Below are 135,235 nucleotides of genomic sequence, written 5' to 3'. Positions count from 1 at the left end.
ATGGTCAGAGCTCATGTTACGAGTATGCACAGCGGGTACTTACATCAGATATCTCTCTCTCTTTCTCCCTCTCTCTCTCTATTTCTCTCACTCTCTCTTTCTGCTTGTCACTTTCTCTTTCTGCTGCTCGTTCTCTGTCTAATGTGCAAGCCAGCCTCAAACGCGCGCGCCATTTGCTGCAACTTCCGTTTCCCGTTTTGTGGGTGGGTCAATGGGTTGCCTGTTGCATATGTGTGTGTGCGTGTGCGTGTGTATGCTACTATGGAAACTACTCAGCATAGCAGGCTTCTGTGAAATTTACGAGTTTGCCACACGCTGCATTCCTCAAATTACCGACACGCATATTTTATATTGGGTCCGCATTAAAGTTCACATTTTGCATTCGCATTGCAGCGCGCGGCTCCGTTCGCAGCTATCTTTTGCAATTTGCAGGCGCTTTTAATTAACGGAAATTTATGCATAATGCTCCACCCATTTGTCGCCTAAAGCCCAACCAAAGCCACCTCCCTCTGACTCCAAGCCTCAGCATCGACCCTCGCTTAGTCCACAAGTTATGAGCCGTCAGCGAAATGCGAAAATTTCCAAATGGAACATTCCCAAAAAAAAAAGAAAAGAAAAACAGAAAATGGAATCTATAAAATTTTCATTTAAGCCGCAATACACTAAAAGTAGATAAGATGAATGTGCAGATAAAGTTAAAAATAGAAAAACGCGGATAATTTTGCGGTAAATTTACTTTAGATCTCATCAAGCTTGTAACTTATTTAATTTGCTATTTTTTAAAGGTTTAAAATTTATTTATTATTAAAGGTGTTTAAAATGTGCTCATTATATATTTTTTTTTATAATCGACATTCCTTTTAAGTTGATTAAGTATGTATAAAAGAAAATAAAGTTTTTATTAAATTTTATTTAAATAAAAAATAAATTAATTTAAAATCTTCGCATAACTAACATTTTTTTATTCCACAGATTAAATAAAAAATGAAAGCAAAATAATGAAAATTTAGAGTCTACTTCAATAGAGATTAAAAAGACAACAAGCTAACTTTTTAATTAAATAAATTAAATAATGATGTGCCTAAAATGTACTTGAATAATTGGTGTAGCTGAGTTTTAAAATTTGATTATATATTTAAAAATATTTTTTTTTACCTAATTTGTTTCGATACACATAATTGGATACACTTTTCATTCTAAAATGTTAATTTAATAAGTCAAAAACAGCTAAATTTATAGGATCACGTCATCAACTAATTAGAATCAATGCGCACATCTATTAACATAATTTACATACCAGAGTCGAAAGCAAAAAGTCGAAATAATTTTTGGTGGCATAAATTTTCATTGCGTTTTCCCTCGCATGGCAACAACAATTTACAAATGTGCCCAAAATAATGTATTTCAATTATCAGCTGTCAATTATGCGACATTTCTCACATGGCCAGAATTAAATAGATGATTGTTGGCATGCGAAATGGCCTTATGAATGAACACAAATAGAATAAATACCAAAAAAATTCCATTTATTTTTAAGCTCTTTTTAAATAGCCAAAAGAAAACTGAATGAGGAGAAAAATAGCTGGCAAAAGTTTTTCATTGTTGCCATTCAACAGCGGATTGTTGGTCAGGCTGGAGCGGGTGTTGGGGCGCGACAGGGCGAGTTGGTGCTTGCAACTGCCTCAACAGGTGTTGCGGCAGCACTCGATGAATGGAGGCGTAAATCTTGCATTAAGCACAGTTCGTTGAAAGGGACCTCCAAACAACATTTACGAGTTTCTGGCCAAAGCTGCCAGCCGTAAGTTTCACACAACTGCGCAGACGCTGCAACATGTGGCATGCAACATGGGCAAAGGCATGTGAGCTTAACAATCTGAAGTGTTCAACTTTGTAGTCATGTAATAGAAACTTTAAGAGAATTATAAATTATATAAATATATATATATACTTTTTACACAACTTTAAACATAAATAAAACAACAAATATTTCTATACTTTTCAGGGCAACGCAAAGCCTTCTGAAATAGAGGCAATTGAAGACAATGTTCTCTCACAAAAGTTGAGGTTTTGGAATAGATCACACTATGCGAAGGCAGAAAAATCTCCTGGACATGATCTTATAAATGGCAGAGCCCTCAGAGTTTCGTATCCGGCACTTTCCAGCTTGCTTCCTGGCAAACCAATTAGCCTATAGTCATTACTCTCTAAAGTATTCGAAAGATTACTTCTTGGACGAGTACTGGCACACCTGGGATGATATGCCAACTGCTTAGTCCAAAATGGAGCTGCCGATGGAACCCTCGACACAGCTGCATCTCGCAAATAGATTGCATCCTCTGGACCGTTGGGGAATCAGATAACCTTGAATACAATATAATTGGATATAGAATTTAAAATATAAATACTGGCTAGAACAAGTATCGAGCAAAACCTAATTCTAAACGAGCTCTTGAGCAATCACCTTGAGTGAAATTTTGTCAGCTTTAAATATTCAAGCGTTCTTTTTCAAATAGAGAAGAAGTTAATCTTATCTCTATGCGAAAGCTCTTAATTACAGCTGTATATTTAGATTATTTTTAACTATTTATTATATATATTTTAAAGTTGATATTTATTTCATTAAAAATATAAATCATACTTTCATTTTCATTGCAATAGAATTTCTTTTTAGAAGACAAGAAACAGCATCATCGAAATCAACGCTTGGCAACATAAAATGTTGCTGGCAACATATTTCTATGTTGCTGGCGCAATTGTTTTGTTGCTATTGCGGTTGCTGCTGTTGCTGCTGCTGCTGCGGTTGCTGGCGCTTTGTGCGAGACTCCTCGAAATCAGAAAAAAAATAACAGCTGCGATTTCAGTACGCTTTGTGCGTTCGACGCGTGCGGTTCATATTGACGGATAACTTGGCTAAAATCAAATATATATAAATATATTTAAAAACAATTGGTCAAACGGATAAATTGGCTCAAGTGTTGTGAGTGCTCCACTGGGTCTGTGTGTGTCTGTGAGTGTCTGCTTGTGCTTGTGTCTTTGTTGTTGCTCTTGTGTTTTAGTGTGCAAAGGTGCCGCAAGTTTTGTAGGCGCGTGAGCTCCCATTACGCATAAATTACACATGTGACCGCGTTTCAGTTATAACAGATCAGCAGCTGCAGCAGCAGCAACAACTACAAGAGGAAAGCTGCAACAACTGTTGGCGACTCCTTGCAACAATTTGGCTGTTGACGTTGTTGTTGTTGCTGCTGCTGTTGCGGTTTTTATTGGCGTTAAAGGTCGTTTACTTTTTGGCGGCATCAACAACTTTTGTTGTTGTTTTGATTTTCATCTGCCTGCATCAGATCTGTGTGTGCGTGTGTGTGTGCATGTTTTTATTAAACACACTTTCAATTTTCAATAAAAATCGCGCACGCTGATCGATGACGTCGATTTTTGTTTGCATTACTCGTGACGATTTATATGCCCAGAATCGTGTTTGTGATAGCCCATAAAAAAAATATATATATCTATAATTTATATATGTGAGCCATATAAATACGTCCACAATTGACACACATATATGGCAAACGCTCATTTTTTATATGGCCATTCATATTTGTGCTTTATTTCGCTCTGATTTTTCTTCTTTTTATATCAAGTGTTAACCAAATTATATTCAATTATATTCGCGTTTTTTATTTTCGAAAAATGGTTTTTTAATTTAACGCGAAATAAATTTCACAAGTGTCCAGCAAATAAATGTGCGTACATGCATATATGTCTTCGAACTAATAGATAAAAATAAAAAATATTGGGTGCAGCAAACATATTTGACATTGGGTTCGTGTGACAACAGAATTGACATAAGCATAATATTTTAAAGTGAAATGAAATGGTAAAAACGAAGTTGAAATACTCTGCTTACAGATTTTGGAATGTAATTAATATAATGTAATGTGAATGTCATTATATAAATTCAACTATATAATATATAATTTAGATATTGAAATATATATATATATATATATATATATATATATATACATCTATTATTATATATATTATATTATATTAAATTGTTTTTAAGAATTAGCTACCATTACAGAGAGTAAATTGATTTTATTGATTATCTACAAATTGTTATTTATCAAAAGGCTTTCCGAAGGATCTTTGCTTTAAAACTGAGAAAAATATTTATTATTTATAGACGCATAATAGCACAAAATTAGACATATCAAATATCAACAGAGACACTAATATACAAGAAAATTACAAAATTATATTAAAAAATATATGCAAAAATATGTCTTAAGTTAATAAATAAAATAAAAAATTATTTGATATAAAACAATTAATAAAAAAAAATAAAAGCATTAAATTTTGAATAAAACAATTATAATTTTTAATAATTAAAATATGTATATTAAAATTATATAAAAAGTAAATATTAATTAGAAAATTATACAAATGAAATAATACGATTAACAGTATTTATTTAATAAATAAAATCAAGAAAAAATCTCTCAAGCAATTAAGCTAGATAAAAAATTCATATACATACGTATAAAAACTTCATTTAAATAATTTTCTTAATGAGATTGAAATATATATTTTATTTAAGAATGAACGAAAATGTGAAGCGATAACATTAAGGAAACCCGCAAACCCGCCTTCAATCTGACTACTGAACCTTTTTGAAGTAACTATTTACAATTCAGCAAAAGCAGCATAAACTATCGCAGACAGACTTCATTCACAATAAAGCAAAAATAAAAATTGAATAAAATCTGCTCAAATGTCAATGCACCCGAAATGAGACTTGACGAAAACTAAATGTGAAGATCTACCGCGAAGCACGCACCGATTGCAATGGTCAAAGCAAAATAATTATGTATGCCAAAGTGGTAGCAAAATGTTCATAACACTTTAGCTGGAACAGAAAAAGTACTGCTCTATACATAAAGACACACATACAAATATATATATATATATATATATATGGATAATGAAAAGAAAAAACGAGACATCGAAATCTCAGTCATTCCAATACGATTGACAAGTGTCCGGATAGCTGAAGGTTCGAACTACCGCACCACCCACTGACTAAGCGGCGCGTGTTTGGACTTTGATTTAGGCCTGCTGCGAGCTGAGAAATTCCCCGTAGCAAATATAGATACATATATATGACTATATATATATACATTTTTTATTCTGTGGAAGCACCTTTTGCGCATTTTTAATCAGACCCTGAGAGCGTTCACAGACTTCAACTCTGCGTCTCTTTAAAGTTTTTCGTTTCAATTTGTAATCCATCACGAAACCTTTTTTTTAATCAGTAACCTCAATCGCTCTCACTCTCCCTCTGACTCTCTCGTTCTCTCTTTGTGTCTCTCTCTCTGGAGTCATCAATTTTGGCAAATGTTCGGCAGCTGCAAAATTGCAGCCAATTGTAAAGAGTATAGAATGAAAAATTAAGCCTAAGTGCATTTCCAAGGCGATCCGCTTCACAGAGTGAATTGTTTAACGAGCATCAGAGGAGGTGTCTGTGCTGCGCTGGCTGAGCATGGTAAAGGGGGGCTCTAACGATGACGACAGTTTATAAATATTACGCACAATCAACTAATTTTCATTATGAAAAACAAGTGGAAGTAAACTAAATGCCGAAATGCGACTATCAAATGCACTAACTGACAAATGCATACAACTGAGAAGTTTTTTAATTGAATGAAAATGTGAGGGATTTCGCTTTAGTTAAATATTTATGAGCTGTTGTAGCTGCCAAATTATTAGAATTTATTAAATGTTATTCAGCTGTCTCGCATGATTTGCCTACAAAATTCACAGGAAAAATATGACTTAGGATTTCTTGAAACCTTTTTTCCTTAAGTGATTCTTTGGAATTGTTTAATAAGTTCAGGAAAAAATTCAAAATAAAATATAAATATATGTATATTCACTTTAGGTAGCTTATGTACACAAAAATACATATGTATATATCGACATTCAATTATTTTCTTATTATTATTATTATTATTATAATAAATCACATTTCAAAATATGCAAAAAAAAAATAAAATTATTAAATACCACAAAATATTTGCTCATCAAAAGCTTTTCAGCTACTGTCTGTAGTCAAACTTTTATGAATCAAGTTTAACTAAAGTAAATCCAGCTATTTGTCAAGATTTTCTATGCCTCAATTAAAAGCGTCTTCAGCTTAACGCAAACGAAATTTCGCTTGCAAACGTCAAGTTATTAAAGTCAGTTTTGTTTTTGCTTGTTTTTGTAATCCTGACGCATTACAACTTAATCTTTGCTTAAAATCCATGATAATCCCACTGATTTAATAACGTCTTGCAGAACGTGCAGCATCTGTCAATGGATGGATCCGAAATGCTTTGAAAGTGTATTTTGCGAATTACAACAACAGCAGCAACAAAAAAGAAGAAAAATAATGGAAACAAGTCTTGTGCGCTTTTGGTAGCGCAAAAATAAACATTTTCATTAAAATTTTATATTTATTGAATGGGTTGGCGACAATTCTTTTTGATATGATATGTGCCCGACCCGATATCTGTGCTATGTTGTGGGCGTCGCAGCGTCTGCGACGGCTGCGGAAATCATTTGCTTAATGCTACGGAAAATTGCAACGCAATTGACATGATTTCGCAAATAATCGGGCCTCTTCAAAATGTCTACATATACAATATATATGTATATGTTTATGTATCTTCTGCGTCGCCTTGGCTTTAATCAAAGAAACAGCAACAACAACAGCTACAGCAAGTTTTTAATGATGCTACCACTTTGGCATAATTAGGGCAAATGGCAAAACGGGGAATTGCTTTTAAAGGGGTGTGAAGGGAAAAAATCGCGTTCAGGTTGAAAGCAAAACTTTTCGAGTAAATGCAATTTGCGACACTTGCCGCAAATGGAAAATTTTCTGCTTCGTCTAAAGTATAAGCTGAGCTGCTTGGCTTGTGTAAAGGTCTGTTGTGTGCTATGGCAATTTATTTTTCATTTGTTTAAAGTACATATATTTCCGTAGCACTGATTGATTGGAAATAAACAGAAAAGCGTCGTAATTTTAGCGAGACTTAAGAGTAGCCAAATAAATATCTATAAAATGAAAACTTTTTCCATGATAGCGGCAGATAAATGTTCGTAGAATTGGTTGCTAAACAATGAGAAGCTTAAAGTTTTTGAAATGGCTTAAAGAATATTGAAATTTTATTGTACATGAGTTGTAAGAGCAAATTTAAATGGAAAGATATAAAGAACAATCAATGGGATGATTATATCATTCCAATTGACCCTATTTTACGCAAGACTTTCTGTCTCTCAAATATTTTATAGCTTAACTTTAAGCCTAACATATTAGCTAATTGTATATATATAAGCATTTATATACTTATATATATGTATATATAAATATATACATATATACCCCTCTCACACTTTGTAATTGAATGCTAATGGACACAGCAATCTAATTAATCAGAACAAAGAGTTTCTCTAGCCAGAGCTCAGCTTATTTAAGAGTCTGCTAAATTTATAACATCATAAGTCCTTTCAGCATATCCTGACAGCTATAAATGTCACTGGCAATCGTTTGCCTCTCACTAATTTCTATACACAGACACTTCACAGACAGGCGACAGGCCACAAAAATTTCTGGCAATTACTAGCCGCAAAATATAACCCGAAACTCAATAAAATACTGGGAGGGAAAGAGAGAGAGAGGCAGAGACACGGAGAGAGAGGGAGAGATTGGTATACAAATGTCCTCTGTGTCCTGTGTGCCTGTGCTTGACGCTTAGCGCCTCAATTGCCCGAGCTCATAAAAATGTCTGCACAATTCAGCCACAGAGAAAGAAGAAGAAGAACAAAACAACAAATTTCAAAAAGTTGCAAACAAAACGTTCACAGTGTCTCCAGCTGGCGAACAATTGTTATCTGTATGGAGTCCGTGGTCAGCGTGTCGTATACGCAATCAATTGTTGCAGCTGCTTTGGTCCACTGCCCCCGCCTGACCTCTCGGCTTGACACCCAGCTCACATCTGAACTATTGCCTATTATTTTTGGCTTCTGCTTCTGTTTCGCTTCATTTGCTTTGCTTTTATAGAATTCTTTTTGCTTTTTTCTCTGTTTGATTTCGTTTTTGTCACAATTACACTTTGCTTAATCGAGTTTTGCGCACATTTTCAGGTCAGTTGGCAGCCTTTCTGCTCTCAGAGAGTTTTCATTGATTTTCAACTGTCGCCAATCGAAGCAAAAATATTTTTGTGCAAAAAATTGAAGTGAACTCGGTTGCCAAACAAATAAATATGGACTTCAATTCATTTGCAACAGAAAGACCAAAATATGCATTGTAAAATGTGCCAATTCATGGGATGCTCAAGTGTAGCCAACAATATAGTATTGTTAACTGTAGATTGCACTACTCGATATGCCAATTGATGTTTACTTGAACTTTCGGAAATGGAAAAAGAACATAGAAAATTCACGGAAAGTCCTTTGACTAAATTTTTTATAGTTTTTTTTTCTTATAGCTTGTAGTTTGTGATGGCCAGCGTTTAAGTTTAAAGTAAATCACTGGGAAGAATATTTCAAATTTATATTTATTTATGGTTTTATACTCCTTCTTACCTTCACTGACTGTGTGTCATTTTCGGTTTGCTGTTTGTCTACAGTCAAACCATTTCGATATTATTGAAGTTAAAGAGAAATTTGGAACAAATACTGGTTGGTTTCTTCTTATAAATTAATAAGGATTTCTCGATATATACATTAGGGCGTGACAAATGGCGAAATAAAGTATCAGCTATATTAGATATGATTTTATTGTTACAGACTTGAAATTTTGTATATATATTCGCGTTTATAGCATAAGACTAAGAATATATATTAGTTAAAAAAAAGCTAAGCAAAACTAGGAATTTAAAATATATCGCCTAAGTTACTGTGAGTCCTCTTTATTGACTTAACAAAAAAATATATAAAATTATTGTAGCTATTGCCAAATTCTTTAATTCCAAAAAAAAAATAATTTAAATTGAATTCCAAATTCACATTCAGCTGAAGTTAAACAAGAGATACCTAATTTAAAATTAGTTTCTAACTAATTATATTTAAAATTAGTTTCTAACTAATTATAAATAAACATATATATTAAATATGTTAACAGCAAATTTTAGGCTTCCCAAGTTACGTTGATCAGTTATTATTTCGGCATTATACACAGAAAGGGAAGACCATGATTCGTAAGATTTGCTACAAGAACAGCTCACAATATGCAAATAGAAGCACATATCCAGCTTAAACACAGAAAGCCTTTCATTTATCAAATAACAGACAGCTTATAATGAAAATGTTTATAATAAAGAAGCTTAAATAGCTATCGTTAACATGGCTGTTGGATTTCGCTGTTAGCTGTCAAAAACGCTGTAGTTGAGAAATTATGATAGTCTGCTATTGAATAAGACAATCATAATGAAAGAAATTTATGATTTATATTTTGTATTCTGTTTAAAAATAGCTTTTTGTTGTCAAGTTCGCTCACATACCAAATTATATTGCTTTAATTCACATAGTTCCAAGTTCTTACAAGCTCTTTAAACTTATTACAACTTAAGCCAGCTTATGAGATTTACTTTATTGTTAAGCAACTCAAGCGGCGCTTATGCATTGCATTAACAATTCCCAATTATGGATTACATTTCCAGAAATACCCTCAAAAGAGCAAAACTGCGGCGTGAAAGAACGAAAACATTTCAGACATTTCATATGGCAGACAATTGACCCAAACTGCCAATAAAATTGAGTAGCATGAAATGTAAATAAGAAGGCTGTGCTAATAGCCCGATTATGATGGCTGGTGTACGATGACGGTGCCAATTGGAGAGATCTGGTCGCAGATGAGCTGCGCATCAATCCCCAAGAATTGTAATGAGAAAGCCATAAAATAAACAGTTGAATAATCAGCAATAATCGAATAATGCCACGGGCACAACACGATATCGATGCGATGGTAACCTAGAAACAACAACTACAACAGCAACAGTTATAACTGTTAACAACTACAAAAGCATGAGCAGAGTCCAAGAAACCAGGAACAGTTCAGTTCAAAAAGATCAAAGCGTTTTCAAGTGCTCTTCGAATAAAAATTCTCGTTTCGTTATTTTTCTTTTTGTATTTTTGTTTCTTTCTTAAATAGCTGCAAGGTGTGAACTTTGATGTGGCATTTGCCACTTGGGCGAAATGTGAAAAGTTCTTCAAATATTTCAGTTCAAGTTTGATTATTTGTTTCATATAGCAAAATTACATTCAATCAAATATGCATTTGTTTCCGCAACTGAAATTGCAATAAACAAAGTTTCGAAAATAAATATTTAAATTTGTTTTTAATATTTTTTTGGTTTATTCATTAATTTTCTCAAATTTTTTTATATTTCATCATCGGTTTCAAAGCGAACAAATTCTCATTTAATTATTTAGCTCCAAAAAGTCGCGCCAAAATAAAAATACTAAAATTAAATAAATTATGCAACAACTGTCATTAATAAAGTCGAGCGAAAAAAATATCCCACAATGAATGAAGGTCAGCATAAAGCAGCATAAATGCAACAACAACAGCAGCAGCAACAACGACAAATTAAAGTTGCATTTTGTGTTGAAATACCAGTTTTGTATTTGGTGAGCTGCACTTGAAATTCAAGCGAGAAAAAAAAACACAAACACAAAAACGAGTGAGAACGCGCGCGTTGGCTTTGCTCAACTTTGGCATACTCTATGGGGATGATGGGTTCAGGCTGCCTAATTGCGTAATACTCTCTAAACCTTTATTCTCTACAAGTTTGTACTAGGAAAGGATAATTATATATGGGGGTGTAGCTCAAGTGGTAGAGCGCTCGTTAAGCATGCGAGAGGTACGAGGATCGATGCCTCGCATCTCCAAGGATGAATTTTTAGTTTTTAATTTTTTTCTTAAGAATATTTAAAACAAAATTTATAAATCGGCCTGAGTTATACAAGACACAAGAGCAAAATTAAATTATCTCTAACATTTTTAAATGGTAAAAATAATGTGATAATAATAATATGTTGACAGGGTAGTTAGATTTGCTAACTACGCAGTTAGATATTTGTTTTCATCCTTTTCTAAAGCCAATAATCAAATTATGTTAAATAATTATGTTTATTATTAATTTTATTACTATCATTTAACATTTGCTTATGTGCATCTTTCAAGTCTTAAGCTTTGCGCTGACTTCAAAATGAGATTGGTCCCATGAGCAAAATAAAGGTTTATCTATAAAATCATAAGTTAGCTTTTGGATTCAATACGAATTTATTATTTAAATATGAATATTCGTATTCAAAATTGTATGTCAAGTTTTCCCATTCAAATCAATAATCGACCCAAACCCATATACCCCACTTAAGACTTTGTAGACACGCATAAAAATCTCAACTAAAATTTTGACGTCGCGACGTTGAGTTTTCAGTGCGAAAAAATTGTTTGTAGCGGGCTTTTCTTTGCTTTTGGCAATTGAAATTGAAAATGATTTAATCACAGCGCCAAGCCCCGAAGCATTGCTCGACACCTTTTTAGAGTTTGAGTTTTAGAGTTTGATGTGAATTCAAAAATATATAAAATCTATATAAATATATCAGCTCAAGTGTCAACAGCAATTTTCTGCTGAACTATAAAATCCTGCACTGAATTGTATTTCATATTTTAGCTCTAGGGCGTGGCTGTCTTAAAAGATATTTTCGTTTGTAATTAATCGACGTGTGCGCAGCAATTTATGTGCTTTTCAAGAAAATTTGATGCCTTTTGAGTTATGCTTGTGTGGGTTGGAAATTTGCAGCATTGAAGTGCGTGGAAACACGTGTGCCTATAAATTTGATCATGTGTGTGTTCGTTATAAAGTAGTCATATATCAATTACAGTCAGAGTCACAACAAATCGTGTGACAATTAAAAATTGGCATGCGTTCAACTGTAATCATTTGCATATGCCATGAGAGCGGCTTAGATAAAGAGCTTAGCATTTCAATATGATTGGCTATTTAAGTACTTAGATAATCGCTGGCTTCTACAATTCACAGATCTATCTCTGACAATGCGCACTCAATGTCAGGCTTAATATGGCAAGACAATGGCTGAGAGGTGAAAATATTATTGACAGTACTCAATTATAGAAAGTTTTTCAGTAATATGGTCACATAGCTCACACCTTTATTACATTCGAATTGATTTAGAGTCAAGTAGGAAGTTTACATGAAAATTAAAGCTGAATTTGATGGACATTGTCTAATAATCAAATCAGTGATCTAATGACTTGATTAATATGCAATGAAAATAATGAAAACCCATTTGAGTCATGGAAGATTTAGTTTGTTAAAATGCAAATCAATTGGAAAAAAATCTGGGGAATTTTAATTAAATTGAAAGATTATTTCTAAGGTGAATAGAAAGGTATTTGGAATAATATAAAGAGGTCACATAGTAAGGCAGTATCAAAGTAGAAAGCTAAAATCTAATGAAAATAATAACGCTGTGAGAATTGCATAGAAAGGCAGAGTGGAGAAGTGAGGGAATCAAACATGAAACATTAAAAGTTGCTGTCAGATTTATATATATGTATATATATGAATTTGAAATTTAAAAAATATAAATATATATACATCTATGCTCCAAATATATATATGATAACTAATACAACTGCCCTTTGCATACACCCAATATATTTCACATATTTCATATCTTAAATTGACATCTGTCTTAAAATTGGGCCGTTTCACACCAAGAACAAAACCTCAAACAAACTGTCAAAGTCTATAAACAGCTTATGTATATGGTATATATATATAAATGCTTGATCAAGAGTAAACAAAATCCTTTCGGTTATTATTGGCACTCGGCAGACAGCAGATAGCAGCGCGTTTGCCACAGCCGCTGCCAGACAAGTTATGGGAAACGTTTTTGCCCAAACCACCCAAATGGGAGAACCAAAACAAAACCAAGCGCCTCTCGCGCTTGCCTTTCCGCCTGCCAGGGCCCGACACGTGTGTGCGCATTTGGATGCCTTTTCGAAACTTCTGTGTGCTGTTTCTTTCTCTACCTTTTCCTTATTTCACACCCACTCAAGTAAAAGTTCTACGTAAATATTTGCATTTTGCGGCTTCGCTGCGTTGGGGAAACCAGCAAGTAGGAATACTAAAATCTTATTTTTTAGCTGTTGCTAGCTGAAATTTTTCGAGGTAGAATTCGTATTAATATAATTTAATAACTACTTGGGTAATCTACAAGCTAATTAATGAAGCCAATACAAATTTTGTAAATAAAAGGAAAGTATTTATTTGATATTATAATATAGAAAATATTATATATATCATAAAATATTTTGAATATCAAAATTAATTTAAGTAAATTAATAGTAATGAGATATAAAAATATTTGACAGTAATAACTTTAATTATCTATTTATTGTTTATAAGATTTTTAAAATCTATATTTAAAATTTAATAATTAATTTATTTTATTTTTTGCTTGTTTTGGGAATGCTTATTAAAATCAATAAATATCTTAAAAGTAAATACATTTTTAATTAATGTTTTTAGAGTTCTGAAAACCTTCAATTTGTATAGCAACAGAAGAATTAAAAATTATTAGAACTATAAATATTGTGCACTATATAAATCTTCAAAAGCTAAAAAAAATTAGCCAAAAATTCGAACAATGTATATAAACAATTGCCGAAAACATGTTTCAACAGCTTGTCGCCAATCTGTGCAAACTCTGTCGAAAACTCATTAAATAACATGGCAAATATTTAGTGTTTATATCGATAATCGAGCCAAACAAATACGCAGCGATACGAATATATATTGTTTACAATTAGCGGAAACCCCGGTCGATTATTTATGAATGATTTTTTTTATTTGAACTCATAAATTGAGAACAGAACACAGAAACGATACGTTTGGCTTTGATACGATTCAATGCGATTAGGAGGGCAATTCAATTGATTGCAACAACAACAAGAACAACAATATCAAAGAATCCAACTAGCCCAACACATCTATATATATATATATATACTCACATCCTTTTTTGTTGTTGTAGCTTACGGTTGCCATAGGCGAGGTCAGCGGCACATAAACATGTCATAAATCATCGGCTGAGTAGTGCGAGCTAAATGGAGGCGCGTTGCCAAGGATTTCGGGAAAGAAATGTCTTTTCTTTCCGCAGCGAGGCGTGTGGCAGTCGGCAGTTTGGGGCTCTCCGCATTTAATATCTTGACATTTGTGATATATTTGCTGTTAGTTTGGTCATGCTTTTTAGCCACGGCTTTATTCCTGCCTCAATTTGAAGCTTTGAGCATTGTAAAAATTCAAAAACTGTCAACATCTTCATTAATTAACTGTTTGTGCAGCCAGCATTTGGGCAATGGCCTGGGCTGGGCGTGGTAGCTGTCAAATTTGTCATTCATCAGCTGCGCTTTGTGCTCTTGTTGTCATTCCTGTTCCAGTTCTTGTTCTCGTTCTCGTTCTCTTCATCTGGCTTTGCTTTATCTGCTTCTTTTGTTTCTGACAGTTGGCCACTAAATGACCCATTTTGCGTTTTGTGCTTGGGTCTGCTGTTTGTCTGGCATATATGCATGTGGCTGAAGTGTGTGTTAATTGCCTCTTGAGAGCTCTAAAAGTGTGCGAAAAGGGGTGCATAGTATTTGCTCTGAGTTTATTTGGAATACTTGAACAATTTTAATAATATTTTAATAGATGAAATTTTGCTAATTATCATAATAAATAAATAGGATTTATTTTCTTGATTTTTAACCATGAATTTTAATTGTGTGGTAGTTTGCACAATTATAGAAAAGTTGTGTCTTAAAACATATTATTCTTAATATTATGGGAGGTTTAAAACAAAAACAAAAAAAATAAATAAAAATTGAATATTCATTTAAAAAAATAAATAAAAAATTTAAAAGATTATAAAAATTTATCAAAATAAAAAATAAATAACTATAAAAAATATTTTGAGCTATGTTAGAATTAGATCAAATTAAAACTCTATAAATTTAAATAACGTAAAGAATGTATTTCGAAACTGAAATTATGAACTACAACTGCAAACTACAACCATTAGTTGTTTACTTTACGTATACGTATTGTTACCCTACGGAAATATTACGTATACGTTACGTGTACGCACTAGATATACAATAGAGTATTGCATACAAAATGTTCTAAGCTATTTCAATTCCAAACCATTTCAAAAGCCCAACAAATACCGTTAGCAAATACACTCAAAAAAACGACACTAAAAGTGATGCGAAGCAAACGAATCGCAAAAACCAACAAAATTCGAACACAATGAAATGCAGCTGAAGCAGAAAGTGAATGTAAATAAATAAAAAAGCAAATAAATACAAAACAAAATACAGAAAAGTGAGCGAAAAAACGTGCAAAGCAACAACAACTCGACTAACGGCAATAGAAGCAGCCACAACAACTACAATAACAACAAGGAGAGCGAAAAATCATGAGCGAGAAACGAATTGCGCACAAAACTGTCATCAAATGACAAATGCTTGACAGCATCAATCAGCAACTGCGACGGCAACTGCGACGCCAACAGCGACGGCCACGGCGACGGCGACAGAGATGGCAGCGCATGGCCGGCGCCGCCGCAAGCATAAGCGCAGCGACGTCGGCAGAGCAGCAGCAAAATTAAGAGCCGGCGGTTTTTGGCAAGATCTGTTGGCATTGCAGCTCCCGCTGCCTCTGCCGCTGCCACTGCTGCTGCTGCTGTCTCTGCTTTTGATGCGGGTCACAGCGGCGCTGTCGACGCCGACGTCGCTGCATTTAAATGAAACCAAAGAAAATCGTAACACTGCCAAGCAACTTAACGGTCTAAGTGTCTACAATATGTCTGACACGCCCACAGCCACGCCCACTGTTCCACCCACAGCCACGCCCCCCGGCATTAGGGAAAACGTTATGCTGCCCTCATCGGATCCGGAGCGTGAGGCGCAAATACTCTACGAGAAATCGCTGCAGGAATATCACGGCAGTCAGCACGCCAAGGCAACGGCAGCTGCTGCTGCTGCGAGTGGCAACAGCGACTTCGACAGCAATGCAAACAACGGCAGCAGCAATGCCAGCAAAACAAACGCACACACTCTGCACAGCGTCTGTGAGCTGTGGCTGCTGAAGCATTGCCACTGCACTGGCAGTCTGGAGAATCTGAAACTGAGCTGTCGCAGCATTGGCATCCTGGCGGTGCCTGTTAATTTGCCCAGCGAGGTTCTAATTCTGTAAGTATCAAACTGGTTGCTAAGCATAGACACACACACATTAGCTAGTGGGTAATGAACGACAAAATAAGGCACACCTGAGGAATAGCTTTGATGGGCTAGAAACAATATATATATATGAATTAAGGGAGTGCAATCTGCCTTATAAGTAAATTGCTTTAATATTGAGTTGACTACCTATTATTTAAAATTAATTCTTAATTCTTATTAATGAAGATATTAATTATTGTATTCGTCAATATTATTGAGACATTTTAAAGCTATCATTGAGTGTCGTATTTATTTCTTTGACAATATTTTCATTATTAGTCTTATTAGTTTCAAAATATTTTTTTTTGTAATTAGTAGAATTATTCTTAGAACTATTTTTATAATAATATTTATTATTATCATTTGTTTATTTGTAATTTTGTTCGCTGAGGCAACTATTGATTTGCCACTAGATTAATAGCTCACGTCAATCAATGCTCACGTCATATGTTAATAGCCCCGAAGAAGACTTCCGGAGACAGTCTAAGAAAATTGGCATAAAATAAAATAAAAGAATTTATGTTTTATACTCATTTGCGAAATGAAAAGAGTATATAGGCTTGTCCATTTAACTGTATGAATACTCAAAAATTTTAAATTTAAAACATATAGTCATTGGCATCTTTACTCTATTCACTCTATTTGATGTGTCACTTGACGCCTGGCACTTCGAAATATACTATACTAGAAATGGCCACAGGCACCCATTCAGCATTGATCAAACAGTATAAAACTCCTTCTACAAGGGTCAAGTCTTAGCGCAAAAATAACCAAAATTAACATATTGATTCTAGGTTTTAATATTGTCATTTTATTTTATTTAATTATTTGTCTTAATTTTGACTATAACAGATCATAATTATGAAAATTTTTTATTTAAATATAAGTAATATTATTACGAAAACAATTTGATTCCTCCGCTTAAATAGTTCTGCCTATTTCTTTGCTCAAACTTTAGCCATAAATCTAGCACAACTAAATGTTCAACTGTGCTCCATATTATAACTATTAATGCGCAATGATATAAATCGATTTCATTATTAAGCGATTAGTGTGTTAACTGAGGGAATTAGAGACAAAAGTATTTTGGTTGCCTAAATTCCGCATATTCCCCATTCGTATAATTACAAGTCAATTTCGCAGTGTTGTCGAATCGGTTTCTTTATTTTATTTATTTTTGTTTTTGTTTCGCTGCTGTTTTGGCATGCGGTTTAATCTAATTACACATACGCCACGTTGTGCGAGGTTTCATAATCGTACGCTCGATTTTCAGCTAAGACTTGTGGCTCGTATGTCAGTCACGTTTTCTTGCCGTCGCAAAAAAAAAAAAAAACAAAAAAGCAAGCCTCTCAAAGGAGTTGGGCTTCCCGTTTTTGGCTACCCCGCTGATTAATGGCCAAAGCGAACTCTGGCCATAAATAAATAAATAAATAGATAAATAAATTATTTATTAATTAACGCATCGCTTGGCGACAGTTACCCCAATATAAATCGTGCTTTAAATATGACTACTGTCTGGTAAATAAAATATGTCTGTGGCACGTTGCATTTGCCATTTGCCAATTGCCAACGGGCAACTGGCAATTGCCAATTGTTGCCGCAGTTCATCTTCATATTTTAGCCATTTCCCAGTTCAATATGTTTTTTTAATGCCATTTACCGTTTGATTGATGGCCTAGCGAAAAGTTTTTCGGCTGCGAAATGCTGGCTAACTGTTTAAGCAACCTTCTCTATTCATCACATAATATTTTATTTCCCATGCGATTGGCTTATTGAAAGTGATAGATGGGCCCATCTAGAGATGATATTTTTCATCCCGCAAAACATATTAATTTGTTTATTATTTTTGTCTCATTGCCGTTTCATTTTCCCCTTTGTTTTTGCAGAGATTTGGGAAACAACAATTTGACCAGATTGGAGGCTAATTCATTTTTCATGGTGCCACATCTCGAGGAGCTGTAAGTATGACAAAGGGGCAAAGCTTTTCATTTTGACCCGCAAAACTTTATTATAAATTGTACTTTACTTTATTGTAAATTTTTATGTGCTGGAAATTGCGAGGAAATATTGCAAATAATATAAATTGGACTTATTTGGTTAGTAGAGCCTGATGGGTAGATACGTTTAAAGGGCTTACTCAATTTGGTACTACATTTTTTTAAGGAACTTACAGAGAGTTTAAATAATATATTTCGAAATACATAAAATAGTTTATATCCAGTTAGCCAGAAAATGCAATATACTTGAAGCATATTTAGTATTGAACATTTTTCTATGATTTTATTATTATTTTGACTGACTTCTGTACGAGTTCGAACGGCTTAGTCCATTTAATTTTAATATATCTTCGAGAAATTATCTCTACTTTCTTAAATTTGCTTGCTAATTAAATAAATTTTAGTATATAATTAATAAATTTATGAACTTTCGCTCTATGTAACCGAGCTACAGTCATACAGTCTCAAAATCAAGCTTTATTGAAATCAAACTTTTCTAGTAATATTAATATATCATTCTGTATTAATTAATTCATTAACTCAATATTTTTTGTTGTTGAAATATAGCATATAAAAAATGATTTCAAATCTTCCTTGTAAATATGCGCTGTTGATATAATAAATGGTGCTATTTGACATCCTCGTCTCTCAGCTCAGCCACAACATAATTCACACACTCCATGCTTCAACACAGCCCTTTCTATTGTGCCTCTAACCACAAGTCATTGTGCCACACCCACTTTTTTAATCTGTATATTAAGCGGCTAGCACAACAATAAAAAATATCACAAAAATTATGGGAAAAACAAAGGCGACAACAACAGGGCGCAAAACTTTCATTGTTGCCTGTCATGAGCGCAGCGACTCATTATTCAATTTCACAGCGACCACCCCTGCCCTGCCCTGACCTATCCTACACTACGCTACCCTAGCCCAACCTAATCTAACCTACCCTAACCCATCTTCAAAAAAAAATCACAGTGGTCAGTTGTGGGTTGGTTAGACAGGCGAGTGGCCAAGCTTTATAAATTACTTGATTATGTTTTATATATACACTCAGAGAAAATACTTTAAATGTTGTAATTAAATTAAATACATGATAAATGTGATATATAGAATCTATATATATAGAATCGAGATTGTGCTAGTTGAGTTTCTTTTTTATTACTCACACTTTATGAATGTTTCGAAATTGTTAAATTCAAGAACTTCATATATTCATTTTAATTAAAAAAGTAATCATTTATAATTGTAAAAGCAATAGATATTCTAGTTTCTCTGAGTGTATAAACATATACATATATGCGTATTTCAGCGCCTTGACTTACGATTAATTACTCAGGCTGTTATCCTTGCAATTTCCTGCACTTTCAAGTTTCGCCATTCGCCTTGCGCTGTTCGTCTTAGGAATCTTGTTGACCAAGGGAAGGTTTTGTCTATTTGCAGAACTTTGTCGGACAATAGCATCATTAATATGGATCCGTATACGTTTTACGGCTTGGCCAAATTGAAGCGTTTAAATTTGCAAAATTGCGGCCTTAAAGCGCTCGCGCCGCATTCCTTTCAAGGACTCAGTCAGCTTGTCAGCCTGTAAGTATTGAAATGCCAACTCAAATTGTTATCTATATGGGTGTGTGTGCGAGGGTATGTGTGTGTGTACGAGTGTGCATTTGTGTGCTTGTGTATATATTTTTAATGTTTGCTTTTAAGCGTTACGAGTAAGGATGCAGCCGCAGGCTGACGACAGACGCCTGCAGGATCAATTAGTACGCTTGCTGCCATTTAGCTTGCTGACTGCACACACACACACACACTCACACACAAATCTACAGCACTTGCCAGTAATTACACGCTATTTTGTTGATATTTTACGCTTTTCTATTTCCTTTACTCTCACTTCCATGTGCAATCGTTCATATATATATATATATATATATATATATATATGTATATATATATATGAATACTTATCTGTATATTTACACCCATTGCACCACCCAACCACCCACCCACAAACTCGGCGGCACAGTCAATTGAATGGCAACGCCCTGGTCAGCCTGGATGGCAACTGTTTGGGCAACCTGCAGCAGCTGCGCTCGTTGCGCCTCGAGGGGAATCTCTTCTATCGCATTCCAACAAACGCTTTGGCCGGACTCAAAACTCTTGAAGCACTGTGAGCTTTTTAAAATATTATTTTATCCCCGTTTTTCTTACTTTCCTAAATGCCTCAGATATTGCATGCTAACAAAATATTATCTTTATTTAATTAATAATAAATTTCTAAATTTTACTATTAACTTTTTAATACCCTGCAATGTTAATGCTTTCAATATTTTTGTATCTATATTGTAAATATAAAATATATTGTATATTTTTTTATAAAATTTTTTTGTTTCTTGTATACTCTACAATTTGTAAATTATTTACAATATTTTATTAAACTTCTGTTCTGAGTTTTCCTTTATTTTTCTCTGAAAGTGTTCCTAATTGATATACATTTATATCAAATATTTTTTCAATATATTTCTAAAAATTTGGATATCCTAAAAGTCGCATGGTTTAGATAAAAAATATCAGTTTAAATAACTCTACTCATACCCTACATTTGCATGCTTCACGAATTGATAATCCTGCTTGCTACTTAACACAATATTCATTAAATTATGCATTGTATTACAATTTTCCGCATAATCTAAATTAATTTTAAATATATTTTTATAGCTTAGCCAGCGCAATTAGTAAATTTGCATTTTGTGTGAGCTACATGCGGTTTTTACTGACAACAATCGTTGGGGCTTTACTGTGAAATGCATGAGGCAAATGAAAATAAATGCAAAATTGGCTAACAATAAGCCAATATCTAGTTTGGTAGCATATTTATGAAATATGCGGAAATTTAATTTTCTATTAATTTATGTAGCATACTCTTTGGTGGTACACAAAACGAAGCATTTTAGATTGTTTGTTATTATTAATAAAAATGTACTTAACTTCAAAAAATCAACTAAAAACAGTAAAATTACATTATAGAATATATTTTTCATAATATATATCAATCACATAATCTAATCATTTATTTTATTAGCAACCGTTTAATTTTAAATTAAATATACTTTTACTTCTTAAAAGTTCATAACTATTTCATTTCACTCAACTTACCTCACCATCAATAACCCTTTACCCAATAAACCAGACTCAATTTGATATACCATTAGCTTAATGTGCATGTTTTTAGCTTCAGCTCGAAGCCCTTAAGACAAAAGTCATTTACAATTTCTAACCATAACTTAAAACTTATTCAATTGCTCATCTCTCTCACTATCTTTTGCTCTGTGTGTGCTCTATAAAAATTTTGAATTATAACCAAAAGCAGTTGCTCATAAGAAACTCGATTACTCATAGTTTCCCTCTTCTGTCTCTCTCTTTATTCTCATCCATAATGCAAACTCATTAATGGATTCGAAATGTTCAGCAATTTGGGCAGCAATTTGTTGACAATAATAAACGATGAGGACTTTCCACGAATGCCAAATTTGATCGTGCTGTAAGTAGAACGTTAGCTAATAAATGGTTTCCATATATATCATATATATATATACATATATATATATTATTTATTTTACAGCTTACTGAAGCGCAATCAAATCATGAAAATCTCAGCGGGCGCTCTCAAGAATTTAACGGCCTTAAAAGTTTTGTAAGTAAAGCAAACCAAACCAAACAACAAATACTTTAAGAACTTCAGACACAAATACATATATACACACATATATGACTTGACAGAACAGAACGAGACGGAACAGGATGTTACTGAATGAGACAGAGCCATGTACCACAAAATAAAAGAAAATGCAAGTGATATTCAAGCTAAAGAATGCCTAAGCTATAGAACTTAAAATACTCTTCATAACATTAAGGAAATATAAACATTAAAGATCGACATTGAGGTGAATGTCTGGAAAATGAAATATATTGAAGCTTGATAACATTTAAATAAAGTTAGAAAAAATTATATCAAAGGTATTTCCATAGTATATTTCAGCAGAAATATCGTATCGTATAGTATTTTTTTTTCCATTTTCGTATTTTAAAATCTTTTAAGAGCATTTTCGATTCACTCGCTGCACCGCAAGACCTCAAATAAAAGTTTCAATACTTGAGGGTGTAAACAGTCGAAAGTTGAAGTGCAAGTGGAAATGGTGTTTATCCGTTTTATTTCGTGTTGCACTCAGTAAATAACTTTAGAAGGGTATGCTGGACTTGTGAAAATAGATAAAATATATATACATAAACAAATTAAACGTCTGTGTATTGTGTGTGTATATTGAAAAGGAAATTTTACGTATTCATAAATTTATCATTTCATTCCTTTGATAATAATCGATAAGACTACAAATGTCTCCTTGCAACTCTCACATATATTGCAGACTTGATACAGTATGAATCTCTATTCCTTAGGGAATACCCAAATATATCTTTAATTACAGGGTAATTACCAGTCCATCATTAATTGACTTTTGCATGCCTGTTTTTTTTTAGCTTGGCTCGAATAAATTTCAATTTTGGAGCAAAGCGTGGAAAACTTTTTTCTGTGTTAGAGTTGCGACAGCTTAAACTGTCGTCGCCGCTGCTCGCGTCGCAGTTGCAGTCGCTGCTGGCGGCGCTGTCACTGTAGCTGCTGTTGCTGCTTACCGCAAATTTTTGGCTCATGCATTGCATACTTTGGGGGCGGGCGCATTAAACAAACTCGAGGGCTGCAGACGATGACAAATATGCAAATTTATGTTGCGGCTGACAGACATGTGAAGTGAACTAAACCGACAAACTATGTGGGGTTTATATATATATGCTTAGCTAAAGGGCAACTGCAACTGCAACTGCAGCAGAAGAAGAATGCATCAAGTGAAAGTGAAAAACTTTTGCCGTGCAACGCGTAAATCTGTGTTGAAAAGTATCAAGAAATTTTCCGTATGCATTTTCCCCAAAGATTTATGAGCTTTTCCAAACACACAGACTCACACTATCAACTCCCTCTACGTTTCCTTCTCTCCCAGTTGCATGTCTGTAACGCGTTGGCCAAGTGAAAGTTTTGTTTTAATGCCAGTCACGCATATTGAGCGAAAGCAGAGTCAACTAGTGTTTGGAACTAACAGCGAGCTGTTCATATATATCCGTGTATTAATATATTTAATGGAAAGCAGAACTAAAGATAAAGTAGAATATGAATTGATAGAGGAGCACGTATTCAGAAACAAAATACTTATTATGGTATTAGCGAAAAGCTAGCCAAATGCAAAATGAATTAAGCTATTTTGCCAGTAAAATAAAAATTGTTTATTTCTATTAAAATATAATAATAACATCTTTAACAAAATATAAAAAATATATATTGTAAATAAAAATAATAAGACATAATTTTTTGCAAAGGTAAAAAAATATTTCAAATGCAAATTGCATTTATAAAAATTTGAATTTTATTAAATATATTTAAAAATATTGTCAACTTCTCCAACTAAGTTCGTGAAAGTCACAAATTATTTATATATTTTACTAAACATTTTTTGAACATATCTTTATTGACTAATTCACATTTTTAATATTTCATATATATTTTCCTTAGTTTGAATAATTATTTTTATTAGAAAAGCAATTTGATCACCGCAATTTATGATGTTGATTGTCACAGTTCTGTGTTATATAACTCATACCAATACTTAAAAATTAATAATAATATTAAATAAAATTCAACTCAATATTTTATGGCCCACATATGTAAATCCATATTGTTAAACAAAAGCACTTTAAATTTATACATTTTCCCTTTTTATATTAATATATTTTCACCCTCACGTATAATTGAAATCAATGCACTTTGTTCGCAACTGAACTTTATATCTATATCCATGCATAAATTTGCAACCCACACGAACAGTTGGGGCTAGTCGGCAGGGCCATCCAATCAGAATGTTTTAGGTACGTGCGGACACGTACGGAGGAGTGGACCCTCCGCAAATGCAAATACTCAGTTGGGCGACTCACAGAGCGAATCACAATATTTGTATAAACGATATTTGAGATGTGCTTCAATAATAATTTTCATACTACATTTTTGCTCTTCTTCTGCTTTTTAGAGAACTGGATGATAATTTGATAAGCAGCTTGCCGGAGGGACTTGGCAAATTGCCGCAGCTGCAGGAGCTGTAAGTATTTACACCAGGTGCCAAGCATAGATTAAAATAGTTAAATAATAAGAGAAAGAGAGAGGGAGAGAGTGAGCTCTTCCTCTGTGGTAAATAAAGTACAGTGAAGCCTGGCACAATTTGCTGCATTGTTAAGTTGGCAGCACAACATCTCCTACTTTGTCAGGCGGCAAACAAGCGGAAACCAAAAATCATAACGCATCATTACTTGGAGAATTTACGACGCTGTGCTCCATCCCATGCCCATCCTTATAACTAGTAGTAGTTGGACCCCTAAGTAAACCAGTCACCGACCCCCTACCTTGCGTCAGCAGTTGACTTGAGCTACATCCTGTAGCTATTGCAATGCAACTCTTTCATTTTATTGTTAGTCAAAGTCTATTTACTTTCCGATGCGGTTAAAGAAACTCTGAAGTAAAAAGTAGTAAAAAAGTTTAAGAGATGCTGGAATATAGATGTCAAAGGAAAATGAAAAAATGCTGGAAAATAGAGGAAGAGTTGAGAAAGGGCTATCAATAAAGAGTGATAGGGATGCATTTAAGAGCAGAAATATAAGAACAGAAAAATTTTATATTTCCATTCTTATCTCATTCTACATTCTAAGGCAAGTGAGGAAAAGAGAAGATCATCATCATTCTATCATATATTATTATGATCTGATCTAAGATTTATAATTTAGGAAAATATATCGATTGTGTCTATCGATAAACATATTTTTCATTTTGTTAATTTTTCTCATTGAGCTTTAACAATTTATTATTATCAGGATTATTACGTACTATAAAAGGGTTTCTTCATTTACATTTCGATAAAGTTGTCTCCTAGAGTATTTAAAATTCTTTCTTTGCATCAGAGTTCATTCGAGTCGCAGTTGCATTCTGTTTTTGTCACACGCACTTCCTGCAACTGGAAACTGTGGCGACTGCGTCGACTGTCATTGGAATCGTTGACATCGTTGCGACAGTTTTTCTTTTTTTTTTTTTTGTTGCCTTTTTGTAACATTTCTCGAATGTGTCCCCAAGGAAATTGAATTTCTGGTAAACAGGATAATTATGAGCATGTTAAATGTTGCGATAAAAGCCACGCTGCGTTGCACTTGCCGAGCATCAGCCAAACCAACGAACCGACCAACCAACTGCTATCCCCATGATTGGGGAATTAAACTGGCAAATAAATTTGTGACTCTTCAGCGCGTGCAGAGAGGCAGGGCATGCTGGGGGCGTGGCTGTTGAGAAATCTTGCACTTTTTCTTGGCTCATGTGGGTTGCGGTTTTTTTTGTGTCTTACCAACTGGCAAGAAAAACAAATTTAAAAGGATTAAAAACATTTTGTAGTGCTCGCAAGCAGAGAGTTAACTGTTCCTTAGATGAGAAGCCAAAGGAAGGCGAGAAATAAAAATAAAATATCAAAATCCTGGCAACAAATTACTTCGATAAACTGTGAGACTTGAGTGGAAACTTTTCGCTGGCAAATGAAACATACGTTTTTTTTTGTAAGTAATTAAATGTGGGAATAAATCGAGAGTTAGAAGGAAATCTTAGCACAGCTAATGATATTGAAACAAAACCTTAAAAAATACTTGAAAAGTAAAATATATAAAAACAACATTTAAAATATCAAAGCTTTAAAAAGAAAACTTGGCGAAGGCAGAAGAGAAATTTGTTAGAGACCGTGAAAAAATGATGTAAATAATATTAAATTAAAATATTTATGATTAACTACAAATACAAATTAAATTAACATATATTTAATATATTTTTTATACTCATACCTCTACTTAATTACATTTTTTATATTGCATATATTAAATACATATATTAAATACAAAAAATATATAAATTAAAAAATTTTTTTTTCATATTAATTTTTTTAAAATTGTTTATATATTTATTTATTTTTGTTTCTATTTTTATTTTTGTTTAGTTCTTATACTCTGTCTTCTTAGTCTTTAATATTAATAGTCTTCATTTGATTATTTTATAATTTAATTATTCCCTTTCCTTACAACAATCTGCAATTGCTTTTTGGGTAAAAACTTATGTCTATATGTGGCGTAAAACTACTTCACCTTCAATGTTGACCCACAAAGCAAGGAACTTACTGAGAATTGCCTGGGAGATGTAAGCAAGTTGGCCAAGAAAAACCCTAAAAACGATAACAAAATATGCCACCAAAATATATTTATATATACATATATATATAAATATATATATAAATATATATATAAATATATATATATAATATATATATACTGATTTTATGCGTAGCAGTTGTCTTGGTAGCTAGCCAACTAGACTTTCAAATGCAGCTGCAACGCAGCAAAAGTGTCAAGTGGCACTTGCCAACAGAGTGCATCTTAGAGATACGCACGTGCATCTAACAGATACATATCTATATTTTGCAGCTCTATGACAAGCAATCGCATACGCTGGATAAACGATACGGAACTGCCGCGCAGCATGCAAATTTTAGATATGCGCGCGAATCCTTTATCCACGATCACTGCGGGCGCCTTTCGTGGCATGTCCAAGATGCGAAAGCTGTAAGTAACTAAAATCGATAATTAATAATCTTATTGATATGCAACTCTATATTTTAGTATACTCTCCGATGTACGCACTTTGCGTAGCTTTCCTGAGCTGGAGGCCTGCCATGCGCTGGAGATACTTAAACTGGATCGTGCAGGCATTCAGGAGGTGCCATCGAATCTGTGTCGTCAAACGCCAAGACTGAAGAGTTTGTAAGAGAGACAAGATATTAATTTATGAATTTCATATTTAATTCATATTTTCCTTTTGCTTTTAGAGAACTTAAAACCAATTCCCTGAAAAGCATCCCAAATTTAAGTAGCTGCAGAGACTTAAGGCTGTTGTGAGTATATCGAAAAGATATAGATATATATCTCAGCAGATATATATGAATACATATATATATATATATATATATATTATCCTTACAGAGATCTATCGAGTAATCAAATTGAGACGTTACAAGGACGACCTTTCCATGGACTTAAACAGCTGCACGACTTGCTGCTCTCCTATAACCGCATCAAGGCACTGCCGCAGGATGCCTTCCAGGGCATACCCAAGCTCCAGCTGCTGTAAGCTTAAACACTACACTCCTCTATACATATTTTAGCTGAGCTTCATTTACAGCGATCTGGAGGGCAATGAGATAGCTTACATACACAAGGATGCGTTCGCTGCCTTCACCGGTCTCGAGGATCTCAATTTGGGCAATAATATATTTCCACAGCTGCCGGAGGCAGGCTTGCGTGGCTTGCTGCACTTGAAGACTTTTAACAATCCAAAACTACGTGAATTCCCACCGCCCGATACGTTTCCACGCATCCAAACGCTGATTCTATCGTATGCGTATCACTGTTGCGCCTTTCTGCCTCTAGTGGCAATGTCTGCACAGCGTAAGACCTCCCAGGTCCAAGAGGCTGTGCTCTTCCCCTCTGATGCGGAGTTCGATATGACATTGTGGAACAACAGCATGATGAACATTTGGCCACAGATGCGTGCGTATAAGAATTTGTTGTTGTTCTGTTGTAGTTCATACTCTGTTTAGGTAGCATAGACGAGCATATTACTTTAGCTGTTGGCATTTGCAAATTATATTAGTTAGAGCTAACTATACTCTGCTCAAAGAGCAGACGGCAGTATGTAGGCTGCTGTTAACTGATATTCGTGTAAGTTTACAAAGTAGTAGATGATATATTTGTTTTGCTATTGGACTTATCTTTGCCCTATATGTTCTCCTTTACAATTGTTATTTATATTTTCTAATCCTCATTACTTGAACCAAAATTCAATTATTAATTATAGTCTGCTTGCATAATAAATGCAAGTTTATAGACTCAACTATTCAAGCCACCTTTTCCCTTAGCAATCAGCTAGAATTTCCATTTAGAGTTCTTAAGTTTCGTTTCGGAATCTGGCTTTTCAACAGTTCAGTCTGTAAAGTTGACATATAATTGTATAAACATTTAGACTCTAGATTTTTATAATTCTTGAACTCATTTGTTTATAGAGGAAACTATAATTTAAGTTAATGTTTTACAGTAAGTCGATCCCATGTAGGTTTAGATATAAAAATGCTATTTAAAAAAAATTGGTAAATTGTTAAAGCAAATCCAATAGGTTGATTTATATTTTATATATATATATATTTCATTATAAAATATTGATAAAAGATGCAATATATATATAAATTATGTAAATATATTCTAAGTTTAGACACTGCCAAAAGCGCTTTCAGTTTAAGAGTCATCAAGACAAGTTTTAGCTGCAAACAGAGTATGTCACGGCCAATCTTACACACCTCTCCCATTCGCAGATAATCTCAGCAAGCAGCTGGGCGCTGCCATGCACGACTTGTGGGATTCGCCGATGAACAACTACAATTTGAATGAGGATGTGCAGCAGACACCGACGGGCAGTCAGTTGGCCAACAGCTATATGGAGGAGTACTTTGAGGAGCATGATATGAGTGCGCCCGGCACTGGCTACGGCTTAGGCACCGGTCTCTTTAGTGGCATTACGGCCGATGACTTTCAACCGGGCTCGGTGCAGTGTCTGCCCATGCCGGGTCCATTCCTGCCCTGCGCCGATCTCTTCGACTGGTGGACTCTGCGCTGCGGCGTTTGGGTTGTCTTTCTGCTCGCTTTGCTCGGCAACGGCACCGTGGTCTTTGTGCTCATCTGCTCCAGATCGAAAATGGATGTACCCCGATTTCTGGTCTGCAATCTGGCTGCTGCGGACTTCTTTATGGGCATCTATTTGGGCATTTTGGCCATTGTCGACGCAGCTACATTGGGCGAATTTCGCATGTTTGCAATACCTTGGCAAATGTCGTTGCTCTGCCAGTTTGCTGGATTTCTCGCCGTGCTGAGCTCCGAGCTATCTGTCTATACGCTGGCAGTGATAACGCTCGAGAGGAACTATGCAATTACACATGCAATACATTTGAATAAGAGACTATCGCTGCGACAGGCGGGCTACATTATGAGCGTTGGCTGGATCTTTGCGTTCTGCATGGCGCTGCTGCCACTGTTGGGCGTCTCCGATTATCGCAAGTTTGCCGTCTGTCTGCCCTTTGAGACGACCACGGGCGTGGCCAGTTTAACTTATGTGATCAGCCTGATGTTCATCAATGGCTGCGCCTTTCTCACCCTGATGGGCTGCTATCTGAAGATGTATTGGGCCATACGCGGCAGTCAGGCCTGGAATACGAACGATTCGCGCATTGCCAAGCGGATGGCTTTGCTGGTCTTTACGGACTTTCTCTGCTGGTCACCGATTGCATTCTTTTCGATAACGGCTATTTTTGGACTGCAGCTCATCTCGCTGGAGCAGGCGAAGATCTTTACGGTCTTCGTTTTGCCGTTGAACAGTTGCTGCAATCCCTTTCTCTATGCCATCATGACCAAGCAGTTCAAGAAGGATTGCGTGACGCTCTGCAAGCACTTTGAGGAGACGCGCGTTATAGGCGGCGGTGGAGCCGCTGCCGGTGCTGCCAATACTGCGCGTGCCGCTCGAGGCAAGCGCGCTGGTGGAGAGCTGCCCCCGCCCCTTCTACCCGCAGCTGCTGCAGTAGCTCATCCACCGGGTTGCCGCTGCCTGCGCATGTTGCCCAGCGAGATGCCCAACTGGCATAAGATGGAACAGACGCCGACGTTGTGGCAACGCTTGAAGCGTCTCTGCTGTGGCCAGCGGCAGCGACGCAAGCAGCGCCGGCAACCACAACAACGACGTCAAAGGGCCTACACAGCCGCAGCAGCTAATCCGTATGAGTATCAATTTGCGGAGCTGCGACAACAGCGCAAAAACCGAGCCAGCTCCATATCCAGCGAGAATTTCTGCAGCTCCCGCAGCTCCAGCTGGCGACATGGCACCAACTCTTCGACGCCAGCGCCGCAGTCCAATTGCAGCATGCCTCTGAAGCTAATGGACCCGGTACAGGGTCATACGCATGGCAGGCGCAGGCACTCGGCTTGGCTGATCACACGGAAGACCTCACAGGATTCCAATTTGTCCAGTTCACGCAACGATTCATCTGCCTCAGCCACAACGGCCAGCACCTCCACATTCCGGCTGTCCCGTTCGAGTGCTGGAAGCAGCACGCCGCTGCCCTCGATAATAGGTGAGAGAGAGAGAGAGAGAGATAGAGCGATAGGGAGCGGAGTGTCGAAAGATCTTTGTAGTCAAATAGCAACAATCTTAACACTCGATTAATGTTCGCTCCATTCACAGCTCACAATGGTAAACAGATGCACGACCCACTGAGCAAGCCGCGGCTCGTTCGCCAGGAGGCGGTGCAGGAGGAGGAGGACTCATCGCCGCCACGTCTTGGTGTACGGTTTCTGCCCACCATACCATCTGCCGCGGACAGTTCGGTCATTATGGAGGACGGCGATTCGGCCAGTGTGGCAGCTGGCAACGCCATTATGGGCATGCCACAGCCAGGTGATGCCAGTGGGTTTCTGGTAGCTCCACCGGCTCAGCTGCAGCCGGAGAAACCGCCGCCAGCGCCAAATGATGCGCCGCCGTGACGCATATCTGCATTCTGGGGCAGCTGGAAGCGGCAGCATGAGGAGACCTACCTGTAAAACGGGGAACAGAAAGCTCACTGTGTTCATAGATTGTATAGCGCGGGGACAGGGGACAGACATTGAGGGGGAGGGGGCATAGTGTAATAGTGGAACATGGCCATGTGATGCAGCAGAGCATCAGCTAACATTTATATAAATAATCTTAAGTAGTCAATTTCTTTGGGTTCGAGTCAAGGATTTCATTTAAACACACACACACACACACAAGTATTATGTACTACATATATATATATGTAATTTATTAATTAGTTTAGTTATCGATCGATAGGCTAGCCGAACCTAGCATATTTAGTGTTTAGACTAGCATAGTTTATATATGTCTATATTTCGATATGCGCGTAAAATATTTAGAAAATGCTAAGCATTTGTCGATATTACTTGAAGAACTTACTTGCAACGAGTTCTATATAAACACACAGCCAGTCACACACACACATATTGAAAACGATTCAAACGATAACGAAACCAAGCCATAATATACAATATTAAAGTTAATCTATTTACGATAAATGAAACTGTTTATTATGGGCATAGCTCTTGAAGAATGCCAATCTTAGGTAAATATAATGTGATTCAAACGGTTCAGATAAAATTCATTATAATTTTTTTTTTATTTTTCATCAAATATATCGATAACATTAATTTGAAAAGTCACTTCATATACAATTCATTATACATATTTTTCATTTTTCATCAAATTTATCGATAACAAAAATTGAAAAAGTCACTTCATATACAATTCATTATAATTTTTTTTTAATTTTCATCAAATATATCGATAACATTAATTTGAAAAGTCAATATATGAATCAATATACTTTTTTTTTAATTTTTATCAAATTGATCGATAACATAAATTTAAAAAGTCACTCCATATATAAATCAATATATTTTTTTTTTAATTTTTATCAAATTGATCGATAACATAAATTTGATAGATTGCATTTTGTTGACATTTTACATACAGATTAACATATTTTCTTCAGTGTAAAGAAATCGATCATATATGCAAATCAAGTTATCGATAATTAATCGTATATTATCGTTTACTTGTGCTGTTAACATTTTTTTCATGTTATCGATTATATAAGAAAAATTACCTGTCATTTGCAAAGAATGTTATCGATATGTATGGCTTATCGATTAGCCTAAAACATTTGTTATCGATTTTTAAGCGACGATTATCAGTATTTATTAGCCTAATCGCCCAATTCAATCTGTTGATCAGCAGGCAACTCTTCAGTGTTCGCCACGCAGACACCATAGCTGGGATTCTCGATCAGATGCACGCGCTGTTTATCCTTCCTCGACTGACGTCGCTGCAGATACTCACGCGTCAGTATCACGGGCAGCATAACGAGCAGCACACAGAGCAGTGCAGTTAGGCCCAGCTTGCTCCACTTGGAGAAGCCACCAGTTCCATCTGAGCTCAGAGCACGATATGTCAGCCGCTTGCAGGTTTCTGGTGCCGCGCAATAGCTTCCCTTTTCACAGGGTTCACTGCAGTCGGGGCTGCATTCGCTGCTGCTGATGGATATAAAACTATAGCCGGGCATGCAAACACATTCATTTGGACGCAGACATTCGGCATTGATGCAGCGCTCTTGGCATGCCGCGTGACACAGATGCAATGCACTCGTATTGTAGAGCATGTAGCCCTCGTTGCATACGCAACGACCTGGCGCCTTGCAACGTCCGTTTTGACAGCTCGGCCGGCAGACGGGTGTGCACTCGTAGAACAGCTTGGTATCCTCGTAGCCGGGCCAGCACTTGCAGCTGTTGGGCTCGACGCATTCGCCGTTTATGCAGCTGGGCGAGCAGACGGGATCGCATATGGAAGTAGAGCCGTCGCGCAGACGATAGCCCTCATAGCAGCGGCAACGTCCGCCGTCACAGCGACTATTGATGCACTTCTGGGTGCAATGCGGTTCACATGAGCCGCTGGGCCAACGCTTCGCATAGCCCGGCTCACATTCGCATATCTCCGGAGCAATGCAACGGCCATGGTTACACGGCTCACTGCAGATGGGCTCACAGACGTAGGGATCGTGAGCGCGGGGCCGGTAGCCATTGAAGCAGCGGCACACATTTGGCGCTGCACAGGTGCCGAACACACAGGAGTGGCTGCATTTGGCTACGCAATAGTAGGGCGAGATCGCTTCGTAGCCACTCAAACAGCTGCACACCTCGGGATTGCTACAGATGCCGTTGTAACACTGCTTGCTGCAATGTGGTTCGCAATGAATGCTGCTGCCATTTGCCATTACGAAGCCCTCATGACAGCTGCAGATGTTGGGCGCCGTACAACGTGCATTGACGCCACATTGCGGCTCACAGCTGGGCGTACAGCGATGAGGCGTTAGCTTCTTATAGCCCTCGTTGCACGCACATTCGCCGGGTGCACTGCAGACGCCATTCTCACAGCCCTGGCGACAGCTGGGCGTGCAAATGTGTTGGCTGCCATTCGTGGGCACATGTCCTGGCTGGCACAGGCAGTGGTTCGGTGCTGCACAGGTGCCATTGATGCAGGCCGGCTGGCAAATCGGCTCACAGCCCGCCTCAATATGATTGCCGACATGGCCAAAGCCCACGTTGCAGGCGCAGTGCTCGGGCTCCAAGCACCTGCCATTGGGACAGCCGCTGCTGCAGATTGGCTCGCAGCGATAGTTCTGCTCCTGGTCCCAGTGGCCCTCGTAGCCGTCATGACAGCGCTGCTCATTCGGCGCTATGCAATCGCTGTGCTCCGACAGATTCGGGCAGTTGGGCACGCACTTGTCCAGCGTCTCATTGCGGCGATAGCCACGCCGACAGAGGCAGGATCCATCCTCTTGACAAATGCCATTCGTACAGTCGCTAGATTTGCAAATAGGTAGGCAAACCGACAGACTATTGTTAAGAAAACGATAGTTATTTGCGCACTGGCAAACATCCGGAGCAATGCAATTGCCATTGACGCAGGGCTCGCTGCAAACAGGCGCGCAAACGCTGCGATTATCCCGATTGCTATAGCCAGCATCACAGAGGCACACCTCGGGCGAGAGGCATTTGCCGCCGACGCCACAATCATGGCACTTCGGCAAGCACACGCCGCTAAGGCAGGCAGACAAGGTGAGGGAGAGAGAGAGAGAGAGAGAGAGCGAGAGAGAGAGAGAGAGAGAGAGAGATGATTGAGATATTTACTAAAGGTAAGTTTTAAGTTAAGGCTGAGGGCTTACTTACTTTTCCTCCTTGCGTTCGTAGCCTTCGCAGCAAACATCTTCTATTGACATATAAGTCTGATTATACAATAAATATATATATATATATATATATATATATAAATAAATAAATTCGATCAAAATCAGGTCATTATAAAATTAAAAATTAAACTATGGAATGTGAGGAATAAACAATTTTTAAATTTTATTTTGAAGAAGCAGACAGAGAGAGAGAGACAGAAAGAAAAATAGACTTAGAGAGAGATAGAGAGAGAGATATAGAGGACAGAGAGACAGAAAGAGAAATAGATATATTAATAGATATAGAGAGAGAAAGAGAGAGCGAGATAGGGAGAGGAGAGAGATAGAGAGAGAGCACAGCAGATATCATATCAACTTGATATAAAATAAAAGTTGTGAACTCTATATCCGCTTTACTCTATATCTTATTTCCTTGATAAACTCAATTGTTAATTATGAAGTCTTGTAGTTGAATTACTTTCACGATATACAATATTTAGATAATGATCAGTTCAGTTGTCATGACTAAGAACTCAAAAGAACTGATCATTTGTGAACAGCTGATCAATTCTATAGAATGTAAAGTTCATAGCTGATTAAGTAATATATATATTTAAAAACCAATTGAATAAGAGATAAGCAGTTCGCTGATCACTGACCAAGTACAAGAGTTCATATTAAAGAGTCGATTAATTAAATTAATTATGAATGTAAGTGATTCTTTGCTTGAACAGAGTTAGCCTTTTCTTAAAATATTTTAATTTCAAAAGGAATATATAAAATGTCAAAAAAAGTGCTTGAATTTATATATTTTAATATATGTCTATATTCTCCTTTTTCCATATTAGAATAGCTTAATTTGTCGCTAGTGCACTTTATACACACCTCTTTAATAGGTCGCACAACCAGCTGTCCACAGTCGGTGGTACAGTTGCTTGATGAATTATGTTTGCGCATCGTAATGAGGCTCACTTTCATTTTCATTGTTCTACACAAAAATTTGTTGTCAATTAGATATAAAATCTTTATGAAGTTCGATTAGGCAGCAGCTTACGGTATACGTTCCGTGCAGGCATCGATTTGTAGGCAAATCAGCAGCGAGCTGATCAGACCTATTATTAGTAGGCGCAACATATTTCTTTCGTATTCTCTATAGTCTGGGATAACTCAACACCATTCGCTTTAGTGCACAATTAACAAATGAACTGACAAATGAGATTCGAATTACAGACAATTCAGATCTGACTTGTGTTTGTGCTACTGCTTATCAGAGTTCTCTTTCTATATATATATATACATATATAAGCATGTGTGTATATAAACGTTTGTTGAACCCTCGGTGGCCAAAACAACGACCTCATCCTACTCTCAATTATTTTGCTTCTGATATGGCCATATGAAGTCAAGCCGAGGTCCTTAGCATTGAATATGACAAATGCATTTCAAGATTTCGCTTATCGGAGCAAGCACAGAGCATTCACTATGTATGACATCAAGTTAAAATTGCAGCCTATTTATAAAACAAGCAAATACATTGTAAATGATAACTCACAGTAAATTCAATTATAAAACGTAGAGCTAGGCCTTAGCGAACTAAAGCTGAAAGCTAGGCAGTCTGCGAGATCATGTAAGCAAGGGCAAAACTTTGATTTATGATTTTTTAATTACATTTAAGTTTTAGGATTAGTCTTTAAAATATGTTTGACTTCATGTTTAATGTTGAATATAAAGTATTCTTTGATATTAATTGTAAAAATATATAAATAAATGCATAAAAAGATTTAAATAGACATAAAGGGACTGACTATAATTTATTTATGTATTAAAAAAATTTATAGAATTTAATATTTTTTTAATTCGACTAAACACTTTTTCATATGAAATTCAAAAGCTCTGAATATTCAGGAATATCCAAACTTATATAAATTTTTAAATTACATTCGCTAAGATCTCAGAAGAGCAGTGTGACCAAAGTGTACAAAGTGAGTAAATGCCATAGAGCCTTTTATAGGCTTTGCAGCGATTGGCACAGCTGGTCAGCGCTTAATTTTTGCAGATGGCAGTACTTTTCCTTAAGGGCAGTGTGACCAGAACCGAATAGTCATTAAATGCCAAATGCAATTATTAGACTTTGCGACGATTGGCAAAATTGACCAGGCTAAATTTTTTAAGATGGGCAGCACTTTTCCTTAACAGCTTTTTTTGTTATAATTAAATTTAAAACGCAGCCTTTAAAAAAAAAGCTAATTCGAGAAAAGTTTATATTTAGTTCAATAAAGAACTTCAAAGATATTTTATATACGCTGAACTGATATATGGGAATTATTAGTATAATATTTAAGATTTAGGTTAATTTAAAAAATGTTAATTTATTTAATTAACTACTATTTCTTCACTTGATTGAAATTTATATTAGCAATAAGGCAAAAGTTTCCCACATATATAAAACAACTTTTTAGAATTAATTATAATTAAATTTAAATTAGATGACACAATTTTTGATAACAATTCAATGATTTTATAGGAATTTAATTAACTGAAATTATTTAACTTTGTAACTTTGTTGAAGATTTAAATTTATGCTGGTTCCTTTGCTCATTCAAGAGTCAATTCGCTTATCTTTGCCAATATTTGCAACTATATATAGTATTTATAAAGTGTGGAATCGTTAAGGTTTTTGCGGTTTAATAAACTAAAAGTAAAGCTATATAAGTTATGAAATCAGAGTTTGTAAATCAGTTACTTATTAAACTTCAACCGAATCGAAAAGTTGACTTTAAATTGCTAAACATGTCTGGAGCTGGAGTTGGATTTGGGCGTGTGCTCGTGCCAATATGCCTGCTCCTGGTCCAGTTGGATTATACCTTAGGCTATAATACGACAAGTGCGCACTGTTTGCCCGTGCTGGTGGCCACGAATAAGATGGTGAAGAAGCTAGTGACTCACACTCTGTTGGATACAACTGGATCGATGCGTTACCGAGAGCCGCAGGAAGATTTCTATGTTACAGTGGTATGAGTTGGGCAAACTGTTGTTAACAACTAATGAACTATCTACAGCAACTACGTGTCAACAGATTGAAACTTCAAACAAGTGCAAGCCCACTTGTGAGCCCAAATGCGGTCTTTATGCGGATTGTGTGGGCGATGAGAAACCCGAATGCGTTTGCCGCGCCGGTTTCCAAATTGAGCCAAATAATAACGAAACGCTTTGCAGGCCACAGTGCGAAAGGAATTGTGGCAGCCACACCATTTGCCACAAGCCAGGTGAATGCACGTGCTTGAATGGCTATCAGAGATCCAAGCTGAATGCCACCAACTGTGAGCCCGTTTGTCATGCGGAGTGTGGACGATTCCAATACTGTGCTCGACCGGATCAGTGTGAATGCGTTGTGGGCTATACCAGGGATGCATTGGGTCTGTGCAGTCCCCGCTGTGCATCATGTAATGCCAACGAGCACTGCACGAAGCCAGAACAATGCGATTGCAAGCCAGGCTACGAGCGCGTTGAGGACATATGCCAGCCACATTGCTCGATGCCTTGTCGACTCAACAGGTACTGTGCCCAGCCGGATATGTGTTTGTGCAAGGAGGGCTACGTGGAGAATGAGCTGGGCGTTTGTCAGCCACAATGTCAGACGGAGTGCGGCGCGCATGAGCATTGTATTCTGCCAGGTCAGTGCGAATGCAAGCCTGGTTATCAGCGAACTGAAACAGGCATCTGTGAGCCGCAATGCTCCATGCCTTGTCGGCTCAACAGGTATTGTGCTCTGCCCGACATGTGTCTATGCAAGGAGGGCTACGTGGAGAATGAGCTCGGCGTTTGCCAGCCACAATGTCAGACGGAGTGCGGCGCGCACGAGCATTGCATTCAACCAGACCGTTGTGAATGCCAGCCAGGCTATCAGCGAACTGAAACGGGCATCTGTGAGCCGCATTGCTCGAAGCCTTGTCGCCTCAACATGCACTGTGCCCAGCCGGATATGTGTTTGTGCAAGGAGGGCTACGTGGAGAATGAGCTTGGCGTTTGCCAGCCACAATGTCAGACGGAGTGCGGCGCGCATGAGCATTGCATTCAACCAGACCGTTGTGAATGCCAGCCAGGCTATCAGCGAACTGAAACGGGCATCTGTGAGCCGCATTGCTCGAAGCCTTGTCGCCTCAACATGCACTGTGCCCAGCCGAACGTGTGTTTGTGCAAGGAGGGCTACGTGGAGAATGAGCTGGGCGTTTGCCAGCCACAATGTCAGACGGAGTGCGGCGCGCACGAGCATTGCATTCAACCAGAACGTTGTGAATGCATTGAGAGTTATCGTAGAGATGAGCAAGGCGTCTGTCAGCCCATCTGCAAGGCAGATTGTGGAGAACATGGCTATTGCAGCGAGCCAGACAAATGCGGCTGCCAGACAGGCTATCAGCTGTCCGAGCTGCAGGCCAAGTGCCTGCCCATCTGTGTGGCTTGTGGCAATAACACGCAGTGCTCTAGTCCAGGCAAATGTACCTGTCAGACGGGCTTTCAGCGCAAGAGTGCAGAAAGTGTAGATTGTGAGCCACACTGTTCAACAGGCTGCTTGGCCAACAGCTACTGCAGCAAGCCCGAAAAGTGTGAATGCCTGAATGGCTATGCAGAGGATGCGATGGGCAAATGCTCGCCCGTCTGTGCGCCGGAGTGTGAAGCGCACAGCATTTGCATAGGTCCCGGCAAGTGTGCTTGCCGGCCTGGCTATACGGGCGTGGGCAACCGCTGCATGCCCCTTTGCAGCAGCCAATGTGGCGACAACAGCTACTGTGCCCAGCCCGAGCAATGCGCATGCATTGCCGGCTACAAGCCAAGCGATGAGCTCAATCGCAACTGCTCACATACGAAGGCCACAATTACCATCATCATGTTATCAGTTGCAGTTGCTTTAGCGATCATCAGCTTGGTCTCATGCATTGTCTTGGCCTGCAAAAGGCGCAACAAGGAGCCCGTTTTTGAAATGCAATCAGACAATAATGTTCTGCCCATGCAGTGTCTGGATCTAGATAAATACGATACGAGCTTGGAAGGCATCACCAACGCATCCTATGCGCAATAAGCCAATTCAAATCAAAATCATAAAAAGAGCAAAAATAAACTAATATATGTAATTTAATTCATTTTTAATCAGCTTGCAGTAAAAATGTGCTTAGCAACTCTTTGTGACGCATCGAAAAAAAAACCTCAAAAACAAAAATAATTTATGAGGCTTACAGTGTTAAATACGTGACAAATTCAATTAAAATATTTCATTTATTTTCAATAATAATTTTTAACATTTTCATTTTTAAGTTATAAACAATTTTGTTGTTGTCTAGTATTAGTCGATAATACATTAAATAATTATATATTAAAATTGAAATTTTGAATCTGATTGACTCAAGTTTATGAGCTCAAATAATTAATTGACTTAAATATATTTATATTACATATTGATGATAAGTTATATATTTAAGTGATTGATTGATAGCCTGATTGTTTGAATGACTGAATTGTGGAACAGTCGTTCTATTGACTGATTGACTGATTGACTTTCTTTGACTGGTTGATGGGGTGACAACCTAACTCCTTGACTGATTCATTGACTAACTGAACTTTGATTGAATTGAATTGACTGATTGTCACACTGACTAAATGAGTCAATTTCTGGCTGGATTTCAGACTTTTTAACTAGTGCCAAAATGTTTGATTGATTGAGTGATTAAACAACGGACTGACTGCTTGAGTGATTGACTGTCTGATTGACTCATATCAATACTGACTGACTAATTATTGTTACGGACTGGCATATTCTTATCCAATTGACAGATTAATTGAACTACTGTCAAACTGTTTGATTGATTGAATTAGCTGACTGAGACTATTAGATTAACTCTTATATATATTAATGCAGTCATTGGCTCAATTAACATAAGATTCACGAACTGCCTAGACTGATGACTGTCTCGCTGCCTGTTGGGTGTGTTGCTGACTGATTGATTAACTAAATGATTGACTGAGTGCTAAATTGATTAAGCAAGTAAAAAATAAATGACCTGATTCTAATGCAAACTAGATACATCTACAACCCACATCATACATATGCTGATTACATCCAAGATGTGGTCCAAGGTTGAGCGCTTTACATGAGCAAAGGCTAAGTTGTATTATCATCTTTATCAGTTTCTGTTACTCAGTCTGTCTCCCTCTATCTCTCAACGTTAGTTATTATTAACATAGCTCTTTTATCTTGTAAAATGCCGGATGTTATGAACAAAGTACATGCGAAATTGACTAACTAATCTGCGCTCACAGTTGAGTTTGAAACGCGTTGCCGACTCGCACAGAAAGTTGCACTCAAATCGACAATTTTCTTCAAAAATGCAAAGTTCTTATCACTTTTGGTTGTGTTTGCTATTCACACTTTATTTTGTGGCAATTGGCAGTGGACTTAGAATTCCTCGATTTGTGTGTTCCAGAAGAAAACAAATTTCGTATACTAAACAAACACTTAGACTTATAAAGCTGCCGGAGCATTCATCGACCAGAATCATTTTTTGGGCTAACCGCGCTAATTCTCGATATGAATTCCGAACGGTTCCTGAGGTAATTATGAAATAATATAAATAAAAAACCTTTTTTGTTGCGAGCTTTAGATATATTTAATAATTTTCATTTTTTTAATTGATATAAATATAATAAAAAAAAATATGAATAAAACAAAAACAATTGAATGATTTTTTTTTTAAATTATAAAAAATTATAATGACGACGAAGAATTATTCTAAAAATCAAATAAAATAATATGAATTACAACAACAGCAAAATACAAAAGAAAACCTTTTTTATATATATAAGATTTTATTATATTATATTATATATTTTTTGATAGCAAAATTTGTTATTTCGCTTCACTTTTTGTTTATATCTTAACTCATACATACATATTGCATGAATGTAACTAATATATATACTTTCCGGATGTATTTTAATAACTGAAACATTTGTCCGAGTGCGAGTTCGCTTCAACGTCTCAGTCACTGCTCAGTTGCATTTGGTTTGAGCTAGCGAAAGGTTCGTTGAGAAGAGCTTAAGAATGCAGGGTCTATACTTAATGATATATCTGCTGATGAGCCTTTGTGGCTGTTGTCTAACAATGATGTATGATACTAAAGTGTGCAGTCGCTTGAAGAGAGTTTCGTACACTCAGATGGTACAAAGGCTGAGGACCATAACGTATAGAAAGCGAGTATTCTTCATCTGGAAAACCAAATCACGACTTGAAACGCAATACGTGCCGGAGGTGAGATTAGAAAACCATGTCAAAATTCAAATAGCGCAAGGCAATATTTCTCAAGTATTTCCGCCTTAATTTCACAAAAAGTGATAAGCGAATTCATGAAGGAGAAATCCAGACTTCGCGCGATCAAAGTACAAATTCATTTCTTAAGTCTGGATACTATTCTTGGCAATATCATCAGTATTATTATTAGCAACAGCCTCGCCTCCATCATCATCATCATCATCATCCCATTCAGTATGAATGACAATTGACTTATCTATAATACTATTATACTTACGTCACAGACCGCCTACAAATTTGAAACGGATTACTATTGCTGTGAAGGCTATCAAGGATCGATATACGATTGCCAGCCCGTCTGCACTGCAGGTTGCGGCGATAATAGACACTGCAGCGCGCCTGATCAATGCAGCTGCAATAACGGTTATATAGGAAATGATTGCACTCCACTTTGCATTGGCTGCGGCATACATAGCCACTGCCAGTCGCCGGGAGAATGCGCCTGCGACACGGGCTACAGCAACAACGGAGGCTCAGGCGGATGTCTGCCAGTCTGCAATGCGGGCTGCCCGGAGCACAGCAACTGTGAGGAGCCCGACAAATGTGTGTGCATCGAGGGCTACGCCAGCTCCGATGATGGAAGCTGTCAACCTGTCTGTAGTCAGGGTTGCCCAGAGCATAGCAGTTGCAGCAAGCCAGGAGAATGTGTGTGCGAAGAGGGCTACAAGCGCATCGAAGACGGCAGCTGCCAGCCGATCTGTAGTCAAGGATGTGCACCAAACAGCAGCTGTAAGAAGCCAGAAGAATGTGTGTGCGACGAGGGCTACATGAGCTCCGAAGATGGAAGCTGTCAACCGGTTTGCCAACAAGCATGTCCAGCGCATAGCAATTGCAGCAAGCCAGGAGAATGTGTGTGCGACGAGGGCTACAAGATCGCCGTAGATGGCAGCTGCCAGCCGATCTGTAGCCCAGCATGTCCGGATAATGGCAGTTGCCTGTCGCCAAACGTCTGCATCTGTAAGCCAGGCTATGTCCTAAGCCAAAATCATAGTCTGTGTGAAGCCCACTGTCCAGAGAGCTGTGCGGACTATGCCCGATGCGTGGCACCCAATCAGTGCGAATGTTATCCTGGCTTCGAGATGTCGCAGGTCGAGCAGGTGTGTCAGCCGAAGTGCAGCCAGGACTGCTCGAATGGTTTTTGCTTTGCGCCTGACAAGTGCGCCTGCAACTCCGGCTACTTGATGGGTCCCAATCAGACCTGCGAGCCGCAATGCAGCTCCAACTGCATTCATGGCAAGTGCATCGCACCCAACAGCTGCGAGTGCGAGCCTGGCTATCGCTTTGCAACAGACTCAAAAGATGTCTGCGAACCCGTTTGTGAGCCAGCCTGCGAGCTGGGCACTTGCATGGCACCGCAGCTCTGCATCTGCCAGTTGGGCTACGAGCCGACCTCGAAGGAGCTGCCACATCTGTGCCGTCCCAGCTGCACGATGAGCTGTGTGAACGGCAGCTGCGTGGCGCCCGAGAAGTGCGCCTGCAATGCAGGCTACGTGCCGGCAGATGGACTCAATGCCACCAGCTGCAGGCCCAGCTGCAGTGGCGACTGTTCGAATGGCGATTGTGTGGCACCCGAGCAGTGTCTGTGTCACTCTGGCTACGAGCGCACTGCGGCTGGCTGTCAGCTGCGGCTGGAAGTGACAACTTCAACGGAACGGCAATTGGATGAGCTGCAGCAAAAGGAGCCAGGCACAAATTGTAGCAGCATCAGCTGCAGCTGTTGGCGCGCATGGACTGAAATTGAGGAAGCTGCCATCAAGTGCGTCAACATTTGCCAGGATGCTTTCGACAAGCCCTGCGTGGATCTCAAACTGTGCAGCTGCGACCAGGCAACAGGCCAACTATTATGCCCGGCTGAAGAGCACGAGCAGCGTCTGGTCTGCCAGGCGACCACAGCCATTCGCATCGATCAGCAAACAGAGCAGAATCTGGGCGAAGCGGCTCATAACTCGAGGCGGCCAGCAGTCGGCACATCCAAGTGGCCAGTGATTCTAGCCTGGTCCGCCGGCAGCTTCATCGTTTTGCTGCTCATTATTGTCGCCTCGCATCTCTACCTAAAGCACCGACGTCAAGAGGCCATTCAAGAGCAGGAGAACTACTGCTATGTGCTCTGTAACGATAAACTATAAAAATAATTCTTTACAAAAATTAGAGATTTATAATTTGAAATCCCAATAGCTGTTTTCCTGCCTCTGGTTGTTGAACGAGTATTTGTTGTATTTAAAAAGTATCATTTATTATTATTAATAAAGTGTTAAAAAAGTATTTATAACCAATTGCCTAGCTAGATTTTAGACGGGCACACACATCGTGGACTGTTCGTGATAGCTAAAGCCGGGATCGCAGATGCAACGATTGCGACTCACGCATACGCCATTGTAGCATTTTCTGTGGAAAGAAAAACCGATATCATTTTAATCTGTATATCTATAACTAAATACTTAGACACACATGTATAATATGTTTTATGTAAATATATAGTTCATTCAGTTTGCAATTGCTTATATTATTATGCTTATATTATTATTATTATTATTATATTATCTTAAAAGAAAGTCATCAAACACTGACTTCACTGTCAAATTGCAGAGCTCAAACTGCAAGGCTTTGGTAGATTTTCCATCGCTTTTCCGATTAGCCACACGCAACTTATTAAAAAGTGTCTGCTCTACATTTCAAGCCTGCTGACAGACGGGCATTGCACACAACTAATATACTCTTCTCACTCATTAACACAATACACAACTTTTATCCTAGCTACATCCATAAGCTAAAACAAATTTATAAGTTCAACTTGTTAAATACTCTATAAGTGTGTCAGTAGGGTATATTACCGTCAGTTCTTATACCCTATAAATATTTATCTAAGCTTTCTTCTACTGCCCATCTTCATCTTCGTCTATTCATTCCTGTTTGATAATGTCGACAATACTCACTGATAGCAATCGCTCTGGCAGACGCCGTCTTTGAGCGTATAGCCCGGTCCGCAGTCGCACTCGTTATTGTCCCGACAGATGCCGCCGATGCCGCAGTCCGGGTCGCAGACGGGCTGGCAGCCCTCGTTGGTCAGCTGATAGCCCTTGGCACAGCTGCAGATCTCCGGCTCGGTGCAATTGTGGCGCGGATTGTTGCCGCAGCCACTGCTGCAGATGGGCCGGCAGAAGCGTCGCGTCTCGTCCAGCATATAGCCCATGTCGCACTGGCAACTGCCGTCCAGATAGCATCTGCCGTTCTGGCAGCCGATGGGGCAGGCGAACACACAGTCACCATTGTCGTTGCGCACGAAGCCCTCGTAGCAATCGCATTCGCCCGGGATGCGGCAGCCACCGTTCTGGCAGCTGCAGATGGGCCGACAGACGGTCACGCCCATCAGCCGGGTGGGCGTGTAGCCGGTGCAGCAGACCTCAATCGAGCTGAGCTTGTTGGCCACATCCGTTTGAATGAGACTGGCCAGCGGATACTTGGAAACGGCCTCAGCGCTAGAAAAAGCCAAAGTTAAGCGAGCAACAGGAAGGCGCTTAAGTCAACGACATATAGACTACTGATATGATTATGTATTATATATTGAAAATCTATTAGAAGCCTGCATAGAAGATGCCCAGCTCTGATTGTATATCAGCTATTATATTATTTATATTATATTATATGATGCAACATTCTCTTACTCAGTCATAAATATAATATATAATATATAGTTATACCAAAATCTTATCCATTTCGATAAAAAGTTGACTTTAAAGTTTCTTTTTTTAAATATAACTCGAGTACTTTAAGAGCTTTAGTTATCAAAATGGTTATTTAGGAACTTATTAAGTATACGTAAATTCCAAAATTTTATTTTATTGATATCGTGAAGTTTCAATAATAACTCGAGAACTTTAAAGTCTATCGATATCAAATTTGGTATGTAGTTTCTTAAACAGATTTAGAATCTATATCATGGCAACTAGCGCTCATTAGAGTTGGAATTTATTGGTTTTTTAAGCGCAACTCGAAAACTTTTAAAGCTATAGTTGTAAAATTTGTATTATGGATGCTCTTTAGTCTTAGGCTAATTTAGAATATTTAATTTCCGTACATTTATATATATATTTAATTTGTTATATACCCCATATATATTATATTTGTATAAAATAAAATAAAACATTAAAAATAACTGCTGCAGCAGAGCTTTTAGGGTCTCTCGTAGTCTACTTGAATTCGAATTCTATTCTTCAAAGTTTGTTTGGTAAACAAAGCAAATTAAGCAAAGTTCGTTTGCTATGAGCTTTCGCTGTACTTACGGCACCCATATGCGACATTTGTGCTGGTCGCGACTCGAGACGCCCTCGTGAACGCGCAACATGTATTCCCGCCTACGAGGCTGCTGTTGCTGGGTTGGCGTCTCGGCAAGGTCAAAGTTGATGCCGCCCGAGCGTGGATAGAGCGTCTGTGCCGCCGCTGCCTGTTGCCTGTTGTTGTAGCGTCCGCCACCTCCGCGCCTATTGTCATAGCGCGTGGGCGCATCGTACTCCGAGTAGCTGGGCACGTTTGCCTGCATCCCGGCCAGGCCCAAGCCGACCAGCACTATCAAAGCCTGCTGGGCGTGCCTAAGTGTATGCATTGTCCTCTCGCTAGCTCCACTTATGCCTTTTTGTTTTGGTTTTCGTTGTTTGCAATCCCCTTGCTAAATTCTAACTAAGTTCTCAAGTTTCGCTCGCGTGCTACTGCCCCACTAAATCACTGCGGACGGCTTATCAGTTGCGTTTGCTTTTGTTTTTGTTCCTTTTTTTCGGACATGTTCTCAATATCAGTTCAAATCTTTCTCTCAGCTGAGGTTGTGAAATTTGTGTTCTAGAAAAGCTCTATACGACTAAACGTCTATCAAGTCTATCAAGTTAATTTTTACATTAATATATTTCGATTTTTCTGAAAACTGATTTTAAATTGTTTTATTATTTATTTTGATCTTGACATAATATTTAATGTACTTTTTTTTCATTTATTTCTTTAGCAGTCGACTTATTATATTTTATACATAAATATTTTCTAAATTTTACAAAAGAATTTTATTTATTATTATTTATATATTTTGTTATAAATATTTATAAAAACTGTATTTATTATAGCATAATAATAATTCAACTTATTATTTAAATATTAGAAAGAAAGAAATAAATATAGAGAAATCTTTTTTTAATTAATTAATTAATTAAATAAATAAATATAAAAAAATATCTTATAATTAATTAATTAAATAATTAATTAATTATAAGATATTTTTTTATATTTATTTACACTTATTTATTTTGACAACTATTACATGAAAAATAAGCATATATATTGTTTTAAATATAAATATTTATCAGTATTTTAAAAATTTATTCCCATTTTTTTGTTCCTCAAAACGAAATATAATATTACGTATACGTACCACCGGAACTGTTAATAGGTGAGTTTTAAATAGTTCTCAAGTCAATAATTATATGCATATATATTTCTCTATCTCTCCCTTTTTTGTTAACTCTATTATATATCAATATCTCAATCTCTATAAGCCTTTCTCTCTTTCGCTCTATTTATTTCTCTATGTCTCTCAGTCTTTCTCCATTTCTCTCTATATATCTCTCTCTCCCTCTGTCCCTCATTCAGCCTACTGTTGTCTTTCTCTATTTGTATATTTTGTTGCCTACGTCTCGTTGAAGTACTCTTAATTTAAGCACTGCGTAGTCTCTTGCTAATATTTTTAATTGAAAGCTCGTTGGCTTATCGCCGCTTCCCTCCCAGCTGAGATTAAACGCTGACCCGTTTCTCCAATTGCTGCTACTGCTGCGACTGTTGCTGCTGCCACACAGTAAACAATTGAGACTTGAGCGCAACTGTGTCGCCAGATCAGGCAGTGCTTCGCATCGCACAAGAGGAAACGAGAAAATCAGAGCGAGGAAGCCAGAAGAGAAACAATGCCTTCGACCAGGCTGCTGCGCACTGTCGCCCTGCAGGCATGCCTGCTGTTGATCTATATTTGCCTGCTGCAGGCGATCGAGCTGCAGCTGCACGAACAACAGCTGCAGCAGCAACTGCTCGATGAGCAGCTTCGACTGCACCAGCAGCAACAGTTGCTGAAGCAACAGCGCGAACAGCAGCTGCAACAGCGCCGCTACTCCTCGACCACATCGACGCGCAAGCCCTACATCATACCGCAGGGCCTGTCGCTGCCCCAGCGAGGCGTTTATCCAGACAAATGTTACCGGGAAGTGCCGTAAGTACAGCCAGAGATTAGACTCGAAAGCTACTTTAAATTGTGTAAATTTTCAATATAATTTTGGGCGTTCTCAGAGCTGTTTTCTTTCAGTACGATAAGGAACTGAAGATCGTTGGCAACAGCTCGACTAATCCGTACTTCAATGTCATCGAGGTCTGCTGCAAGGGCTGGCGGCGCTACGAGTACGATTGGTCGCGATGTGTTCCGGATTGCGGAGACCGTTGCAAGGAGAATGGCTTCTGCTTGCCCGGCGGCAAGTGTCAGTGCTTCTCGGACTTCGTGCTCAACTATCGGAATGAGTGCGTGGCCACCTGCCCGCTGGGCTGTCCGCATGGCCAGTGCTATTTGAATGGCACCTGTCGCTGTGAGCCCGGCTTCGAGCTGGATGGCTCGAAGCGCTTCTGTCAGCCACAGTGCAACACCACCTGCGGCCACAACGAGCTGTGCCTGGAGCCGGGCAAATGCGTCTGCGCCGAGGGCTATGCCCGCGGTCTAAGGGAGTCCAATGCCCTGGGCTGCCAGCCCATGTGCATACCCGACTGTGGCTATGGTCATTGTGTGGCTCCCAATCAGTGCGAGTGCTTTCCAGGCTATCAGAAGCGCATGAATCGCAGCTCCTGTGAAATCAATTGCTATATGTGAGTACTAAAGCAAGGAAATTTAAATTAACTATATAATAATTAATTAGATGGAGAAAAATATTAATTTGAGCTGCAGTAAATATTTTAGATTTAGTTAAAAACAGGAAGAGAGCTAAGATTACTATAAATTTCTAAGTATATGAATTTGGTATATTTTGTGAGTTATGGATATATAGATATCTTGGAGAGAAATGGCAAATCTTAATGAATACTTCCACAGCTCCAACTTTTTAATAACTTAAAGAACAGAGAAACTATAATTATTGATCATACTATCACTCTTGCTCAGTTATTTTCCAGTTTCAATTTTGATTATGATCAAAATTTTAAGAAACATATCCCGAATTACACAAAAGGTTTTTAGAACTTTTTAATATATTTATTTTATGTTAACATATATTGTACTTTAATATTATATGACATATATACATATGTGTATATATATGATGTATATCAAATATCATTACCTATGTATTATGTATCAATTTAGATCTCGATCTTTATGGCAATACTGTAACAGATCTTTCTATATTTGCATATACTAAGAGCAGATGAGCATATTTATAGTAAATTTAATCTTATATTACTTACTTTAATCCTAGTTATCAGATATAGTCTGTTTATATATAACTTGAAATCCTTTCCATACATCCAATATATAAAATATTTAAGATAAACTCGTATTTATAGAAATTCAATGATATTTTCACATCACTATTTCACTATTTATACCATCTCTAGTTCTCTCATCTCTAACTAACGTTTGCTCTCTGTAACCCTCTCTCTCTCTTTCTCAACCTTTAGGCGCTGTGAGAACGGCTTCTGTGCGAATCAAACGACATGCGTGTGCCAGAACGGATACCGTTACGATCACAATACAACCAGCTGCTTGCCGGACTGTGGGGACGAGTGTCGCAATGGCGTCTGCGTTTCACCGGGAAATTGCCGCTGCTTCAATGGCTATGTGCGAAATCGCGAGAGATGCGATGCGGTGTGTGAACGCGGCTGTGGCTTCTATGGCCGTTGCATAGCGCCAAATGTTTGCGGCTGCGGCATAGTTGTGGGCGCCGAGGAGAGCTATCAACGTTGCGAGAATGGCTATTGCAATGCGGAAGGTCATTGTCGTTGCCTAGAGGGCAAGACGCGGTTCATAGACAAATGCATGTCGCCGGATACGGTGACCACCTACGCCTCCATCAATCCGTTGCGAGTGAATGCCTCTCTGATGCACGAGTTTCAACTGCTGCTGGGCAGACACTTTATACTGGGCTCCGCAGGCATGCTTGAGGCAAACAGATGGTGGGACTAGCTGACTAGCCATATATAAATATACATATATATATACTAAAATAATATATACTATCTCAAAAACAAATATATTTTTATTCTTATTTTATAATGCGATGTCAAGCACAAAGAAATGCGCTGTGAGCGCGCTTATCAGTAATACAGAGGCTTAGCTGTAGTGGCGCTCAAATATATGCATGCTCAACAACAACTCAACACATTACAACAACGTGCTCTTCTACGGCTCAGCGCAAATTCATCTATTTTAAGCACACACACTCACAATGAACAATGACAATGAACCGTTCTTAAGCTTTCTATAAAAACAGCTCTCAAAATTAACGCAGCTCAGTTGCTCGCCTACCTTTAAGCCTAGCATAACTGTCCTGCAAGGAGAGCGCGAGAGAGAGAGAGAAAAAATGCGCTCGAATAGCATTATTATTGGTCTGCTGATTATTTGTCTGGCTTACGCACATGGGCAATTTTGGAAACAGTCGCAAAACGATTATCAGAGCTGGGTGCGTGAGATGGTGGCAAATCGTGAGTCGGGCATCTGCTACAAAACAGTATAGTACTTATAAAAAACCATATAAATATATCAAAAAGAACTTAAAATAATTGATAAACGAATTTTTCAGCGTTGATACCTTGAATCCTGAGATCAGAATACGTCAATTTTCACATTGCTGTGAGGGCTATGTTAAACGTCAGAATTCCAATTCTGCTACTTTGCACTGTGAGCCCATCTGCAATCCGGAATGCACTAACGGTGTATGCATCGCGCCAGGAAACTGTGAGTGTGGGCCAGGATATTTTAGAGATTCAGAGGGGGAGGGACAGTGTCGCAAATAATGAGAAAAACCTGAACCAATAATCGGATAATAATACAAAATAATGTTTGTTGCAATTAAAATAAATTCCATTTGGTCATTCATTGAAATCTTAATCTAAAGACATGCACAATTCCAGCGCCATATTCTACTCAATGCTACTCGATAATATCGAGTAGTTTTGATTGATTTGCTGGCAATAGAGGGGAAAGAACGAGGGGATAGATAACTCAGTTATCCGCTGCTGCGGACATTCCCATTCCCATTACACTAACGCCAGCAAGACTTATCCGTTAGATCCCCTTGTAAGCAGCTGAGAGCTGAGAGTGTGGCCGTGGGAATTATTGTTAATGTGCATGTATTAGTGCATCGGATATGCATATGAGCGAGAGATTAAATGACGATCTAGTCTTTGCTCGTCTGCCTTGCTACACGGTTGTATGTTTCGCGTGAGTGGAATCAATTCCAAACCGAACATTTCTAATAGTTAGTAAAGGCTGAAATTAATTCACTACTTGTGAAAACATCTGTGTACACCTACTTCATATGAGAAAAATAACCATTTCGGAGAATTGGAGTAGCTTAAACTTTTAATTATATTTAAATTATAATAAATGTTCTGCTGTCAAATTAATTATTACTTTGTTAAACATCAATCATATATATACATGTTTGGGGTATTTATTTATATAAAAGCAGCTAGATTCTGTTTATTCTGTCTACCACTTTTTACCCACTCTCGCATTCTCTTGTTTACATTGTGGATTGTGGAAAAAGTGTGAAAAGAGAAGATAGATAATCCGCTGATATTTTTAATGCAGAAAGGGAGAAATGCTAAGGGGAAAGTTGAGTTTGCGCGCGTCTGTGTGTTAAGTGGTTGCTTCGTCTGCGTGTGCAAAAGCACATATAATCAGCTGACTGATTGGCAATTCTATATAAAATATATTTTATTTATATGGTATTAAGAATTCACTTAATTTTCCTAATATTCTTCCCTTGTGACGTAAATATGTGTGGATGGAGTGAGAATGGTGGATAATAAGCTTGTCTGTTAAATTTCGATAGATGCTGGATGAGAAGTGTGCAGTATGGATCTTATTATCGAAGCTGATGTTGTTGCCTTGCCGGTATATATATTTGAATGTAGTAATTAATTTAATTAACAACTATTATAATTTATGGTTTATACTGGATCTAATTGATTTATATGTGCATATATGTAAATTGCTTTCTTCTTTTGGATTACTGTGTGAGTGTGCATATGTACGTATGTGTATACATATATAAGTTTGCTCAATTCACTTCGGATAATGTGTTGTGATAGTTGACCACAAGAGGGCGTGCTAATTGCAATCTATATGCACACAAACATTGGCTTATTCTAATTTAAACGCCCTCTGCCGGCCACGCATATACAAATTTATGTATGCATGATTAGATCATTACAGTTTGAGGGTTATTGCTTTTGGGATAACGGTCTTACGACAACTTCAACTATGATCATCATAATGGCAGTGTTCCCAGCGTATTAGGCAGTCGGTAACACTCACTCAGTTTTGCTTATTGATTGTCTCATTTGCTGAGATCAGTAATTGATTTCTCAGAACTACCTACAAAATATGAGTGTATGTATATTCATAAATAAATCAAGTAAATAAATAAAAGCTGCGAACATGAGTTGTGACTCTCTCCAAAAGTAATAATATGAAATAAAAACAAAAACAATAACGTGTAGCCAGAGCCAGATGTGAGAGTTGCCGTCGAGGTTATTGATAGGCGTATTGCTGATTAAGAGGGAAGTCGGAGGGGGATCAAAGTTTGCCGGCTGGAGGCGATTTGCGAAGCATTTGAAACAGAATTTGAAAACTTTTTGCTTAGCGATTAGTTAAAGTGCAGCAGCCGTAGAGAACGGACGTGTGTGCAGTTCCTCCAGTTATATCTACTACAGTTTGACATTCAGCTAATGACGTCACCGATCATGAGCTCATCTTTGCAGTTGTTCAGCCTAGTTGCTGTGCTGCTGCTGCTCTCGCTTTGCGGTGGTGGCCAAGCACAGTTTAAGACGGCCGGCATCAAAACCCGTCAGCCGGTACAGGCTGCAGGCAATCTACAGCTATCCAGCAATGCCAGCAGCGAGTACAACCAAACCCAGTACCAGACCCAGACCCAGACCCAGACTCAATACAGCAGCTACGGCAACTACGCCAATTTCGTGCCCGCCGAGACATATCAAGGAGCTTCAGGACATTATGTTCAATCGCTCAATCAGGTGCATCGGGCTCCACAGGTGCTGGATGAGACGGCGCTATTCATCAACAAAACCCGCTCGGCTATGGCCAGCGGCATATGCTACAAGGAAGTACCGTAAGTCTATAAGGGACGGGGCAGGGGAATGGCGTAGTGAATATATATGTAAAGAAATTATTGAAATTAGAATTGTAGTTATAGTAGTAGCAGGATAGACTGAAAAGCATGTTCTTAATGTGAAAGAAAGATTGGAACAGAAGAAAATATTATTTATTTAATTATTATTATTTAATATGTGATATATGTGATATGTTAATAATTAATATAAATATATTCATTCAATTAGAATCGTTTATTTTAGGCAACTCTTTAATGTTAACTAACGTAAAATCCCCTTGCATAAGCTCGAAATTATTGTCGCGCAGCTTAGAGTAATTGAAAATGGGGCAGCTGCGCATTGAACACATTGAACTAATAACCTCGACATCCTCTTGACTTGCCTGATAATGAAATGCGATTTCAAATTTCATTTGATATAGAATTTGTATACTTATTACGCTTATATTTGTTTATGTGATATTTAAAGAAAAACAAGCGCAGAGACCTTGAGCAATGAGGAAAACATATATATGTATAAATATATAAAATATATAAATATATATATATATACTTATATATGTATATTGTTGACATAGAAAAATAATTAGGATTGGAGGCTTATTGAAATAAGATTCAGTTTCATATATATATCTTAAAGGCTTACCAGAAATTGAATGCAATATAGGATATATTCTATTTAGATAGACTTAAATTAAGTAACCCTTAAGTAAAAAAATACTTCTTGATTGCTTTTATCATCATCTGTCATCATAAATATTATTAAATTTTATTTAAGAAGCATGCGTATTAGGTATTTATAATATTATGATGATAAATTTAATGATATGTTGTTAGATCTTAATTGAAGAGTCTGATTTATGCCTGACCGGAACAATTTTAAACCTAACTTAAATGAAATATATCAATTTAAAACAAGTAAGAAAGCTCTAGTCGGGGTGCCCGACTAGGAGATACCCTGATCCCAGTCCTTTGAGTTTTGTAATATTTTCCGTAGTTTGTATCGAGTATTAAAAAAAAAAAAAGAAAAAAAATAAAAATCGACTTTGCGAGACCCGGATTCGAACCCGGATTATTTGCGCAACGTTCACAAACACTACAAACACCGCCACTTCATAACTAAAAATAAAACAATAAAAAACATTTCATCTCCACTGGACTCGAACCCGGACCAAGCTGCATGCGAGCGGCGCCTCTACCAACGCAGCCGCTGTCCTTCTTATTCGATCTGCTGCAAATTTGAACATAAGTAGCAGCTAATATTCAGCTTTAATTCAATCGCAATTTCAATTCTTGGAATAGAAAAGAATTCACGCATTTGAATGTATGTGTGCACACGCATAGGAAAAATGCGTGCGCGTGGCGCTGCTGACATGTGCTTTTGCAAATTGGCCAAACGTTTTGTTTAATAACTTCTGTTTTACTTAATGGATTTTAATGAAATTTTCAGCATATGATCTACATATCCTATTGGCTTGGTTGAGATGCAAACGCCTTCACATAATGGCCCTAGTTCCAACTTAACTTAAATTCTAAGAATTTGGGGGAATTTGGAGCCGGTATCCAAAATCCAACAAAAATCAAAATTGCATAAAATATACATAAGACTAAATACAAAATTTGGAGGCTCTAGCTCTTAAGACGTTCGAGATATAATTTATTTACTGCATTTCAATAATGTTTTTATTCGATAACAATTAAATGCGAATAGTTATCGAATATTTGAAATAAACTTGACCTGCGCGTGCTATACACGGACCTACAAAAAAAATTTCAAGTCTCTAGCTCTTATAGATGCTGAGATCCACGCGTTCACACATACGGACAGACGGACAGACGGACAGACGGACAGACGGACAGACAGACAGACGGACAGGGCTCAATCGACTCGGCTTGTCGTCCTGATCAAGAATATATATACTTTATGGGGTCTGCCACGCCTCCTTCTGCCTGTTACATACATTTGCACAAAACCATTATACCCTGATTTCCCATTTTTAATGGGATCAGGGTATAAAAATATACCTATTATATTCATGCATATTTTCAATTCGTTCAGCACTGCATCCTTGTTGCATGGCTCGCGGGAAAAGTATGTTGGCAATGGCACATCACCAGATCTAAGTCAGATTCAGGTTTGCTGTGAGGGTTACGAGCGCAATCCCCATATCTATAGACGCTGCGAGCCCGTCTGCGTGGACGATTGCCCCAATGGTATTTGCACAGCTCCCAATACTTGCGTTTGTATGCCCGGACATGTGAGAACGGACGAGGGTAAATGCATCTCTACCTGCCCGCTGGGCTGTGGCAACGGAGTGTGCGATGAACAGAACGAATGCCGGTGCCGCGAGGGCTACAAACTGGATCCGGTTAGCCGCAAGTACTGCCAGCCAGAGTGCAATCCAGGCTGTGCCAATGGACGCTGTGTGGCGCCCAACAAATGCGATTGCCTTCAGGGCTATCGCCGTGCCGCTGATGGCAGTTGTACTCCTGTCTGCGACCACTGCGAGAATGGACAATGCATCAAGCCAGGGCAGTGCAGCTGTCATGTGGGCTACCAGAATGTGGAGGGACGTTGTGAACCTATCTGTGACCAGTAAGTATCGATTGATTGATTTTAATATTAATAGGCAGTCACAGTCACAGTCACAGTCACAGTCACAGTCACAGTCACAGTCACAGTCACAGTCACAGTCACAGTCACAGTCACAGTCACAGTCACAGTCACAGTCACAGTCACAGTCACAGTCACAGTCACAGTCACAGTCACAGTCACAGTCACAGTCACAGTCACAGTCACAGTCACAGTCACAGTCACAGTCACAGTCACAGTCACAGTCACAGTCACAGTCACAGTCACAGTCACAGTCACAGTCACAGTCACAGTCACAGTCACAGTCACAGTCACAGTCACAGTCACAGTCACAGTCACAGTCACAGTCACAGTCACAGTCACAGTCACAGTCACAGTCACAGTCACAGTCACAGTCACAGTCACAGTCACAGTCACAGTCACAGTCACAGTCACAGTCACAGTCACAGTCACAGTCACAGTCACAGTCACAGTCACAGTCACAGTCACAGTCACAGTCACAGTCACAGTCACAGTCACAGTCACAGTCACAGTCACAGTCACAGTCACAGTCACAGTCACAGTCACAGTCACAGTCACAGTCACAGTCACAGTCACAGTCACAGTCACAGTCACAGTCACAGTCACAGTCACAGTCACAGTCACAGTCACAGTCACAGTCACAGTCACAGTCACAGTCACAGTCACAGTCACAGTCACAGTCACAGTCACAGTCACAGTCACAGTCACAGTCACAGTCACAGTCACAGTCACAGTCACAGTCACAGTCACAGTCACAGTCACAGTCACAGTCACAGTCACAGTCACAGTCACAGTCACAGTCACAGTCACAGTCACAGTCACAGTCACAGTCACAGTCACAGTCACAGTCACAGTCACAGTCACAGTCACAGTCACAGTCACAGTCACAGTCACAGTCACAGTCACAGTCACAGTCACAGTCACAGTCACAGTCACAGTCACAGTCACAGTCACAGTCACAGTCACAGTCACAGTCACAGTCACAGTCACAGTCACGTCACAGTCACAGTCACAGTCACAGTCACAGTCACAGTCACAGTCACAGTCACAGTCACAGTCACAGTCACAGTCACAGTCACAGTCACAGTCACAGTCACAGTCACAGTCACAGTCACAGTCACAATGAAATTCTATTGACATTATCTTCCTCTTCTTTTCTTCCTCCTGTGGAACAGACCCTGCAAGAACGGTCGTTGCATTGCGCCCAATACATGTGAATGTGCCCCGGGATACGATTGGGAGCGTAAGAGCGCACAGTGTGTGCCCCACTGTGATGCGCCGTGCCTGAATGGCGTCTGCATCGGACAAAATAAATGCGAATGCAAACTGGGCTATGTCTTGGATGAGCATCGGCCAAATCTCTGCCAGCCGCATTGCCCGCAGGGCTGCCCCAATGGCTATTGCAGTGCGCCCAACTTCTGCATCTGCAAGCCAGGCTTCATCAAGAGCGGCATCAAGGGACGTCAGAGCTGTCAGCCCGTCTAAACAATTGGACTTGTCTATGTGAATTTATTCCAATTTTTAATTTGTTATCTAAGAACTAAGACCAATTAAACAAACGTCCGATTAGCGCATGAAACTCGTATTTTATATCTTCATCAAGCTCCTTGCGCAGCTGCAAGCTGCTCAGCTTTCGCTCAATGTACTGTGGCTCCAGGCACTGGCCGACGTAGTGCGTCCATCCAGCTGGACACTCGCAATGGCCGTTGGCATCGCAGCTTCCATTCAGGCAGTGCTGCTCATTTGGCACACAGCCGCAAACATTGGGCGACAGACATTTGCCGTAGTAGCCGCAGGAGCTAAAAGACATAAATTATAGGGTATAACTGAGTATGTCAAGTTAATTAAAAACACAATATTAGTCGATACGTATTTCAGTTATGAACTTGACCTTCCTCTAAGTCTATTTATTTCGTAAAGTCTAATTTTCAAAGAATTTCTTTGATTATTAATTTATATGAATAAGACTTCTTTTAATATTTTTTGTAGTAAAGGATTTCTGTGGTATTACCTTCATTCTTTGACAGTTTATTATAAATTATAGGGATATTTTGATGTGATAGGTAAATCAGTTGGTTGTTCCTTTCAATGTTTCATAAATTTATTCGTATATATAAACATAAATTTAGAATAAAAAATATTTAAGATTGTAGGTTTTTTACAAGCTCAGATATTTTATACAATCAAAGAATGGGTTATAAAGATATTAATGAAACTTTTAAATACGCTAACTAATTTTTTTATTTGAATATTTTGTCACTAAATAAATATTTTTTGTATTATTGTAGTTATTGTAATATTTATATTTATTTAATATATGATATTTTTGTCTATATCCAAATTCCTAACTGTGACTAAGCTAAAAAATGCTTAGTCTTATTGTAAAAACTTTTAAATTAATTTTTATTAAAAGAATTCAAAAATATTTTTAGACGAAACTTTAGAAGTTTATTGAAATAATATTAAAACAGTCAGGAATGTTCCCTGCTTTATTATAATTAGAGACGGGGTTGTAGCTAGTTACAAAACAGTTGACTAGGAAAGAGATATATTGAATTAGTTATGAATATCTCTCATATTGTTTAAGTGTTATTCAATTATTGATAGACCTACCTCTCGCACTTGGGCTCGCAGCTGTTGCCTCGCAGTTCGTAGCCCTCGAAGCAGCGACAGATGCCGGGAGCAATGCATACCCCATTGCCATGGCCACATTCATCCTGGCACACGGGCAGGCAGCTGGTCGTATTCACATCATACTGGTAGCCCGTACGGCAATTGCACTTGAAGCGGGACTCACAGAAACCATTCTCGCAGTGTCTGTATTGAATGGGGATTGTCGGATTAAAGAAATGTAGTCGATGAACTGCTGTTGATCAGTTGATACGCACAGATAGCATTCGGCCTCGCAGACATTGCGCTGTCGACGCTTGATAAAGCCCGGAATGCATTCGCATTGGTTGGGCGCCACGCATTTCCCGTAGCCGCAGTCTGGCGCACAGATGGGCTGGCAGCCTAGCTCTGAGCTGTGTCGATAGCCCGGCAAGCACTCGCATTTATCTGGTGCTACGCACTGCTCATGCGTGCCACAGCCCTTCGGGCAACGGGCGCGACAAAAGAGCCGGGTCTCCGGATCAAGAACATAGCCTGGCAGGCAGGCACACGTGCCGTTCAGATAGCAACGTCCATGCTGGCAGGCAATCGGACAGGTGTGTATGCAAGCGCCCTGCTCATTGCGCACAAATTCCGGAAAGCACTCGCAGTGACCCGAGGCACGGCAAAAGCCATTGCGACAATTGTCCGGCGTAGTGAGCCCACAATCCGGCACACATTGACCCGTATACGGATCTGTTCGATAGCCAGCGCAGCACTGTTCGATGCGTTGGAAATAGATGCTGGAACCATTGCCACGCACCGGCTGATGCTTCTGAGTCTGAAAGAAGATGGCACTACGACAATATTTTGGTTTTTTTACTTAGTCTGGCAACACTGTTTGCCCTACTTACGGCAGCTCGCGCTGACACAGATTATGCTGCGTTTGACTGAGTGACTCAAATTCAAGTGCTGTGTGTATATCGCCGTATAGCTCTGATCCCGCTGTCAGTCCCAGCAGCAGCAGCAACAGCAGCAGCAGCTGAGGCCGCACAACATTCCATATGCAGTGCATTTCTCGTGTTGTTTACTTATACAGCTTCCTGAAGCGAATGAGCACGGTGATTCAGATTGAGCGCCTTATCGGCTGTCATGAGAAAAAGAGTGAGAGAGAGAGACTCTTAGTGAGTCTGTTAAGGGAGCGAGAGGCCACGCTGCGATAACTATAAATAAACTATAAAGCAACAGAAGCCAGAGCTAATCCTAAGATTCAGCTCTAAACTTTATCAACATTCGATGAGCTAATAAAAGGGAGGTAGAGGGAGAGGGAGGTAAAGACAGATGATAGCTCTTGGCTTTAGTATAGTTCCATGTGCAGAGCAACTGGACTATAATAAATATTCTATATAATACTTGTAATCAAAATACCTGAATATAATATATTATTCATTCGAGTTTAAAATAGTCCATTTTTTAATCATGATCGATAACTTTTCACTCCTCTAATTCGATTCTTTTCACTTTGATAAAAATTTGAAATAATTTGTTAAGCTGCCATCTTTTATCATAAAGTTGGCCAAGTAATCTAGCCACATTAATATAACATATGAAAGCTGTGAGTCGACTAAGTCCATTTTAATTATATCAATTAATTTTTAGAATCTGTATTTATTCATATATGAAATGATTCATGTATAGATTGCTGTGGTCGTTCTGTGCCTATGAATTAATTTACTGCTAATGTTAGACAGGCGAGGCGATTCGTCCGTTTGCCCGTTGGTCCGTATGTTAAATGGATTTTGAGACTTGAAAAAACAACGATATCATATAAAAATTTTTATGAAATCGATTAAAATCGATATCAAGCTTCATTTATTAAAGCAAAGCTAAGCTTAATTCACGGAAAAGAATCATTTCGAATGAGCTGTACGGCAAGCAATTTGGACCTTAAATATATGTAGCCTATTTATTTATTTTATTCCATTCTTTAAATTTTTTATTATTCGTCTTTTTTTAATTTTTTTATTTATTTATTTTTTTTTGTTGCTTTTATTTACTTTTAACTTTTTTTATTTATTTATTTTCCAAAAAAGTATCGTAACAACACAACATGATATATCATGATACCTTATAAGCCTCATTCTATATGGAATAAGAATTTAATTAACAATAAAACAATTACATTTACAACTAATATTACAATATTCGCATATTATGAGGGAGACTTAATGGTTAGCTAATCGTGTTAGTAAAATCAACTCTATTCAGTCGCCTCAAAGGCTTTGCGGGTTGCAGTGCCTTATCAGTCTATCACTGTATTTAGCATATTTAAATTGTTTAAATTGCCCCTCATATGTATGTGCCATATTAAAATATTATAAAATTAAATATATACTTTTAATGTTAATCTGAATCATTCGCTCGATAGGTGTTACTGCGGTCCCCTATTTGCATATAATTTTATAATCACCACAAATCTGAATCAAGCATGAAGTACCCGATATTTGCACTCGCTTTCTGCATATAAAGGCAATGCGCTGATCGATTCCTATTTAGTTCTTCAGTTTAACTTGGGGCGCAAAGCAATCAAATTAATTTTGGAAATGAAGTCGTGGAACTATTTGCTGGCTAGTTGCCTGCTGGTTGTGTCTCTGGGTATTGCCAGTGCTAGGCCAGAACAAGAGACTAAAGTCACAGCTACAGAAACCTCCGATAGTAGTGAATGTGTCCCGGTATGTGGGCCAAATCAAAAGTGCCTCAACAGCCTATGCGTTTGCGAGGAAGACTATGACAATTTTAGTGAGGGGGGCGTTGTTAACTGCACCAAACCAGCTGTGGACGAGACTGCGAAGTGCCCCGAGGACTGCGGCTTAAATACCGAATGCCCGAATGGAAAATGCGTTTGTAAACTAGGATTCTACAAGGAGTTCATTGACAGCAAGGACTGCATTGAGAGCGCTTGTCCAGAAGGTTGTGCCGAAAATAAAAGGTGCTTTAACAGCCAGTGCGTTTGCAAGGAGGAATATGCTGAGTATGCTGACTGTATCAAGCCTGTTAGCGATAGCAACACCACCAGCGCCGAGAGCACCTCCAGCACCGAGAGCACCACAAGCACAGAGAGCACCACCAGCACCGAGAGCCCCACCAGTACCGAGAGCACCACCAGCACCCAGAGCACCACTACTACTGAGAGCACCACCAGCACCCAGAGCACCACTACTACTGAGAGCACCACCACTACCGAGAGCCCCACCAGCACCGAGAGCCCCGTCATAACTGAGAGCACCACTAACACTAAGAGCACCACCAGCACTACCACCACAACATCCAAACCCTCAACTACAGCCAAACCAAAACCTAAACCAGAAAAGGCTGGCATGAGTGCTTGGGCAATCGCTGCAATTATTTTGCTGGTGGGTTGCATTGTGGGTTTCGGCGGATTCATGCTGTGCAAGGTCAGGAGGCGACGCTGTGGCGTTCGCACCCCCAAACGCGAGATTTAGAAGAAGCACAACAAACCATAAAAATAATTTATATAATCTTTTTAATTGTTAAATATTTAATTATAATAAGCTCCGAATAAGCTCAGAATAATTTAGTTTGTTCGTTGCTATTTCGTTCCATGTAATATTCCTACTTAAAGTTTAAACAACTCGTAAGACTTCAATCGTTATTATATTATATTATATACAGAATATATTTGTGTTTGGTTAAATTGTTTTTAGGGTTGCAACTTACCTTTTACTTAACCTACCACAGCTGAACCTAGAGCTCCGGAAATTGAAATTCTTGAACCAAAGTCAACCGCAATATCTACAACAATTTCTTCAACAACAACTTCTACAAATTTATCCACAATATCACAATCTTCAACAACAACTAGAACAACCTAATATTCATTAATATCCTCAACTACCTCTTCAAAAATATTTTCAACAACACCTTCAAGGACTTCTACAATTTCATCCACAATATCCCAATCTTCAACATTATCTACTACAACTTAATGTTCAACAATATCTTCAACAATTGAACCTACGACTGAGTCTACAACGGAATCTTCAACATCTGCAATATTTTCAACAACACCTTCAACAACTTCTACAATTTCATCCACTAAAATTTTCAACATCTCCAATATCTTCAACAATATCTTTAACAACTTCTACAATTTCATCCACTGAAATCTTCTACAATATCTTCAACAACACCTTCAACAATACCTTTAACAACTAATACAATTTCACCCACTGAAACTTTCAACAACATCTCCAATATCTTCAGCAGTATCTTCAACAAGTTCTACAATTTCATCCACTGAAATCTTACAAAAAAATATCTTCAACAACACCTTCAACAACACCTTCAACAACTTGTACAATTTCATCCACTGAAATCTTCAACAACATCTGAAATATTTTCAACAACACCTTCAACAACTTATACAATTTTATACACTGCAATTTTCAACAACATCTCCCATATCTTCAACAATATCTTCTACATGTTCTACAATTTCATCCACTGAAATCTTCTACAATATCTTCAACAACACCTTCAACAACACCTTTAACAACTAACACAATTTCATCCACTGAAATCTTCAACAACATCTACATCCAGATCATCACTTAACACCAATAATAACACTGACCTATTTCATAGCACCCGGCACAACGATCAAGGAACTGAGCACCGTTGATCAGCAGCAATACAACAACTCACAAGAGATCTAAAGCATCCACTTCAAGAAGTTCAATATTTTCATTAATTAGAAAATGATCAATAATTTCCATATTTATATATTTATTATACAAATTTATAAAAAGTAAAAGTTATATGGCCATAATATTCAGTAGGAAGCGACATGCTGTTGGTATTCCCATTAAATCCAGCTTATATAACTAGTAAATATGAATATTACTTTTTTACTTTTATTTTCTAAGTTATGTAAGACATACAAATGGTATAGAAATATAATTTTATTTTTATTTTTATTTATTTTATTTTTATTTTTATTTATTCTTATGTAAAATTGGAATTGTGCCTGTAAAATTTACAAATGGGCAATTTTATGCGTTCCAATCTGGCTGGGCACCTGCAGGAAATTGGAGTTTTGTGGCGGAATGATCAAGTGGGAAACATGTGAGCCGCTGTTGGTGGTGCTGGATATGTGCTGGTGGTGGTGCACCCGTCCATTGCTCTGGCGCAGTGGCTGCGGTGGTGCCAGAAAGGCAGTTGCCGTGGTTGAATGCTGATAGCGTGACTGCTGCGAGGCATGTGGTTGAGATGAGTGGTGTGAATGTGGTTGTAGCTGTTGCTGCTGCTGCTGCAACTGATGGTGGTGCTGGTGGTGATGCTGCTGCTGTTGATGATATCGTATCTCATCGTATAGATGCGAATCGAGGCTGCCTTTGCGCGACTTGGGGGATACGACCGAATACAGAGATTCCTTGCGTGCATAGGCATAGGGCTGAGTTGTAATCGAAGAGTTATTGCTGGGCGTGTCATAAAGATCAGGCAAAGATGCTGCAAGAATCGTTCGATAAGCGTGTTTTGTTTAACCATGTGGCTAATGCGACAAATAGCTTGATCTGAGAGTTGCACAAGAACTGAGTTCAGTCTAATTATAATATTATATTATACAAATGGCTGAGTATTAATTAAATCTATTATTATAATATTTTTATAAATATTAAAATATTAATATATTAATTTAGAAAATATTCCACAAAAATCCACTTCATGAATCAAGCTACTTAACGAACCGCCCTCTTTACAGGCGGGGCGACACTTACATACCCTCGTTCGGTTGGGTTTGATTGGTGGGTAAGATGGCCGGCGGCTTTGGCAATGGTCCATGAAAGATTTTCCCCGTATCACTACTGATCACCACTTCCGGAGTGACATGTCCATGTGGCTGGGCGTTGCTGAACGTGCCATTGGCATTGTAGATGACGGCCTCTTTCTGCAAATGCTGCCGCCTGTAGACGTAGATGAAGCCCAATATGATGACGATCATCAGCATGAGCAGCATGACAATCAGAGTGCTCAATAGGCTGGAGTCGTGATCGTGAGCACTGCGACTCGGATTACTCTCTCCGGCCGCAAAGCCAGCCAAATTCAGTTGCGGTGCCCGATCCTGGCTGCCCCCGACGCCGCCAGAACTTGTGATTACATGGATGACCTCTGGCGTGGGCACACCCGCTGCTGCAGCTGTATGCAAGTTCTCGAGCAGAGCATTGCTGGACTCGTGCAAGATGATCTTGGGCGTGTGCGCTGCCTCCTGCACGGGCTGTTTGATCAATATGACCTCCGGCAAAGCACTGGGCGTCACCTGAACGTGACTGCTCTCAGACATGCTGCCAATGCGCTTGGCAATGTTGTTTATATTGTGTGTTAGGTTCGCCATGGTCGAGTTGATTGTCTCCAGCACAACATGATTGACGTTGACGGCTTCTAAGCTTTCCGGGCCCAGACACTCGCCCGTCTGTGGATGGCAGCGTTTCTCTGGGCACTCGCAGACTTTGCGGCACATGACGCCATGTGTGCCCGGTGGACACGGCTGCTCGCAGCTGAAATAATGTAAAATTAATTCAGACTACACTCAAAGAAAAAATATTTTCTTATTAATTGAAGTTAATCACAAATTAAAGCCAAGTTTTGCATTAACTTACAGCTGACCAGCCCAGCCGGCTATGCAATGGCAACCTCCTGATTTATTATCACATACGGCATCATTTTGGCACTGGCATGAGTTCTTGCAGTCGAGGCCCCAGCGATCGTGATCACAGCCTAGAAAGGGAGAACGTGAACTGAATGGCATCTCAGTCAGAGGCACTCTTCCTCAGCTCTACTCACGCTGCGTGCAGTGCTTGCCGGTGTAGCCCTCCTCGCAGCTGCATATATCGGGCATAAGGCAATTGCCACGCCCACAGCCGCCGCGACAAATGGGACGGCAGCTGGCCTGGCTGTCCGAAAGATTGCCCTCATAGCCTTGACAGCAAAAGCGAACCGTACGCGTTTTGTTCAGTCTCTGAAAGAGCAAGAGAAATTTTTTTGAGAGAGAATGAGTGAGTTGACATTGAAAATAAACTAAAAAGTTGAGCTTATTTTAAGTAGTTTATCATTTATATAAATAAATCTGAGCCAAGAGAGTTTTCTATTTGTTTCTTGAATAAAATATGAATCACTTGAGATACCGAAATATAAAATTATTTATTATATGTTTATATAATAAATATAAAATAAAATAAAATGAGCTAAACCACTGAAATCAAATGTAGTTCAAGTTCTTGAAGTGAAGCAAGTAAGAACTTAGCCAACGGTCATGATCGACTACATAATACTCTTTCCAAATACTCAATATTTATTGCAAAATCGAAAATATGGAAAAAATAAATCGAAAATTTGATTGGCCGTATTTTCTGTGGAGAAGGTCAACAGAACGCCACAAATATATATATATATATTTATCCAAAGGAGTATATATATAACTAGAAATATATATATGACGACCTGCCACGCCTCTAACAGCATTGAAAACATAATATTTCTTAAACCAGTCACTAAATAGTCCTTCTTGCCACGCCCTTGACTCCATAATTCACACTTATGAGAATGGACAGCAAGACGTACATTACATAAATAAAATATACTCTCTTAACATTATGAACGGGTATAATAAGCAATAGAGATAAGTTCTGCTTCTGAACGAAAGCTCAAACTCTCGACATTGCTATCATATTCTATATTCTTATAATATGATACGCTCAAAAACCCACAACGTTTTTATGAATAGATTGAATACATATATTTATGAGTATATGTGAAAATATAAGAATATTATCAAATACCGCTTCCTGTTAGGGTTACAAATTTGTGTGGCTTTGGCAAAGTTTTTAGCCTGTCGCTTAGTTCGCAATGCGCTTGCAAAAGAGCAGCACTTAAAGAAATTTATTTATATTCTACAAATATAAAATTATAAAATTCAATATAAAAAATGCAACGTCTTAAGTTGTCGACTCTACTGTGTTGCAGTTGCTTGCTGTTGTTGGTGAATGCTGCCGTCATTGAAGATTTTGACCTATTCGGCATAGAGTTTGATCTAATGTCATATACATCCGAAAGTTCGGCGTCTAGCTCAACCCATTTAACCGAGACTACAGATTCTGGATCAGACACAACGGATTTCACAACAGATGCAGCTTCTTCAACCACAACCAACACCACTCCCAAGCCCCCAACCACAACCACTCAACGACCTAAGCCACCAAAACCACCACACAGATTATGGGAAATAATTATTGTTCTTGTTATCCTAACAATTGTCATAATTTTTGCCTTACTCATTTGCAAGTTAAGGAATAGCAGATCCTACGATATTTAAGCTCTAAAGGGAAATGTTGAATATTATATTAATATTATAATATATTAATAATGCGTATATATTATTAAATATCTAATCAAAATATATTGTTATTGCCAAAATGTAAGCTTGAATTAACAGGTTGAAAGGAATATAAAACAGCAGAGTATATTCTTTACTTTATATATATGTATAATAAATAAATAAATAAATAAATAAAATATAAATTTGTATAAGTGGTAAAATGTGAATTATCTCTCATATATATATACATTTAAATTGTATTAGTTTATGGATAAACGGAATATACATCCAGCCTTAATTTCAGCATAATTATTAGAGATTTCAGTGGTGCCTAAAAGTATTCCATAAATTTTTCTTATCAAATATTCAGCTCTATAATATGCTAAGCTCTTAAACAAATGGAGTTTTTAATGTACGAAAAGTTACTGTCAGAAGACATAAGCTGACTATAATTTTCCTACTCTATATACTATACTGTACTGTGTTCTATGCAGCACTATGCTGCTTATGATACTATATGATATTATATATCATACTGGCTGTAGGTTATAAAAATTGTGTATATATGCTATGCTATTTAATGGTGCAGTAAATGAGTTTTCTACGTGGGGCAGGACCTGCATCCTTGTAAACGTATGAATACCATAGCTGAGATAGTATTTTAAAGCTATATGCATACCTTATATAATCAGCTTACTCAACTCTATTATAATATGCTTTACTCAACCAAAAAATGTATAATAATAATATATCAATATATGTATATCAGATCAGTCTAGATTCTCCATTTTATTTTTCTAATAATTATATAATATTCTTTCCCGCATATTTTGGAATTTAAACTCCTTTTCTAATACTTAACGTTTTTTACAAATTAATTCTAATTTAATGAAATGCTCCACGATGCCTGTAACTCGACATGCTTACATCTTGCAATAATCACACTTTATTCACTCAACAAATCATATTCAACATTTTGTATTTTTGGACTCTGATCTTTAATAAATTATTCGTTAAGTAAATCTTCTTGCACCGACAGACACTCAATGTCAACTCGTTGAACTTTGTAATTCTGCTGCGCGTTTCAGGGCAGTTACAAAAGGCGTAAGTGCTGATTATGTTAAATCTGAGCAATGCACACAAGACCACGCCCACACACACGCCCCTTGAGTTGACAACTTAATTGAATAATCCGCAGCGCTTCTCACAATCATTTGCTGAGTGTCCCGAAGCATTCGCACAGTTCATTCATTCAGTCAAAATTCCGGAGCGAACTTACGCATTGTTCTCTCTCCCTCCGCTGATCAAACATTATCTGCATCTGTATCTGTGTGTTCAGCATAAATTAATAAGGCGGAAATTTTAATATAAACACAGTTATTACGAATACGGCGCGTTCTTTCAGCTCCATTGTAGGCATAATTAAGCGCAGCCTTTCCTCGAATTGTCCCCCCACTGAGTGCGTACCGCTCATGCGTGTCGCACTTGCCTGTGTAATTGAATACATATTGAGATTGAGCAATAAATTTTTACATATGCCAGAGCTCATGTTGCGGCCACAACTCGTAGAGCTTCCAAGCTCTAAACACCCGCCCGCCCCACTAACTAACTGTCAGCTGTCAGATTCGCATCAATCATTGTGGCGCCTACTTTTCATTTAAGTTTACATAATTAACTTGGTTTTTTTGTGTGTTTGTGAAAATCTTTCGGCACTTGGCCAAACCTAACTAATCTTTATATGTATTTCTCTCTCTGAAACTAGTTTCTCATCGTCTCACATCTCTTAAATGGCTTTTTGGCAGTCCACAGTGATTTTTTTTTCATGTTAATTAATTAAACGCAATTGGCAATTAGCAACTATATACATCTATATGTGTAGGTATCTTTGCCAAAGTCCATTTTGGACTGTCTTCAATTGCTGCTAGTCCAAAAAATTGTGAAGCAGCTTACTTAGAAAACGAATATTTATATAGATCCAACAAGTCTCTTCTCAGTTGTCTATGTTATGTGAGCTTACATCATTTATTGACTTCTGCAATTTGGCCTGCATGAGCTTTCTTCGCTCTTCTTCTTAGCTCGCAAATATTCCATAACAAATAACTGCCTGACTGAACTCAGATTCTACAGTTGTTAAGGTTTTCAAATTTTTTATGCAGTTTCTATAGCATTAATTTGGAGTACATTTCTAGGATTCTATATGAATTTAAGACAAAAAAACTTTATTTTATTATCGCAAAAAGTGTCATATGCGTCTAATTAAACTAAGCTTTCATAAGAGCTAAGATCTTCAAATATTTATACAGACTCTGAATAATATAATTTTAACTCACATAGCTCCTACTTCATCTACTATGAACTTTATACCTTAACTATAATTCTTTCATAGAATAAATACCTCGAATTTCTCATATCAAATACAGACTTATTTTAATTAGATTTAGCTTAGTTTCTTCAAGTCACATGTTGAAATTTAAAATAGTTAAATTATGAAATTAATTTGCAACAAGTCGCAGACAGGCACACTCAGACACACGCACGCCTGTGCACACATAATTAGAGTTGAAATTGTAAACTAAACCAAAACTGGCTGCATCTTATGGTCAGTCGGAACGAGCGTTAGCGTTGTGATGCAATTGAAAGTGTGTCAACAGCTTTAGCGTCAACTGCAGCAACAGCAGCAGCAACTGAATCAGTGGAGTATAGCCCGGACTCTCTAGCTGCGCTGCGCTGCATATTTTGCTTTTCATTTACACTTTCCATCACTGACACCATGACATAATTATTTTGGCTAAAAACTAAGCAAATATAACCAGCCGAGCCTGATTAGGCGAACGCCCCAAGCTCCTACTCCCCTTCTCCAGCTCTCTAAAGCAGGCAACCGGATTCTGCTCATATTTGGTAGCTACTTGTTTTTCTCGATTTTTCGCGCTTTTTTCGCTTTAATTTTTTTAGTTTTAATCACAGCGAAAATATTTATTTTTATATGTATTTAGTTAAGCGTGTGTTAAGTGGAATACTCTTTGTGCAACATGGACTTGCGGTAAACTAATTGCTTTTGATTAGGCCATATTTATGTGTCTTTATTTTAATAGTTTTTAATACAGTATCTGGTCTGTAAGATATGATATATAATATTTATCAGCCTAACTTGAGAATATATATCGTAAGTGTTAAGAGTTGATATGCTATTGGGAGCGAGCGAATTTATCATAAGTAGTATATTGAGTACATATATATTATATTATCTATGTTAAGAAAATATATGTTGGTATATAAGCTGATATTAGAAACTATAAGCTGACACTAATATCGTAAATTGTAGCGTATATCGTAAATCAAAGCAGTAAAGAAAATTATAAAAATATATAAATATATACAAATATCTATATATAGATTATTTAAATATATAGAATATCTGAACAACATACAATATAATATATATATATATATATATATATATATATATATATATATATATATATATATATATATATATATATATACGTATTTTTCTTAGAGCATTCACAGTTCAGTTGCAAAAAATGATCAATTATCACGTATACGACGCACCAGCCCATAAGTTCATACAGTAACGTTTACAACCAAGGACATTAACTGTGCTTGGCACTTGGGTCAAAACCGGTTCAGGTAGCACAATGATTGTGCTTGCTGCACAGCTGCGACTTCCGTTCTTCTGTGTGCCGCAAACACTTTAAGCGCTTGCGCAACTCTTGTCACTGCTGTATGCATTTTATTTGACAGAACCCATTTAGTGTGGGGCCGAAGCTAATGGCAATTTATGGAACACGGCTAGTTGCGCGGCTTCCTGGTTAACATTTGTGGCAAATGGAATCAGGTTTAGGGGGCATGTGGCCAAAGACACGATGACGCAATCGGAAAGCCGCAAACGCTGCCCGCTAAAGGCAGAGCCGGCAGTCGCCACTTGGCCAGTTGGCCAGTCGAATTTCGGAGATTTGGCAGACACCTGGACTCACCTGCACCTTCATCACCTCGCGCATTTCCGTCTTGTAGGAGGGGCATCGCGGCGGTATCTCCAGGCACCAGGTGGACGTGCGCACCCGAACCGGCTGCACCTCGGGCACCTGCAACAGCTCCTCGTATGGCTCCTCGCGCGTACAAATGTTGCCCGCGCTCTGTATTGAGGGCAACGCCATGACCGTTGCATTCACATCCTTGAGGTAAGTATTCACCCGGAGGCTATTGTTTTGGCTGTCGCTGGCGACAACTTGCAACAGCAGCAGCAGCAGCAACAGCAATGGCAGCAGTGGAAGCCGCAAGTTGCAACACACTTGCGGCAGCTTCATGTTTTCTACTATTATTTTTGGAATTTCTTTTTTTAATTTCCTTGCTTATTTGTAGACTTTAATTGCTGGAGTCAGAAATATTTTCTTATATTATTTTAAATTTACTTTTTGCTTAAATATTTTCTTAAAAAACGTATTATATATTTTTTGGCATTCGTAATAAATGGTATATTTATACTTTGATTTATTATTTATTTTTAATATTTGTTACCATTTTTTATTAAGAAAAATTTTTATTTTTTTTAACCAATTTATTTATTTTTATTTTTCCAATGAATTAGATTTTATTTTTATATTTTTATTTTATATGTATAGTATTTTTAATTTATTTTCAATTATTTTCTTAAATATATTATCGTGTTTTGTTCATTTTATATTTTTTTACAATTTAAAATATATATTTTTGTTTTTATATATTTTGAATTACTTTTTTTGTAATTAAATTTGTTAAACTGTTTTCTACACAATAAATTTTTTACATTTTTACTATTTATTATATTAAGTCTTCAGTTCCTTTATATCAAAAGTTCTTAAAAGAGTTAAAACTATTTTAGCGTTTCATTTCTCTAAGTCTTGTGATTGATTAGTTGCACGAATTCTTTGGCTTATTATGATGCTCGAACTTTCTTTAACTTTCAAAGAGATTTTGTTTGTTCTTAAATCAGAATCTTTCCGCTCGATTTGCGTTGCGTGTGCGCTTGGAACGCGACTCTCGTAGTGACTGTTGTTTTTCCCGTTGGCTGCGATTCAATAGCACGTCTGGTCGCGTGTTCCTTCTCCAAAATCAGTGAAACAGTAAACAAATGGGGAAAACATATATATGTACAGACACATAAACAGACATACATACATATGTATATGCATCTGTCTCTGTATCAGAGTTTGTGTATAAAATTGTCGTCATTGCAAATTGGCGAAGCCGACGACACTTTTTGTCGAGCTAATGAAGGCCGTTGCGCCGTAGCGGGGCGTCGTGGGGGCGTACAAGCGACAGGGCGGAAGTACGCACTGCACACAGTTCGAACTCTACAATGAAAGTGAAATGCGGCACACAGACACACGCACACACACACACTTGCATATGCTAGTCTACACTGCAACTCTACACACGATCAACTCTTGAATTCTCTCTCGCTCTCCCTCTCGTTGTCTGTCTCTTTCTCTCTGCCCCTCTCGTTAACGATGATTGCATCTAATTGAAATGTTGATAATGTCCTTAACATGCTGTCGCTTGTTGTTGTCGTTGTTGTTGTTGCTGCTGTTTAAGCAAGGCAAACGCGCTTTTTGTTTTTGTTATTTGCGCTTTTCTGTTGAAAAGCGGCGACAGTTGACGGAACGTGGGAGAATGCATAAATTAACGTACAAATTTCATTTAAGTAAAAATAAGATTTGTGTCTAAATTGAGAAAAAACTTGAGTTTGTGGGTAAAATTTCAAATTTGTACTTTATATATTTCTTCATGTTTGAAACTTCTTGTAATTGAACCAGAAAAATATTTATATAACATCAGGTAACAAATAGCAACCTGAGAACGAATTGGGACTCTGCCTTAACAAATTGAAGCAAATAGAATAATAAATATAGAGCTTCAATAGAAGAACTATTATCAAATGAGCTTGCTATTGAATGTTTGTTTTGTTTTTTTACTCATTTTTTTTTTTAATTACTCATTTGTCTCTGATGCACAGTAAATATAAAATATAAAATATATAATATATAATATACTAAATTATAATATAATATAATGTAATACAATATAATATAATACGATATAATATAATAATTGTCCTGAGCGAATGACGCAGTGTTCAAACCTAACTTTAGAAATCTCTTTATTTTAATCTTGGTGAGATCTTCTAATGCAAAATAATTATTTGTTGGCCCAATTTGATGATGATGACAATTTAATTTATCAACACATATGTCGTCAATGTATCTGCATATATAAACTTCCCTATTTCCCTCTATCTTAAATTGAACTCTGTTTGTCTTCTTTAATTTAATTTAGTTTTATTTTGATTCAGATTTCAGATTCGAATTCCCCGCTTAATACAAATTAGTCAAAGTATAGTCTCTTGCTGAAGTAACTAAGTTCTGTCGTGCTCTTATAACAAGCCCCTCCTTTTAAACTAAAACATTTTAGTTTGGAAAATTGCTACTAAGTTTCATTGGTTTGTGTCATCATCTCCGTAGACTAATCCTTTATGGCACTTGCCACGACAACTCCCACACAGACTCCCAGCTTTGCTCATTGATTGTAATGGGTTTTGTAAACAAACTGCAGCACGCCTCCAGCCGCACCCACTTGAACGCCCCCCTTCGCTTATAGACAGCGAAAACAACGCTCACTTAACTCAAGTGTCTGATTTCTTAGACAAACTTTGAGAACAAAGCTGACACTGAGCTGTGAGCAGGCCCCTAGCCCCCATCTGTGGTCACGCCACGCCCCGAAAGCGACCCGGCGTTGATTATCTTGTTTACACTGAAGTTGCAGTTGCAGTTGTTATTATTATTGTTGTTGTTGTTGTTGCTGTTTCTTGTGGCTTGCAATTTATTAAATCAAATTTACAAAAACAAAAAACCAGTTGAGTTAAGAGAGAGAAAAAATGATTTTTATGTTTATTATTTGATTCAATTATGAAGCAATAACATCTGCGACAATGTGCGTGCGACACTGGCGTTCCAATGACCCGCATCACAGCTGCCACGCCCCCAGCACCACCCCCTGTAATACAGTTTTTTTTAGTTTGCATTTGTTCACATTTTATTTTCCAATTGTTTTTGGCTTCGTTTCAAGTTCAACTCGGCTTGACTTGACTTAAAGCGGAAATAAACATATATACTATATAAATATACTCATATACATGTGTATATATATACATTTATATATTTTATTGACATGCTCACTTAAATTAGAAAATAGCTCAGCCAGCTGCTCAGGCCAAGTAACAGCAGACTGAACAGTTGGCTGCTTGCTCCATTGTAATAGCCGCCAAAGATCTGAAGTCCGGCTGTCTCGATGCTGCGCTTGCAGTAATCTCCATCGTAGTTCCAGCCCACATACTCATTGGTGCGCAACGCCTCCTGGCGTAGCCATTCCTCAAGCGGTGCAAAGTATTCACGCAGAGCACTGCCATCCAGACGGCCCTCGCCTAGCGTCTCCTGCAGAACCTCTTGCCAGGGCTGAGAAGCGCCCTTGGCCATCAGTTCTCTGAGAGAGATAGGGAGAGAGTGAGAGGGAGAAAGAGAGAATCAGAAAAGAAAATTCGTTATTTGAATTAATTTCAAATTTTAAAATGTAATAAAAGATATAATAATAATTATATAATTGTATTTGAAGAACTTCCCTCGACGGCCATAAAAATATTTGACTTTTTAAAATATTATCTAGAGTCTTTTTTATAACTAAACTCCACTGAGCATAAGCACTTCTAATTTAATCTAAATATTTCCTATTAATCTTAATTAATTAAAAATTAACTTATTAATTATTTTTCACTTACTTTAATAGATTGCCTGCGGCTGGCTGCCGATAGATGTCGCATTTGTGGAGCGGCTTTCGCGGATCGTTGGGCACATATTGGCCGGCGGCGCGGCACATGCTGCGATATAGCTGGAACTGCAGCACCGTGGAGAAAAAGTATCTGCAAGATACAAAACAAGATATTATATATAAGTATATATGTATATGCATAGAGTAACATGACTTTTAGAATGGACAAAGTCACGCTTATTGATCGCATGCGAGTCGAACGTTATAAAAATTGTCAATTGTTCTGCATTGGGTGAGAGTTGAGCTGAGCTGAGCTGCGCTGAGTTCAGTTAAGTACAGAAGCAAACAAAGCCAACTTGTTGTGGTGTAGATAATGTGGCTCAAGGTCGCACCACAATTGCAACTAAGTCAGAACAAATTGCAAGTGGTTTTGCATTTCGAAATCGTACATGTATAAAGTTAACTTATTAGCCGACATAAGCGAGCTACAGCTCTCAACTAATCGATTGGATGTGCCCTGACTAGGCTAGATCCAAAAGACTATATGACTCTGGACTATATACATACATATGGTATAGCAATTGTATCGGTTTCTAAATTCTTTGTAATTGTACTCTCTGTAAACCTATATTATACATCAAATTATATAGAATGTAACTGGAATGTTAAGACAAATTGTTCAATATTTAAGAGAATGTAAATAATCTTTGTCTATAATAATATAGAGTTCTGAATTGTTGAGCATTCAAGTTGATACTTCTCAACAAAATGCACCAAGAGCTTTCAAGTTCCAAACAAATTTAGTCTTTGTGCTTGAATTTCTTACAGCTTCCAAAATATTTCTACTGTTATTATATTATTTCTACTGTTCAACCTCCAATTGTATAATTTTAAGACAAAAATGAATAAATTATATTTATATTAAACTCTGTTTTCACTCTACAAAACCTTTTTTGTAGGCATTTATTTAAAATGCAAAAAATAATCAACGGTCGCTCAATTTAAAAGAAAACGAACGGAAATATTCATTAAAATTCAGTCAAAATTAAAAATCATCGAAATAAAAATTTCATTGCATACCCCCAAGGGGCAGGCAGGCGCCACGATTAGGGATTAATATTGGCTAAAAAGTCGTCACACAGGCGAAATCAGCAGCAGGGACAAATGTAAACTAACATTGAAATGTTAACTAACCGTGTAACAGATGAAATCAGTAGCAGAGATATTGGGACAAATGTTAATAAACATTGTTATGCTAACTAACAGTGTGGCTCGGTGTTATCTTACAGTATTTTCCGCGATACACTAACATACTGAGTTGTTGTTAAATAACAGGTGTAGCTCATGTTAAGTCAACAGCGGAGCAGCTTCTGCAGCTGTTAATCCCTTAACCTATGTATATTTTAGCATAACTCGGCTAGTTATTAACCGATTCCGATTCTGATTGTAGTTCGGCTATTTATTACTAAGTGGGCGTGAACGACATTATGTAAATGGGTTCAAAAATACAACTATTAATATATGAATATATATTTATATATTTCGGGGTTTTTTTTTATTGTGGAGATACCTATTTGTGTTTATCACGTAGACCTTAAGAGATTTTTTATAGGTTAAAATTGTATTAAAGCTCAGGGTCATCTGTGAAGCTAATGCCATTTTTTTGGACTTAGCTCAACGTTTATTTTCGTATGCAATACAATAGAAGCAATAAAGTGTCGAGTGATAACTAAATTGGGTTTGTTTTATTTTTTCTATAATGCAATATTTGATCAACTGCGAAATCCAGTTGGATTGTTGACTGATTCCAGAACAAGTTCAATCAATATTTTTGCATATTTTTTTCTTTTTACGAGAATCAGCTGTGAATTTTGATGAGTTCGATGAGTTGTTGGACTCTATGCAAATGATGCTTAAGCCAGTTCTTAGCACAGCTGAAGAATGGTGCGCAGCGCGATTAGACAAATTTAGTGTATTGTTTGCGTGGGGGATTCACCGTTCTGAACCAGTCGCTGCTAATTATGTTGGCAAGAGAAATAACCAAAACAAAATTATTATTATCATTTGCAAATCTATGATTTATATTTCTTTAAGCTAAATTATTAATAGCACAACCTTCGCTTGACTTCACGCAACTTGTGCGCTTGCCTTGAACTATGAGCTCTATGAAGAGTGCGATAATTGTAGACTATAGAGCTAAGAGTTTTATAATGTGAGAATTGTACTTAAATATGTTGCTAATTGGAATTTTAAGCTCAACTATCAAAATGTACTTCAAATTTAAAACGCAAGCAATGAATATCGATTGGGTGTGAAGCAATACATAATCAAGAGATATATAATTCCACTTTAAATGTAGAATAAATCTTAATACTAAAGCTTGCAAGACATTCGTCATGAGCATTTGATGAAAGTCCAAAGCCAAAACTAATTCAAAACAGAATAAGAAATAAAAATTTAAAACAAAATATATATACTGTATTTTATACGTCATTTAATATTTACCCGCTGTAATCCCGTTAAAGATATTTTAATACTACTTCTAGGCCATTTCAAAACAAAATACATAAATATTTAGTATGTAGGACACGCGAAAAAAAATAATAGGACATGAAGTTCTCATAAATAATTTTTAGCTTAATTTTGTGACGTTTAGAATGTTCTTTTATTTGACGATCGCGTTCGTATTCTAAAAGAATTGGACTTTAGAATTAAATATGTATGACCTAAAATAAAATTTGATTTTACCGCTAGGCACCAAAGGTCTTTCGGACTTAACATAACTAATAAGCATAAATTGTGCCTGAAGATAATTTAAGGTTACCTTATGCTGGGCGCTGTATTTATAGCTTTCTATAGAGATTTCCAGAGATTATGTAAAATATGTGAAGTAAAGCTTGAATTCGATATTCCTTTTTGCTAAGTTTGATGCCCAATCTAAGCAATTTATCTATTTAATTTCAGCTGAAAATTATAATTTTGGTTCTCTAATTGCCGCATTGGCAGATATTTTAAGTATGGAAATAAGACATTTTCGAAAAGAAAATGAAGAAAAAACAAACAACAATAATTGCATATTCGAGGTAAAAAATAGTCGTTGGCGGCCAAAGTCTTTTGATACGAAATATCAAATTGTACAATTGCTGCGTACGTGCAAATTGCAATTGTTTTGCCATTTTGTAGCTCTTTGTAGATCGTAAACAGCGCTGAGCTGGCGAATTGAACTGCTGTGGAATGGTTATGGAACCATTCATTAGCGCCAAGCAGTTTAACGACATTGCTCATACGCCCCGCGGCGCCAAGCATAAAGATTACAGCTGCCTGCCTGGCTATAGCATGATTGAAGCCGTTTTTGTGAATGGCTTTTGTGGCAGCAACAGTAGCAGCAGCACCAGCAACAGCCTTTAGAGAATTACAGATTTTTCAAATATTTTTGTGAGCGGCGAGAAACACATGTTTCATGTGCCAAGCAAAGCAGCTGAAAAGAATTTTCGCAATATTTAATTTTAGCACTAAAAACAAAAAAAATTGGACTAATTGCCGACTGACTAACTGACTGACTGACTGACTGATTGACTGGACGAGCGTTAACCCCCAGTGCTGATTGAATGATTGAGTGGCAGTGGCAACAGTCGAGACACAGACATAAAGTCGAACAGCTGCTGCTGGTTCGGCTGCTTCGACTGCTAATCCCTGTTATTGGGTCATGTCTCAGACACCGCCGCAGTCTGCAGTCTTCTGTCTTCAGTCTTCTCTGGGAAAATGTGGCCACGATGTGGCAACTACGGCCAAGTGCCAAAAAAAAACAAAAACAACTGAACATAACACAACACACAAAGTTGTTGTTGCTGCTGCTGTTGCTGATGCACTTAATGGCACTTTGGCACGTTGTTTCTCTAACTTCTGCAAGTCGAGCCGTGATCGAACATTGTGAAAAGTGTGCATTAAAATGAATTTTTTATTTTGCTCGTTGTTGGGTTTTTCTCTTTTGCAACATTCTCTTGGGAAATGCTTGGGGAATGTGTGAAAACTAAATGTATGAAATTTGATTGAGATAAGTTAGTTAAGCTCCATCTATATAAGATAATAAATTAGGTGGGTATTGTGCTGCGTATAGATAGGTCTGCTGAGTTGCTCTCTTTCTCTCTCTATTAATAATTATATTTCTACCTCTATCTTTATACAAACTCTGTTAAAGAACTTTGTAAAGTCATTATCATTAGCTAGTTCGTGTTTTTCTTTATATCCAAAAGTATTTTCCACTCTAATTTAGATCAAAAACATTCCACCAGCTGTCACATTATCAGGCTGGCAAATGACAAATGTCAAGGTCAAGTTGTAAAATAATCAAATGACAAAACAAAAAATTGTTTTCGCTCTTTCAAGCGAAACAATGTGAAGAAAAGCTATGACAATAGAGTCAGCGTAAAGGCAGACATGAAAAACCCAAAGACCGCAAGAAAAACATGAAAAAGTTGTGTCAAACCACAAAATTATATGCCCAAAAGTTATTGGACATGTCAGCATTTTGGCCATTTCGTCGCTTTTTTTTCTTTTTCGGATTTTAGAGTCTTGTCAGACGCGTTCATCGAAACGTTTCGAATGCATTGGCCGCTTGGCTGGTCAGTGGTCAGTGGTTTAGTGGGTTAGTGGTTGGCTGGCCGCTTGCATTGGACATTGAACCACATTTGTTTGCTGTCCCCCTTGCGCTGTCTTTGTCCCTCTCCGCCTCTCTCTCTCTCTCTCTCTCTCTCTGTTAGTAAATGACCTTAACTCGTTTATATCAACGTGACATTCACAGCACAGACACAAAATAAACAGATTTGAATTGCAACTGATCTACGTTTATGCCCAGCGCGCCATACTCATAAAAATCTTTCAGCTCGAGTAGCTAAAAACCTGGCTTTAAAATGAATTGAGAGCATTTATGAGACTGCTGGGCATAAACAGCAGTTGCTACAGCCTTTGAAGAGCTATATAACATTTAAACGATTTGAAAAAGATTTAATGAACTGCAGCTCACTTTATGGCTCTAAAAATGGGGGAAAAGCTTATGGCTACCGAAGACTTGGTAAGATTATGAGCTAAGCAAAGCCATGTATCTAGAGAATTTTATATCTCATGAAATGTCAGTTACTGTATCTAAGAATGCAACGAATTGATAGCTATAGACAGATTGGGCCCAAAAATAAAACTATGAAAAATGTACAAAAATAACATAATAATAATAATAAAAATGGGAAATTGACATAAATAAAAATTAAAGTTAAATAAAAACTACGAAATTAAATGTTTCATGAATAATCTACAAAAGTTAAAATGAGATTTATTGAGAAAACAAATGCAGATGAAATAAATATGTTAAGAAAAAAAATTAAATGCTTTAAATGCTTAAAAATGACAAATATTTCAAAGTAAATATATAAAAAAAAATAAATTAAATAATATTTAAATTTATTACAAAAGCTGTAAAAATAAATAATAAATAAAATAATATTATACGCAATCTTCTATTTTAAACCTCCTTTGCAATTTTTTAAAGATATATTATATATTACAAAAAAAATATTAAAAATTCAAATATTACTCAAAACTAATACATAATCAAAAAAATACCAAAAATAAAATGAACTATTTAAGCAAAACTAAATTAGTTCACTGAATGTTAGTAACACTTAATAAAACTGTGTAAATAAGAGTTTTATTATACTGTTGTAATAGTATTAAACTGATTGTTATTTTAATTCAAATAAAGAATATTTAACATAAAAAATCAACAATATTTAATCTGTTATTAAAACGCTGATTTGATATTCAGATTTTAAGACATGCCGAACTGGTTTTCTTTCAAATCAAATTTATTTGTTAGAAAATCTATATCAATTCCTAGAGCTGAGCTCGCCTTTTATTTAATTATATTGCGCCATATGCAGCATTAGTCATAAGTGAGTAAATATCGTATGAAATAATTGAGTTGGTTGAGCATTACCAGCTGGTATTGCACTTTAAGAGAGAATTGGATCAAGTTCGAGCGTTGCTTAGACGATTGCTGATTTTTTTATTTTATTTTATTTTTTTTTAATGTATGTTGACTGCCTTCAGCGCATTGTGGAACATGAATTCAACTTGATTTTTATTCTATTTTATTTTATTTTTTTGTTGGCGTTTGGTGGAGAATGCGACTGAAATATTATTGATTTATGCGCACGGATCTTGGCACGGATTTCAGAGCAAACTGTCGACGTCTTATGCACTCAAATTAAATGCTAATTAGCTAGCCAAACGGATCTGGCACAACACACAACACAAGCAGTAACAATAGGTTGAGCTATAACTATAACTAATGATATAATTAAGTGTAGAATCAATTGTCTGGCAATGATTTTATGTCACAGCTGGGACATCGAATGCGAATAGAAATACGAAACGCGAAACTGAAAGTGCATTCAAGTTGGTTGTGCATTGTGCAACGCACCGCATCGAACAACCACAGCAGCAGCAGCAACGGCAGCAACAACAACGACAACTTTGGCTCTATTTATGGCCAAGACAAAAACCGGCCCCAACTTCTTGTCTGCGACTGCATCCGCAATGTTTCTAAACGGCCAAAACGGCGACCAAATCAAACAAAACAAGTAAGAGTGCTCTAGACGGGTATGCTTGACTAGCAACTACCCTGAACTGATGGCCATGAGATGCTACAGACAACATTTATTTGATGTGATACTTTGCAGTCGTTCAGCTTTGTTTAGCTTATCAATTCTTTAGCTATTTTGATATATATCAAGGAAATGACAGGGGACCTTGATAAAGTAGGCAAAACTTGTTCTGCTTATAATTAATATGGGAATATAAATTTCCTATTTCGAGTTTAAATATTAATAAGTTAATGGACTTTTCTAGATTTACTGGCCTGTTAATGTCGATTTAAGTAACAAAGATATTTTCTAAATACTAAATCAATATACCCTTTATAATCAGTTTTCAACAGGTTGAGCGCATAAAAAGCAAAATACTATAAAACGCTGTCTAAAGGAAGCTGTGCTCCATTTTTGTTTCTGTCCCAATGCAGTGGTTGCATTGGTCGTTGCTTTTAGCTGGTTTTTATTGTTGGCTTGGCCTGCACGCCTATGGCGCTTAAATGATTTGCGGCTGGCCACGAAATGCGCGCGCAAATGGCCAGCAGGGCGTATGCTTAATGCGTGCTCATACACATACATATGCATATGTATATATATACATATATATTTTTATATAGGCTGGCCCGATCGATCGTGGCGCGCTGCAACATTTTGGCATTTTGACATATCAAGTGAAAAACTTAAGCGATTTCCGACAAGCAACCAGTTTTTTTTTATTTTATATTTTGTTTTTTCTTTTTTCTTCTGCTCGAGTTGGCTATTGACTGGGCAAAATAAAATGCTATTAAAATTTACGAATGCGCATAGATTTAAAATAAAATTAAAATAAATTGAAAACTTGTGTCGTGTATAATTAACACATATGGGAAAGTCAAAATAAAAGGGTTATTTCGCCACACGAAGCATATTTCCGGATTCTCGCGCATTCGAGTGAAGGGAAAATCGTGCCAAATTTGACATCGAATAATTAAAAACGAATTGTTTTAGCCCTTTTGACAACAATCATATGTCCGTGGAGTAAAACATTTCAGGCAAACTGAATAAAAAATCAAAACATATATTTATATATTAAATAAAGTAAAAAAAAAAATGAATAACAAATTGTTTGGAATTATTTTAGAACCAAAACTTTTTATCCGACACTTACACGCTATAATACATTTATAATAATAAACACATACAAATACCTAAGACCTGGACGCAGGAGCTTGATAACAGAGCTCAGCTAGAGCACATAGACTTGGTCCACCTTGAAGTCTTGGGCTGGCAGCCCAAGAATTATGAGGTTTTCTAGTCAGAGTAGCGACTAGACTGACTACAACTGACTACAAAATTATTAAATAAATGAAATAAATGAATATATAGTTAATTACTAAATAAATTAACAATAAACAATATTCCTAATAATAAATAGTATTCCCTAAATTATTATTAAGTCATTAAGGCAATAAGACTATAGCCTCAATGAAACATAATAATTTCCTTTTCAATTTCCAATTCCTGCCTTTCTACCTTCCCTTGCTGCAGTCTCTTTATTTAACCCAAACTCTTCTGCCTTCCCCCGCTGCGCGTCAGTTTTAAAGTCTTCAGCTAGAGACTTTGAAGTATTTCAACTTCAAGCTCTTAACTTAAAAATGTTAACAATTCTATTCTTGATTACTGCTAAGCATGTGTTATGGCATTTCGTGTCTACTTTTCATTATTTTTGTGGATCTAAATTTATGCATTTGCAATTCTCTTAGCCACACAATCTACAGCAATCTTAAAGTTTTTTGCCACACACACGGACGTTTGTCAAATGGTCTCAAGACTATTTGGTAAGCGTGTTGTCTGTTAGCTGCAATCCGCACAGACGATCTGAATATATGCACCATATAAGAGCGACGGTAGCACAATTGTGTGAATTATCGCATGGCAGTTGCAGACAATAATAAAAAATAAATGAAAGAAAAAATATCAGAAAACTAAAGACAAAGAGCTGATCGTGTGGCAGCTGTCCCCACTTGTGGTCTTGTGGCGGTTGTAATAACCCATAATTATATTAGCTAATTTTTGGGAGGCCTTTTCGCATATTGGATTACAAACAAGACCGTACGGCGACTGATCAAGTGGCTGGGCCAGCCAAAGCCAAAGACAAACAAACAAATAAACACAAACACACACAGCGACAATTGGCCATAAATCAGCAGGTAACAAATGCTTCCAAGTAGCTGGAGCAGCAGGGGGAGTGGAAGAGGAGATACTATGCTATATTGCATTGCAGTTATTGTTGTCGTTATAATCAATGAATTACGTCGCATCGGCTGCATCGGTTGACCACAATTTATGGCGATGCCAAACATGAGAATCCGAAATGCGAAGCACAAAAACTGCAACTGCAACTGCGACAAGCAGCCACACGAGTGGGGCATAAGGTGGCTGAGCGGGCGGGGGCTGCCAGCCCGAAGGGGAGTGGCTGTAACGAGCAGTCGCCTGGCTTTTATGTTGCAATATGTAGCGCATGCAACAAAGCGCCCAAGTCGCATGCCAACTAACACAGAGTCAAAAACCACTAAGCAGCACCTCCACCCGCTCGCGCAACTATCTGCTGCTGCTGCTGGCATCTCTCAATTGTAACTCGCATCTGTTGGCTGCGTTGTCTGACAGAATCGTAACGTTTGTCGATTGCTGTTGTTGTTGTTGTGGGCAGCTGCACTGGTTGCTGCTTGCTGGTGGCTGGTTGCTCGGCTTGACTTGGTTTTTGGCTTGGTTCCATCTGGTCGAACATAGAAAACGACACATTTTGCAAAAGTAAAAGTTGACCACTATGGTCTAGCTTGAACTGAATGCCATCATAAGCGCTTAAAACAGGAACCATCATAATCGATTATTCCATTTGGCTTAAACATGAGAGCTTAGCACTAAGTGAGCTTGAAGTTGATAGAAAAATCAAAATACTTAAAGAAGTAATTCAATAGTAGCTGAAAAACATAGTTTTCCTATTTATGACCTAATTTAAAAGAACTTCAATTTTATGATGCCCTTTTAGCTAGTATTTAGCATAAGAAAAACCAACTACAAAATGCAAGTGAAGTAAAAATGAACTAAAACCAGCAACAAACTTAGAACTAAATAAATGAGAGTTTAATAAACTAATCCGTTAAAAAGAATACAATCTAAATCTAGAGGAATAAGTCGATTAACTATAAAGCTAGATTAACTATAACATAATTATAGAACTATCTCGAAACATCGCGCGATCTGCATATATCAGAATTTGGCGATCAATTACTCAGCTTTTGATAAATGATCCAAAACCAGATAGAAGTCAAGCACTGGTTGAATTTGAAGCAGATTAAATATAAAATAGCTAGATATATCAAAACTAAAGTTAGATGAAGCGGAACTTGATAAAGTAAATCAATATAAGCAACAGAAAAGAAACTAGATCTAAGGGGCTGAAGACTTGATATAAAACAAAATAAATGAAAACCACACGAGCTGTATGCAATATTGCTGTGTTGCAAAGTTACAATATGTATTTTTGGATTATATTAATATATATGACTCTTTGATCGAATCCAGAACTTTTTTGAGCTGGAGCTAATACTGAATATAAAGAACTAATGTTAAATGAATAGAACTAGATGTAGAAACATTAAAAGCAAATTAAATATATAGAACTACAGATAGTTAAGGAATTAGAACTTAATAAAATATAACTTTATAAATTATGTAAAAAACAAGTCTAAATATAAATAGCTGTAAACAAGGGACGAGCTAGAACAAGATTAACTTGCACAAATTTAAATAAAACTAAACGAACTAAACGTAAAAGGACTAGCAATTCCAACGTATCATAAGTAAACAACATTTAGTTTCAGTTTTAGTTAACTGAACTAGGAACAAAAGGTTTTACTAATAAATTCATAAAAGCTAACGATACAAAAACAAAAACTATTTACAATTTCAAATATTTTGAAGATAATTTATGACTTAGAACTTTTGTTCTTGAACTACGTATAGGATTTCAAAGCTGTAATATTACTTTCAAGGAAAATGTTGTAAACTTGAGTCAAGAATCCGGAAGACGATCCGCCCCAAAAAAAAACTATCAAAGAACACGAACTAAGAACCACTTCCAGTTAGAACATGTTATTTTGAATAAGTTTAACAAAATCCAACTTCCGTAGTTCTGTTCTGCTGAAGCACACTATCTCCTATTTGAGGAGAGCACGCATATCAAACAATGGCCATTAAATTTGTTACAAATATATATATATACAAATACATATATATGATTTAAAGAATTGATTTCGATAAGCAATTAAAATTTTTGTTTTTAGGCAGACCTTTTTAGCTAACTTGCTTTAAACTTGTATCGATTAATTACAAATCAGTTCAGATACAACTTGATTTCATTCATTTCATATTCAAAACGTAAATATTATCGTATCTTCCACTTAAAATTATAGCATAAGGTTTTTTTTTTGGAAAGTTGTTTAACATACGCCACTAAGCAAAAATCAGAATCAGAATCATAAATGGATTCTAATTGTTTTTCCAGTTTTAGAACTGAATTTTTTTTAGTATAATATATATCAGTTGGACAATAGAAAATAAATACATATAAAGAGATATAACTGGTTTTCGTCTTTGCTGGGGAAATAATTGCCAAATCGCAGCTATGCATCTCTGATATATAATCCCATTTTGTGCGACCCATAAAGGCCTTTCACTTTTTGCGGCACGCATTGCCGCACCATCCCCAGCTACTGCACCGCCCACCCAACCAAGCAATCCTCGCCTCTCCCTCTGAGCGAACTCAGCTGCCAATCAACTTCAACAGCTACTTAGAGCTCTGTTTCCAGATTTGCCTGTCAGCCAGCTGCATTTCAACATTGTAATTCAAATTAGAAACACGATCTCTCCTACTATCTCAGCTGCCACAATGATTATGTGTTACTATTGCAGTTGCAGTTGCAGTTGCAACTGCCGCAATTGCCACATGCCTCCACAACAGCCCAAGACTTCCCCAAAAGTGCGTATGCCCTAGCAAACATCATAGCAGAAACGCCGCCTGCTCTGCCTTATCACATATCCGACAAACATTTCAAGCTGCAGCTTCCGCTTCCAGTTTGATTGTGTGAGCAAAAGCCCTAGCCCTAGGCGAATAGAGCTATACTCAGAGAAATTAAACAATTATAATTTTAAAATATAAAATATACAATATATAATATATAATATATAATATACAATATACAATATACAATATACAATATACAATATACAATATACAATATACAATATACAATATACAATATACAATATACAATATACAATATACAATATACAATATATAATATATAATATATAATATATAATATAAAATATAAAATATAAAACAACACCTGAACATTCAAATGTGTGCCCTTGAAATTTGTCTTTTATTGTACCTAAATTTTTTTAAATGTTAATGGTTTTTATAGAAATGAGAATTAGTTTTGTTTCATTAGGATATAAATTAGCAACAAAGATTTCTAAAGATGCTTAGAGCTTACCTTGGAGCTTTATTATCAAATATAAAATAAGCATTTTTTGTTAAAAAGAATATAAAAAGAAAGAAAAGAAACTTAAAAGCTTGATTATTAAATAAGACAACCAAATATTTGAATATTATATAAGTTTCACCGTAGGCTCTACAGATCTATACAGAAAGGTTTGGCTCCAGAAGCTAAATTATATATAAAAAATGTATTATTTATGTGTATATATATATATATATATATATATATATATATATATATATATAAAGTGCTGATTGAGATATAATGAAGTGAAAATGAAGTGTCAATGCTTGCGTAATGCTCAGATATAAAAATAAACTGACATATGTGGGAAATTGTAGCATATAAATGAATTTATTGACTATGTTGTAGTTATAAGAACATCCAATATGTTAATCTACGAAATTCAATCAATATATTATATTATAAATATTTATAACAAGCTATAAATCGACTGAATGAAAAGGCAATGTGATTTTGTATGACAATTTACTTGTCTCATCTTTTTTTTGGGGTTTTTACCAGCTCGAGTGCAGTGGTAGAGCAGGTTTTGCAGTCACAGACAAAATACGAAAAGATCCGTAAGAAGATAATAAACGGTTAAGAACAAACCATTGACATTTCTTACGGAGTTCTTTTTTCTCTAGTATATATTTAGCGAATAAAAAAGAACTCAACTAATAAATAAGGAATTTCTTTGGAATTCCCCAGAATACATTAAAAAAAAATAAAACGCTCAACGTGGAGTAATTAATGCTTGACGCAGACCTTTTTGCATGTTTTTTAATGACTCCCCAAAAAAGTTGATCTGCTTTCAAAAGCCTTTAGATTCGCACCAAGACAAGCGCAACAGCTGCTTAGTGGTATTGGTAAGGTGTTTTTGTAGTAGTGGGTGCTTCCGCTGCAAAACTTTCCGAGCCGCAACGCAGACCAGCGCAAAAACCTTACCAATACCAAAGCGAAGCAGCTGAGGTGAGCTTTTTGAGTTAGCAGAGAGACATAGAGAGAGGCGCGCACGCTCTCTGACTTACGAAAAGCTTTTTTACTTATGACGGACTTGGAGCTTGGCGGGTTTTCAGTTTCGTTTTGACACAAAAACTCTTTGGGGGTATAAAAGTGCGCCACTGACCACAGACAGCATCCAGTCAAAGGTTTGGAATCGTGTGTGATTCTACAGATCCTTACAACACTGTTTTTCAAGCGTTGCTCGTAAGTGTTAGCAAGCGCACAAAGTTATTTTTACCGCCTGCTATTTGTGTTTAATATATTTTTCCAAAATATGCAAACAAAACTTAAAGTTTTTTCAAAATTTGTGTTAAAGTAAATTCTATATATTCTATATATAAATTCTAAAATCCAAACAGAAAATGTTGAAATATTTGCAAAGTGTCTATAGTTTAATTTAACTTTATAGATAAATTAATTAATATGCATTGTTTTCTATTATTTATTTATAGCCTTGGCGAGTCCCAACACACTTCACAATGAAAGTATTCGTAAGTAGACAATAAAATATTTTATTCTAATAATTATGTGCAAATAATGTGGTTCAGAATTATAGACAGAAAAAAAAAACGAACTAATTCATTAAAATGTGAGAATTGTGGCATTGTTCAGTTAACCCTTGAAGCCAACTCACACATAGATTAGAGCGCAAACATTTCTAAATACGAGTTTATTTATGAGCTGCTTGTCTTTGGCTATGGGTGCTTGACCGCAGCTCGATTTCCATTGACTTCCTGTTTACAAATTGCATAATCTCCCATATGTTGGCCAAAATACAAACGCTAAACGACAAACTTCAACTTGAATCAAATGCAGCCAATCATACAAATGATAAATGTTCATAATTCGCAATTGTTTTCCATTTTGCCATTGCCCACTGCAATCAAATTGAACTAACAAATAATCAATTATGACCACACAGCCACAAGTTAGCGGCAAATGCACTGCCCGACATCGTTTGCGACTGCACGCATGCGTGACGTACTGTACTGTACATATTTTATTGCCCCTCGCATGTTGTCATGCTCGCATTACGCATGCAACGCACATACGCGTTTCACTTGACCATTTGAAAGCGTAGTGCTGTCGCCTCACAAATTGTGGCCAAATAGTGGGCGTCATATATATCGCATAACTTTCTAATCTGATTACCTAATACAATTTGCCCGATCATTGCATAAGCTTGTAATCGACAGCTAGAACTAGTTGCGAATTACAAATGAATTGAATCAGTTCAATTCAGAAATTCAATTGTTACCTAACATATATTAGAACAAGACGCACTTGCGTTCATATTTAATGGGCACCAAAACAAATTGCGAATTACAAATGATTTTAATTTTCATTTTTTTTGTCACTCTATTTTAGTTCTGCCTAGCCGCTCTTCTGGTGGCTTCCGCCTGTGCCACCAGTGAGGTGCCAGTGGAAAAGCAGCTGGGAAAACGTGGCCTGCTCGAGCTGGGCGTAGGCTATGGTCATGCCGGTCTGGACGTTGGCCATATCGGTCAAGGTTCCCTTGTCGGTCAAGTCGCTAGCTATGGAAACTCTGGCCCTGGCCGTTATGCCTCCATCGGACCAGCCATTGTTCAACCTCATGTCGTGCCCGCTCCCTATGTGATCAGCAGACAGGCTGAGGTACAGAAGACCATCGTTGTGACCAAGGGTGTGCCCGTGCCCGTGCATGTTGATCGTCCCTACCCCGTTGTGCATGAGAAGCGTGTGCCCGTTGAGGTTAAGGTACCCGTGCCACAGCCCTACGAGGTGATTAGGAAGGTTGCCGTCCCAGTCAAGGAGTACGTGAAGGTGCCCGTCCCAGTGCCACAGCCCTACGAAGTTGTCCGTCACGAGAAGGTGCCCATCCATGTGCCCGTCGATCGTCCAGTGCCCGTTGAGGTGCCCAAGCCCTACCCCGTGCCCGTCGAGAAGCCATACCCCGTCTACGTCCAGAAGATCCAGAAGGTGCCCGTCCATGTGCCCGTCGATCGTCCCTACCCAGTCTACGTCAAGGTTCCCCATGTTTCCCACTCCGTGGTGAAGCACGCACCCACCTATGCCGTCAGCAAATTCCCCATCACCGGTTATGGCCCAGGCAGCGGTATCGGTGTGGATGCCAGCGTCTATGCCGATCATTCCGGCTACCACAAGTAGAGCGGTTGCGGAATCTATTCGGGGCTAGGCCAAGGACTTACCACAAAAACATGAGCCGAATTAAATTTAGCAATATTTTTTTAATTCTGTCCAACAAAAATTAAGAAAAAAAAACATGAAAAACAAAATAACACTCACACACGGTCTCTGCGCTCCCCTAAATAATTTCCAAGAGGTTCTAGTAGAACTTCCACCCTGCCACTCTATTAGATCTTAAGTAAAAAAAACACACTCCACGACCCCAAGGAAGAACAACAAAAGCCTTTTGTAAATTATTTCCCAAAAACAATCAAATGGAGCATTGTTATGTTTGAACTAACAGTTTAGGATAAATTCCAGCTAATTGTTTATAAAAGAATTTACCAATTTTATAAACATTTTAGCTGCTGTTGTTTATCAGTAAAAGGTTTCGACGTACAATGAAATGAAATATGTATGTAAAAAAATGATGTAAAAATGTTTTAAGAAATAAAATTGTATAAAATAATTTGAATTGTTCGTTTCTAATTCAATAACTAGACAGTTTTTTAAAACTAAAAAATTTTTTTCCAATATATTAAAATATTAATTTTAGGTAAGATCATTTCGACTTTAGACATAACTTTATCAGATCTTAATCGTTGTTCGTAATTTCTAGGGTTATTCCCTCAATTCAATTGAAAACAATATCAAATGATTACCCGAGCTTAATCAATTTCAAAAATATTTTTCTGTAATATAGTCAATACTCACGTAAAGAAATACAAAAATTTAGATTTTCAAAATACATAATTTTATTAAAAGTAAATCGAATTTTTTGATCGATTCATAACATACTTAAAGTTGGTCTATAAAGTTTATTTTTCATCTTACAGATATTTCAATCGAAAAAAAAAAGATATTTTTGAATTATTTAAATTTATAATATTAAATAAATTATACATAAAATAATTTTTTCATATATTTTTAACAATTGGGTAGCTCAAAATTGATATAAAAGTGTACTTTAAAATTATTTTTGACAGGCGAATATTTCATACTCAATTTATTTTCAAAACACAAGGACTTTATATATATTAAGCATTTCATATTGTTGATGTCTTAACTAAAATCAGACTCTGGCAAGTCTGTCAAAATGTAATACAACTCTTAATCTTAGTTCACACCATTTTTTTACATTTAAGTCTCTACATTTATTATTCATTTCCTTTTCATTTCATTTTATGTAATTTTTTCCTTTTAAGCTTTATACTTTATATACATTACATAGAGTACGATATTTTTGGCGCAACTATCTCGAAGGCCTCACTCATTTTTAGGAATGTATGATTTTACTTAAGCTTAATATCTGTATATTTAATCTTTTTTATAAGTATCTGTCAAATTTAATGTTCATAATAAATTGATCATCTATTAGTCTTGCATTCTGAAACTATGTTTATGATTTTACTGACATTTTAAATATATTGAAAATAAATGTTAATGGCCCTGATTAAGAGATCATAAAAAGTATTTTAAGTCAATGTTAAGCATCCTCGCAACAAATTGAAGCTGACTTTCTGTGCACTGACCCAGTTTTGGGGATAAGGAACTGTATGTCATTGGCTTTGGATGGATTGTACTGAGAGGCGATCCATAAGTGATAAGGCCAACGCATGTCAAATCTCATTTTTAGATAGTCGGAGCGCAATGCGCGACTCGGCTGACAAGAGACAAGGCTAAAATGCCCGGCTTTCCGGCTGCCCTCGCCATGTCCAGTTCAACTAAAAATGTCAGAAGGCAAGAGCAGAAGCGACGGCTCTAAACGCTCATAAATTTAAATAAAAATACGAAACCAGAGCAGTCGCTTTATATGTCATTTATGGCCGGGTTTTTCCTCGTGAAATACCAAAAATACAACTTTCAAAAGCCACTGCAGCCAAGTTCTAAGCCAGCGAAAGGCAAATCAGACAGACAGCCAACAACTTTTAATTGACCATTAAAAAATAAAACAAAAGATGGTATAAAATATATATAAAAGACGGCTTTGTTTATTGCAATTTGATGAATTGAATTGCTTTATAAAATGTGGAGTTATTTCTTTTTTGATTCCTTTTTTTTGCATTTTCCTTACTTGGGTATTTCAAGAAACACAACCAATTAGAGCAGAAGCTGGCAGATGCTGGGGAGTGCGAATCGCAAGATGTACACAAAATAAGAAAACCGGCTCCTAGTTTTAATGGGCGTTATAAAAAAAAAGAAATATATGTATGGATAGAAATATATTTAGCAAGCGTTCAATATATCAAACAATCTATGCGTTGATTCGGTTTTAGCGCTCATCTAATGTGTAGGGTCAAAGCCCCCGCGGCCGCCTGTTTGCATATGCTCAAGGACTTTGATGACGGAACTAAAGCAAAACAACTTTCTAATAAAAAAGTCGAACGCGCCTCGATTAAATTTCTGATTTAATTTTCTTTCGCGTTTCAAGACAAAAAAAAACTTCAACAACACAAAAGCTTAAAGATAGATCGATCAAAGAGCGAGTTACAAGAACCAGTTAGCAGGCGCCAAAGAATTCGTATCAGCTGAAGGTCATCGACTTAACCACTCTTATATAGGAGGAGGCGTGGCATTTAACTTTGACGTCAGTTTGCTTTGCTATTGCACTTCGAAGCACCTACACGTTTCACTATTTCAACCATCATTTGTTACAAAAGCTCTTAAGCGGCCTGCGCCTGCCTCTCGTCGTAGGTGTCTTGCACATGGAATTGTGTTTCACTTTAGCTTTCGGGTTGCGCAATTGCCATGCAATTACCAAGCGGATCTTTTAATGCAACTTAATTGCCATAAACTTATTTTTGTAGGGTTTAATTATAACAAATTAAATAGCACAAGAATGCAGCAGCAGCAGCAGTCTGTCATTAAATACTATTAACAACTGCACATAAACTACTTTAACGGACAGAGATAGAAACATATGGGAGGAAGCTGTTTCAGATATTGGAGCAGAGGAATGGCAATTGGTCAAACAGGGAAGGTCGTTGATAGGCTTAAGGCCCAGCTTAACAAGATATAAATATATTATATAATAAAATTTAATAGTTTTCTAGGCCAAAGTTAGTTCGAGTTAAGACAATTCGAGTATCTATTCATATTATTTAGAGTATTTTATTCATATGTTATCATATGGATAAATTACACTAAGATTTAATAATCAAAAATGTATCCATATAAAGCAAACTCTACAAAGTATAATCTGAGCGTTGTCTACTAAATTTCCTCAAATCTTTGTTGGCCTGTGTAATTATTAATATTTAATTTAAGACTCTGACAGTACTATATTAACACAGACGATATTGTAATACTATAGGTTCTTATTATTGGAGTATAGACAGTATAATATTAATATATTTCTCTTTTGTTATGCAGAAACAATGACAATTATGAGGATATATAAATATTTATTATTTTCTAAATATTTAATATTATATATAATATAAATAAAAATATTATAATTTAATTTATTTATTATTTAACTTAAATAAGTATTTGATATAAATCTATATTATTTATAATTCGAGTTTGAATCTTTAATTTAATTAAATTATATTATTGCTAACTAATAAGGCTTTCATTTCCATCTTAATTTTTATTTTCTCCTATTGTTATTACTATACTCAATAGAGTATCATATTGGTATATGCACTAAAATATGTTAACTTATACAAAATGTTTATACGCACTCAATCAGATGCCTTCATCGTCTCATATAAAGATGCGCTGTAAACTGACCTATTTTCCCCTCGTTATAATGTGCATTAATATAAAAGACTTTCAACTACCGATCAATTAATCAGCGAAATATCATTAAAGTACATAAATTGCTTGTAAATACAAAATAAATCAATATTTTAAGTAGACGACAGACAGACGGGCGGGCAACGACATAGGAACTGCGCCTGATTTACATCTCTGCCTCACCGTGGCATGGATGGCTGCTGGCATTTACGCAATGATATTTTGCTCGCAGAGGCCACCCAAAAATGTGCGATGCGAAAGACAACGGAGACCAGCGCAGACCAACAACGAATTGCGGCCATCAGTGGCCACGAAAAAGTTTTGTTCGTGGCAATTAAAATCATATTTTGTTATTGTTTTTGCCATAAATGTGAAGGGGCGTGGGAGTAGGACGTACGCATATTTGTTGCAAACTAATTAATTGCCACAAAATGACGACGACAAGGCGAATGAAAAACTCGAAATGTAATTTTTCGCAATATCAGTTGAATTTTGTTGCTGTTGATGTTTTTTTGTTTTTGTCTCTTGATTTCAATTTGGTTTTGTTTTTGTTTGTTGTCTGAGAAAAAGCTCGGAAAGACGTTGCACATTTTGCAAGCGCGCCTTTTGCTCTAATGAGCGCTGATCTAGACAGCGACTTTTGGAGGTCATCGACGTCGTCGTCGCCAAGTTGTCCATCCAATTGTAGCAAACTGTGTTGTTGCTTTTGATTTGATTTGATTTGGTTTCTTTTTTTTGTTTTTTGAAATTGCGAAATGAGTTTTGGCTACGTTTTTGGCCAAAAAATGCAACGACAAATGCAGCGTCAGTTGGCAGCCAAATAGATTCAAGCTACGAGTTGCACCAGTTTCGACCAAAACGAAAAAAAAAAAAACAGAAACAAAATCAAAAACTCGTAATCGAAATCAGCCTCCGCAAAAGCGTTTTGCTGCAATTCCGAGTCAAGTGAAGCAGCAAGCCAGCCGCTTGCTGAGGCAATCTGGAAATCCCTGCTTAGCGCCCCTTTGCACGTAGTCCCCCTGCGATTGGACATGTGTGTTGTCTCGTCTTTGGGATTCTTTGGTTGCCCTGCATTTTGGCTTTATGCTTCGCTTGGCAAGCCAGCAGCAAGCGCTCTTAACTGCCTTTTTTATGTGGATTTTATGCACGCACATATTCACACAGACGAATCTGATTTTTTTATGGAGCAATTGAAGTCGTTGACATGTCAAAATGCCACAAGAGCTGAACTTTGTGTAGCTCAAAGATTTAATATTATTACTGTTATTATTATTACTATGGCGTGTACTAATTGATACTAGCTAATGCTGCGGCATATTGCAGTTGTGAATGCATTTGTAACAGGCAAATGGATGCATGAGAATCAGTCTGATGGATCAACCGATTAATTTAAGAGATGTAAAGTAATGATAAGATAACGAAGATAGATTAAACAGATTTAGAATTTACAATATCTTATAAATCCTGTCAAGCATTAATTTATCGCCATTGGAAAACAGCAGCTTAAGCGACATTAAGACTGTGGCTTATGCTACAAAACACGTAAGGGTCGACTCAGCTATCTGGCATTAACAACTGAACCCTTCAACTTTCATATTTCATTAATGTTTTAGTAACGCGAACAAAAGACACAAAATCTATGTAGAACATTTCGGATGATGCAAATTAAATCAAAACGTTGGCTAATTTTAAAGCAGCAGCTCTAACAAGAAATATATATTTAGAAATATATATATTTATATATACATAAATGGCTGACAGTTCTTGAAATAGGAACACAGCCAAGCTGCGCAACTTTTATGTGTTAAGTCGTGTTAATTTGTTGATCAATTGTTGATAAAATAAACTATTCTACTCTTAAATATTTTCGAAACACTATCTGAATTAATAAAGATATATTTATGCATCTCATCAGTTACGTTCCTAGACCATCAAAGTCATAATTGTGTTTGCCAATCTTGGCCCATTTTTCATTGTCTGGTAATTTGATGGATTATTTTTGTTTTTTTATTAAGTCTGTGACCTCTCAGAAATTACGCACGTCTGCGGCTACCGGAATAATGCGCAACGATCGGCTATCGAGCGTGGCAGATCAAAGCCTTCATTTCTCATCGCATGCATTCAAATTGCAACAATTAAATTAGCCATAAAAGCTACCGCATCGCTTTGCAGCTAAACTATTATGCAATTGTGTTGCCCACTTTTGACCACTTTTGCTGCCAGGTGATCCCGCAGCGCGCGCGAAGAAAAAAACCGAACTTTTCCTTGGCACACAGCATTATCCCCGCCATGGAATATGAATTATGGCGCTAAATTGCAAGCGAAACGCCACAGTTTTTTTTTTCAATCGGGGTGTGCCTGGCTAACGTATGTATGTGTTAGTAAGCCACCCATATACACATACAGTTGCATTTGCTGACTGTGATCCTTTCACCTGCTGCGCTAAACAAAAGACTTAGGCAACGAACTCGATTTGGCATTTGGCTTGATTTCCGTATTGAAAATGTTTTTTTTTTTAAGTTTTTAGTTTATTTCACTCCATTTTCTTTCTTTTTTTTGGACACACCTTCAAGTTCTTTATCTGAGCGCCTAAATAAATGTCAATTACGCCCATTTTGGGCAGCAGCAAGCACTTGTAGAGTAATTGAATGCGACATATCTCAAAGGCAAAACCACAAACATCTCTGGCGAACGGTTGCAGCTTCCCAAATGTGGCGGGCATTTGACTGTTGTCTAGCAAACTGGCCTGCTAGCCTAAAAGCTGATGCTGCCTCTGCTGCAGGCGATGCGGCTGAAGTCGCTGGTGCTGCTACTGCTGTTGCTGCTGCTGCTTTGACTGCTACTTTGCCACTGCCAGCAGCTGTCCGCAGCACAAGTGTTGCATAATTTTAGTTTTCTTCGACTCTATGGCTTAGCAACATGTGTTGTTGTTGTTGTTGTTGGCAGTCACCCAGTTAGTGTGTCACTGTGGCATTTCAACTGGCCAGTTGGCTGTTGTTGTTATTGTTATTGTTATGGCTATTTGTGTTTTTTGGGCCTCTTCGAAAAATAATTTGGATATTAGTAATTTAATATTTTACATTGTCATTCATGCAAGTTGCTTTTGTTGTTGATGCTGTCTTTTTATTGCAGTTGAGCAAATGTGACATTAAATAAACACTGATTTGTTTTATAGGGCGTGTTGCCTGCCTACTACATTTGTCACAGAATTCGTTAAGATATGTAAACAACAATAAAATATATTAAACTATTTCATGCCTTTCAAAGTTTCAATAAAAAATATACAGTTATATAAATAAGAAACTACCACAAAAAATAACAAAAGATTTATGATGTCTGTCTGCACGGTAACAAAATGACAAAGTAGCGGGAGAAAGCAATATGTAAAATATATATATTTTTAAATGAAAAAAGAATTACATTAAAAATCAATTAACATTTAAAAGACAACAAAAATGAAACAATTAAAAAAGCACAAGAAATGTGCTAAGCTAAAATAAAACTCAATCTCATAAGGAGGTGAAAATAAGGTACAATAAAAGTCGGACACATAAATAAATTAAAATTATATATAAATAAATAAATAAAAATGATAATAAAAAAATAAAAAATAACCAAAGAAGTAAAAAATAAAAGAGAAAAAATGTTAAATGATAAATGTCAACAACTAAAGTTCACTTCGTCATTGAAATTGATAAAAAATTAAATATTATTTAAACAAGAAAAAAAAACAAATATATTAATGAAAATCTCAGATAGCTGTAATTCGTGAAACAATAAGATAAACACTTGAAAATGGTATTTCCCAGATCTAAATTGAATTAAAGTTAATGTAAAGTGAATACGCCTCTTTGGTATTCGTGCAATAGTCGGCCATGTTAATTAAGATTGGCGAATGGATAAGAGACACATTTTAGTTTTAATTTAAGAAACAAAACAATAAAAATAGAGATCATATCATCCATTATGCCCTTGAATTAGCTGACGATCTTTAGTAGCTTCTGTGAGCTCTCATTTGGATATAAATGTTTACTACCTGAGTTTCTGCTTGACTTGAACTATAAATATTTACTTTTTATAGTTAATGCGGACTTTTATTTGCATCAAATGCTTGCTAATTTTTCTAGTCCATTTATGCAACTTGAGCAGTTGCACCATAAAGACAATAAATTTGAATTGAATTTACAGCAGCTGGGTGGATGCTAATACATAATAGCAACAATTGCCAGTTCGCTCACAGCTCATATAGGCACATGTATGTATACATATATATATTTACACTCTCACACAATCCACAATTCACGACAAAAGTCGAACAAATGAAAACGTACAAGCGACATAATTCCCATGCCTGGGATTTTGTGTTGTTTTGCATTTGGTTTTGTCTCTCTTTTAATCCAATTCTTTTTTCGTGATCTTATTGTTTCAGTTTTGCGCTAATTGCGGCGCGGATTTTCTTGACATGGGCAGCAAAAACACACAGACAACGAAAAAAAAAACAGAGAAGAAGAGAAAACACAAACAACTTCATAAGCACACAAAATGATTTATGCATTTTTTTATATTGCCAAACATGTGTGTTAAATGACTTATAGCTGGGGTATTACCAAGTTCAAAGGAGGACATAACTTCAAGAGGCTGACTAAAGCGTTTAAAAATTGAAATTAATTATGTCTGAATTATATTCATTTTTATAAAAAAATAAAAATATATATTAAATCATTGATAATCCCTATTAATTCATATATATGATCATCCATTGCAGAGCTTTATAATATTTAGCAGACTTTTAATTAGCGCTGGCTACTGTACTCTAGCTTGACAACATTCATTCCTCACTTTTGTTCAGTTGCTTGCCAAGAAGTACAGGTATAATCATTAATTGTTATTTCTCAGCTTGATGTGCAATACAAAAGACTTAGGCAACAAACTCGATTTGATATTATGCTTGATTTGTTATCACTTTTATGTCTCCCTTTCAGACTAGGCTAAAGCAAAGATTCAAAAGATATTTTATATTACATATAAAAAAAAAATATATATATATAAATATTTCTAATTATATGATATGAGTTTCGCTTCAAGTCTTGTTCAAATTATGTACTTTTTACACTCTGAATTAAGTAAAAATTCAATTAAAATGACATAAAAATTTATTACGTTAATTAAATTGTTTCACTTCACATCTTCAATTCCGGATTTCAAGTTTTATTGAAATTTCCCAATTTCTGATTGTTAGAAATAAATTAAAATCGAACTTTTATCTGCCTTTAATCAGTAACGGTATGTCTAGTACTATATTTAAAATTGCCATTTGATGTCAAGTTTATTTGCGAGCACTGAAAACCTGCCCCTAACAAATCTTTATTTAATATGTATATTTTGTATATATATTTTATTTAATTTTTTTGGTAAAAACTCGTTGGTAATTGAAGTGTTGAGCGTGGTGCTTGTGGGCGGGTCGTTGGTGGGCGTGTTAGCCAGTTCTCGAATGCAACAGCAGCAGTCGACTGCAAATTCTCTCGACTCTATGCAGAGCCATTGGGCCAGCGGTTCCGTGTGGCAGGCAGAGCTCGCGGAGCGTAGGCGAGCCTGGCATTGTGTCTCGTCGAGTTGCGCTATTCAAGGTCTGCCGCAGTGCCGTGCCCCTTTAAGCCAAAATGTCAAATGGACAGCAAAACACAGTTGAAGTAAAAAATAAAAATAAAAATTGGCCACTTTTAGCTGCCATTTGCGTGGCTTTGTCTTGTCTGCGCGTATTTATTTTCCCAGAATTTAAGTGCGAAAAGTGTTGCCGGCCCTAAGGCCAAGCGCGGGTGTTGAGGTCACAGCATAATATCATTAAAAAATAAAGCGTTATAATAACGGTTTTAACAACAAACAAACAAAACAAAGAAAACAATTGCTCTAACAGTGACACAAACTCCCGAAAAGGAAATTAAAAGTTTTACTCTCGTGACCTTTTCGCGCAATTATTAAAAATGATAATAATAATAAAAATCAAACTAAGCGAACTAGGCAACTGTGGTACTTAAAAAAATTGTAATAGTTGTTGTTGTTTTGATGTAAACAATTGTTTTTTTTTTTATTTTTTATTTTTTTAAACGTGCACTGTTCGAAATGTGTCCAAATTAAATGTCGAAGGTTTTGCACGATTGTCGCGCTCTTGCTCTTTCTCTCTCTGTCTTTCTTTCTGGTGCCAGCTGCAGTCGGAATTGACAAATACTACCCGTACCTACCTCAACTAACCTCGGCACAATCTCAACTCCAGCTCGGGCACGAAATGCGCTTAGCCACAAAAAGCAAAAGAAATCTCGGCCAGTCCAGCAGAAAACTAAAAATTTAGGCCAAATTGTGTTGAACGTCTAAAATTTTTGTCGTTTTTATGTTTCAAAAAAAAAAATTTACTGATCTCTTTAAACTGATTAGCGAAATAACCCTGGCACAACCTATAATTATGGTCGACAGTGTTTACACTCAACGCAATTTTCTTCAATCAAAAAAGTAACTTCTTAGCTTAAATTATGTTTAATTAAGTCTAATTTATAGCCTAGTATAAATATAAATATAAATATTAAAATTAAATTCTTGTTCTTCCAGAAGGAAAAAAACACTTTAGAGCAAGTTAGCGGCAATTAGTTGGCTAACATAAGCAGTAAAAACGCCAAGCTTAACTTGAAAGTTAGATTAATCACTCTTTCAGCATAGTTCCACGTTTGTGCATTAAAACATGTTCGGCATTTGCGCCAAATCGATTGCAAAGTTCAAAACATGCGACAAAAATGCAACTAAATGAGGCAAAATAAAAGCCGGCGATTGACAAATGCGAAGCATCTTAAAAGTGGAGCACATGCTCAGATTATACACCTGTTGCACACATACACAAAGGTAAAAAATTGCCAGATTCATCGATTAAATGGCAAATGACAAATGCTCAGCCAGAGCCAATAAATCGATGCTGTCCAAATAAAAGCCATATTTTTTACTCCTCTTAAGTATTCGAACTTTGCATTTTAAATAAATCGTATACCTTTATATGCATATACATTAGACAATTAATTTAAATTGTTTAAACCTCAATACTCTAAAATAATATTTAGAATTTAATTGAATTTATTTTAATATTTAATATCAATTCATAAATAAACGTATAAGTCAAATAATATGTTTTATTTAAAATCCTATTATAAGTAAAAAACAATAAAAATATTAAAGAAAACTATAAAAATACAATTACAAATATAAAAGTACAATGAAAAAATATAACAATAATTTAAAATAGCAATAAGATTCTCTGAACATGTTAAATAAAGTTGATATTACAATAAAACAAAATACAAAATATAAATAAAATTAATAATATCCAAAAATAAAATATTTTCTTTTAAATATGATATAATAACATATGAAAGAATAAAAAAAACCAAAATTTAAGAAGTTAATGAGTAAAAAAAACACAAATATTTGAATTAAATCAATAAATAAATTCATATTAAATGTAAAATATAATATATGAGACTTGAATACTAAGAGCTGTTATTGTTCTTTCATATATTATCGACTATAGTGTATCTTTTGTTTAAATTGACTTAAACAATGCCCACTTTTAATTGCCTTCTATTAGACAATGGCCCCAAAGAATTTCTATAGAATCTGGTCAGCTTTTAATTTATGGCCACCAAATACGACATAAGTGTTTTTATACACTGAATCCAATGAAAATGGCACTTCAGGTTATAATGTTTTTGTGCAATTGACTTGATATTGGAAATATATATGCTTTTATCAGTCAGTGCAAACTCATATTTTCGATATTCTTTCATTCATTCTTTTCGATAACTCAAGAGATTTTCTTATTTTTATGCTGGGTAGCCCCTAAGCGATACAAAACTATTTAGTTTTGTTCTAAAGGAAAGGAATGATGCCTTACTTCCAGCAGTGTTAAGCCTGGTGGAAAGTCTTGACTTGTTATATATTATATGGAAGCTTAATGAAAAAAAATCTATATATAATGTCTAGTTAAGAGTTGGATTTAATGAACAAGAAAATATTTGATAAAAAAGCAACAAATTTGAATTGACATCATGTTTTACTTTGCTTAATAATTTTTTATTGAAATTAATATTGTTTATGCATTTGAAAAGCAGAAGAAACAATTCTGAATTGGGCAACACCTTTGCGCTTATTGCACTTAATTTGCATTTCATATATCATGTTATATAATAGAACACCCAACGCAGCTGTCAAATGCCTAAAATTTATATGAAACAACCAAATTCTAAATAAAGAAATCCCGAAAAAAATATTTAAGAAAAAAACACACAATTCAATAATATAAAAGAAAAAAATAGAAAAAACAATTTTTTATCATTTGAAATTTGTTTGGCTTTAGAACTGGTTCACCTTAACGCCGCCGCAAGGCATTAATTATGAACAGACAACTTTTTGTTTTTGCTTTTGTTTAAGTTTCGACAACAAGCGGAATATATAATGTGAAACAAACTTTGATTAGCTAATGGTCCGTTGATATTTTATGCAAATGCCTTGCTCTGCATTTAGACAGAGTCTGACTACATAGATTATTCGATTTGTTTAGCATAATCGGATAGACGTCATCAGAATCTACATAAATTTTTAACTAAGTATGTATTTATATACATTAAAAAAAAGAAAACTCTTGTTAATTTTAGTGTGAATCTTTTGTCAACGTTCGTTGCATTTGTTATACGATCGCTAAATTTATTGGATTTATTTGTAATCGATATGAGCGGAGGAAACAAAGATGCTTTAGTTGCTTTAAAAATCATCAAATTAGATTTTGCAAATACTTTCAAATTGATATTTTATAAACATATTTGCATAAGTTTTTTTGTGTTTTAATTTATATTTTTTTTGTTTAACTAGAATATTGATTTTATGTGCCTTGAGACGTTTTTGACTTTCTTTTTTTTTTAACTTATAATTTTTTTTAAACTAGAATATTGATTTGATGTGCCTTGTGATGTTTTTGGTTTTTTTTGTTTGGCACGTGTACAATATGAAAGTTGAATTGAAAACAAGAAGCTGAAGCTAAAGTCGAAGCAGACGCAGCAGCCGCAGCCACAGTGAACGCACATAAACTTGAACTTGAATTTAATGTTGGGCCTTAACCGCTATGTTTCTTCCCTTCACTTTGAGTCGTATTTAAGTTTATTAAAGACAATCTGCAGCTTATTATTTTTTGTTTGCTGCTACTGCTGTTGCTTCTTGTATTTCCTTTTTTCTTTTGATGGCTTTCAATGGTTGTTTTTGGGGTCATCTGCGCGCTGCAGAGTTCTTTATATACCAACGCCAAACAAAGGCCTCATTTAAGATTTGTACGATAATGTAGTTCAAATTCGGCCTAATGATAATGATAATGGTAATACTAATGCTGATGATAGCATACGACATACGACCTTCGCCTTCAAACTGCATATCATAATTAAACACAATCTGATCTAATGATATCTATTTATATATCTATCTAGTCGTATACCAAAGGCTTGGGTTCTCTCTTTAACTCGACTCTCATTGTTCACACGTTCCATTTACATGGCCATTGGCCGATTCGACTCGTACTACCCATTGATTTGACTATATTTATATATATATATTTATATATATTCTCTGTATTTCCTATGCACATTAAAATGTCAAATTATACACACACACACTCACACTGTAAGCATTCAATCATTGCACCCACAATACGAATTTACTTGGCCCGAAAATCATTCGAGATCAAAAGTTCAGTCACGAACCCAACCGAACCGAACCCAACTTAAAAGAACTTGCAGACCAAGTGGCGCATGTTTTTTTCGTTTTTTTTTTCTCTTGCTGACAACAACAAGAATTACACAAGAAAATTGTGGAAAATGCAACTGAATTTGCTTTGCATAGGAAAATGTGTGGCTAATGTTGATTTAGCCTTTTGGGCAACAAAAACAACAACAGCAAAAGGTTTCCTCTATCTTGATTCGTGTGGGGCGGATTTCTCGTTTCTTCATTATTTTGCGACTAAATAATTATGCTGTATCTATAATGAACCTACATAAAAACAACACAAAGTGGAAGCCACTGTGTTAATAAGCTACAAATAATCATTTTTCGACAGTCAAGATTGAGGAGCTAAAACAAATCACTAATAGAATTTTTTGGTAAACGGAAACGGAAATAAAGTTGACTTGCATTTGTGGACATATTTTTTCTTTTGTTTACTTTTTTATTATACTATTATTACTTTTTGTTGCTCTCAATATAATATCGATTATTTGTTGTAGATTTATTTAGTTTTCATATATACATATTATATATTATTATTTTATGTTTTAAAATAATAGTTTTTCATATTATTATTAAAATGATTTTAATAGTTTTTAAATTAGTTTAATAACAAATTAAATGCTTTAAAATGTTTGTATTTTTTTATTTATTTATTTTTTATTTTTATTTATATCATTTAGTATATTTTTTCTATTAAATTTTATTAAACTTTAATATTTCATAATTGTTGTTAAGTTTTTTTTGGGCTTTATTCTTTTTATAAATAACTAAAATATTTTATGAATTATTATTTAATTATAATTCTATTTGGTTTATATTTATTTTAATACGTTTATTTTAAAGATTTATAATTTATTTATTATTCAATAATATATTTTAAGTTTAATATACTATATTCCAAAACTTTTTTTAACTTTAACTACGGATTATACTTCATTTTGTTCATTGATAATAAAATACTTTTTTTTTAAACTATATGATAACTTTTTAATGAATTCTGTCAAATTGTAATTCAGTTTTATAGTATATTTACATATATTTATTTTTGTTTTCAAATTTGATTGTTGATAGTTAATTTTTTCTAGTTTTAAATTTGAAATCGTTTTATGTAGTCTTAATATTCCTTGTATATAACGGATAGCTGATAATGTAAGTTTTTAAATAACTCTCATATTGCATATTTATTTTTAATGGTTATTTATATTTCTATTTGAAAAGTAGCTGTGCTTGTATTATTTTTAATTTTTGATATTTGAAGACTGCAAATGTTTATTATTTTTGAAACACTCGAGCTGAGAAGCACGTTGTGCGCTGTGGAACCTTTCGACTATGCGGTGCCCCCCAGTTGTCCACTAAGTACTTGGTGCCATTAGCTGTTTGCCGTGCCGCCAACTATTCAAGCCGTCACACCGACACGCACTCACACTCGCGCACTGAGGCTCACACGCATTACACGTATATACACGTACAGTGTCCGTGTGAGCTGAAAGCTTTTTTGGCATGCAGCATAGCATTTCCTTACGCGCAGAGAGCAAATACGGCTAGAAAAAGAGAGAGTAGATACTGAGAGCGCAGACAAGTGACAGAGAGCGAGCGAGGAAGAGCGAGCTTTTTGAGATACAGCCGCTGCTGCTGTCGACGTCGATCTTTGACGCAGCCACCGGGCCAGAGCATCCAGCCATAGCCGTGGATCGCCTGATCGGCATATAAAAGCTCGCAATGTCTTAGCAAAATTATTCAGTTAACAGTTGCGGGTTGGTTGAGACATACAAGCCCCGGCAAGAGTTAAGTTCAGTGTCGCTTGTCTAGAAGTTAAAACAAAGTGCAAAATGAAATCCATGGTATGTTGTGTTCAAGCGTACTATAATATACAAAATAAATGTCAAGCCAACTAAACCATCTAAGAAACGTTTCAAGTTACAAACTCGCCAAGTGTCTGCATTATATCCACCATAAATGTCTTATATCTTATTGCCACCTCGCAATATAATGGACACGTATTTTGTGCTACGAAAATCTTAAAATATAAATAATTTGTGTTCAAAAAAGTTATGGAATTTTAAGAGCTCGAAGAGCTTACAGATTTTATTTATATATTATAATATTCAAATTTAAAGGCAATTTTAAATTCTAAAATTTTTTAAAAGACTTGAAAAGTCTTTAATTTAAAAAAATTCTCTAGACACAAAAAATGTATGAATTTTAAATTTATTTCAAATTTGAAATTTCTAGAATTTTCTTGATATTTTCTTCATTTATTTATTTTTTTGATAAAACATTGCAAGTCTCTGTTTTTTTTTTAAATTAATACTACTTTTTTACATTTTAATTACAATATTTAAATATATTTATATATTATATATTAAAATGAATTAAAAATTTGCAGTATTTAAATTTTTATCTTAACGATTCATCCAAAAGTATTTTGTAATCAAATTTATATTTTTGAGATTTAATTAAGCTATATAGAAAGGAACCACAAGTAAATTCCGTCAGATTTTAAGCTAAATGCACTTCTTATTCAATTGAAAACCCATTTCACAAATATCGATTAAAGCAACTCCCATGAAAAAAGACCAAAAAATCAAGCATACGCCACTGCGCAAGTTCTTTGCGCATTACGTATGCGCCGTGAGGCCGACGAGTGCAGCTACCATTGAACTTGGCGCGCTGCCAAACACATTTGGCAGATTGCATAATTGTCATATTTGAAATAATTGTTGGCGGAAGTGCCGCAGCAGTCTGATTATATAATAGTTGTTATAGCGATCGTGGTGATTAACACGGCTAACCCACTTTGGTTACCTTTTTCGTTTTGCAGCTTGTTTTTGGCCTGGTGGCTATGTGCGCGCTGTTGGCCAGCGCCGAGGAGGCCGCACAGAAAGTGGAGGTGGCCGCTGCCGCTGCCGCTGACACGACCGAGAAGAAGCAGGAGAAACGCGGTATTGTCTCCACTGGCTACGGCATTGCCGACGGCGGCTATGGCGTCAGCAGCTATGGTCATGGCGGCTATGGTGCTAGCAACTACGGTCTCTCTCTGAGCGGACCCGGTTCAATCGGACCAGCCGTTGTTTCACAGCTGCCCACACAGGTGCGCACCAACACCGTTGTCCGTACCGTCCAGGTGCCCTATCAGGTGGAGCGTCGTGTGCCCTATCCCGTTGAGAAGACCGTCACCTATCCCGTCAAGGTGCCCGTGGCCCAGCCCTACCCCGTCGAGAAGGTCGTCCAATACCCAGTGAAGGAGATCGTTAAGGTGCCCGTCCATGTGCCACAGCCCTACCCCGTTGAGAAGGTCGTCAAGGTGCCCGTCAAGATCCCCGTCGATCGTCCCTACACCGTCCATGTGCCCAAGCCATACCCCGTGCCCGTCGAGAAGCCAGTCCCATACACCGTTGAGAAGCGCGTCATCCAGAAGGTGCCCATCCAGGTCGATCGCCCAGTGCCCTATGAAGTGAAAGTGCCCGTCAACGTGCACGTTGAGAGCCACGTGAAGCCCGCCATCACCGTCACCCACACCGTTACCAGAACCGAGGGTGCACCCATCGTCAGCGCACCAAATCCAAGCATTGCCTACAACTCTGGCATCTCCGGTGTTGGTATCTCTGGACCTGGTATTGCTCTCGGTCACGGTATCTCCTCTGGTCATGGCATCATCTCCTCTGGTCATGGCATCATCTCCTCTGGTCATGGCATCTCCGGCCTTGGCGGTTCTGGATATGGCGTCTCTGGACACGGTATCTCTGGACACGGTATCTCTGGACAAATCGTCTCCGGACACGGCGGCTACCTCCACAAAAAGTAGATCAATTTTAATGCTAACGAGGGCCACATCAGCTTATGACATCGGGTAAAAGGCGTATGGCAACAACATCCACCCATATTTTTTCACACGAAGAACAACCACAAGAAAAAGAAAAAAACGAACCTAACTGGAATTATCCCAAGAAAACAAACACCCGCGATCCGTAACCCTCAAAGTACGACTTACAATTTAGTTTTAGTTTGTGATACCAACCGAAATTCTAGGAGGAAAGCAACCATCAACGTGTTCAACGGGAAGATCATCAAATGCGGCAATTCGCTGAGTGTTTCCCTGGTGGGAACACTCTGGAAACTTGCCAGCCCCTCCCTCTCCTATGGAAGGAGAATCAAATATTAAGTCGCATTCGTTTGTCCTGCTTGTCTGTATGTTAGTTGTGTCACCATCTTCCTCATATGTACAGTTCTTTCTAGACAGAAAACTAAAAAACATCTAAAATTCAGTTGCCTCTACGACTTTGTTTTACGTTAATTTCTATTCTATGAAATTTTTGTACATATTTAAATAATGTAAATAAAAAGAAAATTAAAACACACTATGTTTGCTTCTTTTTTCCAATCAGTTCTATTTAGTTTACATGGTTGGGGCAAAAGTTATGCTTTGGGCAATCGACCAAAGTCTGCCTGCACAATTAGATAAATATTTTATAAAAATATTTTAATTATCTGTGACACTTTTATCAGCTTAATACACTTTCAAATTCTGTAATAATTTAAAAAAAATACTAATAAAGTTAAGTTTTTTTTCTAACCAATTTATATAAAAATTAATAAATAATGAACAAATATATGTTAATTTCTGATTAAGCTCTCATGTCAACATAATATATTAATATTAAAAATATACATTCTAAAATCGAAAGCTATCAAAAACTGAAAGCCCTTGGAACACTTTGCCAAGCTTTTATATATATTACAACTGTACGCCAGACAAAGCTCAACTACGAGTCAAGCTTTACCAGGGGATAAACGGAAAAAGTATGCTAATAACTTTAAATATCACACATAGATATGAGCATTTCAGAATTTGTAAGCCCTAGAATATGCAATACATAATAAAATACAAAAAGAGTGCTCTAAGCGAAACGGCTCGACTAGGAGATAGCCTGAAACCTGCGATGCAGTGATCAATGACAATCAAAGACACATACACAAACACACGCAGCGGCTGCGCTTGGGCTGCCATATGTGCTTCAATATGGGAACTTAATTGTTGTCCATCTAGAACAATTGTTAATTGCTCAAGTCGCTAGCTTTTGTGGTTTTGTTGTGGACCACGTTCGTCATCCCTATCCAGAATATATATACTTTGTGGGCTCTGCCACGGCTCCTTTTACCTGTTACATACATTTTCACAAAACCATTATACCCTACATTTCCATTTTAATGGGTTCAGGGTGTAATAAGTGATACAGGGAAGTAAGAACATACAGTCGGGCTGGAGCGACCGACTAATACGTGCTCACAGTCACACACAATCTGTAAAATTTCGCGACTAGCAGAAACAAATATTATATAGTATTTCCCGATTTGCTATGCCCTTAAAATCGAAGAACTCCAACAATTGTATGATCCAAGCGAACGGCTAACAAGCAGAGTTTAAAACAAAACCAATATACTCTTTTAACTTTGCAAACGAGTACAAAAAGGCAGATAAAAGTGTTCATAAAATATAGTGGAATAGCTCTGAAATTTGTTGTACTTAAAACAATATGATATATGGTTGGAATATCCAATATCAGTTCAGTGCCAAGTGGCCTGCATTACAGATCATATAACGGAAACACTTGGAGCAGTCTCAAGGATTGAATACCAGAATGTGGAAGCTTATGGTAATATTACTATTTTTTGTAGTGCCCCAGGCGCTGCTTCAAACTACAAATGAAGACCTGGAGACATCAGATACACGAACTACAAACGAAGACCTAGATATATCAGATGCAAGAACCGACAATAATTTGTGCATAGTGCATGATATCGTCAGCTATACGATAACTGAGGAGACGCCATTGGAGGAGTACGGCAGATTTGCAGAGCACTATAGAAGGCTGGGCATTGAGGGGGCCATGCGTGATGTCGTGAGTACAGATAGTTGAAATATTCAATCACATGATGATATAATGTACATATTATTGCATAGACTAAAAATAAATTGGAGCCTTATCGGGTCTGCTGTCCGGGCTACTTCAAGGCCAATGACGAAACCTGCCAACCAATTTCGATCACAACTGCGATGCCAACCACAGAAATCATCGAAAGTTCAACTCTGACCAAAAGGATTGCAAACAGTTTAGATGCATCAGATGTCACGCGTTCGTTCGATTACGAAAAATGGCGTATCTATGGAATTGGGATTATGTTGAGTTTAAACGCTATAATATTATTTATATATTACGTCTATTTATATAAAAAGAAATCAGCTTTGAGAAAAAGGAGGAATGAAACAGGAAACGAGCTTATCGACCGCAATATTTTGTATTCCGAATAAAAATATAACTTCATTGTAATATGGATATATGAATTGTGTATTGGGCTCAATATGGTACAAACATTTAGATTGTTAATAATTTCATAATATAATATAATAACTACTATTATAAGTAGCTTAAGATTTATTTTGAGGGATTGAATATATAATTCTTTTCTCATATCAGACAACTTCTACAACCGCTCAAATTATTCATGCATATGACTCAGTTCCTTTTGTTTCAAAGATTTGCGAAGCACAACTGTATATTCAAAAAACAAAATAACAAAATAACAAATAAAGGTTAAAAAACAGCTGCATTTATATCTCCATCCCACCGATGGATCAGTTCAAGTTTACAATTTGAAAAATCAAATTGTTCAATTCTGAAATGTATACTTTTTACCGATTCGTAGATGTGCATTTTAGATTAATTGGGTTTTGTTTGATAATTGCTCAAGCAAGTTATAGCTATCATAATATAATAGGGTTTTTACGAAGTACTACCGAAATGTCATGCCCCGAGTGGGTGTAGGTATACAATATTCTGTCAATCTGTAGCGCAAGTCAACAGTAGCCCATTGTGCTCTAGGGGTAATACCTTATATGCTATGCCCCTCAATGGAAGTAGATATATTTTTATACCTTTTCGAGACTTGTCTATCTTCAAAATTTTACTACTTTAGTAAACGAATCTGTACATAAATATAAATTAAAGATGTGCTTAGCCTTGTGGTTGTTTTGCCAAATGGTGAGACGAACATTCATTATGGCTTAACAAATAAACTCATGTGGATTTGTGAAGGAGCATATTTAAGTAAAGCTGCTCGCTAGATTTAAAACATTATTTTCGTTCAGTTTTATACGCTTTTAATTAGCCATGTGCAAAATTTTGGTACTTCTACTCTCCATACAAAGTGTTCACGCCCAGATGGCGAACTCTACGAAAGATTCTCATTTGTGTACCAAAAATGTCAATGTGCCGTACACAGTAACTGAAGTTTGCTGGCATTCTGAAGGTCTTAAATGTGCTAGGCGAAATGAACAAGCTGAACAAAGCAGCTCCCATCCAAGACAGACCAATAGTGCCAATGGCCATGTGAATAAGTGCAAAGCTAAGTCGCAGCTGTAACGTTTTTGCATTTATTCTTATCGTAATCATTTTATATTCTTAAAAACAAAATATTTTGTTTAACATATATATTTTTGAAATAAATGTTGCAATAAAGACAGCAGTGTTAGTTTCTGTTTTTGAGTTAGTTCTTAGGTAGTTTTTTTGAGTTACACAAGCTTAAAGCAAAATTAAATAAAGATTTATATTTTTAATATCAATAAAAAGGGCTTCATAAAATAGAACATTTGAAGACATTCATGCTCACGAGGCGTAATCTGGAACACAAATTTTTACAATCATGATCATCGTTGTTTTTAAAAAGCATATTGACTAATGACTCTGTCAGTCCATAAAACGCACCAAACAACAAATTTTTGAGGATGTAATAATGTTTCAACAAAACACTGTGAATTATCCTCATTTGGAAATTAAATGAATACAATATCAAGTCAAACTCAACAAAATTAAACTTTTGAAAGCGTCTGGTAGAAAAAATAAAGCAGCAACTCAAAGTTGTTAAAATAGTAATTAAAGCCGTAATTAATGACTCATATGCATAAAAAAAACCTTAGATGAATATAACTATATAGGTATGTAAGTATCTATTATAAAATATGTAAAATAATATTGTCCTATCTTTATATATATCAATAAAAATGTTATATATATAACTATATAAAACAAAAGCTGACAATTTATTGAAAGAGTTTTCTACATTATTTTTATATATTGTTAAAAAATATTTAAATTATTTGTAACACTCTACGTAAAGAAATCTGACGTTTCTCTGTGAGAAATAAACAAAAAAAATATATAAAAATTATATAAATATTTTAAGTCTTCAATAGACAACGACAACAAAATATGTATGTCAATTATTCATTGCAAAGCTTTTAAAAGCTCCAAGCACTTGGATCTGCTGTCAAGCTGTGGTGAGTTTTTATTGATATTACAAATGTACGCCAGACAAAGCTCAAGTACGAGTCAAGCTTTATGTACATTTACCAAGGGATAAGTGGAAAAAGTATGCAAACAACTTTAAATATCCCACATAGTTATAATGATAAGTTTTGAATTTGTAAGCCCCAGAATATGCAATTCATAAAAAATATATATCACTCAAAGAAGTAAGAGCATTACACTCTTACAGTCCAAAAGTGAGACATAAAATTTATAGTTAAAATTGCGACTACCAGAAAGATCGTTTAATTTTTGGTCACAAAACTGTGAGCTTCAATATTTTTGCGTATTTCTAGTTAGAAAAAAAAACAGTAATATCTCATAAATAAGCGTAGACTGCATGCTTGAAAAACCCAGCTCGGTCGGGGCGCACAGTATCGCTCAGTCGGGCACTGACGAATTCAACTTTCTTTATTTGTGTTTTATAATTGCTCTTGCGAAATGCAGCATCCAGCTTTATCGCTGTACAAAGCTGAACTTGATGCTTCTAGAGGAACGACAAAAGTTTCGTGGAATTGACTTAAATATAACATTTTGTTTTTGTTTTAAGTATGAAAAAATTCCAATCCAAAAAAATTTAATATTCCAATAATTTTTGTTTGTATATTATATAGAACAATATTTTGCATTTTTAAAAATAATATTTTAAATTCACTTCCGTAGCAGTGCTCACAGTTCACAGTGATAAGCTTCTTAGTAGTCACATGTATACATATATATGTATATAAATATACATTTTTTTATATATATGGTGAATAAAAGATTGCTTTTTATGCGATTATAAATGTTTTCAAATCCAGTCGCGTCTTTTTAGTTGCGTTCTGTAAGTGCGGCAAAACGGTAAAGCATATTGAAAGCTTTAAGACTCTAATCATGTGCAGAACTCAGAGTTTATTATTATGCATGATTTGGATAATACTCGCGGCTAGCTATGAGTCTATTCCAATTTCAGGCTACGACAATGCATGTCTGACTACCGACCTCAACTTTGCATTAGGAATATTGATCAATACAACGTACGACAAAGTAAGTGCAAGGTCTTCAGTTCCTAAGAAAGAATTCTCCTATACAGGGTATATTCATTTAAACAATTCACTTGCTACCAGCATCTGTATTTTCTTCTGCAAAAATAATAATTGTGTACAGTGAAAACTCATCTTGACGAATGTTCGCTCAGAAGCTGATAAGAAAAAATTCCAGATTTATGAATGGACTTTAATCACGCAATATCTCTTCAACGACTTCAAATTTTGATTGCGATGTTTGGGCCATTTCTATAAATGTGCCGACGCGAGGGCAGCTTTCGAGTCGCCTCGAGCTCAATGCTCTATCTCTCTATGCGTCAACTTTGACTGCAACTACGAGTAGCATGTCAACTGCCTTTAGCAATAGCAATGATGCATTCCAAAAGGTCACAGTAGTCGCTGGATCAAATCGAGCTATCCGTCAAGGCAGTGTTCACTCTATTTTCACATAACCCACTTCCATAGTTATTATCTAGCTACCGAGCACTCTTACATCTCATAATTTCTCTTTCACAGTCTACCATCTTTCAATGCTGTCCCGGCTATGCAGGACCAGTCGAAAACTGCCAGCCCGTTTGCTCTAAGGATTGCGGACCGAATGCCTTCTGCAACTGGCCCGAGCATTGTGCTTGCATAGATGATGATTATGAACAGATCAAGGGAGGTCAGGGATGTAAACCAAAGAACAATCGAAACCTATGCGTTGGCAAGGAATTGACAATTGAGAATCCTAAGATTACGTTTAGGTCAAACAGTATAATCGATCAGGTAAGCTAGATTAGATTCTGATAAATTCTTAATCACATAGCCTATTTTTAAGGTGCCAATGATGTGCTGTGAAGGCTATGAAAGGCTGAACGAGTCGGAGCCCTGTCTGCGCAAAGTAGACAAGCATGAGTGCACAGTACCGATTCAGGTCGCAATGAAGCAAACGGATATTGAAGAATGGAAACTTTGGGATCTGGAAACGAAGGATCCCAATGCAACTTTGGTAAATTTCTGTAGCTAAAGGAATTAAGAGAATGTCAGAGAAAGCTTTATCTATTATTTCTTTATTTAAAAAGCCACTGACAAAAACGGAAATGCGTCGAGTTTGCTGCGATGGCTACAAAAGACAAACCACAAACGGCCCTTGCTTGAAAGAGCCTGAAGTTCGTAAGATCTAGTTGTTCTTGTAGATCTTTTACTTAAGAAGTCTATTTAGATTACCGAAATTGTTGACTCGAGTGCGGAATGGCTAGACAATTTAAAAAAAATATATGAAGATTTATATACAGAAAACATCGTAAGTTTGCAAATATATTCTTACGAATTGATGTTAATTCAAAGTTTACTCCACCTACGAGGATTCAACTTCGGTACCGGTGGATGATGAAAGTCCAGAACAGTTTGTAAGTAAGCTCAAATATATCTTCTTAGAACTTCCCTACTAATATTTCGATAGGCCACAGAAATTATTGACACGCCCGATGGTACGCCAACGACCGTAAGTAAGAAAACTAACTTAAATATATAATATTAACTAAGCAATTTCTAAATATTGCAAGATGGAAAATGAACTCTCATCGACTACCGATCCCACTTTGCATGCAAAGGAGGTGGAAAGTGAAGCCAAACTGTCGGCGGATTGGTTGAAGATTAAAGAAGCATTTGACCGTTTTGATATCGCATTCCCCACTGATCTGCTCGTAAATATATGCAAATATATATAATTGATAATAGGTGCTATAAAACTATGTAAATATTGAAAGAAAACAACAGTGGAAAAGGAAGTCCCATCGCCTAAAGATCCCAATTTGTGTACAAGGGAAGTGGAAAGTGAGACCACACTGGCGCCGGATTGGATGAAGATTAAAGAAGCATTTGATAGTTTCAATATCCCATTCCCCAATAATCTGTTTGTAAGTAATTCCAATAAATTGTTAAGAATTTCAAATGACATCCGACCAAATTTCAACAGCCGAAAAAAATCGAAACATTCTGCTGCACTGGCTACGCGAAGAATGACAATGAAGACCTCTGCAAGCCCATGTGCCAACCCGATTGTGGGGAAAATAGCGATTGCAAAGAACCAAATAAATGTGTATGTCGAAAAGGTTTCCACCAGAAAGCAGGCAATGATCTCTGTGTCCCAGATTGCTCGGAGCAGACCAAGCCAGAACACAGTAGCTGCATTAGTCCTGAGGCATGGGAATGTGATTTAGGCTACATCAAACTGCCCAAGCCCTATGGAGTAAAGGAGTTCGAATGCCAGCCACATTGCGTGCACAGCTGCTCCAGCTATGGCAAGTGTGTGGCGCCCAATGTATGCGAGTGTCTGCCAGGCTATAAACCCATTTCGATTGGCTATGATGAAATTAATCAGATGTCGCTTGAGAGATGCCATGCCATAGATGGCACAGTTGATACAAATATTAATCAAGGGATTATCTATCGAAATACATAGGATCTCATATGCTATAAATATTTTCTTTGAAATTACAGTAAATATAATTATATTATCCACTATATATATATATATACATATTTTTACATATGTAACATGTGTCTCAAATAAATTATAAATGTATCCGACAAATAATGTTCATAAATTATGGTGAAAATACAAGAATGTTGCAGTCGATCAGTTTACGATTCAAGAACAGTTAAATCGATTTGGGTAAATTTTAAGAGGAAGTCTGCAGCAACTTAACTGTTAAAATTTGGAGGCATAGTTTCAAAACCGTGAAAGGCTCTCAAGTCAAACCAATATACTCTTTTCGCTTCGCGAACGAGCATAAAATATAAACAGCAAAATAAAACTGGTCTACCTTCTTACGCACACGAACATTTAGCTTTCGCACACATAATCTCGCGCTACTTTGGACAAGCGAAAAGCGTGAAGATTATGTAAGATTTAATGCAGTTATGAGCATTGACTTTAAGTGCTGTCCGCTCAACGCCCAAATGTAGCTTAATTAATTGCAATGACAAATTGAATCCAACCAAAAAAAAATCAAACAAATAAAGAATTCAAGTTCGTTGCCTAAGTCTTTCGTTTCTTTGGAGAGAACCTGTTGGCTCTGTTGACCAACGTACAGCATTGATCTTGTGCTAGGCCAGCGGGAATTGAACTCAGTGTGTGTGCTTGTGTGTGGCATGTGGCAACGGAGAATGGCACGACCCAAAAAGCTAAAAAAAAAAAACAAAAAACAAAACAACAAAAGCAACGAAAGCAAAAGCTAAAGCAAAGTGAATGCAACAAACTGAGACTCGCAGCCGCAATCAATTAGCGCTATGCGATGACGTCGACGCTAACGCTAGCGCCGCTGTTGACGTCGTGCTGCCACATGTGGCGATTGCGTCATGGCGCCAACCAGACCGTCTACTAACGGTAATTGGCTTGCAATTTCTTTTGCGGCAACTTTTCGGTTGCAAAGAAATTTGCCAAAAAAATTACATGTTGCAATGACTGCCAACGCGCGAGACAGAGACGGCGTGCTTAAAAGCCAGCTGTAATTTATCAACATTTATCAACGGTGCTTTTCTTACAGATTGTTAAATGCAATTTGGCCAATACAAATTAGATATATAGCGAGTGTAATAGGACATCAATTGAGATAATATCAAATGAATCTGTTTGATAGTTCATATCATTTATATAAATCTTTTCTAATAATAAATAATATTAAAATTGAAATTTTTATTTTTCGAAAAGTTCTTTTTACTTTAAAATATAAATTAGTATTATATTTTTGTTGACTAAATTTTCTTTAGTCCAGATTTTATAGTTTTTTTTTTTGTGTTTTGACAGTAAAAATGTTATACATACATACATACATACATATTCTTAAATTTTTCTCAAATAACTTTTATTGATTTACTAAAATCTTTAGAATTTTATAAATAATAATAAATAATAAGATCTTCCTCATATATGAAACAATTAAATTCATAGCAAATTTAATATTTATTACATTATAGAAATTTGTGAAGAAAATTCAAAATATAATATATATTTAAATTTTAAACATAAAAATATTCATTAAATCTTGCCAAGATATGACTTTAACTGTGACAACAAAATTTCTACTTTATAATATTTAAATATATATATATTTTTATTAATTATTATTTTTATATATACGCACTTTTTATACTTTTTCTTATTTCTTGCTGTCTTCATAGAGCTCATTGCTTACTTTGCGTCATTTGCCCACTTCATTGATTTTAATTATAGACGCTATCTCGGAATATATTTCTTTAATTCGGCCCGTTGGCCTGTTTTTTATTTTTCCTAGTTCCAGCTCTCTGCCATTTAATGCATTTGTAATGTATTACAATTTTTCATTTCGTTTTCGGTCGGCTTAAAGGAAGTGTTTTTTGTGGTTTTTGACATAGGAAAAGCCATAAATTTAATGCCTGTCTATTGCTCGTATAATTAACTATATTTATGTGCAAACGCTTTGTAAATAATGAGACAGTTAACACACATTCTGAGTTGAGTCGAGTGGAGAGCCGCGTTGTTGTTGTTTGGCAATTTTCCTTTAGTTTTCCATGTCTTCTATTCAAAATCGTTGAAAATGTTTTATTTGTTGCAGCAGCTTGGGCGATTGCTTAATTATTTTGTGTTTTATTTGCGCCTTTGTTAATTTACGAACATTTTAATGCTGCCTAATTGCAGTTCGCTCTATATATATGTATTTTTTCGGTTTAACTAGCATGGGTTGCTTAATTATATGTGAGCTTAAAGATATGTCGAAATGAAGTGTGAATATAAAAATAATATTAATATACTAATATATAAATGTATACATATAAAAATATATAAATATATAAATATGTAAATATATAAATATATAAATGTATAAATGTATAAATGTATAAATGTATAAATGTATAAATGTATAAATGTATAAATATATAAATATATAAATATATAAATATATAAATATATAAATATATAAATATATAAATATATAAATATATAAATATATAAATATATAAATATATAAATAAATAAAGGAATGTTTTAAAAATCTTTTCTCAATACATAATCACTTCATATTTTGTTTTAATATTTATATATATATATATATATATATTACTTTAATAATATATCCATAACTATTTTTTTTGTTTAATTTATAAATTAAGTAACATATTTTAATTCTTAAATATTTTAAAAAATAAAAGATTTTATAATTTTGCATTTCTTTTATATTATATATATTATAAAAATAAATTCAGTGCTCCATAATTTATTTCATATTTTATAGCGTATAACTCGCAACTAACTTCAAAGTCTTTTGGACAAATTCAACTTAATTTTCAGCTGCCTCTCTTGCTTCTGTTAATCCAAAAACAAATTTATGTACGCCTCAGTGCAGCCAAAAGCAGCAATAGAAGTAAAATAAAAAAATACATGTCCGAAACAAAGGCAACAAAATAGATTTACAAAATGTACAACTAGACTCGGCTACATAGCATAATATTTATTCAATTTACGCAATTTACACTCGCAGAAACAACAACAATAGCAACTACAACTAATGCTTAGTATTTGATTGCCAACTGTGTTTCTGTTTGTTGTAATTATGAGCTCAAAAATCCGCCTCAATAACAACAAAATGGGAAATCTAGATGCATAGTTAAAAATAATTTAAGACCCACAAATGAACTGAAATGTAAATAAAGCTGAAATGGGGACAAGCACAATCTGTGTCTGAAATTTGGCTAAGTATATCTTCTAAGTTTTATTTTTTGCTTTGTATGCAAATTGCATGAGGAGTAAGTCAATGGGTCAGAAAAACCCGGAAAGCTACAGACCAGACATCCATATCTATTACAGACCAAGCAGCTGTAATGGCCACGGCAACGGCCACAGCTCCAGAGGCGGAATTACTTATTATGTTAATAAATTGTTGCTATTTTTTGTTGACTGGTTTTTCTGGCTCGCAAAAGATTTGCATAGATTTGCAGTTGCGCTCTGTGGGCCGCTGGCCACTTCCTTATTTATCAGCGGCCAGCCTGAAGAGAGACAATCAATTGACCAAAGCCACAACTTGATTAAGTGCAAGCACCTGTCCACTGCCACGCCTCCGTGCGAACGGCTCAATTGGGCGCAGCATTCAACGGTGCGTGACAATTTGGCCAAGTTAACCGCATAATGCGAGATGCTCATAAAAAAAAAAAAAAACAAACAAAAAACACAACATTTGGTTTGAAAGACGCGCCACAAGAGTTCAAATGCTTTTGCCATTGACCTCTTTTCTGGCTGCTACGTGTCGAGAGAGAGGGAGGCAGAGCGGGGGCATAGCAGCTGCAGCAAACAATTCAATTGCCATGATGATTATCACTTTCAAATCAAATCAACGAACGGGCTTTTACCTGCCTCAATGTCATGAAAGGGAAACTGATTGATCGAAAGGGCTGCGATTGCAGCTAACCTGCTGCAAGCCCATTTGCCCAACAGGTTTTTCTTGGCTCGCTAATTGCGAGCAGAAAAGTACAAAGCATTACAAATAACCAACAAATCAAGCTGAGAAATTGCCAACACTTAAACAATTATTGAATATCCTCTCAAAATTTATTCTGTTACAAAATTTCATATTTTTGGTATGCTTCAAATGAAGTTATAAGTCTAAGATTCCTGAGAAGACTATGTGATTACTTATGCTATATTGTACGATATTGACAGTTATAATAAGTAGTGTGCAGCTTAAAATTATTTGAAAAATATATAGTAAGTTTTTTATTAATTCGCTTACTTTCAAGATTTAAGGCTTGAGAAAGAAAAACGTAAACCTTTATATAGACATTTCTGGAAACATTTCATAAGTATTGCGATATATCTGCTTTAAAAGTAGCCATATACAATTTTTTGAAAATACTCCCAACTATTTTAAGCTCTGATTTTAATGGACATTGTATTTTAAATAGTTATATATATATATAGATATAGCTAATTTTTTACATTTCCACTACTTTATTTATTTATTTTATTATTATTTTTATTTTTATTATTATTATTATTTTTTTTATTATTATTATTATTATTATTATTATTATTATTAATTCAAAATGATCGAGTATATCGAGTAAGTGTCCAATGCTCAAATTGCAAATTATTAGAAAAACGATTTATATCGGTCTATAGAATGTGGTATATAAATAATATGTATATTTATCTAAACATGCTTAAATATATATCCCTAACTCTATAAAAATATCTATACAAATATTCTATTAAAAACAATATTGATTTAGTATTTATTTATATAAAAATACATCTTCAAGCGTTAATTGGTTTCATTGTGCTCCATTTGCTTTTGATGCATTTCATGATTATGAAGCAAGTGTAAAAGTAATCGCGATTTTTCCAATTACTTGCCAAAAAATTACAAATAATAAAAGCTGGTACAATCCATACCAAGTCACAGACACAGTCAGCGTCACAGTCACAGTTACTTGGGCACTTTGCCAGACAGTTAGCTTGGCTAACTAACCGCAACAGCTGTGCCGGACGACCTTGACCAGCAACGCAATGAACCCTCAACGGGTCGGGCGAACATTAAAGTGAGCAGAGGAAGAGGAAGAGGAAGAGGGAGAAAAAACGAAATTCATGGGAACTACCAAAAACTGGAACCGTTACAAAAGCTTAAAGAAAAGACTTTTGTTACTGTCACATAAAATGTCATAACTGTCAAGTTTCGACTGGACTCAGCCTCGTGCGAGAGATCAGCTGCCAACAATTGGTACGATATGGAAATAGGATGTCAAATGACGTCCAACACTTGCCAAAAGACAATTAATTGTTACACAAATCAACGTTCAAAATAAATGGGAAAATGCAAATGCGATTTGTGAAGATGCCGCCAAACAGAAACGAAATAAATAAAATATATATGATTAATCGACACCTGCCTTACATTTGACTCTATTGTTGACACTAAAGATTTATAAACTAACCAAATCTACATACAAATATTCATGATAATTTACGCAAAGCTGCCTATAGAGGCATAGATATAAGACAAGGTCAGGTCGCGTGACGCTTTCAAATATGACAGACATAAAATTAATATGTGAAAATAAAAGATATCTTTATTTACATATACATTCATATATATGTAATATATAAATTTGAAGCTTGTAATTAATTCAAGGAAGCGTGTGTAATTGTGCTGTTGGAATTAAGACAATGACGCTTATAAGCACTCGTAGCTGTCTATCAAGAGGCAAACAAACAAACACTTGGCGCCCCCATGCGAGCTTATGACATAAGATGCGGCACGTCTAACGGCAGCCTCCAATTGCTCTCTCACAGTCTCTCTCTCTCTCTTACTCTTTCACTCTCAACAGCTCTCAGTCACTGTCTCTCTCCCTCTTTAGTTGCGACTTGTTGCAGGTATATCGAACTACAATATGTGGTCAAGACATGCAAGCAATGCGAATGAAACTAAATCGAAAGTTGCATGCAACAAGCAGGCTTAAGTATGTGAGTGCATGATAGATACCCTGTAAGCTATAAAGTTGAAGTAGCAGAAAATATTTTAAAAAATTTAAGCGATTCTCTACTTGGCTCTTATAGACTTAAAAATAATTTATAGAACTTGAAATTTGGAATCGATATTTATCGATTTTTCGTTGATTAGATTAATTAATCAAAAATAATAATGAATTCAGTTAAGTTAAATATGTACCAAAAATAAATACAAATTACTATTAAAAATTTTCTTCCTGCATTGCCAATAGTTCTCTATCTGATGTTCCCAGGTCTATAATCAGCCTTCAGCTGCTTCGCTCTGCAGGCGTACACAATGTACTTCACAACAATATAGCCCATTCGCTAAAATTGTAATGAGTATTTTAGCTGATCCTATCGTAACAGCTGTGCCACTCGCGCTGCGCCGCTCTCTCCGCTTCTCAGACATGCCGCACAGCGTATTCGAGACCCATTGACATAATAACGAGGAAGGTAACCAAAGTAAGACTTTAAACTCCAGCTGCGACACACAACTGAGGCGTCAATTACAGCGACCCACAATCTGAAATTGAAACGAGTTGCGAATGTGTTGCCCCAAACATGTTGTCAGTGGGTTAGGTTATGGTTGCTGACCGCACGCACACACACACACACACATATACACAGGCATGTGTGACACAACAAATTCACAGTCAAATGACCGAGTGACACACTCTCTCACTCTCGCTCTGACTCTCACTCTCATTTCGGAGTGCTTGTGGCCAGCTGGTCAAGTGAAGGTAGCTGCAAATACGAAAGTAAAAGGATTGCAGCACTCAACACAATTGAAATTGCAATTGGGATTGGTTTTTGTGCCCAAATGACAGATGACAGCCTGCATTCGTGATGCTGCTTAGGCGCGGCTCAGAGAGCATTAAAATATCAGAAAGAAGGAGAAACTAATTGCAATGAGATCGATGCGGACGCGAGCTTTCTGTACTGTGAAACCCTAAAACATATGATATATGATTATGATATATGATTATGATATATCCATTTTGGGCTGATTTAAACATTTTTTGTATATTTCTTTCTATTTCTATAACAAATAATCGCTATATAGATATTATTCATATTTAAATGAATGATTTATATATTAATATATTAATATTAATATATATAATAGAGCTATCATATGTATATCTATAAGCCTTAAATAAGTATATCTATCATATATCATATATTTATATTTTTTATATATTTCTATCATAAGTCAACTTTATTTAATCTATACAATCTATACAGCTTTAATGGTATTTAGCATTTCATCCACATAGCACCTATCCAAATATATTTGTCATACGTTTTTAACACTGAAAAACTAAGTGCATCTAACTATTCTTCAGTCTTTGACTTGTTATTGATTATATTATATACATTTAGTATATAGTATACAATAAATATATAGTAAACAAAAGTACTCTTTGACTTATTCTTGCTTGAATTTTGTCAATTTGTACTTAACGAATTATCGATATTTGCATAGATCTTGAGCAAAAATCAAAGCTATTATAATATATATGTTTAGATTTAATTTATGCTTATATTTTATAGGGTAAAAGTAGGCCAAAAGCAAGAGAACTTTTTACAAAAAAGGACTAAAGGCTGAAACCCTACAAACTGTCTCTAATTTAAAAGGCAATTTATGTATTTGATTACATGTAGTGGCAGAGTTCTAATAGCAATTTCAATTTCTAATAAAAGCTATTAATACTTATCATATAATTAAATATATACTTAGCATGCTTAGCTATTTTTGTAGTTTCCTCGCATTCGGGTCTTATTCAATTGCCCACAAATAAATGTGTGTTTTTATAGTTGTAAAAGACTTGAGAAACCACCAAAGCAGCAGCAACAGCAACAGCAACAACCACAGCAACAACAACAACCAAACAGCAGCTGTCGGTAGTCGAATTAAACAGCAAAATGGCACGCATCCATAGAGCTGCCTGTGCCCGCTTCCACCAGCCCCCATTCCCCTCAAGCCAGCCTCTCTCACCTTGCCGCCAAGTCTCTGATTGCAACTGCTACATTTCAGCGCCGCTTGCCACTTGGCTGCCTCGAGTTCGCGCCTCCGAAAAAAGCATAAAAAATAAAAAATAAAGAGAAAAAATAAACTAAACAAGCAACTCGACTCGACTCCGACCGAACGAACCATTCACCATTCGCTGCATGTGTTTTGGGGCGATTGCGATTATGATTATGCTATAGTATATAGTAGTATTATTGTTGTTGTTGTTGTTGTTGTTGCTGCCGCTGCTAGACATCGGGCTTACAGTCTTCGTCGTCTTTGTCGTCGTTTCATTCATTCGCTTTGCCTTTTTGGCTGTTAGTTAGAGTATAAAAGTTCGGGCTGGCGCTGCAGTTGGCATCATTAAACCGTTAACCATCGAACAGTGTGGAGTGGTACGGAACGTGTATAGAGTTTAGTGCAGCGATTCCTTCCATAATCATAAAAATTAATTAACTAACTCTCAATCTCAATCTCAATACGATTTCGATCGTTCGGGCATCGAAACGGTACACAGTTCGACGGATAACCAATAATCCTCGACAAGGATATTTAACGTCAACATCATGAAGTTGATGGTAGGTATTACAGGATCAGCGTGTGCAGTGTTGTGAAGTGCCCCAAAGAGCTCAGCAAAAAACAAGAGAATATTTAAAACAAAATATTTCAACTTTCTGACTAAATTCTTCTACAAGACCTGAATTGGTAGACAAAATATTAACTAATTTTAAATACTTCATAGTTTTGTATGAAACTATATTAGTGCCAGTCAAAAAATTCGCATACTATGCATACGATTAGCAAACCCAAGACTATCTAAGACTTTTCTTCAAACAACTTTTCTGAATACCAAAATACTGAGAAATCAGTACGCAAATGTATTCTATACTCAATTACAATCAAGAATCAGAAAAGCAATTCAAGCCTTCGCTAGAGACCTCCAAGTTCTGGAGTTTACTCAACCAATCCTTAGCAAATTCTCTTATGTTCGAAAATCCTTTTTCGCCACAACTTTATAGCGTACAGCGACTACGCTGGCTCTGGTGCTGCTGCTGGCCACCAGCTATGCCCAGGCTGGCGAGGAGAAGAGCGAGGCTGCCGAGAAGACGGCAGCTGAGCCGTCTGAGAAAAAGGCTGAGGAATCAGCAGCGGCTGCTGATGATACCACAAAATCGAAACGTGGCCTGCATCATTATGAGGATTACCATCATCATCATGTACCACACTTCCCGGTGCATGAGGAGAAAACTCTGACCGTGATCAAGAAGGTGCCAGTGCCAGTGCCAATCGAAAAGATTGTCCATGTGCCCGTGGAGAAGCATGTACATGTGCCTGTCAAAGTCAAGGTGCCCAAGCCATATCCCGTTGTCAAGCACGTGCCCTATGAGGTTAAGGAGATCGTGAAGGTGCCCTACGAAGTGCCAGCGCCATATCCCGTTGAAAAGAAGATACCCTATGCCGTCCATGTGCCCTATGATCGTCCAGTGCCCGTCAAGGTAGAGCAGTCAGCTGCTAAAAATTTTTACACAGATAGTCTAAAGGCACCTCTATAACTCCTCTAGGTACATGTGCCCGCACCCTATCCAGTTGAGAAGAAGGTCCATGTGCCAGTCAAAGTACATGTGCCCGCTCCTTATCCCGTCGAGAAAATCGTTCACTACAAGGTAGAGAAGCACGTGCATGTCGACAAGCCTTACCCCGTCGAAAAGGTTGTCCACTACCCAGTCAAGGTGCCCGTTGAGAAGCCAGTGCCCCACTATGTGGACAAGCCAGTGCCCCATTATGTGGACAAGCCAGTGGCCGTGCCCGTTATCAAGAAGGTGCCAGTGCCCGTCCATGTGCCCTATGATCGCCCCGTGCCCGTTCATGTTGAGAAGCCAGTGCCCTATGAGGTGAAAGTACATGTGCCCGCACCTTATCCAGTGATCAAGGAAGTGCCAGTCAAGGTTGAGAAACACGTTCCATACCCCGTCAAAATCCCAGTGGAGAAGCCCGTTCATGTTCACATCGAGAAGCATGTGCCAGAGTATCATGAGAAGCACGTCACCTACAAGGAGCCCGAGTTTGTGCACAAGCACATTGAGGAGGAGCACCATTATCATCATCAGGAACAGCACCATGAGCCCATCCATCATTCATCATATTCAGCACCCATTGAGGAGCATCATCAAGAACAAGAGCATGAGGTGGAGCATGATTTTAATGACTATCATGATTATCATTCATATCACGGTTACTAAAATTGGTGAAATGAACATTTCTTTTCTCTTCTCTCTCTCTCTCTTTCTTTCTCACTCTTTCTTTGCAGCATTGAGAAAATCGGTTATGAACGGTAACGGTTATGAGAATGGATATAGCTAAACTGAACAAAACAAAAAAAGAAAAGAAATGAATAACAAAATTACATTCACAAACATTTAGAAACAATCCAAAACAAAGTTCTTCCATATCATACCCAAATACCCAACATTCCAATTCCACAATTGCTATATAGAACGTGATAACGATAGAGATTCTTTGAAACCCTAAAATTTACAATGTGACCAAAATGTGACACGAAACGAACTTACTTAGATTTTATGAACGAACTTTAGCTTAAGCCATAAACAAAAAAAAAGAAAAACCCAAGAAACGTTGACGAAAACATCCCGTGAGAATTGTTATGAGAAATTTTGAAGACGATTAGACTTACACTTTAAGAAACAAATAAGATACAACACATTTGGGCTCAGGCCCCCACACAACCACACAGACTAAGAACAACAACTAAGAGAAAAAGTTTAAGAACTAGACCCTAAAACAACAACCACAACAACACATACACCACATATAAATCGTTCTCATCAGGATAATATATATATTGGATGTGTTGTTGGACTTGGCTGTCACTCTCTCTCTCTCATTCACGAATGATACTACTGGGTACATTTGACGATGTGGTTGCCGCTGCTGTTTTTGTCCTCCAGCTGCGGCTACTCCTCCTTCTGCTCTGGTCCATCCGAACTGTGCACCCGGTTCTGTTCGATTCGATATGATATTTGAGATCTGATATGCGTGTGATAAGACTTCTGTTATAGTGTTTAAGTGTTTAAGTGTTAACATATTAATATACTCGTACATATATCTATACATATAAAGATAGTTAAGGCAGGCGGGCAGCCGTGCAGTCGCCTAATTAAGTCAGTTTGTAAACGAACGTATTGTATTATTTTTGTAATATTTTTTGCTATATAGTTTTAATGCAACCTAAACAACAACTATCTATAGTTTTGCTAAATGTGAAAAGCTGTTGAAACCGATTTATAAAAAGTACTTAATTTACCAAATAATATTTTTTGTCTCTGTAAAAACAAACACACAAACCAACAACAACAAAAAACATTGAAAATGAAGCTGAATATGTTAACAATAAAGACGAGAAGAATCAAGTGATCAAAACTAAAATAAATATGCCTTTTCTTTAAAAATAATAAATAACAAAATTATAAATATATTAAAGAATATATATATATATATATATATATATATATATAAACATAAATTTAAAAAAACATATATATTTTAAAAAAATTTATTATAATTTAATAAATATATTTATATTTATAAAAGAAAATATTTTAAAAAATATTTTTATAAATACTAAATATTTAAATATTAAAAAAAAACGTGAATAAATTAATAAAAAATAGCAAAACTGGTATAGTAAATATTTTGATAAAAAAAATGAAAATATATATTTTCCAACAAAAAACAAAGTCAGAAAATTCAAAAATAATCTTATAAATATTAATAAAATTTAAAACTGAGAATCAATAAATAGAAGAATAAAACATTTAAAGTATATATGAACAGTAAACTAAAAAACAATTTAAAGCTTTTATGAACTTTTTACTCCAGAAAGAAGAAACATTTTTTCTAAAATAAATATTTCAATTATACTTAGAAATAAATATTTATAAAAATGAAAAATATATAAAACAAAAACAATAAAATAAATTAAATTACTTTAAACAGATCATATTTGTATTTTTTTTCAGATTTAATAAAGTTAAACCAAAAGCTAGAAAACGATAAGTTAATCCAAAGCAATTAGTTTTGTCGAGTAATAATTCTTTAAGTTCACTTTAGGCTTGTATCATAATAATATAAAATCATAATTAGAATTTTATTCCACATATAACTTGATTCATTGGGTTTGTCTTTCCTCTACATTTATTCTCTCCTACTATCAGTTAACGCCTACCAAACCTCGCTTAACATAGACCTAAGTCAGTGAGTTGCTCAACTGCCTAACGAAATTGTGCATTATAATGCTTGCGTCCACTGTTATCAAGTCATTTCGCATTATGCAGCCGTTTGGCTTATCTAATTTTCAAAATGGGGTAAACATTGCCTGGCATTCATAATTGCATATTCAAAGTGTCTAAGCAGCGCCCACTGAGAGGGTGATCAACATGTTTATTATTACATTTGCCACACTATGTTTTTATCATTAAGCGTTTCCAAGCGACAACAACAAAAGCAACAACAGCAGCAACGACAACTCGCTGACGGCACTCGCGTCCATTTCCTAGCGTTTATTTTGCGGCCAGGCATTACTTTTTATTAGCATCGACCGCCGAATGGCATGTGGTTGTTAGCTGTGATACCCTGTAGTCTAAGTAGTCAAGTTGGGCATATGGCTATGAAATATTAATAGTAAATAGGTTTACTAAAAACGACATTCTGCTGAAATTTCGTTGTCTAATTTCTTAGTCTTTTCTGATATAATTGATTGATCCTTGTAAGTTCCAGTAATTAGCTAAAAATGATTTTCTTTTATGATTTGCATTCAGCTTATAAGCCCCAAAAGGAAAATAAGATCAAGATCAAAATAAATTAAAATAAAAAATAAATATATTTATAAATCACTAAATTGTCAATTTACAGGATATCTGCTTGCCTTGTCTTCAGTATCAATCAACTTTGAGTTCGGCCTGCGGCTGGCAAGTCTTCGTCTGTGTTGGCGTTGTATATATATACTTATATATATCTAAAGATTAGGTTTCAATTTGCATTTCGGTTTCATTGAAGCTGCAATGCTGCTGCAATTTCCAGGCAAACTAAGTGGGCCATAGATTTATCACGTTTTCCTTAGTCGGTTTGTAGGACATGTGCTGCTAACCGATATTTGAGACAAAAGCACATGCAAAACGTGTTGTGAAACCAAAGCGAAATGAAAAGTGTTCAGAGATCGTTCAGACGTTTAGCCGAAGCGGACTATGGCTCCGTTTTATTACCATATTGAGGCTAACTCTCTTGGTGGTTAGTTGTGGATATCTGGTAGTAGTCGCTTTTGTTTATGTAACTGTAACTCTAACTGTAGCATTTGCAGCTTATGGATTATGCAATAAATAATCAACACACAATAGCCAGTGCCTGCTCGCCTGCCTATTGCTCTTGCTGCGCTGTGTTGTAATCTTTCCCCTAAATAGAATGGCCAGCCATAAAATCTGGCTAATGGCTTTTTCAATTAACTCTTTGCGGGCCCAAATAAAAATGCAGCTCTATAAAAGATCTAGCTATTGTGTTTTGATCTGTAAGCTAGTTGGCAATGACAGCTTAAGTCGGATTAGTTGCCTAAGGGTAAAGCTATTTGCATGAGAAAACGAATTAGCTTTTCGATTAATTTTTTAGGTATAATATTATTGAGGAAAGTTAAGAATTTACAGCTTTTCAATTAAGTACGCGCAATTTAAAAATGTTTCTAATTAATTAATTATGGAAGACTCGCTCGGAAAAGTAGCATTGAGGTGCGCAATTGCCAATAAAATTGAAAAGCTTATAAAAAAAATATAATGCAAATTGTTTTAGAATAAAAAAAAATTAATAAAAAAATTTTTAAAAAATAATGTATTATTAAAACTGAAAAAATATATTCCACAACATTTAATAATAAAAAAGGCAAGCTTTTTTTCTCCAATAAAAACATTAAATATATTATATTAAAAATATTAAATATATATATTGCTATTATTTAATTTAAGCAAAATATATAAATTGCTTAATATAAAAAATCCTTTAGCTAAACTAAATAAAATCCCAAGATTCAATCCACATCGCGCCGCATAACTCACCGAAGCTTTGTCAACCTTGAAAGAGCCCCTTTGAAACGCTGCCAAATGATCAGCTGCCAGCCATGGCGGTTAGCCGTTACGCAACCGTTGCACCACTATGGCTGTCATAATAGTCAACGCCTTGTCTCACATTTAAATAGACGTACAATAAAAGACCATAAAAAAACAAGAAGAAGCGCAAGAAAACAAATGTAAACCGCACAAAGCATTGGCTCAGGCATGGTCAACGCTAATGGGCAGTCATTGACACCGCCGCCATTTTCTAGGGTGGTGCTGGTGGTGCCATCCGTTGCACCATGCGGCGTTTCGCTATTGTGGCACAGAAATTTGCATTTGCATGCCCCAGGAAAAATTAGCTGTCTTTTGCTGTTGTTATTTTCTTTGACTTTTGTGGGTCAGTTTAGACCAGACAATCGAACGACCTGCATATACACTATAAAAAGAAGCATGTGGTGCGATATGTGTGTGTGTGTGTGTGGGTTTTTTCGTAACAGTTACTATTTGTGGCTTTATTTAAATGATGTCAGAGCCAAAGCCAAGCCAGAGCCGCTTTTGGCAGCAGCCATGTGGAAAGTGAATGCGGGAAATATTCGTCGACATGCGAGTTTTTCTTTCTTTCTATCTTTACCGCCCCACCAATAACCATGTGTGTGTGTGTCTGTCTACTGGATTGGTCATTATAAGCCAGTCAGTGGGCCAACTTGTGGCGGCTGGCGGGCTAAGAGGCAGTAGCGACGTCTTGGCAATTCGAATATTGCGACGCGTAATCGCCGCCAATTTGACGGAAAATATTTGAAATGTTGTGCGATTGTCTCTGTGTGTGTGTGTGTGTGTGTAAATTGTAATCGAAAATAGCAAAATTAATAACAAGCTTTTGTTTGTTTCGAGTTTTAATTGCTGCATATGCGTTATGCGGCAAATTAGATAAGAGAAACGAACAATTCGTGCGGTAATGCAATAAGCCATGTAATCAATGCGTCTCAAATGGAAGAAAGATATGAATGCATACAGGAATATGCGTAAGAGCTTAATCTTTGGCTTTTCAGGAAGGTTAGATGCAAGAGAAGAGACGTTCGAGGTGGGGAAAGGCATTAAAGAACTGGAAAACTCCAGCAACAATTCTGAGAGAGCAATATATATGTTTCAAGCAACAGAATAATTCAAAAAACAAGTACTCACTTTATATAGGGTATATTAGCTGGTATATGATACTTGGCACCCAAATCGAAATCCTTTTCAGAGCGCAAAACAGGCGGCTTTATGCCGGAATACTTTTCGCTGCAAATACCAATCAAATAAGTATAAATAAATCCAGATTAATTGTAAAGCTTCTCAAGTTACCGCAAATTCCAATAATGACAATTCATAACGCGCTTATTGGCATTGCCGCTGAAGACGTCGTAACGCCAATTATCCAATGCCAAGGCGAAGGGCAGAAAGGCCACCTAGGGGCATATAAAAACAGTTTACATTAATATATATATATTTATATAAAATGCACACTCACCTTATCAATAGCCATGGTGAATAAGTAGTTAATATCATAGCTGGACTCATCCAGGGAGCGCTGCAGCAGACCCAAAGTTTGCAAATGCTTTGGCGTGGAGACGGATAGGCCGATGGCATCGCCCACTGCCTGATGAAAAGCCGGATTGGCGCCGTTGCGAAAAATTTTGGGCAGATGGCGATACTGCAGAAAGTACTGTATGTGCGCCATCTCATGGTGCACACTGACCAAACTGCGCTGATTGATGTCCGTGCACATTTTCACACGAAAGTCGTGACGATTGCAAAAGTCCCAGGCAGATGGCTCGCAGAGGACGCGCCTATCTAGCGGCTGCTCAAACACTGAATTCCTGTAGAAATCCGGGCCCACAGCTGACATGTTGATGGACGTAAAGAACTCCTCGGCCAGTTGGAACATTAACAACGGCGTATAGCCCTGCTCCACCATGCGCGGCGTCACATCGATGAGTTTGCGACCCGGATACGGTATTAAGATGTCCAGCACGTTCGACCACGACTGCCCATACATGTTGCCCAATATATGCGAAGGTATGGGCGCAATGCGATTTATACGATCCGGTCCATAGTAATCCCTTAGCTTGCGACGCACATACGAGTGCAGACTTTCGTAGAGCGGACGTATCTGTTCCCACACAATGTCAATATCCTGGCGAAAGTTGCCCGATTCGTAGGCTAGGAACCAGTACTCGCCGCCATTGCTGACGTCTGTAAAATATTCCAGCTTTATTTAAATTTCAAATATATTTATATTTAAATTTATTTACTGTTTGCAGCTGCCACGTCCTGCATCACATCAATCAGTTGCTCGTAGTTATCGCGCATGCCACGACCCGCCTTGCGGTGATACTCTACCCAAGTGTGCTGCAGCTCATCCCAGTCCCTACTCTTGGCCATAATATCCTTGAGATGTGGTATATAATGCAAATCGCATTGAAACGGCTGCTGATAAGCGCAAATGCTGGCATCATTATACAGAAAAAGCATTTCATTTAACAAGCGATTGTACTGTGAAGCAAAATAAATTTATTTAAGTTTATTTTTGGGCTTGTATATAGTGTAGACTTACTCTATCTAAAACGTCCAGGGTTAGCGAATTGGGTCCCACTTCAGATTGCAGCATGAGCTGTCTATATAAACGACGATCGAATATGAGATCCTTGTTAATGCGCTTCGATTGTTCGGCTGTAATGCGCTGATACTCCACATAGCGCTGCTGGGCGTTTAGCTGCGAGAAATGAGTGAAGTTGTTATGAATAGTTAATATAAATGGAATTGATTATGTCACATATTAAATCAGATTAAACTAATAGAGTGCATCATCTAGCCTGTCAGACCCTAACACACCAAAAGCTTATATTTATTTCCACTAAAAATCAAATTTGCCTTAATCACATTAGGTTTTGACCCAAAAACGTGCTGTAAAAGTCTCAGAGTGCATTTGACATTGGCAAATTGGCCTGAGAACTTTGCCAGGCAAACGACCTTGACTGTGTTGTGTGTGTCTGCCGTGTGTATCTGTGTGTGTTGGCCACTTCAAGCCAACTGCCAAGTTGCATAGACTCAAGCTGCACGCGATCTGTGCGGCAACAACTCGGCTTCAACTACAATTACAATTTCAAGGGTATGTGCATGTACGTGCATACCCCACAATCAAGCTTACCGCTTCCGTTTGCGTATAATCGTTGACGTTCGTCTCGAAATTCCATTGAGCTGCCACATTGGCGGTGCACTCGAGCGAACCCTTTTGATCTGTTTCGACTAGCAAATTGCGCAGCTTCTCCAGCTCCTGCTGATAGCGACGATCCTGCTGATAGCGCTGACGTTCCTGATAGCCCTGGTTCAAATTGAATCGATCCTGGTTGGATTGATAGGGATTCTGAAAGCGATTGCGATCGTTGCCAACAAATTCCACATTGGGATTATTAACGTATGGATCATTCAGGTTGTCGTAGTTGGAATTAACGTTAGCATTGGGTCCATTATAATTATTGTAGTTAGGCTGATCGTTGAAGCTGCCATAGTTGCGTTCTGTGCTGCTCGATGTTGGCCCATAATTGTGATTCGCATAGCGATTATCTTGGCCACGATTCACTTGCTGATCCGCACTGAAGGGTGAATCATTGACGCGATCGCTAAAATTCAATCGAGGTGTGGGATAGGCGTAGCCCAATCGCATGCGTTCATCGTAGGTCTGACCGTACTGCAAATGAGATCAATTAGAATTGGTTTCTTAATTCATGAATAAATGTATAATTACTCACCCTAAAGTCGTCTAGTCCATCATCGCTGCTACTGCCGCTGCTCCCATCTCCAGTCTCCGAATAGGGTGGCCCATAGCGCTGGCTGCGATCGCGATCGGCTCTCAGCTGGGCGGGAGTTGTTGCCACATTGGGCGTGTAGCCATTGTAGAAGATTTCTGGCTGTGGTGTAGGCAAATTAAGTTGGGGATTGGCATGACCCATACTCCACAGTGTGGAGCATATGATAAAGAGACAATGCCACATATTCGTTTATCATGCAATGTGATCTATATATATATAAGTATATATATTTAACACACTTTCAAGGTCAGCGCGCAGTGCTTATTAAATCTTTCACAAGCAATTAACAATTTTAATTACAGTTTGTTTGACATTATCTTAAACGCATAAATAGCTCATGCAGGCTATATACAAAATAGCTGATCACGCGAAGAATTAACAGTTGCAGGGCACAAAGCAGCTTGTAATGTAGAACTGTCAAAAAATCGTGTTGACCTTGAAGAAAAAACTTTGAACTTTTTTTTATTTTATTTTTTTTTTATTATTTTATTTTATTTTTTTTTTTTTTTTATTTATTTATTTATTTTTATTTTATTTATTTAAAATAACATTTATTTATTTTAAATAACTTATATTTATTTGTATAACTTTTATTTAATTTAATAATTTTTATTTCTTTTTATAGCTTCTATTTATTTTAATAAGTTTTGTGTATTCATTTTTCATTATTTTATTAATATTTAATTTGCTTAATTCTCATTTTATTTGGGAAATATTCGATATTACAAATATTAATGTTCAGAACACAGAAAACTTCAGAGATTTCTCATTATTTTTTCTCTTTTCTTAAATAAACCACTCTGATATAGAGGTATATCAATTATTATTTTTTAGATCGCACAAAACTCGAAAGAAAATTTCGAATAGAAAAGATTTTTTAAAACAATTTTGTAGATGATAAAGGCTTTCACAAAAAATAACTTTATTTGCAAAAGTGCAAATCAAGTTATCGATCTTAAAATCAGATCTTGAGAGAATAACCAATAATAAGCTTTTTGTAGACTTTAATGATTTTTTGGGTGTTAATTACAAGATTTTTCGTTCGCTGTTTCAGGTTTCAGGATCGCACTATTTCACTGTTTTTAAGGTCACTTTCTGTTTCGGAATATTTCGGAGCCCGTACACCCACGTATCGTCACGTAACGCGTCTAAAACTCTACTGACTTGAGTGTAAGAATTTTTTTCGAAATTACTTTGCGACTTTTTTTGTATTATTTTGTTTGTGACTCGAAAATGAATTCAAATTTCAACGAAGCAACGCCGCAGTTGCAATCCGCGGCGCAGTCGGCGTCGCAGTCGACTCTACCTGCGATGTTCCCTACATGTTGTGTGAGATAAACGCAATTAGCACTGCGACTGCGATGGCTGAGCAGTTGACGTCGCAGTTAACGACAACAACAACAATCAAATCAGCCATAAGCTTGGGAACACAATAGACAACAAGCTTATGTGTGTGTGTGCACGTGTATGTGTATATGTAAATGTTTTTGCATGCATGTTTGCAATTATAAGGGAGGGTGAGGGCAAGTTAAACGAATATACACATACATACATGCAAACATACATACATACATCCAAGCTTACAAGTACAACTCCGAGTACTAATCAGTTACAAAAAAAGGTTTAACCGCATAATTATGGCGAGTGTGAGAAAGTACTCAGGTTATAAAATGAATGAGTAGTTCATTTTAAACGGCGCCCACTCAAAAGTCGGCACTATACCATATATATATGTACATATTTGATTTATAAAATATATACTTCTGGTCATGAAGTTCAAGGTCATTTAATTGTGTACTAATGGGCGCATGTACATAAGTGTTACCAAATTATAATAATTAAAAAATGCAAAGCAAAAAAGAGCTTCTGCAATTTATCAAGTATCGATACCATTTGTGGTATTTGTGTTAGTGTGACCAGCTTTGCATTGTTTATTAGTTCCTATGCAAATTGCAAATTA

At 36.5% G+C, this 135,235-nt stretch overlaps 13 protein-coding genes across 16 annotated transcripts; 9 read left to right on the top strand and 4 right to left on the bottom strand.

Moving 5' to 3' along the window:
* The first annotated feature begins 15,428 nt into the window (after positions 1 to 15,428).
* LOC111600338 (leucine-rich repeat-containing G-protein coupled receptor 6) lies at positions 15,429 to 31,618 on the top strand. The gene is made up of 14 exons (XM_030225189.1): positions 15,429 to 16,306; positions 18,223 to 18,294; positions 19,780 to 19,923; positions 20,363 to 20,506; positions 21,806 to 21,877; positions 21,959 to 22,030; positions 24,465 to 24,533; positions 26,938 to 27,075; positions 27,133 to 27,273; positions 27,339 to 27,404; positions 27,493 to 27,636; positions 27,692 to 28,059; positions 28,878 to 30,683; positions 30,794 to 31,618. The coding sequence occupies exons 1-14, from the start codon at positions 15,654 to 15,656 to the stop codon at positions 31,090 to 31,092; spliced, it is 4,188 nt and encodes a 1,395-aa protein (XP_030081049.1). The 5' UTR covers positions 15,429 to 15,653; the 3' UTR covers positions 31,093 to 31,618.
* A 733-nt stretch (positions 31,619 to 32,351) lies between these two features.
* On the bottom strand, positions 32,352 to 35,504 carry LOC115483394 (multiple epidermal growth factor-like domains protein 10). Its single transcript, XM_030225173.1, has 4 exons — positions 35,425 to 35,504; positions 35,256 to 35,358; positions 34,372 to 34,427; positions 32,352 to 34,242 (listed from the first exon to the last, which is right to left on the bottom strand). The coding sequence occupies exons 1-4, from the start codon at positions 35,502 to 35,504 to the stop codon at positions 32,352 to 32,354; spliced, it is 2,130 nt and encodes a 709-aa protein (XP_030081033.1).
* Positions 35,505 to 37,160: 1,656 nt separating this feature from the next.
* On the top strand, positions 37,161 to 39,447 carry LOC111600335 (multiple epidermal growth factor-like domains protein 11). The gene is made up of 2 exons (XM_023316399.2): positions 37,161 to 37,382; positions 37,447 to 39,447. The coding sequence occupies exons 1-2, from the start codon at positions 37,161 to 37,163 to the stop codon at positions 39,445 to 39,447; spliced, it is 2,223 nt and encodes a 740-aa protein (XP_023172167.2).
* Positions 39,448 to 40,717: 1,270 nt separating this feature from the next.
* LOC115483396 (tenascin-like) lies at positions 40,718 to 43,951 on the top strand. 2 transcript variants are annotated; one of them, XM_030225184.1, is made up of 2 exons: positions 40,718 to 40,973; positions 41,955 to 43,951. In XM_030225184.1, exons 1-2 carry the CDS (start codon positions 40,749 to 40,751, stop codon positions 43,854 to 43,856), a joined length of 2,127 nt encoding a protein of 708 aa, XP_030081044.1. In that variant the 5' UTR covers positions 40,718 to 40,748; the 3' UTR covers positions 43,857 to 43,951. The 2 variants fall into 2 exon arrangements, with proteins under 2 accessions (XP_030081044.1, XP_030081045.1); XM_030225185.1 differs by lacking the exon at positions 40,718 to 40,973 and adding an exon at positions 41,410 to 41,670.
* Positions 43,925 to 46,389, bottom strand: LOC115483399. Its single transcript, XM_030225188.1, has 3 exons — positions 46,011 to 46,389; positions 44,664 to 45,206; positions 43,925 to 44,115 (listed from the first exon to the last, which is right to left on the bottom strand). The coding sequence occupies exons 1-3, from the start codon at positions 46,328 to 46,330 to the stop codon at positions 44,019 to 44,021; spliced, it is 960 nt and encodes a 319-aa protein (XP_030081048.1). The 5' UTR covers positions 46,331 to 46,389; the 3' UTR covers positions 43,925 to 44,018.
* A 1,202-nt stretch (positions 46,390 to 47,591) lies between these two features.
* LOC115483397 (tenascin-like) lies at positions 47,592 to 49,975 on the top strand. The gene is made up of 3 exons (XM_030225186.1): positions 47,592 to 47,965; positions 48,043 to 48,606; positions 49,414 to 49,975. The coding sequence occupies exons 1-3, from the start codon at positions 47,667 to 47,669 to the stop codon at positions 49,916 to 49,918; spliced, it is 1,368 nt and encodes a 455-aa protein (XP_030081046.1). The 5' UTR covers positions 47,592 to 47,666; the 3' UTR covers positions 49,919 to 49,975.
* Positions 49,976 to 52,604: 2,629 nt separating this feature from the next.
* On the top strand, positions 52,605 to 57,203 carry LOC115483398 (delta-like protein C). Its single transcript, XM_030225187.1, has 3 exons — positions 52,605 to 53,090; positions 55,150 to 55,686; positions 56,880 to 57,203. The coding sequence occupies exons 1-3, from the start codon at positions 52,690 to 52,692 to the stop codon at positions 57,187 to 57,189; spliced, it is 1,248 nt and encodes a 415-aa protein (XP_030081047.1). The 5' UTR covers positions 52,605 to 52,689; the 3' UTR covers positions 57,190 to 57,203.
* Positions 57,204 to 57,244: 41 nt separating this feature from the next.
* On the bottom strand, positions 57,245 to 71,023 carry LOC111600333. Its single transcript, XM_030225172.1, has 10 exons — positions 70,681 to 71,023; positions 65,155 to 65,329; positions 64,971 to 65,088; positions 64,096 to 64,868; positions 63,354 to 63,822; positions 61,367 to 61,569; positions 59,208 to 59,370; positions 58,593 to 59,150; positions 58,318 to 58,521; positions 57,245 to 57,503 (listed from the first exon to the last, which is right to left on the bottom strand). Exons 1-10 carry the CDS (start codon positions 71,008 to 71,010, stop codon positions 57,245 to 57,247), a joined length of 3,252 nt encoding a protein of 1,083 aa, XP_030081032.1. The 5' UTR covers positions 71,011 to 71,023.
* A 2,741-nt stretch (positions 71,024 to 73,764) lies between these two features.
* On the bottom strand, positions 73,765 to 134,448 carry LOC111600312 (angiotensin-converting enzyme). 2 transcript variants are annotated; one of them, XM_023316366.2, is made up of 10 exons: positions 134,306 to 134,448; positions 133,216 to 133,710; positions 132,615 to 133,154; positions 132,021 to 132,179; positions 131,719 to 131,959; positions 130,935 to 131,659; positions 130,769 to 130,872; positions 130,607 to 130,705; positions 74,514 to 74,654; positions 73,765 to 74,221 (listed from the first exon to the last, which is right to left on the bottom strand). In XM_023316366.2, exons 2-10 carry the CDS (start codon positions 133,456 to 133,458, stop codon positions 73,918 to 73,920), a joined length of 2,556 nt encoding a protein of 851 aa, XP_023172134.2. In that variant the 5' UTR covers positions 133,459 to 133,710; positions 134,306 to 134,448; the 3' UTR covers positions 73,765 to 73,917. The 2 variants fall into 2 exon arrangements, with proteins under 2 accessions (XP_023172134.2, XP_030081043.1); XM_030225183.1 differs by lacking the exon at positions 134,306 to 134,448 and having other exon boundaries at positions 133,216 to 133,725.
* Positions 87,807 to 90,126, top strand: LOC111600319 (E3 ubiquitin-protein ligase RNF12-B). Its single transcript, XM_023316378.2, has 3 exons — positions 87,807 to 87,899; positions 88,148 to 88,186; positions 89,064 to 90,126. The coding sequence occupies exons 2-3, from the start codon at positions 88,175 to 88,177 to the stop codon at positions 89,841 to 89,843; spliced, it is 792 nt and encodes a 263-aa protein (XP_023172146.1). The 5' UTR covers positions 87,807 to 87,899; positions 88,148 to 88,174; the 3' UTR covers positions 89,844 to 90,126.
* LOC111600317 (mantle protein) lies at positions 105,136 to 107,765 on the top strand. Its single transcript, XM_023316376.2, has 2 exons — positions 105,136 to 105,247; positions 106,228 to 107,765. The coding sequence occupies exons 1-2, from the start codon at positions 105,236 to 105,238 to the stop codon at positions 107,209 to 107,211; spliced, it is 996 nt and encodes a 331-aa protein (XP_023172144.1). The 5' UTR covers positions 105,136 to 105,235; the 3' UTR covers positions 107,212 to 107,765.
* On the top strand, positions 112,570 to 115,294 carry LOC111600314. The gene is made up of 10 exons (XM_023316369.2): positions 112,570 to 112,795; positions 113,311 to 113,562; positions 113,615 to 113,785; positions 113,859 to 113,945; positions 113,999 to 114,079; positions 114,141 to 114,185; positions 114,239 to 114,280; positions 114,342 to 114,482; positions 114,546 to 114,695; positions 114,755 to 115,294. The coding sequence occupies exons 1-10, from the start codon at positions 112,643 to 112,645 to the stop codon at positions 115,238 to 115,240; spliced, it is 1,608 nt and encodes a 535-aa protein (XP_023172137.2). The 5' UTR covers positions 112,570 to 112,642; the 3' UTR covers positions 115,241 to 115,294.
* On the top strand, positions 123,828 to 125,684 carry LOC111600316 (proline-rich protein 4). 2 transcript variants are annotated; one of them, XM_023316375.2, is made up of 4 exons: positions 123,828 to 123,889; positions 124,331 to 124,807; positions 124,874 to 125,497; positions 125,620 to 125,684. In XM_023316375.2, exons 1-4 carry the CDS (start codon positions 123,878 to 123,880, stop codon positions 125,623 to 125,625), a joined length of 1,119 nt encoding a protein of 372 aa, XP_023172143.1. In that variant the 5' UTR covers positions 123,828 to 123,877; the 3' UTR covers positions 125,626 to 125,684. The 2 variants fall into 2 exon arrangements, with proteins under 2 accessions (XP_023172143.1, XP_023172142.1); XM_023316374.2 differs by lacking the exon at positions 125,620 to 125,684 and having other exon boundaries at positions 124,874 to 125,551.
* Positions 134,449 to 135,235: the final 787 nt, after the last annotated feature.

Source organism: Drosophila hydei, unplaced genomic scaffold (genome assembly GCF_003285905.1).
Source record: "Drosophila hydei strain 15085-1641.00,03,60 unplaced genomic scaffold, DhydRS2 tig00008124-arrow-arrow-pilon, whole genome shotgun sequence".
In the NCBI taxonomy this organism is placed as follows: Eukaryota; Metazoa; Arthropoda; class Insecta; order Diptera; family Drosophilidae; genus Drosophila; species Drosophila hydei.
Note: the sequence above shows the minus strand (reverse complement) of the source record. Positions and strands in the feature narration are given on the sequence as shown.

What these genes read in the sequence shown, in the direction of transcription:
- LOC111600338 (XM_030225189.1), top strand. Translation starts at nt 15,654, where the DNA reads ATGGCAGCGCATGGCCGGCGCCGCCGCAAGCATAAGCGCAGCGACGTC. An exon ending in ATGCCAAATTTGATCGTGCT is followed by an intron (nt 21,878 to 21,958) that starts GTAAGTAGAACG and finishes TTTATTTTACAG; the next exon opens with CTTACTGAAGCGCAATCAAA. An exon ending in GAACATTTGGCCACAGATGC is followed by an intron (nt 28,060 to 28,877) that starts GTGCGTATAAGA and finishes TCCCATTCGCAG; the next exon opens with ATAATCTCAGCAAGCAGCTG.
- LOC115483394 (XM_030225173.1), bottom strand. Translation starts at nt 35,504, where the DNA reads ATGTTGCGCCTACTAATAATAGGTCTGATCAGCTCGCTGCTGATTTGC. An exon ending in GCCTGCACGGAACGTATACC is followed by an intron (nt 35,359 to 35,424) that starts GTAAGCTGCTGC and finishes ATTTTTGTGTAG; the next exon opens with AACAATGAAAATGAAAGTGA. An exon ending in TACGAACGCAAGGAGGAAAA is followed by an intron (nt 34,243 to 34,371) that starts GTAAGTAAGCCC and finishes TGCCTGCCTTAG; the next exon opens with CGGCGTGTGCTTGCCGAAGT.
- LOC111600335 (XM_023316399.2), top strand. Translation starts at nt 37,161, where the DNA reads ATGTCTGGAGCTGGAGTTGGATTTGGGCGTGTGCTCGTGCCAATATGC. An exon ending in AAGATTTCTATGTTACAGTG is followed by an intron (nt 37,383 to 37,446) that starts GTATGAGTTGGG and finishes ACGTGTCAACAG; the next exon opens with ATTGAAACTTCAAACAAGTG.
- LOC115483396 (XM_030225184.1), top strand. Translation starts at nt 40,749, where the DNA reads ATGCAAAGTTCTTATCACTTTTGGTTGTGTTTGCTATTCACACTTTAT. An exon ending in AATTCCGAACGGTTCCTGAG is followed by an intron (nt 40,974 to 41,954) that starts GTAATTATGAAA and finishes CTTACGTCACAG; the next exon opens with ACCGCCTACAAATTTGAAAC.
- LOC115483399 (XM_030225188.1), bottom strand. Translation starts at nt 46,330, where the DNA reads ATGCATACACTTAGGCACGCCCAGCAGGCTTTGATAGTGCTGGTCGGC. An exon ending in AAATGTCGCATATGGGTGCC is followed by an intron (nt 45,207 to 46,010) that starts GTAAGTACAGCG and finishes GGCTTTTTCTAG; the next exon opens with CGCTGAGGCCGTTTCCAAGT. An exon ending in TGCCAGAGCGATTGCTATCA is followed by an intron (nt 44,116 to 44,663) that starts GTGAGTATTGTC and finishes TTCTTTCCACAG; the next exon opens with AAAATGCTACAATGGCGTAT.
- LOC115483397 (XM_030225186.1), top strand. Translation starts at nt 47,667, where the DNA reads ATGCCTTCGACCAGGCTGCTGCGCACTGTCGCCCTGCAGGCATGCCTG. An exon ending in AAATGTTACCGGGAAGTGCC is followed by an intron (nt 47,966 to 48,042) that starts GTAAGTACAGCC and finishes GGGCGTTCTCAG; the next exon opens with AGCTGTTTTCTTTCAGTACG. An exon ending in TGTGAAATCAATTGCTATAT is followed by an intron (nt 48,607 to 49,413) that starts GTGAGTACTAAA and finishes CTCAACCTTTAG; the next exon opens with GCGCTGTGAGAACGGCTTCT.
- LOC115483398 (XM_030225187.1), top strand. Translation starts at nt 52,690, where the DNA reads ATGACGTCACCGATCATGAGCTCATCTTTGCAGTTGTTCAGCCTAGTT. An exon ending in ATATGCTACAAGGAAGTACC is followed by an intron (nt 53,091 to 55,149) that starts GTAAGTCTATAA and finishes CAATTCGTTCAG; the next exon opens with CACTGCATCCTTGTTGCATG. An exon ending in TGTGAACCTATCTGTGACCA is followed by an intron (nt 55,687 to 56,879) that starts GTAAGTATCGAT and finishes CCTGTGGAACAG; the next exon opens with ACCCTGCAAGAACGGTCGTT.
- LOC111600333 (XM_030225172.1), bottom strand. Translation starts at nt 71,010, where the DNA reads ATGAAGCTGCCGCAAGTGTGTTGCAACTTGCGGCTTCCACTGCTGCCA. An exon ending in ACGCATAAAATTGCCCATTT is followed by an intron (nt 61,570 to 63,353) that starts GTAAATTTTACA and finishes TGGTGCTCTCAG; the next exon opens with TTATGACGGGGCTCTCGGTG. An exon ending in TGCGAGCCCAAGTGCGAGAG is followed by an intron (nt 57,504 to 58,317) that starts GTAGGTCTATCA and finishes TATGTCTTTTAG; the next exon opens with CTCCTGCGGCTACTACGGCA.
- LOC111600314 (XM_023316369.2), top strand. Translation starts at nt 112,643, where the DNA reads ATGTGCAGAACTCAGAGTTTATTATTATGCATGATTTGGATAATACTC. An exon ending in AGGATCCCAATGCAACTTTG is followed by an intron (nt 113,786 to 113,858) that starts GTAAATTTCTGT and finishes TTATTTAAAAAG; the next exon opens with CCACTGACAAAAACGGAAAT. An exon ending in CTTGCTTGAAAGAGCCTGAA is followed by an intron (nt 113,946 to 113,998) that starts GTTCGTAAGATC and finishes AAGTCTATTTAG; the next exon opens with ATTACCGAAATTGTTGACTC.
- LOC111600316 (XM_023316374.2), top strand. An exon ending in ATCGTCCAGTGCCCGTCAAG is followed by an intron (nt 124,808 to 124,873) that starts GTAGAGCAGTCA and finishes TAACTCCTCTAG; the next exon opens with GTACATGTGCCCGCACCCTA.
- LOC111600312 (XM_023316366.2), bottom strand. Translation starts at nt 133,458, where the DNA reads ATGTGGCATTGTCTCTTTATCATATGCTCCACACTGTGGAGTATGGGT. An exon ending in ATTATACGCAAACGGAAGCG is followed by an intron (nt 132,180 to 132,614) that starts GTAAGCTTGATT and finishes CATTTCTCGCAG; the next exon opens with CTAAACGCCCAGCAGCGCTA. An exon ending in CCCTGGACGTTTTAGATAGA is followed by an intron (nt 131,960 to 132,020) that starts GTAAGTCTACAC and finishes TTTGCTTCACAG; the next exon opens with TACAATCGCTTGTTAAATGA.